Genomic DNA, 144,179 nt, shown 5'->3' with positions numbered 1-144,179 from the left:
TCCCTTAAATCTACCTACACATCTGCAAACACTCTCTTCCTTACCTTCTCTTCGGAATACCATCTGTGTGTGCCTCCTATTTCTTGCTAGAGCCTTGACTAACAATTCTATAGGACTGTTGTAAGGACTAAATAAATCAATACATATAAAGTCTTAGATAAGTACTGGGCACAGATTGAATGCTATGTGACTAGCTGTTGTTGTCGCTAAGGCTGCCCTGCCTTCCTTTCCTATCAGTCCTGGAAGACACACCACTGAGGCTGCCCAAATAGATAGGGGGCCTCTCTCCAGAAAGCCTCAGCTGTCTGGAGGCCCTCCACCAGCCTCCCTCCACGAGGATGCTAACACAGGGCCGGACGGGAAGGCCAGAGTGGAACGGACTCAGACACAGATGGGAACAGGGGCAGGCAGGGAGCTGAAGGAGTATCGGGGGGTCTCAACAAGAAAACAGCCATCGGCTGAAGGGCTGTCATTCCCACAAGTTGTGGGCTCCAGGAATTGAAAGCTAGAGGAGTGTTTGGTTGATGGGATACTTAGAGGATACGGGAGAGTGCAGAGGAGGACAAAATGCCCGAGACAAACTTCCTCTACTTCACCGCTTGGCCAAGGGCCAGCCTGGCTGATTCCCAAGTTTCTGAAGACCAGGTGGACTTAAGTGTTGGAACTAACAGGATCTTATCTAAAAGAGTGCCAGCTGGCAGAGTTCACGCTCACATATTTACACTGGTGAAATCTGGTTCAGGCAGAACCACGACCATTTTTCATTAACAGGACTGAGGACATAAATAGAGGATCAGGAGGCCGTGCACAGCAGTGGTTGAAACACAGGTTCTCGGGACAGCCTGACGAGATTCAAAATCAGCTCCAGCACCCTCGGGCTGTGCAGCGCTGGGCAGGTCACTCGGATTCTCTTAAGCCTCAGATTTTCAGTCTGCAGAAATGTTAATAACAGATCCTCCCCCGAAAGTGGTTATGAGAACTAAATAAGGAAATTCAGGAGCAGTGCTTTACGCAGCACCTGACGCATAGTAAGCCCTCAAAAATGTTTGCTCTCATAATCGCCACCATTATTAAGATCTTCATCATGGTTCTTAACAGTCAACTGGTGAAAATCTTGCAGGCGTGAGTTAATGAAAAGGCAATATGGCTTGTGAGGATATAAGAAAGGAAACGGAAGTTATACTGTAAGATGGTATTTTATCAACCCACTTACTCTTTCTCCTTTTCTCAAAATAACAGATGCACAAAATCCAGACCCAGGAAAATTGCAGTCATTAGTTAAACCTCAGGGTGTACCTGCTCTTTAACATAGTGATTTGAAAGTCAAGTTCCGGAATCAGACCAGTCTGGGTTCCATCCCAGCTCTGTCATTTAAGAGCTGTTTGCCCTTTGGGCAACTTACTTTATCTCATTAAACTTCAGTTGTCTCATCTGTAAAATGGAAGAAATAATAGTTTGTACACCATAGGATACTTATGAATATTGAGATGATGCATGCAAACCTCTCAGCAAACGTTGGCTCTCATTAGTTTACTTCCAACAAAAGGAAGTTGTGAGAATTCAAATATTAAATAAAATAGAAGACATTCCTAAGAACATTTGGGAGATTTCACAGTAAAAAATTCTGTGGTTTAGATGGAAGATTGACTGGAAGGAGGAATGAGGGAATTTGGGGAGTGATGAAAACGTTAAATTGTGGTTTTCAGTGGTAGCTACATAGGTGTATAGAATTGTAAAAATTCGTTGAATTGAGCACTTGGGATCTGTGTGTTTTATTGTACAAAAATTATACTTCAATTAAAAGAAAAGAGTAGTTAAGAATTCTGCTCTGGATCTAGGATTTTATCCCATCCAACCCTCTATGTGAAGCCTGGAAAATATCCCTGATGCCATTCATTTAGAGAAAAGGTGAGGGGGATGCTGTTGTCCATACTGTGTACAATCAAAGGCTCTCTGTCATTAAAGGTCCTGTTTCTGCTTAAAACTCATTCACTGGAAATCAGTAAGGGCAATGGAGGAGCCCTAGTCATGAGTGTCATTCATCAGATCCAAGGGAATCTAGAGCTTATCCTCATTGACCTTACCTAGGATGTATATCTATAACTGACTAGATCAATGGCTAGGGCAGAATCACACCCACTCAACGACTTACTTGTACGTATCACAAAAGGTTTATTAACAGTGGCTTTTGTCTTGCTATATAGGAGTAAGGCAAGCATATCTGATGAAAGAAAGGATGAACACATGAAAGGATGGATGAAGGAAGGAACAAACAAGCATTTACTGAATGACGATCATACATCACCTTGATTATTTAAGGTAATTTAATTCTCACAAAAAACTTGTGGGATAGAGGTTGTTATCCTCACTTTACAAATGAGAAAATCTATGCTTAGAAGGTAAAGCGATTAGCCTAGGCTTCTACAGCCAGATCACAGCAGAGATGGCCCCGATATAATCTGATTATATCCTAAATCATTTCCATTTGTTACAAATAATATTTTTTCTCAAGAGCTCCTGCATATTTTATTGGAGCTTGTAAGCATCGTTTAGCAAGCATCAAAAGGTTTCGTCTCTGTTCCAGACGCTATTCCAGCTACTTCTGTTAGGGAATTAATCAACAAAAAGTTATGAAGTAGGATACACTTCTGAAGTATTAGTCAATGTTTTCCTCTAATATTTTCTCTACTTCTTCATTCTTGCCATCGTTCAAGCAGCCGACAAGTTATTCTGAGTTCTATTACCCCTAGGCAGAATAGATTAACAGGAAGCAGACAAAAAAATAAGCTACTTTTGGCTTTTGAGTCTCCAAAATCTAGGGCCCATGGGGAATGGGAAACATGCACGGCGTAAGTAAGATGTAGAAGTCTACTTGGTAATTTAGAGGAAGAGCTCCCACCCAAGATTACAGAGAGATCTCCCAGGGTGGGGGAAAGAAGTATGTTAGAAGTCAGGAGAACACAAATGCTAATGTGACCCGTGAGAAGGGTCTCACTCCCCTCCTTCCCCCTCACCCATTCAAGTGTCAGATGGGAAGGAGGGATCATGGAAGCTCCAGATAGGTCTGTGGATTCTCAGATCAAAGGGAAAGAGTGAGAATAGCCTAGAAGAAAAATGACTGTGAGGTGTGTCCAGCAGACAGATATTGAGGGTGTGGTCCCTGTGGGAGCTGGAGGGGTGGGAGGTTTTCTACCTTCCCAGTGTTGGCCATCACAGTGGAAGCCAGCATGTACAAATGATGACCAGAGACCAGACCCAAATCCTACACCCCTAGACCCCACCTCTTGTCACTGGAACATCCTCCAGAAATTAGATGCAACTCTGGGAAGGGTGGGAAGAAATCCCCAAATGGACAGAGATTAATTTCTGCCACATTGGAGGAATGGGGGCTCAAAACAGAAATTAGGTAACAGAAAAATAAACAGATTTCTTGCACAGTTAAGTTTGCAGACTGGCATTCATTTTGCTACAGCTGTATCTGTAGTAGATAGTCATACTTCAGATAGAATCGAGAAGGAAACAGTACTTGAAGCTTACAAATAGAAATCTGGAGGAAAACAGAAATTCGTTAAAGACAAAATATCCCTTTCAACTTGGCTCCTGAGGATACTGCTGTCCTATTCATGAGCTCATCCTATTTGTTTGGATAGCCCCATGTTTACCTTTGCTTGAAAATTCATGGACCTTACTCCTCATGGTTTATGTGAACTTCTACGTGTACCCTTCAGAGTCTCTTATCATATTAAACTTTTGTTCTGGGACTTGTTTATTTTGAAGCAGAAGTTTTTAAGGTAAGAGTCATTTATTGGTTGAATCCTTTGCAAAAATCCTCCTATCCAACATGAACTAGAATATTCTCTTCATGGCCCTTCTCTGTGGGTTCCACACTCCACAGCTGCTCCTTGTCCTTACTTATGTAATCTCTAGTTTCCCATACACCATCTGTCAGGGGATGACCCAGGGATGACCATCCAGATAAGGCAAAAACAAACTGGGGGAGGGGAGGTGGCCACCAAGCCGATTTCTTTGAAAAAAGTTTGTCATTTGAACCTTGGAACACTTAATGGCCCAATCTGACAGCTGGGTTGCTAGAAACGGGTAGTGGAAGTAAAGAAACCAGTTATAAGGCGATTTCAGTGGTGCAGGAAATGGGTAATGGTGTTCTAGGCTAAGATAGTAATGTTGAGACAGGCTTCATTTAGGCATATGCTATATTTTGAAAGTAGAACAAACAAGATTTGGATGTAGGGTATGAGGTAAAGGAAAGGGTCAAGTTTGATTCCTGCGCAGGCCAGAGTTACCTGGAATTTCATATGAATGGACAAAACGTGCCTGAGAATGGGTTTAAAAACTGAAATCAGCTAACGAGAAACCAAACAGAAAAATTAAGGAGATTTGAATGAATTTTTCTAAACTTAGTGACAATTGAATCTGTCACGGAATCAGCAACAACAAAAGCCTCAATCTAATCGGGCTATTAAACCTACCGATAAAAACCACATAAAGCACGAAGTTGCAACCGATTTAAAGAAAAGCTACATGCATAACAGAGGTCCCCAAGTTCATAGTGAAAGCCAGTTGGTTTCCTTCTCCGTAAGTTCAAAATGCAGTCACCTGACTGCAGTCCGCTAGGTCCCCCTGCTGGTGACTAGAAGAATTACCTCTGGGTGAATATGCTAGTTTTGCCCCGAGCAAAATGTGTGAAGCAGGCCAAGTTATCGTCCATCATGTTATACCCCTCCTTTCTCTTGATGCTTATCTCACTTCCACCAAGACTATCACCGACACCCAGGGCTCCCACACAGCATCCCATCTGTAGTCTATCTCCCAAGAAAGAGCATTTTATTTTCCCAGGACTCATGCAAACACTCTCTTACGTCCACCCCCTAAGACAACTTCTCTTTGTGACCTGACAATGTGCGGCAAAGGATCAGGTACTTAAAATTTAGTTTTCTCAATAATGTAATGTTTTTAACTAAATACAGATTTTTTTTTCAATAAGAAAGAATAAATGTAAAAATTTCAGATAGGACTAGTGATGAGAAAGGCATACTGAGCAGAAGAATATCATTGAAGACATGAGAAAAATAAAGATTTCTCTTCACACTATGCTATCCTGGTAAGCACTGTGCCCACGATATTCCCATTTTAAAAGTATTCCCACTCCCACACCCCACTTCACCTGCTCCCCACCAAGAAGAATGGTGGTTGCCCTGATCTCCTGGTCTAGAGAAAACAACACACAGTGAGTGGGCCAGACAGCCAGGGCCCACGGGAAAACACGGCAGCCTTGGGCTTCTCCAGGCAAGATGCAGAAGAAAGCTTACAGGCCTGGAGTCAGGCTTCCACTACATCGAAGATGATTTGCTGCCACAATCAATATGGAGACAGTCACTAAAGTACTTAACTATCAAACTCTGCCTTTGTTCCTGGAATTCAAGCAAAGAGAACGCAGAGAAGCCCAGGTGCCTTCAGTAGCAACGACCACTTACAAGGTGCATATGGTGGGAGAGCTCTGCAGGGAGCCAGCACTCAGGCTTGGCTCCCCAAGGAGGAAATCAAATGGTCTCAATGCTGCAGTGGGAATGTCACGCTTTATAAACCATCAGTCCTGAGAAAACACATTTGAGTGCTAGGGCCATTCCTGTTCCTTTCAGAGCCTGCGTGTCGATGGGCTTGTTAGTCTGTACTATCTGATTCACTTACATGGCTGCATTCTAAGGGGATGCACTCAGAGCTCTCAATCAAGATGTAAAATATTCTCTTTTTTTAAACAAAACTTTAGTTTTTTAGAGCACTTTTAGGTTCACAGCGAAATTAGTGGCAAGGACAGAGATTTCCCAGGTACTCCCTGACCCCACACGTGCACAGCCTCCCCCATTATTAATATCGCCAGCCAGAGTGGTACATTTGTTGCAATTGATGAACCCACACTGACACATCATTATCTCCCCAAATCCACAGTTTACATTAGGGTTCACTCTTGGCAGTGTACATTCTATGAGTTTGGACAAATATATAATGATATGCACCCTCCACTATATCATACAGAGTATTTTCACTGCCCTACAACAATTATTTACCTAAGGATTTAATTTTTAAAATAAGACTGTTTTTGTGAACATGGAAAAATACTAAAATCTGACTTCCTAGTTCCAAACCAAAAATTTTCTTCACTTCCTTTTCCCACTCTTGTCTAAGAGTTACATACGCCGGGCAAATGTACCAATTTATTTCATTTATTAAACAGCCTTTCTTGGTGAGATGTACTTGAAACCTTTCTGAAAGGTCAAAAGGGTCAAATAATTCTAATATTTTCATCATCATTCCTTGCTCCCTTTCTTACCCACCTTCCCCCACCCTCCACATCTCTTTTATGCTAGGGAGAGAATTTCTAGCATACCGTTTTATATGCTCCATTGTGATGTGTATTACAGTTTTGACTAAAAGCTCAGTGTGGACCCAGTCGGGTGGACCTAGAGATGGTTTAGGGGCAGCATCTCCCACCCCTATCCTGGCCCTCCTTAAACTCTGATAACGGAATGTCTCTTTCTCAGCTGTGTCCTCCACTGGAGGTCTGGGAGCTGTGGGGATGGGCTTGTTTTGCTCACTATTGTCTCTCTGGCTCTTAGAACAATGCCAGACCACAGTGACCACTCAATCAATATTTTTTAAGTTATTGAATAAGCAGCCATTTGTGAGATTTTTATTCAGGCATTCTAAACTGCTTCACTGTCTCTTTTTGACTGGTGTTCTAGAATGCCTACTTGAACAGGACTTGGAGGAAAGAGGGTGGAGTCATCACTGGCCATGAGTTGCTCTCCCTATGGTGAGGAGCCACATTCAGCTACTGCTTTCCCAGAGACAATGAAAGTTCCTCTTAGCAGTCTGCAGTAAATTAAAGAAATGAGAGCATTTTTAAGCTGGAAGAAATTTTGGGTCTGTGTGGGCTACAGGAAGCAGCAGCTGAGTGTGGAGTTTCCCTCTTTGTGTTGGTTTGGTTGAGGAACTCTTGCTGTAACAGACTTCATTGTGTCCCATAGAGGGAGAAATAGGGATACTGTCATTTGCCTTTTTCTAGGAACACAGCATTTACCATCTCACTCTTTGCATTGAGAATGGTTTGCTCAGAGCCAGCCCTGATGGCCTAGTGGTTAAAGTTTGACACTCTCTGCTTCAGTGGCCTGGGTTCAGTTCTCAGGCATGGAACCACACCACTTGTCTGTCAGGAGCCATGCTGTGGTGGCAGCTCACATAGAAGAACTAGATGAATTTACAACTATCCACAACCACGTATTGGGGCTTTGGCAGGGGGAAAGGAAGAAAAAGGAGGAAGATTGGCAACAGATGTCAGTTCAGGGCAAATCTTCCCCTGCAAAAAAAAAAAAAAAAAAAAGAATAGTTCACATGAATTTCCAAAGTGAGCTATTTTTCAGAAATGTTCTCAGAAAACAATTCTCATTTCTGACCACAGGGCAACTGAGCAAGTGAAAAGAAAAAACGAAAGGCAAGGAGGAATGTTTTCTCTGGGTGCCAGCACAGCACACCTGACTACGTCCATCAGTGGACCTCCTACTCAGGATCAAGTACAAACTACTCCCAGAGTGGCTCTCACACTTAAGTCAGTATAATTTGTTTATTAAGTTACTTGGAGACATTTCACCCAAGTGTCTTTTAGAACTCACATTTCAAAGTCGATGATACAGATCTTAAGTATAGCAAATCCTGAAACCAACAAGTGTCAGGTCTATATGCCATGGATGTCACAAAGGAAATAGTTAGAACTACAATCTCTTTTACCTTGTAATAAATTCTCATTTACTCTTTCTGCTAAGCTCCATCCAAATTTTGTGGCGTTTTAGTCACTGGACTCTTTGTGTTAGAAAAGAAATGCTATTGACAAAAATAAATTGCATGCAACTTGGAATTTTATAAAACTATTCCATTTCTAGTCATATGACAGATTAGATGCCCTAAATGGCTCTCCCAGTAGAAACAAACAAAATATTGGATAAAAATATCTTTTTAAACTCCTGAGATAGCAGGAAAGTAAGAAATATTCAGATGTTCAAACCAAGTAAAAGCACTGTCTGACAGGAGTTAACAGCCTGACTCTCAACGGATTTACAGCCTGAATTTATGCTGCTACTGTAACCCCCCAAAAAACCCCTTAAGCTGAAAATTTTATTCAAAGTGATGATATTGTCCCCTAGATGTTTGGCAGAAGAAAATAAAAACGAGGCCTCAAAAATTCCCATAGATAAAGATCCAAGGAAAAGGTCACAGTTGTCTATCACAAAATACAAGGAAGCAAGGCACCGTGAGTAAGAGATGACAGGAAAAAAGATTGAAAGTTTCTGATGTTGGAATTATCAGATGCAGAATATAAAATAACTACATTTACCATGTTTAAATAGATAAAAGTGAAAACTCAAAATATGAGTAAAGAACATGAGACTCTAAAGATGAACCAAAAAAGATTTTTTTTGCCCCACTGGGAAATATTCGCCCTGAGCTAACATTTGTTGTCAATCTTCCTGTTTCTCTCTCTTTTTTTCCTTCTTCCCCAAAGCCCCAGTACCTAGTGGTATATTCTGATTGTAAGTCCTTCTGGTTCTTCTGTGTGAGCTGCCCCCACAGCATGGCTACTGACAGAAGAGTGGTGTGGTTCTGCACCCAGGAACCAAACCCAAGCCACTGAAGTGGAGCACACCCAAGTTTAACCACTAGGCCTTGAGGGCCGGGTCCAAAAAGATTTTTAAGAGAAGCAAATAGAATTTCTAGGAGTCAAAATTTAAATCAATAAAAATATCAATGGACAGGACTAATAGCAGGTTAGCTTCATCTGAAGAGAGAATTTGAGAACTGGAAGAAAGATACAAAGAAGTTCAGAATATATCTCAGACAGAGATGAAAAATCTGAAATAGAAGTTAAAAGATATGGAATGTAGAGTATGATCTAATTATCATTCCAGAACAAGGTAATAGAATAGGTAAGAAGTAATATTTGTCAGGATAATGGCTGAGAAGACCTCAGAATTGTTAAAAGACACAAATCCAGGAAAACTGAACCAAACCAAACAAAAAAAGCAGAATGGAAAAAATAATCCATACCTAGTCAAAACTGCAAAACACCAAAAGACAAAAAGACTTCAAAAGCACACAGAGAGAAGATATGTTACCCACAAGGGATAGTAATTAGGCCAACATCTGACTTTTCAACAGCAGTGATGGAAGCCAGAGACAGTGGAATAATATCTTCAACAGGATAAACAATTGAGATAAAACTGCCGATTAGTCTATATCCTTTAAAAACTATGGGGAAATAAAATAATTTTCAGACAAATAAAAACTGAGAGACTTTACTACCAAAAGAGCTCACTAAAGTAATTTTAAAGGAAGGACTCAGTTGCAAAAGAAATGGTTCACAAAGACATTGGTAATATCTGGGCAAAATAAATCAACATTGATTGTTTGCAATAATTGATAACATTGATTATAATGTAATAAAAGTCAATGGTAATAATTGGCTTAGAACATCATTAGAGTAGCTTGCAAGTTGTGAAGGAGTGACCAGGCAAAACATTCTAAGGTCTTTGCATTTTTTGGAAGGTCGAAATATTGAATAATTGTAAATTCTGACAAGTATTCATATTAAAATAGTCTGAATAACCACCAAAATAAAAGACACAGAGCGTATTAATTCCAAGTTAGTACCTGTGGAAAAATCAAATAAGAGGAAGGGAAAACTTAAGGAGTTTGAAAGACAGCAACCGTGAAGAGGGATGGTCAAAAAGGCAGCACAAAGAGAAAGAACATAAGATTTATTTCTACGATCCTAATATTTCGATAACCACAATAAATGAAAATGTATTAAATTTCTCATTAAAAGAAGACAATGTAAGACTGAATTTTTAAAAATCCAGCCGTCTGAAGCTGGTGCTCCTAAAACATAAGAATGCAGAAAGATTAGAAATCAATGAAAACCAATTTGATAAACGATGAAATAAGTCATTCAGTATTTGTCTTTCCCCTGAATTTTCTAGTTTTGTAATTAGGCTACAGGGAAGCGGCCCCCAGTCACCGTAAACAAGCAGTAATTAGGCAACGGTTCCATGCAACTTATCTAAATGAGCCACTGGAGTTCTCAGGGAAGAAAAAGAAGCAACCTCTAATCCTTACAAGTTCAAAACTTCACAAATTTTCTAGCCATAGATTTTTTTATTGGCATGCTTTTTAGATCTTGCATTCGAAATGTCCTTCTCTTTTGGAAAAGTACCTTAAAATCAAGATTTTGACACTATGGGCTCATCCTCAGTTGTTTACTTCTTCAATCATCCTCTTCACCGAAGGGAACACAGAATCTAAAACTCTGGCAACATCTGCCTGAACAAAATTCTAATTGCTACCAGTTGTTGCAGGGAATAGAAGAAAAAGCAAAAGTTACTACATATTTAAAAGGACGGTAGCTTTCTAACTAACTCAATCACACATTCTCAAGCTATCCAGTTAATCTATTTGAGGATTTCTTTCACGGTGTGTATTATGAAATGGAATTTGAAGTGTTCAGTCTCTTCAACCCTCTGGAGTCACTGAAGTGCTTCTCTCTCTAGAGCCAAGTAAGAAGGGTAGTTTGTTAATTCTCTTACAACGGCCACAAAGGAAAATGATTCACTTTAGTGATGTTCTTGACATCTGTAACTACGAAATCGTAAAATGCAAGAACCCAAAGGGACCGTAGGGAACTTCTAGTCTGACCCTCTCTAATGTAACAACTGTGAAATCTGAGACCCAGAGAAGGGAAGTGGTTTTCCCAAGGTGTCCCAACTAGCTAATTGCGAAAGGGACAAGAACCCAGGTCTCTTAGCTCCCTCCAATTCAGAGTGCTTCCCATTCATTCTTCTACTTTCCATTTATCATTCTGTTGTTAAAGTCTTAAATGTCTAATAAGAGGACAAGCTGTTGACTGGAGGGGGCTTTCTATTTTCAGGACTCATCAGAATGATGGATTTTAACTTTCTTGGGTCATTAACTCCAAGATGCTATAGTGAAACAAATGGCAGATGGTCCAGATCCACATTCCCTTTCAGAGACCCACATGCATTCCCTCCTGGCCCCATCACTCTATTCATGGGAGTTCAAAGCTGGAAGCTCGGCAGATGTGGGAAACCTGCAGGGGTGGCAGGCGTTCTGATAGAATCTGCTCACTTCCCCGAGGCAGCCTCAAGCGTGTTGCAGGGGCTTTGTTCCATTGCATCCTCAGGAATCCCTTTGGTGAAATGGTCTTTTTATATTTAGACAAGATGAATCCCTTTCGTAGTGTCTACTTTTACTCTCCTCATGTGAAAGAATGTTGGAGAAATTAAAGAGGGTCTGAGACAAGCAACTAAAAAGGCTAAAGGATGAGAAGTGGTTTCTCTACAGGACCCTAATGAGGTGGAGATGTTTACCTGACGAAGAGGAGCTAAGTGGTGATTTCAGGGAAAAAAAATCAACTAAAAACATTAAGAGATATTGTAAGGAGGGATTACCTCACTGAAAAGTAAAATGCTAATCTTTAAGGTAACTTCAAATTTGGAGTTGTGGTAATGTTATACTGCCAATAAAAATAATAATAAACTACGTACTTGGGAAGTGCTACGATAAGTATGTGATTAGCTTTGTAAGAAACGGTCAATGTGTTTTCCAAAGTGGCTGTGCCATTTTAACCATTCTAGTAATTATGTGCTTTTTATAACCTATCTGAGAATTCTTTGCCTAATCCAAGGTCATAAAGATTTTCCCCAAGTTTTCTTCTAGAAGTTTTATAGCTTCAACTCTTATATTTAAGTATAACCTTGGTTTTTTTAATCTGAAATTAAGTGTGAGGCACAAGACCGAGGAACGAGTTTAGGAATCCTTTGGCAAAAAAAAAAAAAAAAAATTAAAGCATTGGGCAACAGTTGTTAAGGTGATTAATAATAGTAATATATATACATAGTAATTTACAAATAAAACAAATAATCATTTCAGATTTCTTGACAATTTGTGTGTAATATATAGAACCAGGGATTGTGGGCAGGGAAGACTCAAGAAATGGTAGATCCACTGACTTCTTTCTAATGCATTCCCATTTCATAAGGTATAGACCAGTGATCCCCAACAGGAAAGGAGCCATACCCTTCTACGGAGACATATCAGAATCTTCTTTCAAATTATATATGCCCCAACACCTACATGCTGAGGTTCTGATACCAATGCTCCTTTACCCATTGAGAATAGATGCATATTGAGCCACTGTTATAAAAGGGCATATTTTCTCTCTCAGGTAAGCTGATCTGGGAAAAAGCTGGAATCGTTACTATAAGAAGTGCTTTGGGAGTTGTCTACTGAGGATTCATGGATGGGTTTAAACTGGGTCTTGAAGAAAGTGTAGGGTTTGGATAGACAGAAAGGATGAAGATCATTTCAGGCATGATGACTTGGAGAGAGGCAGGAAAATAACACGTTCGCTTTCCCCTGGAGCCAATTTAATGCAGGTTAAATTGTGGACTATAAACTCCATAAAAATAGGGGCTTTGCCTATCTTGTTCACTTTTGTATGCCCAGCACTTACAACAGTGCCTTGCACGTTATAAGTCCTCAAGTACGTTGAGTTAATGAAGGGCTTCACTGTCAAATTAAAAATTTAGGATATTATCTTCCAGCATCTAGACAGTGGAGAATAAATGAAAATAGTAATGGAGACGTGAGCCTAGAGTTCCAGCAAGAGACCAGAATGTCTATCGATATGAGAAACAAAGGTAGAGAGAGAAGGCGAAAGTCAAGAAGCAGTCTCCTGGAAATATTCAGAGAGAGGCTGAGGCTAAAGGAAGTCCAGCAAAGATGAGGAAGTGCCGTTAGATGACAAATACAGCAAACATAAACTGTCATTTCATAGTTTACAAATTCTTTCCTATGCACGACAACATTGCTTCTCCTATATTACATAGACTTCAGAGGTGGAATAATAATAAAAATATTAACAATATATAGGTAAGAAAAGAACCAAGACAGTCACAGAAACTAAAAGTAATGTTCAGAATAAGGGGTCAATTAGTCTGTGTCCAATCAGGAAACAGAAAACTCACAGAAATTTGAATAGGGGAAATTTTATACAAAGAATTATTAAAAATAAGAGAGGAACTAAAAAAGGTGTAAAAGAACTCTAAAGGGTATCTGAGTACTGTTGGTGAGTGCCCAAGGCAGGGAAACCTGGAGGAGAGCCCACTCCCCAAGGGTGGGATTTAGACCTCACTAGAGAAAATACGGTTGCCACCCACGGGATGGCAAGGAAGTTTGCTGGGTTGCTTGGGCCAGAGCGGGTCCACAGTCACCAGGCAGCACGAAATGATGCTCCAGGGCCCAGATGAGCCAAGGCTGGTGGGCAGGTGCACAGAGTCTGGGTGCCCCTGCTGACACAAGGTCTGGAACACATGCCAGTGCCCATGTCAGGAAGGTCATGGTGAAGTCATGAACAGGGCTCATGGGTTGCAAGGTCACCAAGGGACAGTGTTTGGCTGGTGCAGAGTGCCACAGGATATCTCCCTCCACACACAACATTGATGACCTTACAGCAGCAGTTAGCAAAAGCAAAACATGGCACACTGAAATCTGGAGAAGCCGCCTTCTTCCTGCAATGCCTCTCCTGCACCCTCTACTGGCAAACTTAACACTGTGCTCACTGTAAAGAAGAAACGCTATAGAGACCAGTCCATTATCGGAGTAGATGCAGCAGCTGAGAGGCAACAAATTGATAATTGGCGCAAGAGGTTATTTGACACTTTCAAGAGTGCCTATATATGACTGGGCTGTTCCATAACAAGTCACAGAAACCAGATGAAGGTGAACTGGGGTTGCTGGAAGAGGACAGAAGTGGAGTAGGAGGGGAAGGAATAGTGGTAGGTAGCTGCAGGTTAACATAGCAAGCCTAGAGGACAGCAAGAGATTTTATGTTCCAGCGTTTCCATATAAAAATCCCAGAAAACAGAAAAAGACTCTGGTAGGCTGAGCCTGGGTCCTCTACCCAAACCTCGTTTTTCCCTGTAGCAAGAGGTACTGAGTATTATGATTGACCAGGCCTGAGTCATTTGTTCAGCCCTTTGGCTAGAAAGATGGGTGACTGTGATTGGCAGCTACATCAGATTGTCATGAGGAAGGAGAGGGAAGTTTTCCCAAAGAGAGGGTGTTATGAGCAAAAGAGGAACAGGCATGCTGAGAAGTCAGAAACCTCTGATGTCTATTTACAGGGACACAGAGGAAAATGGGAATAAGGCTTTCTCTGAGGAAGGCTTTTTGTGTTTGTTTTGTACTTTGTTGTTGTTGTTGTTGTTGTTGTGTTATTGCATCAATTCGTCCTTTTAAGAGTTCCATATTAATCACTAGGTAAAGCTGGATAGAGATCACACAATGAAGCAATGCAAGGCTGACACCATGTCAAAATGTATCAGTGGTCTCCCTTTCTTATTCTCTTTACTGTCACCGAGCATTGATGTTTTGAGAGAGTAGGATTTTTATTTTAATTTGCCATTAGTTGATGCAAATGATATATGAAAACAAAAGGATTCTAAACCTTGAATATTGCTCTGAAGATAGATAAATCTATTTCCCTCTTCCCAAGAAGCACTTTTAGTTGAGCTCAGCTGTTGTTGCTTTTGTTTTTAAGCAGTTTGAGGTTCAGTAAATTGATGTCCAGTTACCTAAGTGGAGCTAAGTATACGGAGGCAATGGATACCAGTCGGAAATGCGCTGGAGCAGACGTCGCTGGCACCATTTGTCCATGAATCGGATCAGAAGAGTTCCAGCAATACCAAATCTTGTGCTGAGGCTGACATCTGTCTCCGTGAATATGCTGGCCGTCACTACTCACTATCCATGTGAAGAGATTCACATTCTTTGCAGCGTGCCAGACATAGCTGCTCTTACTGGAAAATTGCTCTATTCTCTGATGTCTCTAAATGCCTTCCAAGGGAAAATAAGTCCATTTCAGGTAAGCATCTAAGTGTCTCTGACTCACCTGTTCAGCATTGTGTTCTTGTAGATATTAAAAATAAATAGGGCTCAAATTTTCTAAGTTGCTCCCTACAATAATTTATAGATAGGTGTCTCAGAGCACTAATTGAGAAAATAAAAGTATTTTTAAAGGCTCATCAATAACAATCTACTATGAGGGACCCAGTCTGAAAAGAAAAACAATCCAGTATTTGAATTCAATAGAAACAGCGCTTTTAGACATAAGCCTTAACTGTCAGTCATATTAAGTATTTGCTAGTATTTGGTGAACTGTTTTTTAGTGAAATACTTAGCCAGGTATTTTAATGAGTTTGATGATTACTTTGTGATTTCTATTCAAAGTTTGTGTTTTTCGTAAGGACTTTATAAGCCTGAGATGAAAGATGAAAGAATGTTTTCAGCGCTTAAAAAAAAATTAGTTTATGATGAAACTTGACATTTATACCTCAACAAAGATCTTTAACTCTTGGTATCACTGCTCTGCCGCAGGAACAGAGCACACAAATTTAAAATCTCTTCCTAAAGGCAAGTTCAGACTTTATTTCATGTGTAATTGAACAGGTTACACTGGTTCGTAACATCAAACTGCCAAGACGGCAGGGATGTAATTCTCCCAGCAAGACCTTGCAAGGACCGCCCTTGGAAGATGAGGGAAGGGAGTAGCAAATCACAATGCTAGTGTCTGGGGATTTCTGTTTCCAGCAAGCACAGCGTCCATCATCTTTACCCTTCATGTGCTGGCTAGGAATGAAGTGAGGGCAGCGATCTTGATACCATCTCCAAGTGGGGAAGTATCCTCATTAATAAGTACTAGGGCAGCTGTGTGTGGTGCTCAGCTTATGAGTTTAGTCAAAAGAGCAAGGGCAGGCTTTGAAGGAGTAAAACCTTGTATTAGAGAAAGAGTGAAGAAGAGAAGACCATCACAAAGGGAAGTAGAGACATTTTACAATGTTGCTAACCTACAGGATCTTAAAACAAAGCTTGTGATGGTGATTCCTAGAATTAGAAAACAACCTCTACAAAATAAATAAAATCTTGGGAACTAAGTTTTAATTTCTCACACATTTTTTTTTTTTTTTTTTGAGGAAGATTAGCTCTGAACTAACTACTGCCAATCCTCCTCTTTTAGCTGAGGAAGACTGGCCCTGAGCTAACATCCATGCCCATCTTCCTCTACTTTATACGTGGGATGCCTACCACAGCATAGCTTTTGCCAAGAGGTGCCATGTCCGCACCTGGGATCCAAACCCAGGAACCTCAGGCCGCTGAGAAGCGGAACGTGTGCACTTAACTGCTGCGCCACCGGGCCGGCCCCTCTCATACCATTTTATTTTATACTCTTGGACTGTTCACTAGTTGGAAACAGTCTTTTCTCTTTTTCTCATTCAAAAGGCAGCATCCTGAATATGTGTATGCCTTATAAGCATGGAATGCATGTGAATATGGTGGCAACAGTAAGGGAGAGAAACTGGGAAGTTGGGCAGTCAGGGTGAGGGGGTAAAAAAGGTACCTTGTGTATTTTATATTGTGTTCCTTTTTGTACTTTGTGAATTTTATATTGTGTTCATATATTATCTATTAAAAATCAAATTAAAAGGCAGTTCTACCTAGTTTAACAATTCAAATTTTGAGCCTTTATTTTCCTCAAATAATTTTCCAATATGGAGATAACCTTCTTGTTTACTATTCTGCAATCTAAAATTTTAAAGTTTTCTCTAGAAAGTTGCTTTTAACTTCTAAAAGAATTTGTGTGAAAAATTATGAAACTTATAGTTCAGGCCAATAATAACTAACTCCTACACGGAAATTCACAATTTATAAAGTGCTTTCATATATATCACTGCATCTTTTTTCATTCTTTTGTTCATTTAGTCACTCATTCATTTAATAAGAATTTGGTGTGTGCCTACTCTTTGCCAGATCCTCAAGCTGGGAGTCAGAGATAATATGAATAAACTGCTGCCAAGGAACTCAGCTTAATAAATAGTACAGTAGGGTATGCAGAAATGTTAAAAAGATTAAATTATAATATAGTGTAATAAATGCATTAACAGAACCATATATAAGAAATAAAGGCTAAATTAGTAGCTAAGTCAAATTGGGGGAGGATTGTAGACAAAAGCTTTTTGCATGAGGTAATGTCCATGATAGATTTTTAAAGCTGAAGAAGTTAGCTAGCCAGAAAATGAGGAAAGGCGCTCTAGGCTCAAAGGAGGACCTGTTTAACGGTTATGAAAACATTAAAACAGTGTGGTATGTTTGGGAAGCCACATGAAGTTTGGTATGGCTGGAACACAGTGTCAGTTGGGGCGGGCAGGAAATGAGGCTGGGGAAGTTAGGAGAGCCTGCAACTTGAAAAGCTGTGTGGACTCCATGGCACATTTGAAAGTCTTGGAGATAGAGGGAAGAAATGGAAACATATAAAACAGAATCTAATCATTTCACCCTAAAAATAATCCTATTTTCCTTTTCTTGAAAGACCTAGAATTTCCTTTACACTTAATTTTTGGTGTAGCGTGCCTACTCATTTCAACAGTAAACTAGAGCTATCCCACCATTGGATACTGTCTGAATCTGTTGAGTTATTACTTGAGTTTCCACTCAGCGAAGCTATGCTCTTCAAGATACTGGCCTCACAAATCCAATTCTGAACTGGAAGCCCAATCACAGGCTATTACTTAAAAGAGCACATTTAGTAACTGTAGGGACCACTAACTAGTACTTCTGTTCAAGAGGAGATCCACTGTCAGTCTCGATGCAAAAGATGTGAGATAAAGTATAACAAAGCAAAGCGAAGGGAAGGGTGGAAGGAAGAGAAGGACACAGAAGGATGAAAGGAGAGGAGGATGGAAGGAAGGAAAAGACACAAGGTAGGATGAAAAGAAGGACACAGGGAAGGACACAGGTAAGAGAGGGATAGGATAGGTCACAGGGAAGGGAAGAGAAGGGAAGAAAGGAACAAGAAAGGCACAGTAGAATGAAGGACTTGTTGGGTGCCAGGTAACTCACAAAATGCCTCATATCAATTATTATTCAAAATAGTTTCACAAGGTAAATGCTATTCCTGTTTTCTGTTTGAAGAAACTGAGGCTCAGATAAATTAAATAACTCAAAATTTTTCTAATTCCAAAACCCACAACTTTTCCACTGAAACCCCTACCTTCCAATTTGACGTCAGAACACCTAGATTTGGACCAGGCACTTCTCTCTGTGCCTGTGGACATTTTACTTAGCCACTCTGAATCTCAGTTTCTTTCACTATAAACTAGAGATTATAATAATTGTCCTCCCTTCCCTCCTAGTTATTGGAGGTAGCAATGAGATGATATATATGAGAATACTATATACACTCTGAAGGAGTACATCAAAATAAGGAATGGCTAATAAAGCAATAATCCACGCTGTGCTGTTCTTTTAAATCTTCAGTGTTAAGGCCCAAAGAGGCTCAAAGGAGCTTTCCTCTATTAGAGCTGAAATTACTCTCAAGGCAGCTGCTGAAGCTCTTGGTGTTCAAGAGGGTCTCTTTGTAGTATACACACTGGCAGACTATTTCCACTTGGATCCTTCTTTAGTGACTATAAGCCCATTCAGAAGCAAGATAAACAAACACCTCTAGAGTCTTCCAGTGTTGGCTGAAGATCCTAGGCACATGATTCATTTATAAGGTCACCCTGTACAATTCCACTGGCCTGTGGTTGGCCTACGAGATTTCTATGTTACTGCCCGAGCTAATGCAAGTTTTTCAACAGCATGCTTCCTCTAAGTATCTTAACCAAATTTTGGGATATAAAATTGAAGGTTAGAGATTACTTCAAAAATCTCAAAGAAGACCCAGACAGTTAGGGGCTATCCCATTCACAACAATGGAGTCAACTAAAATGACCACAAAACTAAGAAAGGCTTTCTCTGTCTCGTTACCCACCTTAGTGACTCACTGGATTCCCCAAGATGAAGCATCATCAATTCCCAGCTAATAAGCTGCCTTAAGACAGATCACTCCTATCCTTGATCCTGACTTTATTCCAAATACTCTAAGGTGCACAAAAATTACAAGCCACTGCACACAGCAGTATCACAGAATTCATTGACAACCAACCTTGAATATTCTCTTGCTTTTTGATTGTCCTTGACAACCAACTTGAATATTCTTTTGCTTTCCCTTCAGTCCTTCCTTCTATGGTATTAACAGCTACTTCATTCACAGATTTTTGCTTCCTTCAGAGCAGAACTTCAACAATATTAACGTTATTAGAAAAACTAGACTCTACAGAGTGGGAAATAAAGAGGCACACCCTAACCCACAGAACAAAAATACAAATGCATCCTGTTTTGTCTGACCTTGTCTCAGAATCAATTAGTCAAGCCTGGTATTCACAAGCCCTCCTTGTCTTCTCCAGGTACTCTCATTTTCTTGGGTCTTCAGTCTCTGCAGAAGTAATACAGGAAATAGCCACACCTTCAGAAGGATGATCTTCAATGGCAACAATTCTCAGCAAGTGGAGTGGCTCTGTTCCCATCTACCTGGAAGGATTTGTACAGTGATCCAACAGTCTCTTGATACCTTCAGCGTCAGCAAGGGAGACATTGGCAGCCTCCCATTTTCTCCTTGACTTCAGCCAATTCCCTTGTCGAGCCAGCTAAAGCAAAAGCATCTTCATGAGCATAATCCCATGTCTGAGACTCTTACAGTTTCTCCACAGATTCATTCATTCCTCATTCCCACAGAAACAATTTCAACTCTTGGCAGGAACATAAATACAAAACTTGTGTGGCACAGAACATCCAACTCAATTCTTTTGCCTGGGAAACTCCTTGTTTCACCAGTAACCTCTTAGAGGAAGGCTCGTCATGTGATGTGACTATGAAAACTCAGTCTTATGCTAAGGAGACTTCATCAAGGACTCAGCTACATGATTTATCTGACTCGTCTCTTTCTGAGCTGCCTAAAATTGTAGCCGTGTTTGGGTTACCTGAAAGTATGGGCTCAAAGACTATAATGTGTTTTCGTAGCGACTGGTACTCAGGCATAGAACATTTAGCTTTCAGCAAATCCTCAAGCACTAGCAAAACTTTGCCAGGCAATACATGTTTAACCTGGATGCTACTGAAATAGTGATGTCACCCACATACCTCCAAAACCTTATTGATAACAAGATATGCGACTCTTTCTGACATTAATAAGATACAAGGTAAGATTATGGTGGTTGCTTAGTTTCCTGTTTGCTATATTTTTCAGTGAGTCTTTAACTAGCAAGCAGTAACCAACTAATGTTGGTTAAAATATTAAGATTAAAATAGAGTGTTAAGATTAAAATAGAGTGCCTAATGTTAACTGTGGTGAAATTATGAGTGCTTGATATTCTTCTCTATATATTTTCCGTATTTTCCAATATTTCTACAAGGAACATAGAGATTTTCAGGAGAAAAAAATTTTAAGAATATATTATGTAAGAAAAGTCAACAACAAAATACAGTATTCATCTCATGCCCTACACACCTTAAATACAATATTAAGATTTATCAAAGATTCACAGACCTGAAGGAACTTCAAACCATCACTTACACCATGCTCTGTCTAGTTATTATTATTCCTCAATTATCTCAGAAAGACACTAATCATATGTTATAACCTTATGGTCCGCCACAGTTAGAAAAATGCTTCATCTTGCATTGATTTCTAGCTTCTTTGAGATTTAAATGTCGTATTTGAAATTAAAGCCCTGGTTTATCACTATGTCTCTGTTCAATTATACAACTTTTATGTCCTGAACTTTAAAATTTCCCCATTGAGCTTTTAACCACACACACACACACACACACACACACACACTCAATTAGTTTAGGAATTTGGGCCCACTGCCAAAATTTTGTTTTTCTGAAGCCTTCTAACCCAGACTTGGTCACTTGATACTATTAATGAACTAATTTCAAGATCTTCTTCCATATTATAATTTAAGGCTGAAAGGACTAGGAAATTTGGAAACTAACAACTTCCATGAATATGTAGATACAGCATCAGGGCTATAGTGCAAAATCTACCAGCTGATGGTAAGAGGGAAGATGAAGAAGGGAGGAGGAGAGAGAAAGGGAAGAGAGAGGAAGGAAACAGAAGAGGAAGGGCAGACAGGGCTTAAGACGGATGAGCCTGACCCTTGAGTAGATGGAAGAAGGGTCCCCAAATCAAAGGCTAAAAACACAGATGAAAGAAGTCAGTCTTTTTCACTTCTCTCTAGAGCTACTTATGTGGTACCCAAATACAAGATGGCCTACTAAGGCATATATATAACTATTGAGTATCAATAGATGCTTTCCCACTTTCCTATGCAAATCAGGGCAAAAAGTGAACATAGGAGAAAGAAGTAGACCATCAAGACTACTTTAAACACTTAAAAAAAGAGTGGTGTTTATTGAAACTTGTTTCTTGTTTGTTCTTTCTAAGTCAATCCAACACATTTCCAACATTTGTTAATCTAATTCAATTGATAACAGCAACTATTGGGCACAGACTTAATTTCCCAATCCTCCTTGATACATTTTATGATCAGGAAGATAACAACTCAACTCATTTGATGCTTGCAATAAAATCAGTAAATGAATATCATTCAGGCCCAGAGAGCTGGCTGTAATTTAAAGCAACTCATCAAATACTGTGTGGATATCCCATAGAATTGGATTTTCAATATTCCCCTCAGGAAATTATTCTTTGTGCTGATTCTGGAGGCCCAGCTGTTCAGATGCTTTTGACCATTGAACTGAAGCTGCCCAGAAGTACACTTACACTCTGTGCACAGAAACAGTTTCATCACATTGATAAAGAAGGGAGAGAAATGGGGGCTGGACCTGCGGCCTAGTGGTTTAAGTTTGGCACACTCTGCTTTGGCAGCCCAGGTTCAGTTCCTGGGCATGGACCTATACCGCTCGTTGATGGCCATGCTGTGGAGGCGACCACATACAAAATAGAGGAAGATTGGCACAGATGTTAGCTCACGGAGAATCTTCCTCAAGTGAAAAGAGGAAGATTGGCAACAGATGTTAGCTCAGGTGGATTTTCCTCAGAAAAAAAAAGGAAAATATAGAGGATTGGTTTGTTTATTACTAAACTCACTGACTATCTAAACTCCAGCAGCCCTGAACAAATCTTATTAACTACCCTGAGACCAGGGTCTAATATTATACCCTGTATAACAGAGCCTTATGTTTAGTTGATGGCAGTTCTCTGAAATGGTGTCCTAACAGAATAATATAGCAAGTGATGTTTAAATTAAGGATGCCTGATGGAAATGTCCACCCAAACTCTGTATATGCTGTTACCAGAATACAAAATTGGCACAATTGAGGACATCATATATAGTGGAATCTGCATTACTCTTGAGCCAGACAATGGGTCGTAAATTGAAAACAGCATTCTAGCCTCATCTAGCATAGAAAATAGCCCCTGGCTTAGAAATCTTCTGGCTTTGTTGATGTGTATATACTGATTGTGGCATCAGCAGCAAGTGTAGCTTATCATTTCTGTAAGAACTATAAGACTTTTCTTGTTCCTCAGTCCCTGGTGTTTCAAAGGAGAACCTTAATAAGTAATATTAGCCGGAGAATGGATATGCTAAGGCCCCAAAGGCCATCTATCTTGGAGTGTGAAGTTCTACCTTCACCTCAATTATGGAGAAGGGTACCACTGTCTTCTCAACATCAACCTTACAAAGAAAATGTGATCCCTTCTACAGAAACAAGAGCAGCCATGCTCCCAACATCCAAGACATTAACTCCCATTCTATTGTCAAATGGATCTCATTAGCCAGAGGAAAAGTAAGAAATGCTATCAGAAGCCCAAATACAAAAATAACTGATTGAGAAACAAGGCTAATTGATCTAGAAATTAGGAAAATAAACAATTGCTGAATCAAATTGTCAAAAGATAAACAATAAATAATTCATCCTCTGTGTTAATTGTATTAACACACTATCAATTAATCCTAATCACTTATTTCCCCTTGGAAACCCAGAGGGTCAATTATAAGTTTATGTCACTCAGGCCATGACTACCATAAACAAAATTATGTAGTGACTCATCCTCTATGGAAAGTAATTGCACAATTGGCAACAATATCTCAAAACATGAAAAATGCTGCAAACTGCCAATCCAAGTTACTCATTACAATCTTCAGCATAAAGGCATGAATAATTTACAATAAATAATAAATTTGGCAAATAGGTTAAAGTTCTACTATGTATGAGCAAAGAATTATCAAATCTTTGACTCTCCATTGTATTTTTACCTTTAGCTTAAAAACAAGCTCATCACACTGGTTTTTTAAAAGGCTACGAAAAAATAACAAATTTTCCCTCAATTCTGCTCTCTTATGAAGCTAGCATAACAGGCAAGGACATTTTTATTACTATACTTCAGAAACAGCCAACCACACTCACATCCTCTACATCTAACTTCCTTCAAGTAACATTTTAAGTGCTGCAACTTAGTTTCTATTCCCACTATTCCATGGAAATGGCTGATTTGGGTATGTTGAACCATCCTTGCATCCCAGGCATAAATCCCACTTGATCATGGTGTATGATCCTTTTCGGTAGGCTGTTGAATTTGGTTTGCTAATATTTTGTTGAGAATTTTTGCATCTATATTCATCAGATGTAGTTTTCCTTTTTTGTAATGTTCTTATCTGGCTTTGGTATCAGGGTAATGTTGACCTCATAGGATGAGTTTGGGAATGTTCCCTCTTCTTCAATTTCTTGGAACAGTTTGAGGATTGGTGTTCTTTAAATAGTAGAATTCACCAGTGTTGTCATCCACTGTATTTCTGAAGTATTAGTTGTAATGTCTCCTCTTTCATTTATAATTTATTTGACTCTTTTTTTCTTAGTCTAGATAAGATGTCAATTTTATCTTTTTAATAAACTAGCTCTTAGTTTTGTTGATCTTTTTTATTGTTTTTCTGGCCTCTATTTCGTTTATTTCTGCTCTGATCTTTGTTATTTCCTTCCTTCTGCTAACTTTGGTCTAAGTTTGTTCTTTTTCTAGCTCTTTGAGATGTAAAGTTAAGTCATTTATTTGAGATCTTTCTTTTTTCTTAATGTAGGTATTGATCACTACAAACTTCACTCTTTTGAAGCATAACATAGGTTTTAGTATGTGGTGTTTCTATTTTCATTTGTCTCAATATATTTTTTTCATTTCCCTTTTGATTTCTTCTTTGGCCCATTGGTTGTTCAGGATTGTGTTAATTTCCACATATTTGTGAATTTTCCAGTTTTCCTCTAGTTATTGATTTATAGTTTCATACCATTGTGGTCAGAAAAGATAACTGGTATAACTTCAATCAATTAAATTTGCTAAGACTTGTTTTGTGACCTATCATATGATCTACCCTGAAGAATGTTCCAAGTGTGCTTAAGAAGAATGTGTATTCTGCTGCTGTTGGATAGAATGTTCTGTATATGTCTGTTAGGTCCATCTAGTCTAAAGTCTAACGTTTCCTTGTTGATTTTCTGTCTGGGTGATTTATCCATTGTTAAAATTAGGGTACTGAAGTCCTCTACTATTATTGTATTGTTGTCTACTTCTCCCTTCAGATTGGTTACTGTTTGCTTAATATATTTAGATACTCTGATTTGGGGTGTATATATAGTTTAAATTGTTATATTACCTATTGTAATATAATGGCCTTGTCTCTTATTACAATTTTGGCTTAAAGTCTATTTTACCTGACATAAATGTAGCTACCCTGCTCTCTTTTGGTTTCCACTTTCATGGAATATCTTTTTCCATTCCCTCACTTTGAGCCTGTGTGTGTCCTTAAAGCTGAAGAGAGTCTCTTGTAGACAGTATATTGTTGGGTCTTATTTTTTTAAAACCATGCAGCCATTCTACACCTTTTAACTGGAGAATTCAATCCCTTTACATTTAGAGTAATTATTGATAGTTAAGGACTTACTAATGTCATCTTATTCATTGTTTTCTGGCTATTTTGTAGTTCCCTTGTTCCTTTCTTCATCTCTTGCTGCCTCTGTTTGTGAACTGACAATTTTCCACAGTGGTATGCTTTGATGCCCTGCTCTTTACCTTTTGTGACTCTACTGTAGGTTTTTGCTTTGTGGTTACCATGAAGCTTACATAAAACATCTTAGAGCTATATCAGTCTATTCTACACTGATAACATCTCATGCAAAAACTTGTTATATTCCCCGCCTTTGTTTTTGATGTCACAATTTACCTTTTTGTGTATTCATTAACAAAATATTGTAGCTATATTTATTTTTAATACTCTTGTCCTTTAACCTTTATACTAGAGTTAAGGAGTTAATACTTCACCTCATTACAGTATTGGAGTATTTGAATTTGACTATATACTTACCTTTACCAGCGTGTTGTATATTTTCATGTTACTAATTAACTCCTTTCATTTCAACTTGAAGAACTCCTTTCAGCATTTCTCATAAGGGAGGTCTCATGGTGATGAATTCCCTCAGGTTTTGTTTGGGAAAGTTCATTATGTCTCCTTCATTTCTGAAGGACAGATTTGCCATGTAAAGTATTCTTGTTTGGCAGGCTTTTTCTTTTGGATGGTATATCATCCCACTCTCTCCTTGCCTGTAAGGTTTCTGCTGAGAAATCCATTGACAGCTTTATAGTCGTTCCCCTGTAAGTTACAAGGTGTTTTTCTCTTGCCACTTTTTAGTTTCTCTGTTTGTCTTTGATTTTTGACAGTTTTATTATAATGTGTCTTGGAGAGGAACTTTTTTAGTTAATTTTGTTTGGTGATCTATGAACCTTATGAACTTGGATATCCAAATCTCTCCCCAGATTTGGGAAGTTCTCAGCTTATTTCTTTAAATAAGCTTTCTGTCCCCTTCTCGCTCTCTTCTTCAGGAATTCCAATAATTCACAAATTTGTTATTTTGATGGTATTCCATCAAACATGTAGGCTTTGCTCACTCTTTTTCATTCTTTTTTCTTTGTCCTCCTCTGGATAATTTCAAAGTTCCTCTTACAGATTGTTTCTTCTGATTGATCTATTCTGTTATTGATGCTATCGCATTTTCCATTTCATTTCATTGTATTTTTTTTGAGGGGGGGAGATTAGTCCTGAGCTAACATCTGCTGCCAATCTTCCTCTTTTTTTTTTGCTGAGGAAGACTGCCTTGAGCTAAGATCTGTGCCCATCTTCCTCTACTTTATATGTGGGACGCCTACCACAGCATGGCTTGCCAAGCGGTGCCATGTCTGCACCCGGGATCCCAACCGGTGAACCCTGCGCTGCCAAAGCAGAACGTGTGCCACCGGGCTGGTCCTCATTCATTGTATTCTCATCTCCAGAATTTGTTTGGTTCTTTTTTATGACTTCTCTCTTTTAAACTTCTAATTTTGTTCATGTATTGTTGTCCTAATTTTGTTGAATTGTCTTTCTGTGTTTTCTTGCAGCTCATTGATTTTCCTTAAAACCATTTTGAATTCTTTATTGGGTAAATTGTAGATCATCATGTCTGGGTTCAGTTACTGGAAGTTACTGATCATTTGGTGATGTCGTATTATCTTGATTTTTCATGTTTCTTGACGTTTTACATTGCTGTCTTTGTATTTGAAGTGGCAGTCACCTCCCCAAGTCTTTACTAATTGCCTTCGGGAGAGAGAGATCCTCATCAGCCCTGCTAGAGATTCTGTGGCTATCTCAGAACTTCTAATGGGTACACCACCTCCACGCTTCTTGCTCCCTCTTGTGGCAGAATTCTTAAGCTTGTATGCCTTCTCTGGATCTGCAACACACCAGGCCGAGTGCTGACAGCCTATCTTTTGTTTTCCCAAAGGCGGCACTAAGACTCAAGTTTATGGTCTCTCCCTGGCCTGCATAGTCGAGCCAGCTTTCTGCACATGCCCACTAGCTGTCAAAAGTTCACTCTCACTGCTGCCATAGAGAGCACACACTGTGAGCCAGCCACAAGGTAGTAGGAGTGTGTGGGTGAGGCATGTGGAGTGCTAGGGTTTGCCTATGGGCCAGTTGGGAAGATCCAAGGGTGAGGTGTTTCCAGTGGCTTGTGAGTGGGCTACTTGATAGAGTCCACAATGCAGTTAGTAGCATCCGCATCCCTTTAACACCCTGTGACCCTCTTAGGGTCCCATCTGCCACTCTCCTAGCCTCTTCCTGCTCCCCGACACCAGTCATGTAGCTCACAATTCAGTATTCTGGATGGGGCGAGAGAGAAATGAGACCCCTTGGCAGCATCCTGCACAGCTGGGGGAGCTGAGTGCTCACTCATATGCTCTCCCTTTCCCCTGTGGGAGAAATCGCAGGCTGAGAAAATCTCTCTTGGCTCTAAGTTGTGCTGCCTTTGAGGAAGGGTGATATGGGTAGTCAATCTATTTCTTTCACCCACTCCAATGCATCCAGACTCATATTTTTTTGCTCCTACGTGTGCTGAAACTTGTCCTCTAGAAACCTGGACTTTCACAAAGGCTCTTTGTCTGTGGGTGATTGTCTAAGATAGTGTTTTCCAAGGATTCCTGGACCATGGCCAAGAGGGGCTGGATTCGATTCATGGGCCACTGCAGGATCCACAGCTGGGACCAAGATCTGTCTGCCTCTTACTCGATGCACAGGTGGGTAAGATGCCTCCCAGGTCCTTTGGCATATGGTGCTGGATCCCACCACTCCCTCAAAGGCACTTTTGTCTGTGGACGGATGACAAATTGTTCTGTGTGTTGGGGGGGGAGGGGGCACGAACAAAGGATGTCTTTTGCTACCATCATGCTGATGTCAGAATCTTTTAATATAACTGCAAGTACACCTGTTTTCTCTAGGATAACTTTGATTCCCACAATCATTAAGTCTGGACTTAAACTGAGATTTCAGTATTGGATGAGTGGTAAAATTTTTTTCTTAATTTAAATTTTGTCCACTTCTCTTGACTAGTAAATCCTCAATGTGGATCCTGTTTTAAAAGAATCAACAATTAACATTCTTATATTTTTTCCAAAAATGGTCACTTCCACTATAAGGCTGTAATATGTATCTCAAGATAAGGCCAAGCACAGCCTGACCCTCTGTAGGAGTGGGGGAGGAGGGGCTCAAAAGATAGCTAGTTAAGCAGACAGAATGACTCAGCTGAAGAATCCTAACAACCAACAACATGGGATGATAGAGACAGCTACTGGCACAGTTGTTCAAAAGGCAGCCATAGAAATATTCTCCCAGTTGGTAGAGCAGTTCATAAATAGTATCTAAAAATGGAGACTGAAATGTAGGCAAGACTGTCAACAAGCAGCATGGCCTTAGCACATGGGGAAGGGAGAAGCATAAACTGAGAATAAAGAAGGATCCCAGTCAGTGAAGATGGGCTGTGAAGGAAAGATTTTTGGATCAAGAAATAAACCAAGGACCCCAAGTGGGCCCAAGTTGAAAAATGGGTATCAAGATACAAAAGGTCAGAATCCAGCCAGAAGCAAGTATGTTCCAATCATTTAGTACTGGGTTACAGCTCCTTAAATCTTTCAAGTCTCAAGTGCTAACTAGGCCTAGTCATGCTTGTGTGTGATTTGTGTATGTGTATATCTAAACACAGTGGTAAGGAATAAAAGCGGCTCTAGCTTACGGGAAAGGATAGATGCAAGGGCTGAGAATGAGGCAAGAACTGATAAAAGAGAGCAATGTAAATTTCACTGGCTTGTCAAGGGAGGCTGATGAACCCTTATTTAAATACCAGTTCTTGTTTTTTTTAATAGAAAATATCAAATCTCTATATTAAACAGAGTTTTTTCTCTCCTCTAATAAATACTTGAGGAAAAATGACAAGCCTGGAACTAGCACTTAAAATTAAAATAACATGTTCCTTGCAACATGTTATAAGCTTCCAGATGACAAAGCGCAAGAAGACTCATCAAACATATACCATATAACCATGACATTTCTGACAGATGAGGGGACAAGACTCTATTCAGGGATAAAAACAAATAATCTAGTAACTTTCCTTCCAAGTCTGTGAAGTCATCTCCTTTATGCGTCTCTTTCAACAGAAACAGTAAACTCTTAGCAGGAAAAAAAAGTAACATTATCCAATTATCCAATATGGATAAATATAAATTTACACCAATTACCGGAAAACTGTGCTTTTCAATGGGCAACACACACAAAATAATTTAAAATACAATACGAAATAAACAAAAACATTCTTTTCTGGAAAAGCCCATATATGCTACAGATTAACAGACAAGATTTTATACTGAATATTGTCAATCTCACTTAAATTCTGATAAAATTTGAAAAAACTTTCTAAAAGTTGTCAGTCATTAAATGAATAATATCTTTTTCCTAAAGGAATACGCCAATATTTCACATTTCAGATATTTTAAGTTTTATTTGGCAAAGAGAAGCCTAAGAATTTTTTAAAAAACATTTCCAGAGGGAACACCCTTTACCATAAAATAAATTTGTGTGATTTGGGATGGCAAATCTCAAATGCATATTTTTGACATATGTGCCAATTTTACAATTAATACAAAAAAGATAGTTAGTTGAAATATTTTAAAAATGTAAAAACCAGTCCATGCAACATAACTATACAATCTTGCTGTAAAAGTACTTATATCAAATTCCACCCAAAATATTTATGCAATATACTAAATTTAGTTGCTCAAGTCACTCTTCACTGCCGGCTGGCTTTTCCATTTTCTGTTGTCTCCATTCTGAAAAACAGGAGGAAAAAATTAATTGGTAAAATAAAACATTATTAACTATCCATATTTTTTCTCCTTATCTAACTTTCACACGAAATTAAAATCTAATACATTCATAGAACAGAAGAATGACAGCATTTTAGAAAGAGACTAGAGTTAGAGTTCCTCTGGTTAGTCAGATTTCCTTGTTTTGCAGATGAGTAAAAATGAGGCCCAGAGAGATTAAGTGACTATCCCAAGGTTTCATTTCAAAGGCCACTGTTTTTTACTATACCTCTCCAAGCAAAACTCAGGAAAAAAATTCTACCATTTAGTCAAAGATTTACTTCCTTTTCCACTAAAGAAATTCCTTTACCAATATATTTTTAAGATTTCTTCTAAAAGTGAGATTAAAATAATCAGACTTGAGATTTATTCAACTAAAATCAAGATTCTTAATAACATATTACTTAATAGGAAAATATTTCCCTCCTGTTATTTTATATAGATTCAGTGTGGCAGACTAAATTTTCTTTATGGTTTTTCCCTCTATGATGTTTACTGAGCATTGGAAAAAAATATTCTACAGAGTAAATACTTTCAAGGTTACAATCAATATAATCAGGTCATTTAAAATTGCCAAGAAACAAAGAAGTTATCTTTTTTCTCTTTATAGGTAACACGTATCAGTTCACAACATTAGTAATAAAAAACTGCTGAACACAACTAATAAGCAGTGTTTATTATTTTAAAGATTTATTATAATGCGGCAATTAACACCATCAATGTCTACAATAAATAATACAAACCCATTTTCCTCTTTAAGATGTTGATATAACTCAGCTCTGTTATTAACAGAGTTCAAACGTCCAGCAAACTCCTGATGTTTTCTGGAATTGGCAGTATTGATTCTATTACTCCAAAAAGATAATAAGGACACTGGCCCTGGTGTTATGTTAGAAAGAAGGGAAAAAAGAAAGAATAATTCATTACTTCAACATCTACAAATTTAACAAATTTACCTTTAATTCTATTTGTTCATTTTATACAAATAAAGCAGTAGCATCTTCCTCTTATTCTAAAATTTATGTGTTCAGGGGTCCCCATGACCACCTACTAGTTTGGTGATTTTCTGGAAGGACTCAAATGACTAAACATAAAGTTACATTCATGGCTAAGAATCACTACAACACGGTAAGGATACACAGCCAGATCAGTAAGCGGGAAAAGACACATTAGGCAAGGACTGGAGGAATCCATGTGCAGGCTTTCCACGTTCTCTCCCTGCAGTGACGGTTCACACAGACTGCAGACTCCCTCTAGCAGCAAAAATGCAGCTATGTGCGTACAACATTTCTGCCAAGAAAGCCCATTTGAAACTCAAGAGTCCAGGGTTTTTATTGGAGGCAGCTTACACTGGCATTCTCTGCCAAACTACAACTACCAAAATTCCAGACTCCCAGAAGGAAAGCAGGTGTACAGTTCAGATGTAAGGCAAAATAACTTCATCACTTAGGGAATGCTTTAAAAGCCAACTTTCCAGATGCCAGCCAAGGGCCAAACTTGCAAGCAGGCTCTTCTAATGACAACAGCCTAGGGCCTGTGATGTTAACTCCTTTCTGTATAACATGAAAAGGCAAAAGAACTAGAATTGCCAAAACCATTTTGAAAAGTAGAAAAAGTTAGAAAACCCTCACTATCTGATTTTAAGACTCTACTTTTAGTGATCATGACAGTATGTATTGGCAAAAGGACAGACACATAGACCAATGGAACATAAAAGAAAACAAAGAAATAGATTCCCATATATAAAATCAATGGATTTCTGATAAAGGTACAAAGGCAATTCAATAAAGAAAAGATAGTCTTTTCAACAAATGCTGCTGCAACAATTAAGACGTTATGTGCAAAAATATAAACGTTGACCCATACCTTGCAACTTATTAAAAAAAAACCCAAAATGGATCATGGCCTAAACATAAAATCTAAAATTATAACACTCTGAAAAGAATACACAGGAATAAATCTTTGTGACTTTGGGTAATGCAAAGATTTCTTATATATAACACCAAAAGCATAATCATAAAAGAAAAAAATTGCTACACTGGACTTTACCAAAATCACAAACTTCTGCTTTATGAAAGTCACTATTAGGAGGACAAGCCACAGACTGGGAGAAAATAGCTGCAAATCACATGGTCAACAAAGGACTTGTATCCAGAACAAAAAATTCTCAAAATTCAACAATAAAAAAACAAACGGCCCAATTGAAAAATGACCAAAATATCTGAATAAACCCTTCCATCAAAGAAGACATACAGATGGCAAGAGAGCAAATGAAAAATGGCTCACCATCATTAGTCATGAGAGAAATAGAAACTAAAATCACAGTGAAATACTACCACATACCTATTAGAAGAGGGGAAAAAAAAAAAATCCTGATGATAGCAAGTGCTGTTGAGGATTCAGACCAACCAGAACTCTCATTAATTGCTGGTGGGATGCACAATGGTACAGCCTCTTTGGAAAAATGAGCTGGTAGCTTCTAATAAAGTTACTCATATGCAATGGAATAGACAAACTACTGATAAACACACAACACAGACGACTCTCAAATGCCTTATGCTAGTGAAATAAGCCAACCTCAAAAGGCAGCACACTTTCTCATTTCACTTACACGGCATTCTGAAAAACGCAGTTATAGAGAGAGAAAACACACCAATGGTTATAATGGATTGGGGATGGGAGGAGGGTAGGATGATGACAAAGGGGCAGGACAAGAGAATCTTTTGGGATGATGGAACTGTTCTATACCTTGATTGTGGTGGTGGTTGTTACATAACTGTATATTGTTTAAACTCACAGAACTACACGACAAAATTACTGCATATAAATTTTTTTAAATAAATTAATAAAAGTGTTTTCTTTTCATTATTATAAAACTGATACATGTTCATTAGATAAAATTTAGAAAACAAGAAAACATATAGAGGAAATAAAGTCACAATATACTGCTCTAACAACTATAAATATTTTGGTCTTTCATCAATGCCAATCTGTATCAATAAAATGACATTTTGGTTTTTCTGTTACTGCATCACACAAAGAGAGCTGAATAGATTTTCACGAAATCTAGATGGCATGTTTGTAGTAGCCCAACTTTACAGGCAGCCGGCACAAAATTCAGTTTGGAGAGTTCTGGGAAGTCATTTTCCAAAGCAGATGAAACTGAGGTAATAATAAAAGGCCCATATAAGTTTCTGATCAGAAGAGACATGCGACTCAGGTTGTAAAATAGAATGGAAGAAAAAAAATTTCAAGTACCAGCCTTGAATGGAAAGTTACAAGGGCAAACTTATTTGAAATCAAGTTGCTTCTCATACGGGCCACTCTGTGACGTGTTTCCAGTGTGAAAAGCATCAGGGATCTATTTAATTTAATTACAGTATTTCATCCAATGACAAGCCACAATGTATGTATAAAACTTTTTTTAAAACAAAATGGAGATCATTATATATATGGTTTTATAGACTGCTTTTTTTTTCACCTATTATATATTCATTCATTCAACAAATAATAAGTGAACTTCTACTGTGGGTCAGGGGCAGTGCTGGGTGGTAGCGATATAACAGTATATTTTAAAAAGCTCCTGCCTTTAAAGTGATTCAGACTAACAGCAGAGGCAAGATGTCAATAAGTGATGTCAATGCAGTACTCTCAGTGCTCCCACGGTGGTGATACTGGGATGCAGTGGAAGCAGAAGCAGCAGCACCTAACTTAACTGTGAAGGGAAGTCCTCCCTGAAAACGGAGTTGCTGAAGCCGAAGTCTGAATGACACACACTAGCAAGAGGGAAGAGTGGGCATTTGTGACAATAATTACTCTTGGGCTGTACAAATTCCACCCTAGGGACATACCATCATTTACTCATTTTCTTACTAATAAGTGGTTTGGTAGCATTGAACTTTTTGCCACTGTAAATAATTTTTAGAGTTCTTTTTTCCAAGCAATGCTGAAGCACTGTTTAGATTAAACCTAAGTTTCTCATCCTAATCAACAGTGGCATATTTCGGCAGGTGAAAAACAGGATAATTTATCAACATTTATTTATTTTCCAGGTACCCTGGCAAATGCCTGAAAAGCAAATATGATAAGATGGTCCTGATCTCTGATTTCAAAGGAATCAGTGAATGGGAGAATATTAACATGCATCACAATATATAGACAACAGCAGAAGTACATAAAAAACAAACAAGCCTACCTTCTCCCTAGGATGAGCTGCCAATAATCATAATCTGGCCAGCTCTGGTCTTATTGCCTTAGGAGAGGCAGAGCGGCAAGAAATCAGACAGTTCTTTGTCACATCATTTCCCATTTATCCTAAAAGGACTAACTCTAGTTTACCTTCAAGATAACTAAAGCCTACATGATTTCAGGAGCTACTTAACTCAATCATATCTCCAATGCCTAGAATTGCTTCAAGAGGAAATTAAGCTTTTCAGCCTATAAATAAGAGACAAAAGGCTTTACAATGAAAGTATTGTTTATAATCCCTCTCCTGAAACTCATTCATACCACATCTTAATTTATGAGTAAATGGGTGACATTTGATCCTTCCCTGAGCTCAGAAAGAGTTTAGGGAAAAGAGTGCATCCTCAATAACCTAGGACGCAGCACACTGTCAGGAACATAAACAGATGCAAGTTTACATAATTAAAATTTCCTAAAATACAGAATTTACAGTCAAAGTGCTTATTTTCCAAGAGGCTTCATTAATGAAGGTATGACACTACTTTTTCTTTAATGCTGACAAATATATTTACTCCTTCTATTTTCCAAGGCTGTAAACAGAGAATCTCCTTAACGACATCCCGAAATGTTAGTACCTCTTCCTCATACACACAGCATCAAATGACTGAACGAAACAGAACTAAACCAGAAAACTTCACAAACAGGGCTACCACAGTTCCACCTCACCTTTCGACTTCTCTACTGGTGGAGTGTCATCCATTTCAACCAGAGGTTTTTTGTTCGGGGGTTCTGGGGAATCAGGCGAATCTTTTATAATCTCAGCTTCAGCTAACTCTTCTTTTCCACGTTCTAAGATTCCTTTTAATCTTTTAGAGAGACAAATAAAATTTGAAGTTTACATTTTTAGAAATATAAATGGTTCACCAATTAAACTGGACTTTGCGTATCAGTCTTAATAAAAGATAGCTGCTCTCACCAAGTAAACCTTGGAACTAATCCGAAGCTAAACCTCAACCTAAAACTAGGTGAGAGAGCAGAATGAACCAAACCCGTTTCCCTTTTCCCTCATCATAATGTAATAATTCAGTACTGTAGTTAGCTGTAAAACATGGAAAAAATAAAGGAAAATTTAAGCTAAAATTAAAAAGGTCAGAAATGTGATCTTTGGAAGAAACTTCATAATTTTAAAGACATGGACAAAATACCATTTCAAATTACAAATAAGATTAAGCAATCTACTACCATTTGTTCCCTAGTTTATAAATGTACTACGGAAATGTAGTTATATTCCACAAGTTAACTCTGAGCTTATTTTGAGTTTCATCAGGGAACAGACACACTTTCAAAATATACAGGGACATACTTAAAGATTAGTGGGCTCTGAATGAGAATACTTTTTTCTCTCTCTTCTTAAAGTAAACCAATTCTGTTTCAGAAGCTCAGTAGCCCTAAAGAAGTGAACTTCTAAGGTCAAAGAGAATAAAAGTGTTCTACTTATTTACGAATGAAATGATATGATTTCTAGAATTAGCTTCAAAATTTTCCCATAGGGGAGGTAGACGGGGGCGGTGGTGAAGGGATTAGATGCAGATATATGAAATGAGATTCAACTGCCATGAATTGATAACTGTTGAAAGTAGATGATTGGTAAGTATTTGTTCTACTGTTGTATATGTTTGAAATTTTCCATAGTAATCTGTTTTGTTTTTAAGGGACTTACTACATTGCCATTGTAATATTTACCTGGCTCTTTGCCTGATTTCTGGCAAGGAGGTAGAAGACAAAGCCAGTTGATATGTCATGATACATTTATTTATAGGCCTTTACTACTTTTTGTTTTCTCAAATTTAATCTTGACATCACTATATAAACCACAAACTAAGGAAAAAGAGGGTACTATTGAGGAAGTTTTTCAGAATTAGGACTATGCTTTTCCTCTGTGTTCCCAAGGACACCCTGTGCCTATTTTTACAATAGCATCCTCCACACTTTGCTGTAATCATAGACTTCCTGGCCTATCACCACCACAACACTATGTTCTTCCAGAGCAGGGATCTCATGCCAAATGCCTTCACAGGCATTCAACAAATATTTACTAAACACAGATATAAAAACTATCTTTCTGATATTTATAACACATAAAGCAAATACTGACATCAAACATCATGTGTCATGATTTTCGAAAGTTAATTAGAAAAAAATGAAACACTAACAGTAAAAAAGTCATAACCTCATTAAACCCAAGCTCTTTAAGATTTTAAGAGTGATAAAATCACAGTTAGAAAATGAAATAAACAGACATTAAATCAACTAATATTAAATGTGGTTTGAATGTTCGAAAGCACTACATGCAGAATGTGACATGCCAAAAGGAACCAAGGTACTACAATATTATCAACAAGTCACCTCTCTGAATCTTGCCAGGATTTCTCCTGTTCATAATCTTTCACTGTTTTCTCTGACTTGTCCTCTTTATCCTCCCTCTTTCTGCCTCGTTTCTTTCGTTCTTCTTCTTCTGGAGGTTTGCTCCTACATGCCATCAGGCATTCCAAGACTCTTTGATGTTTCTCCGAGTTGTTGATATGGGCTCTGACAAGGGTTTCTAATTCATTCCACATGATACGATATTGTTCATCTCTGAAGTAAAGATTTAAAATAATGTTCTTAGAAATACTATTTAAATTAAATCAAAGTGCCACTTGCTATCAGTAAATAAAAGGAAATAATTAAACATGGACTTTTTTCTTCCTCCATAGTTCATGTTACAACTGTAAGTTATAATGTATCCAATTCTGCTATTCTATATTCTTCATCATTTCATCTCAATCATATGTATGTATATATACATACCCCCAAACACATAATTTACATATGGAATAAATTAGCATAAAAAACAATATGTATCAAATAAATATGATATATAGAGAAAGTAAGGAAAAAACTACCTTTTAGGGCCTTTTCCTCTTGTACCAACTGTGGAAATAGGTAGGGGATCATTTTTTCTTTCCATATCAACTAAGTTGTATATCGTTTTTTGACAGTTTAGCACATCTTCTTCTGTCAAAGATTCTTTCACAATAACACTGGCTAGTGGGACTACCTATTAGATTTTTTTTGAAAAAGAAAAATAAAATCTGTCTTGAAAAAAATATCAAAGCATCTTGGCAGAACTTCAACTGATTTGAAACATGACCTTGGCAAGATAATCTAACCATTATTAATATTAATAAGATAACCATTACTTCAATTTTCTATTACTAATTCTTTAACTGTAGCAAATTCATATATTTCATTCTTTGCTTGAGAAATGGTATCTATAAAGAATATATAACTAATCTAGCAGAAAGACAAACTATTTAACACTTACCGCTTGCATGTTAAAAATAGTGGTTTGTGAAATAATCATAGGCCAGTAGCGGGTGTGTTTTTCTAACTGATCTTTTGCTCGTTCCAAAGGGATCTCAAGACTTCCATCGATTTTATATCTGGGGTCTAGAAAAGGAGTTAATCTGTTTTCCCTCATAAATTCACCAAAATCCTAATGATAACCAAATAAGATAAAATTAGAAACTATTTTCTAATGTTTCAGTACGGATTACATGTAATAGTCTATTTCCCTGATGTCTTCTGTCCTGTGACATTCTCTAAAAAACTCCCCCTAATTTTTTTTTAACATGAAACCTATCAGCTTTTATACAATGGAGATGAAGAAAGCTTCAAATATAAAGGCATTCATGGTTCTTTCCACTTTTCTAAAAACCAAGGAAGCTCATTTTTCGTCATTTCTATAACAACTTTTTTATCATATACAGATAAAAGAATGAGTTAATCACATTACAATACCAATTTGCTTATTAAAACTACTTTGACATAACATCAAAACTTTAACAGTGGTTATCTTTGAATAATGGAATCATAGTTAAGTTATAGTCTCTGTTTTTTTTAAAGATATCTATATTCTCTAAATTTTCTACAATGAATACTTATTAGCTTTCTCCTTATTAAAAAAAGATCTAAAAACAAAAAAAAGGCTAACCAAAAATAATTACCTACAATAATAACACTCTGTGGTTGACAAAGTATATTCATGTACATCTATTACATTAAATTTTTGCAACCACCTCAAAAAAGTAGACAGACATGAAATATGTCATGAAATATCAAATATAAAAGAGAGGAGGGGAAATGAAAAGTTAAAATCAGAACAAGAGAATTTCTACCAAAAATAGACACAGTTTCCTTGTATGCACCTCTCAATAATACAACAATTCATAGTGTTATTTCAAGGTAGCGTCAATCCAAACACTCAAATGTTTATGTTTGCCATGAAGTTACTAGAAATAAAGTTCCACCGAAAATATTAATTCAAATTGATTTCCATTCTTTCTTATAATTCCAGGGTGTCAATGCTATCCAGATACTTCTCAGTATACAATGAATACATAAAGAAGACTACTAAATGATAAACAGCTCTTTTGAGCAAGTATTGCAAGAAATTCACCTAACTAAAATAATAAATAATTAACTTCTCCAAGTCTCTTTTTGTCACAGATCTTAGCATATAACAGGCACTCAAAAACTACTTGCTGAATGATATCAGACTCAAAACATAAAACATATAGATATCAGGGTCTTACTGTAATCCGGTAGTCCGTAACTCTTCCTCCACATCCTTCACTAATTGAAGGGGGATCTTCTAGAATGGATCGAGAACTGCTAAGGACGTGCAAAAAAATCTCTCCTCCATGGCTACTAAGCATATGACTAATGACTTTGGAACCTGACTTTCGCGGTTGTTCCAATAAAACAGAACGACCTGTCAAAGGCAAGATTATGCTATCAGTAATGAAATTCAAATGGGCTCTTATTTTTCCCCTTTAAGACGTATGATAGATTTTGCATTTTATAGTTGATCATCATACTTTAACCAGCATTGCTACTTTGGATATCTGTGTTTCAAGTCTAAAAGGCTGAATTGTAGCCTTATTTTCTCTTGGTTACTCCAAGCTTACATAGTTACACAGACAGTTTTCCAAAACAAGTATAGTAATCGCTGGTAGAATGTTGAGCTATATATTGTTCATTCAATTACAAGTTCATATGAAATTTTTCTCCTAAACATCAAGAAGTAAAGTGAGACAACTGTTGGATAACTCTCAGGTTATCAAAGCTCAAAACATTTGGGGGAGAAAGCACAGTCTCAATCCACTTCCACAATACCTCCTTATCAGCACTATCGTTAACTACTTTCACTGTCATATGACTCAATGTTGTTTCACCTGGACTTTACATAGTCTGATAATGAAATTATGCTTAACATAACAATGAAACTAACCTCATGATAAAAGCAGGCTGACTCTTTACATCAGTGGTTCCAAAACCTACTTGATCATAAGAGTTACCAGAGGAGCTTTTAGAATTTAGATTTCATACATTGAATCTAATAATTTGTTTTTTTAAAAAGATTTTCACATAAAGAAACCACAGATTTAAAGTCATAAGTGTAACTAACTTGAAAAGATATATGCACCCCCATGTTCATTTCAGCATTATTTACCATACCCAAGATATGGAAACAACCTAAGTGTGCATCGATGAATAAATGGATAAAGAAAACGTGGTATATATCGACAACGGAACATTATTCAGCCATAAAAAAGAAATGAAATCTTGCCATTTGTGACAACATGGATGGACCCTGAGGGCATTATGCTAAGTGAAATAAGTCAGACAGAGAAAGATAATACCATATGATCTTACTTATATGTGAAATCTAAAAAAACCCAAAAAACAAAAAACACCAACCTCATAGATACAGAGAACAGACTGGTGGTTGCCAGAGGTATGGGATGGGGGCGGGCAAAATGGGTGAAGGAAGTTAAAAGGTACAAACTTCCAGTTATAAAATAAATAAGTCATCAGATGTAATGTACAGCACAGCAACTATAGTTAATAATACTGTATTGCATATTTGAAAGTTGCAAGAGAGTAGATCTTAAAAGTTCTCATCACAAAAAAAAAAATTCTGTAACTGTATGGTGTTAGATGTTAACTAGACTTATTGTGGTGACCAATTCACAATATATACAAATACCGAATCATTATGCTGTAAACCTGAAATTAACGTAATGTCAATTATATCTCAATAAAAAATTCCATATGTGTACAAATCATATAATATTGAAAATATAACATTTATTATGATAAAGGCATAGTGTTCAAAGAGAAATAAGTTCATATATACTTTGTAATGTAAAATTCAATAGGTCAAGATAAGTGGTATATATTATTCCATCTTCCCAAAAAGTCAATTTAGACTATAAAGGTCACATTTTTAAAACAGAAAGACTTAAAAATACATTAAATAAAACTTATTAGATACACTAGTCTGAAAGGCATAAAGTCATCTTACTTTTAAGCATTAGTAAAACTGTTAAAGGGTATTTACAATTCTGTAACTTTAAAACAGTTTTGGGAAATAAATGGTTAGATTGTACTGAAGAAAACAGCATTCTGGCATTCAGATTTTCACATATTCTCACTAATGATTTCACTTGTAATAATCTCCGTTAAAACAATTAAATGATGAAAGTTACCATTGAGAAGAAAATTAGTAAGGCAGGAGGAAGGTCTGCTATTTACATCTACAGGTGAAATTCGGTAAGCGCCAGTGCAATAGTGTAACTCTGAAATAGAAGAAAACACTGATTTGAAAGAATATAAAGGAATATTTCCACAATCAAAAGAGAAAAAAAAACTTGTTCCTTGAGCCTTTAAAATAATGAAAAACAAAAATTCAAAGAGAAACAAATGAAAGATCTCTACATAATACTTTAAGAACTTTTGATTTGTTCTTTTCTCTTTCAATTATTTTTAAATACCTACCAATATTATTCGTCCTTGGTGTGCACCACTTTAATGTTATTGTCTCCTTAAATGAGCCTTCCCTACTGCTGCCGCCTAAGTGGGTGTCACCTTTAAAAACAAGTCAGAGAAACAGTGACATTACTAAATATATCACAAACTTCCAACTGTCTACTCAAGATTTCCAAAAGAATTTAAGCTCTATAACAGAAAACACCTCCAGGAGAACATCTTTTTTATCAAGTCTTCTAAAAAACTTTCAAAGAGAGTTTGGATATTAGCTATGATTAAAAGAAATACTTAATTTTCCTCCCAATTTCTCATTAACTAGGTTAATCCTTTCAGTCACTGCACTGAAAGTCAATAGCAAAAATTTTTTAAATTTCAAGAATCTACAACTGCTCCCCTCTGACACCATTAAATAAAAAAAATGGTTAATTACTCAAAGAAAGCTTCAGGAATCTAAAAGGCACAACTAATTATACTGAATCCTAATTAATTTATTAGAAGAAACATAAAACAAGGGACAAACTAAATATATAAGATCTAAGAGTGAGCATTTTTTGCCTTAATGGAGTCTACAGTCATCAGATGATAATAAAATAACAACAAACAAATGCAAAACTATAAAGCTGACAAAGCTTTGAAGGAAATGAATACAGTGCTATGAACAGCTATATGAAGAGATGACCTATTCCAAGACAACAGGGAAGGCTTCTTTGAGAAATGAAAACTAGTCTGAGTTTGAAGAGGATAAGCAGAAATTAACCAAAGAAGTGAAGGAAGAGCATTCAGACAAAGGAAAGAGCAGATGCCAAGATCCTGTGGCAGGAGGGCATGAAGAGTTTCAGGTCTGTGTGGCTGAAACACAGAGAGGAGAGGAATACGTTGTGAGATGAGAATGGAAAGGAGGAGGGGCAAAACAAGGCAGAGCCTGGTAAGACATTTAAACAGTTTTGTCTTTATCCTAAGGGCAGCAGAAAAGCATTAGAGGGTTTTAAGTTAAGGGGAACAGGGTCAGGACTAGCATTCTCAAAGCTATTCTAGCTGGCAGGTCAGGAGTGGATACAGACAGATCATTTAGGAGGCTACCATGGGATAACAGGTAAGAAAATAATAGGCTAAATTAGGGAGAAGGTAATGGTGGTACAGATGTGGATGTAAGTGAGAGATACTTAGTAGATAAAAATCAAGAAAATGTGACGATAGGGGCCGGCCCCATGGCCAAGAGGTTAAGTTCGTGCGCTTTGCTTTGGCAGCCCGGGGTTTCGCTGATTCGGATCCTGGGCGCGGACACGGCACCGCTCGTCAGCCCATGCTGAGGTGGCGTCCCACATGCCACAGCTAGAAGGATCCACAACTAGAATATACAACTATATATTGGGGGGATTTGGGAGTAAAAGCAGAAAAAAAAAAAAGAAGATTGGCAACAGTTGTTAGTTCAGGTGCCAATCTTTAAAAAAGAAAAAAAAATGCGACAATGGTTTAGATATGAGGAATGAGAAAGAGGTCTCAAAGATGACTCTGAAGTTCCTGTCTTACATAACTGGGTAGATAACAGGGTCATGCACCAAGAGAGGGAACATGAGAAGACAAGTTCAGGGGCAAAGTCTCTAAGTTGTTTTGGGTATGCTGAGTTTTAGGTGCTTGGGAGACATCTAATAGATTTAATTAGGCAGTAGAATATAGAGATCTGGAACTTAGAGAAGATATCTGGGCTGAAGAGGAAGGCTACTCACAAAATCCAGCTCTAATGTCACCTCCTCTGCAAAGCTTCCCTATGCAACCCACTGGGTTCCCCACCGCACTGTTCCTGTTGCTACCACAGCATTTTCACAGTGTCCATGTGTCATACATAAACCAGAGATCAAACTAACAACTATTTTAGAAAAATATTTTGTGTTACAAAGATATTTTTCAACATTTTCTCAAAGTCTAAAAAATAAATATTTTAAAAGTTGATATTACCTCACAGGTTTTTAGTAATTTCCACATACTGTATTTTCAAAAATAAACTCTATTCTTTTGTAAAACATTAATATATCCATTATCTTAACAGTTTTTCTGTTAGAAATTCATATTAGCTTAATTCCAAGATTCCTTACACATGTAACAAATGTTATGCGTGGCTCATGGTATTAACACTTTAGAAAAGAGCATATAACATGATCAAAGTCAACCACGTAATTCTCTGTTAGCATCAATTTACATAGAAAACATTCTAAAGAACTTAACCACATGTTAAAACTCAAAGGCAATTTCATTGAATTTTAGGAATGGAGGGAATATTATGGTTCATCTAATCCAGCATCCTTAATTTAGAAGTGTGCCAAGTCTAGAAACACGGTGCTCACTAGCTGGTGGCAACGCTTTAGCTCAAACTCTTTAATTCCTGACTCCAGAGTCTCTTCCCCTGAACCACGCTGATACAATTCCAGAAATCATGGTTTTGGAGATGAAATCTACTAATTCAAGTAAGTTTTAGAGGAAAAAACCTAACCTTTAAAACAACTGATTTTTATTCAGGCAAGGTATAAGTCTATCACTCTTTCAAGTCAGTTCCTCTGCTTCTCCCTTTCCCCAAGGTGGTTTGCCTGCAAAAGGGAAACTATGACATGACTGTATATGACATGACCGCAATGATTATCACTCTCAATACTTATTCCATTAGCCTAATCTTTCCCAAAGTAAATTCTACAGAACACTCTAGTTCCATGGCCATTAACTAATGATACTGTCAGATAAGTTTGGAAAGGGCTGAACTAAATTCAATCAGATTTATTTACTGACAACCTTCCCAAAGTTGTTAGTATGCTTTCATATGTTGGATCTTACAAAAGAATACTTTCCAATGTCTTTTACTTACCACTTTTCAGAAAATCTACGTGTGCATCTTTGTGATGAAGTAACTCCACATCATAATTGGCAGATGTGTTAGCATGTTGTTCTTCCTTAAAGCAAAATTTAAAATAACTTGGATTTATTTTCAAAATAATAGATCACATACACTCAACAATAAGTAGCTATAATAACGGGACAGTTTGCTCAGTAATTGATCTATTTAAAGATGCAATAGTTTTCCACAACAATATGACCTCTAGTAAAAAACTACTGGCTATATACAGGTAATAAAGTAGTTAATGATTTTTCTTATATTATGTCAGAATTAACATAGATGATTAACCTAGAAATTTTACAAATTATTTTTACTCTGAATGTATTATCTTTCCAATATTTTATATACACAAATATAATTGAAATAGTTTATATAAACTGAAAGTGAAATAGTTGTTTAAAGGAGGAAATAGCATCTTTAAATACCCACAGTACATTAGCAAACACCAATTACATAAAATAACAAATACAGACTCATAAACAAGTTTAGTAACTTGTTTTCACCAATAGTAAACAGGAACTTCAATATGATGTATTTACCAAAAAAAGACAAAAATTGAAAAAGAGAGTCACACCAGTAGCACACAAATATGGTCAAATTTAAAAAGCAACGTATCAGTCATCCTCAGAGTATTTTTCATATAACTCATGAAATGACACATATTAAAGTACATCTATTATGCTATTTTATTTGTTAATTGCTTCAGCATCCAAACCATTCTATTAGGTAAGGCTACAATTTTTCTGAAAGAGCCAGCTAATGGTATAAGGAAGAAATCAATAATGAAAAGATTCTATTTCTCATGCAACTTAGTGTTCATCATATGGTGGCAAAAAAATGAAATTGGACCTATAAGAAAGCCAATTTGAATTTTTAGATATAGTAGCTACTTTATATTTGTAAACATAATAAATAAAATTAAATTCAATTCCACTCAATGAAAATTCATTTAAAACTTACTGTGAGCCAAATATCATGCGAATCCTAAACAACTTAATGTTAATATAATGAAAATGAACAAGTAACAATCAATTCCTAAGAAAATCCATTAGTAAAATCAGAAGACTCACATGGATGGTTTTTAGCTAGAGTATTAAATTTATTTATAACTATGAGCCATTTTTCCCTAGTTAGACCTATTAGCTACAAGCACCTTTATACTGGGTGGGAAAGAATAAAAATAATAGAAAATAAAATATCCACCAGAATACACAAAGTAAGTAAAATCTAATAACACAATTGTCAGGAAAAGAATCACAGAAAAAGTAATCATTTAAGATAGAGATTATATTTTGATGAAAATAACGAGAACATAATTAAAACCAAAAAAGCTGATATAGAGTGTTCTTATTAGAAAGAAAAATACAGCATTTTGTTCTGTGATCCTTTCTTGTTGCTTTTCAGTATTTACTGACCTGGTCAAAGACACTGAATGTGGGCTAGCAAAACAGAAAATATGATATGGGGAAAAAAAGTTAAGGTTCAATTAAAATAAATAATACATGTCAAATATTTAAAAAGAAAAGCAGAACTTTGAAAATAACAGGGAAAAACGCCTACCTTCATTGGAATATTTGTAATAGTAGTTGAAGCCAAGTCGAAATGCTGCTGTACTAACATATTTAATTTGGTAGCAAGGTGCCGTCCTGCACGAACACTATGAACTTCGCTGGTCAAAACAGGCGACAACTACAGAAAAGTATTAAAAAAAATAACCCACAAAACATTAATACTTTGTAACCTGGGGTTAAATATTTTACTTCAACAAATAAAAATTAAGTGTTTTTACTTTTTAGAATTTGGAAAAATAAAAAGGTCCATAAGTTAACCATGATCACTATTTTAGCAATAAATTTTCATGCATTCATTCATTCAACAGACAGGTAGTAAGCAGAACTTACTATATTATATGCCAGAAACTGTGTGAACTACTGGAGGATACAGCAGTGAACAAAGGCCCTGTCCTCTTGAAACCTGGAGTGGAGTAGTCTTTGATTTAAATATATATTTTACTTTATAATCTTTTACTTCTATTTATCTATATGCAAAACGGATTTGAAGTGGCCCAGAGAAATACTGTAGAAAAAATAACTCATTTTATGGAGAGGACAAACCCTTGCAGATAAAACTACTCATTCATTATAGGGGCCAGCCTGGTAGCAAAGTGGTTAAGTTCGCATGCTCCAGTTCGATGGCCCAGGGTTTGTGGGTTCAGATCACGGGTGTGGACCTATATACTGCTCATCAACCAGTGCTGTGGCAGCATCCTACATATAAAAGAGACGAAGATTGGCACAGATGTTAGCTCAGCAACAATCTTCCTCAAGCAAAAAGAGAAAGATTGGCAAAACATGTCAGCTCAGGGCCAATCTCTCATGAAAAAAACACAACAAACAAAAAACTACTTCTTATAAAGAATGTGGAAATCACCACAAACATTATATTTTGTCACCAATAAATGCGATAAGGCAGCCAAAAGTAATTTTTAACAAGGTAACACACAATTTTACTCATTCCAGGGTAAAAATATTTATTGTAAATAAATTTTTTAGTTATCACAAAGTAAAGCCAACATTGCCACATTATCAAAAGAGGTAGAAAGGAGTTAACAAAAAATGGGCTTACGCTGGAAACCACGCAAGACTCAATGAGATAATGACTTAAAAATACCACATAACTATAAAATATTCATAAACTAAGGTAATAACTTCACGTTTATATTAAATAAAGCTAAATGAAAAATGAGAGCATAAGAACATATACGTTTAACATAATTATATAAATACATATATCTACATTTCTAATCACAGACCAATGATGGAGAACATTATGTGATATAAATCCTTTCAACAATCAACAGACTCGTCTTTTCCTTTAAAATTGTTCACATTTATTTAAAAAGTAAAACCAAGGCTGGAAATTAGTTTTTTTCCCGCTCTGGAAGGGTGAAATTAATTTCTTTGTTATTGGAATATATTTTTGTTAAAGAGTGTATTGCTCTTCTAATGAGAAAAAAAGATTTTTACAGAGTAAAAAGTCATTACAGCAGCTGAAATCTATTACAGTAATTGAAATTTTCGGAACAATACAAATTATGCATGGTTTTGCAACACATTTAATTAAAATAAATGTCAGCAGGAAAGTAAACAGAAAACACTAAATAAATCTACAATTATAACATAAAGAACCAATCTGGTGTTTCGCCATACAGGTTGTTTTGAAAGTTCTAAGTATTGTCTTGGCAGAAAATGTTGGTAATATGATCATTTTAATGCTAACCATTCATAAGCATTTACTATTAATAACTAACAATGATCTTTTCTTCCATTACTTCTGTACTTACCTCTTTTTTAGGACGATCAGATACAAGGCTGTCTTCACCAACTGGGTAGGTGTGGATCAAGACCAGCTCACACTTCTGAATCTGCATGAGACTTAAAGAGAAACTTTTCACTTAGAATATAACATATACTATGTAAAGAATCCAGGCAGGTGAACTACTAGAAATTTAGTATACTAAAGCACTGTATTGCTATTATACTCAGATACTACTTTTAACACAAAAGCTAGATATTTAGAAAGACCGTATAATTGCTGTACTTGCATGAACATTTAATAAATAATTTATATGAATTTAATTCAAACGCAAAAATGATAATTTTCTGTGTGTTTGAAGGCCAAAGGAAATTTTTTTTTTAAACAAGGCCTTTAATAATCTGAATGAGATGGCTGAACACATATATCCTAGCCTTTTGTGTGTGTGTGTGAGGAAGACTGGCCCTGAGCTAACATTCATACCAATCTTCCTCTGTTTCATGTGGGACGCTGCCACAGCATGGCTTGCTGAGCGGTGCTAGGTCTGCACCTGAGATCTGAACCTGCAAACCCTGGGCCACTGAAGCAGAGCGCACGAACTCAACGACTATGCCACTGAGCTGGCCCCAGGGAAAATTCTTATAATTAGGTATAATTTTCAGTAGGTAATTGCCACAGAGAAAACGAATATATTGTGTCTCAGCTTCCCTTTTACTAATGTTTTTTAAGGACAAAATCAGGCAATACAAACCATTACCTATAATTAGTTATTTCAAAGAATACAGGATTTGTAATGCTAAAACGCTTCCCCAACTCTTTATTTTGAAATTTCCAAACTGACAGAAAAGTTGAAAGAAAAGTACGATTCAATGAACACCCAAAAATCCTTAACCTAGATTCACTGTTAGCTATATCTGATTTCTCCATACATACCTAAATAGATGTATACTTTTTTTCACTAAGTCATTTGAGAATAAGTTGCAGAGGAAATGATACCTCATTCCTAAATACTTCAGCATGCTTCTCCTAGTGACGATATCCTACTCATTAACAACAATACCAGTACTCCACCTAAGAACATTAATAACAGCTCAACCTACTATAGACTCCACATTGCAACTGCCCCATACACGTCTTTAATAGCTTTTTTCTTTTTAAAAAATTCCTACAATGCAATTAGTTGCTATGTTTTGATTTAGTACATGCTGAATAATGCCACCAAAAATTTACTCATTTTACAAATTTGCAACAGAGTAGGACAGTAAGCCAACAAAACAAATACACATTATAAATTTATATATTATTTTATCCTTCTGATCATCTTTCCTGTGAAAAAAAGGAAAATTTTAAAGTGAAAGGAAAAAGTTTAATTTGTAGGGCCAGTAGAGAATTCAAGGAAATGCTAGCGATTACTACTCAAATTACTGGAATAATTATAATGAAATACATAGGACTATAAAATGGAATATTTATTTCATTTATGGATTATACTCACTGATCTGAATTAGCAGCAAGCTTGTTATGCTCGTGAATTGTTTCCTGGACACAGTCCTCAAGCATTCGCACATGGCTATCACTACGGCATACGGAAGATGGAACAAACTTAGAATAAACAGTAAGAGAAAAAAATAAACCCCCCATTCAGCTGTAGTAGCTTGTTACAGGCACTTAAAGTTACTTCAGCAAGGACTGTCTTTAGTGTGCTCGTTCATAATACCAAACAACCAGATGAAAAACTAGTGAGAAAAAAAGTCAAATTCACCTATGTGGTGACAATCTAAAGAGTTTTCACTGAGATGAGTCTTTATTTTAGAATTGGATAAACACAGCTTCAATATTAGAGGGGCCACTTGCAATATGCTTAAATGCTAACATGCTGTTTCTGCTTTTTTAAATAAAAACCACAATAGGACATTAAAATTCCCTCAGTGAAAGAATTACTTTGAGTAATGTCTCACCTTTTTGCATTAGTAATGCAAATTATTCGTCCTCTATTTCCAACGCGTTCTGCATTCTCCATTAGCAGAGTACGAGCCTCATGTTGGTATTCTGTAATTTTACACAGGGTTTCCACTGCGGCAACGAGGCCATGCAGAATACTGCAGCATTCTGGATCTGCCCGTGGATTAGGAGGCCCAACAGCAGCCAATGCTGCCATTAGCTAAGTAAAAGGGAAAACAATTACGTTGACAAGAGCGTGCACAAGTCAGATGAAAGCATCACAAGAAAGAAAACTAAAGACTAATGTATCTTTTATGGACACAAATATCCTCAACAAAATACTAGCAAACCAAATCCAGCAACGTATAAAAGAATTATACAACATGACCAAGTGGGACTTATCCCAGGAATGCAAAGTTGATTAAAAAATCAATTAATGTAAATATTGTATGAAGAGAATAAAAAAAAACCCACATGATCATCACCATAAACACATATAAAGCATTTGACAAAATCTGAGATCCTTTCATAATAAAACACCCAACAACCTAGAAATAGAAGGGAACTTCCCCAAGCAGATAAAAGGCATCTATGAAAAACCAACAGATAACATCATACTTAATGGTGAAGACTGGATGTGTTCCCTCTAAGATCAGAAACAGAAGAAGGATGCCCACGCTCACCACTTCTATTCGACACTGTACTGGAAGTTCTAGCCAGAGCAATTAGGACAGAAAAAGAAGTAAAAGGAATCTAGGTTGGAAAGGAAGAAGTAAAGCCATCTCTACATTGCAGACAACATGATCTTGCATGTAGAAAATCCTAAGAAATTCATTAAAAAACTGAGAGGGGCTGGCCCCATGGCATAGTGGTTAAGGTCAGCATGCTCCACTTTGGTGGCCTGGCTTCATGGGTTGGGATCCTGGGTGTGGACCTACACCACTCATCAGCCACGCTGTGGCTCCAACCCATATACAAACAGAAGATGACTGGCACAGATGTTAACTCAGGGGTAATCTTTCTCAAGCGAAAAAAAAAAAAGGAGGATATTGGCAACAGATGTTAATGCAGGGTGAATCTTCCTCAGGAAAAAAAAAATTAGAAATAATAAACAATTTCGCAAGGTTGCAGGATACACAATCAATACACAAAAACCAATCATACTGCTATACACTTGGAATGAACAAACCAAAAATGAAATTAAGAAAACAATTTCATTTACAACAGCACCAAAAAGAATAATATACTTAGGAATAAATTTAACAAAAGAAATACCATTCTTACACTCTGAGAACTACAAAATATTGTTGAAAGAAATTAAAGATATAAATGAATGGAAAACATCCCATGTTATGGTTCGGAAGACTTACTATCGTTAAAATGGCAATATTCCTCAAGTTGAACTACAGATTAAGCATGATACATCAGAACCCCAGCTGACTTCTTTGAAGAAATTGACAAGCTGATTCTAAGATTCATATGGAATTGCAAGGAACCCAGAATAGCCAAAACAATCTTGAAAAGAACAAGGTAAGAGGGCTTTACTTTGTGTCTGCATAAGGATACTCTCGAAGAACCTGTCAAAAACTAGCAGTGGTAGGGATAAACAGTGATGTGCTGGTAAACCAGCTCTCCAAAGGGGGAAAAAAGCTCTAATTTGTAGTTTGCCACTATCAATGCTTAAACACTCCCACTACGGCCGATTTCAAGCACTGACAGTGAAGTTGGCAGGAGATGCACACAGTCAGCTCTTGCAAGTTGCTATGAGCAGGCTCCAGCACCCCACTAACTGGTACAGGGGATGCGTGGGAAGCTTCAAAGTTTACCTTTTACTTACACACACACACACACGCATGTGTGTACATATGTATACATGTATGTATATATGTAAGTTTTATTTTTAAGTTACATGGGTATTACTTATTCACAAAAAGTAATCAAAAAAGAAAGATTACTGTGTATAAATGACTATGATAAAGTCCCTGGTACACAGGAGAAGCTTAATAAAAAGTAGCTTTTTAGGGGAGGAGTGTTGTGGTCCTGGAGAAAGCAGAAGAAAGAACATGTAACTTTTGGAGTCAGACAAATATAGACTGAAATTGGGCTCTGCCTATAACACCGTGTGACCTGATCAATCTCTCCTGGCCCTTTTCCTCTAATCTAAAAGTGAAAACAATAATAGAACCCGGCCCACACCAGTCTGATACTTTCAAACTTCAGTTAACTTAGCCAACAAAAACAAGACCCAAACTCCTGAAGTCTGACAATTTTTCTGTAAGGAAATTTAAGATGTATAGGACAGAGTTACGTGCTACAATGGAAAGAACCCTGGACCCAGGTACATAAGTCGAACAACCTCTGACCACTACGGGCCTCAGTTTCTGCACTTGCACAATGAAGGAGTTGAAGCAGAAGATGTCTACTATCCTTCCAGCCCAAACATTCTTCAACCAATCTACTTAACTGTTACTCATGGTTATTCACAATAATTTGGGAAAGGAGTGACATGGATAACTAAAGTTAAACATTAAATGGGTTAACATAGACAAAATTATACCTAATTTATACAAAATGCCAATCATTTTACATCATTTCAAACACCAGTGATTTGCTAGATAGTTGCCTTCACCACTGGAGTTTCCCCTTCTGTTCACGATCTAAAAGTAATGAGTGCGACATAATGTGCCTTCACCTTCAGAGAGCAGAGGGAAGTGGTAATTCTCTTATCATCAGTATACTTTCTATTATCAAATGCATACTTTTTACTGCACTGCAGAGGTGCAGTAAAGAAAATCTATACAAATTTGCACTTAGTTTTTTTCATACACAACTAGAGAGACTTCAGGCTTCTTTCACAGCACCTCTTGAAAGAAATAAAGCAGAATACATGCCATTTCAAAAAGACATTACAGAGGGAATATATGGAATGCTTAATATGATTTTTTCAAATAATGAAAGAAGAAAGAACATTCTGGAGTGATATAAATGCAAAGCCAAGCCAATAAAAGCCTACTCCTTGAGTTATCCAAAAGAATGAAAGGTTAGATATGTTTACATATTATAAAATTAATCACGACATTTTAAGACTAAACACTGTGATAAACACATTTCCTTTAGAAGTGTTCTATTTAAAATACGCTTGAATGGGATTATTTCCACTGAAGGGCATCCATTAACAGAAAAATTTTAACATGAAATAATTCAAATAATGTAGTATTTCACTAATGCCTGTCTTTCATGTTCATATTCATCAGTGAAGAACCTAGTAGACTGAGATCTTCTATCTAACTAAACCAAGGCAAAGAACATAACCTGCCACAGTCAGTATCCTTAGATAAATAATGTTCAAAAAGCACAAACTTGGATTGAGCATGGGTTTATTTCTACTCCCTCCTAAAATTCCACTAAAACTGTAGTAAAGAAATTTAATTTTAAAAAGCATAAACCAAAGGGGGAAAAACCCATAAATGCATAAAGATGAAGAGAATAGAGGAGGTGACAACAGCAAAAAAAAGATGTCAAAAGAATGTATTAAAATGGATGGTGGAATGGTACTGGGCTTGGTTGGATGAAGAAAGCTGAAATCTAAGTGCCTACAGGGAGGAAAAAGGCAAGATGATATGTGCTTCAGCATCCGGAAGTTCAGGAACTGGAGGGATCATGTACCACACAAAGCAGGGATGAGGCAAGACCCTGAAAACTATGAATGACTTGAAGTCAGTATAAAGAGCAACTGGATTCCCAGACCTTACTCATACCCTACCCATGTAAGTGACTACCCCTCCTCAATGCCCCCAGATACAGAATCACATTCATCGGAGGAAGTGAGCTAGAAAGGTACCAAGCATGGATACCACAGAGCATAGTACAGTGTAAGGGTACGATAATGGACCAGTGCTGCCCAACAGAACTTTCTGTGATGATGGAAATGTTCTACGTGTGCGCTATCCAATACAGTAGCCATTATGCACATGTGGCCTACTGATCGTCTGAAACATGGCTAATGCTACAGAGAAAGTGAATCTTTTTAATTGTATTTAATTTTAATTAATTTAAATTTAAATAGTAGCTATTTAATAGCTAACAGGAGCTACATATGGCTAGTAGCTACTACATTGGACAGCATAGTACTAGACTAAAACCAGAAAGATTGAGTCAAAGTCTGCCTACTGGATGGGGCAACCTACCCTCTCCCCTGGCTCTCAGAAGGCTGACAACCAAGTTTACAGCATCCAGGTAGAAGAGTGGAAGATCTTCTCTGGAGACCATGAACAGCACCAGAGAGATGATCTGTCCATTCTGACATCTGAAGGCCCCCCAGTGAAAACAATTAGATTAAACCACAGTGAAGCCCAGTCAGCACTAGCTATTCCACAACAAGGAGATCCTCTAATCTGCTGTTTAGCGCCTTGCTTTTAATAAAGTTGCATGGCTAAATATCAATGGCATTTAAGAAAAGCCTCAACATGAAAAGAATTCTGAGAACACCGCCCTCTGGTGTACTGGTTAAGTTCACACACCCTGCTTCTGGTGGCCTGGAGTTTGATGGTTCGAATCTTGGGTGCGGACCTACGTACCGCTTATCAAGCCATGCTGTGGCAGGCGTCCCACATATAAAATAGAGGAAGATGGGCACAGATGTTAGCTCAGGGCCAATCTTCCTCAGCAAAAAGAGGAGGATTGGTGGCAGATGTTAGCTCAGGACTAATCCTCCTCAAAAAAAAAGAAAGAAAAAAAACTTCAAATAAACTATTATTAATACCTTCAGATTAAAAGTTACACCCATAAAACAAGAAAATGATATGACAAAATGGACATAATTCGAGCATAAGTAAGATTTCTTGGAAATTAAAAATATGATCAAATAATAAATTGTATATAAGGATTAAAAGAAAATAGGTAAAAGGCTTAGAAAGTAGAACAACAAGAGGACCAGTGAGGGGCCGGCCTGGTGGCACGGTGGTTAAGTTCGCATGTTCTGCTTTGTTGGCCCAGGGTTCGCCGGTTCGGATCCCGGGTGCGGACATGGCACTGCTTGGAAAGCCATGCTGTGGTAGGCGTCCCACATATAAAGTAGAGGAAGATGGGCACGGATGTGAGCTCAGGGCTGGTCCTCCTCAGCAAAAAGAGGAGGATTGGCAGCAGATGTTAGCTCAGGGCTAATCTTCCTCAAAAAAAAAAAAAGAGGACCAATGAGAAAAAGAATAAGGAATTTAATTCAGTAGGTCCAACATCCCACTAAACGGGATTCCAGTAAGAAGCAGAACACAGAGATAAGAACATTACCAAAGAAACAATACAGGGAAATCTTCCTGAAAAATACAAGGCCTAGCTCAACCAACACCAAGGGACATCATGGAGAAATTTCAGACCATAAAGGGGGAAAGAAAAGATTCAAAAAGGTTTCAGAGAGAAATTATGAGGAAAAACTATATTAGACTTCTCAACAACACTAGAAGCTATAAAACAGTGGAAGAGCGTCCTCAGAATTTTGAGGAAAAAGTCGTTTCCAACTCGAAATTTCTATATCCCAGGTATTAATAAAGTGTAACGTAAGTTACAAGAATTCTGGAGGTAATACTCTACCAAAACAAGAGATTCCACAGAGAAAAAGAGGAAAAAAACTGGGATCTGAAAAATAGGGAGAGGTGAGGATGACAGCAGTGCGCTGGGCCCAGAAGCAGCCAGTTCAAAGGGAACAGAAGACTGTGCTCCGAGAAGTTTTGTAAGGAAAAAGAAAATCAAACTACTAAATTTCTACTACATTCATGATTAAAATATTGAGAAGTTTTGTAGACACATGAGGAAAAGCAGCAACAGATAACACAGAAAACTATACAAATTAAGAAAAAAAGGAAACGATAAACTCTAGGAATAAACAAAAAGTTGTACGAGAAAGGAAATAAAATATAAGTCAAATTGTTACGCTGTACACCTTAAAACTTATACAGTGCTGTATGTCAATTATATTTCAATAAAACCTTAAAAAAAAAGAAAGGAAATAATCACATATACTACTTGGCTTAGCAGTGAGTAACACTTTATACAGACCTTATAATGCAAACACAGAATTTTGAATTAACCAAAAATTCCCATATAACAACACTGAGAAAATGAGGGAAGGGAAGAAGGAATATAAAAGGTAAATCCTCATTGACAATGATGATAAGTAAAGTTTAAATTGAGAACTCTATAAATAGCAGTAAAAACATGTTATTTAGAAACACAGAAGTAAATACTAGGTGACCCAAAAAGTTGAAAGTCTGCTTCTAGGAAGTGGGGAAAGACTGGAATGGAGATAGCTCTTTTTCTTTTAGTATCAGTTGGTGTTTTAAAACTACGTACAAATACTATATTGATAAAAAAAAACTTAACTATTTTTTAAGAAAGTATTACCACATTCAGATAATTTTTTAAAATGGCCACAGCTCAAAACCTAACCATACCTCCTGCAAATTTTGGTCTTCTTGAGTCCAAGAATTTAAAACATGTGCTCCGGAGTCACTCACAATGAAATTCACCTAATAGATTTTAAAGAAATAATTAGTATTCAACTCTAATTCCACTCAATCACATCATATTTAAAATAATATGCAGTCTCCAGCACTGATTTGAAGATTGACTCATTCATTCACTCATTTCATAGTTAGAGAATGCCTATTACATGCCAGCCACTATTCCTGGCACTGGGGATATGGGAACATAGCGATGAATAAAACAGTTCTGTTACTCACAATGTGGGGAAAGCCAGGGGTGGGGGATAGGGGGAAAACAGAGGGCAGTGCAGGGAAAATACAAATAAATAAGTGAACAAGATAACTTCAGAGAGTGATAAATGCTTTGAAAAAGAAGTTGGTTAGCTACTTTAGGTTGAGAGGTCAAAGAAGGGCTCTCTACAGAAGTGGCCCTGAGGGGAACCCAAAATGGCTCAAAGAAACCAGCCATGGACAGAGCTGTGCGTAGAGAATTCCAGGTACAGCAAACAGCAACTGTAAAGGCCTCTAAGTGTGAACCCTCAAAAGAGTGAAGGGCAGGGCAGGCAGAGGGGCAGGAGACAAACTCAGAGAAACAGGCAGCAGCCATACCACATAATCATTGAGAGCCAAAATGATTGATTTGGACTTCATTCTAAATTTTAAAGTAAAATGCAAACAAAAAAATACTACCAAGTAAGATGACATGCACAGCAAGGATATATCAGAAAATATATCAAATGATGACTATGTTCCCTTTTGGGAGGAGGGTGAGATTATTTCTTTCCCCTGGACTACATGATCTAATCCATGATCTTTTTTCATAATATCTACGAAATACTAGTTTTGCTTCCCCAGCAAGCTTAAGTAAGTAGCCTTCCTTCCTAAGGCCTATCTGACAGGGACATATTTTACTAGCCACCTTATTTACATTCTCTCACTGAAATCTTACAATCACCATAGGAAGTAGGTGTTACGCTTACACGGGAGGAAACTGAGGCTTTGAGAGATAAAGCAGTATGATCAAGGTCACACTGCTGGTAGCTTATGATGCCAAGATTTGAACCAAAGCCTGTGCCCTATATCACTACATTATCCTTCCTCTCATATACTTTCTTTTAACCCAACATAATGCACAATTTACAAAGGAACTAAATTTTAATCTGGAACACATCTTTACGTATAACACTAGACTATGTTCAGCCTTACTGTTACTGCCCTGCCTGTGCCAGTCTAAGAATTGGTTAGGTTCCAGTCTAGGCTGCTCCAAATGAGAGACAAAGCAAATTATCCACTTGTGGCTAACCAAATGAATTTCTCAAAATAAACCAGTTGAGATTCTGAAACCTGAAGATAATTTGCATTCTTGAAATTTCTATCAATCTTCAATTTCTCTTCTTATTGACAAAAACAATTTCTGCTTAGCATTCTTAAGAGCAGTTCTTTCTGATATGGCCAAATCCTGCAGCAGTACAGCACACATTCAGTAAAACCATAAGCACTCAGCCTGCTTAGGTTCAAATTCTGGTTCTGCCTCTAACTAACTATGTGACTCAGGACAAGTTTCTTCTCTTTACCTCAGTCTCTGCATCTCCAACAGGGCAATAATAAATAAGGCTGATAGTCAGATGCTACAAACCAGTACATTCTGACAAACTGCTTAGAGCCGACAACCCTTCTGCTTAGGCTGGCAGCAGTTTTCAACGGTCAGTGCCTGTTGCATCTGGTTATTATATACTTTGAATTTTATCCCAGTAAATCATAGTCGCTACCTCATAGGGCTTTTGTGAGAATTAAAAGAGTTAATAAATATGAAGCACTTTGGAACAGGCCTGGCACATATAAATGCTCCATAATTGTTAGTTGTTGTTATTGTTGCTGGCCCTAACTAAATACATATAACATATTAATCCCAAAAGAGAAGTCTATATACCATATTTTTAAAATAGCAAAGAGTTGCAAGTCAAATCTATAGTAAATTCATATATAAAAAATATAACAGGCAGTTAAGTACATCCCCCAAATCATGATTTTGCTTATACTTCGTACTCACCAGCTTTCTGAAAGGAAATATATCATACATTATTCTACAATATTCCATGGAAGATTCTACTGAGCAAGTCCACAATGATTTAGATATAGGGGCCAAAGGGATGATTCCTTGGGTTCTATTCTTCACCAGCATATCAAACTCGACATGCTGTCTGCATGATTCTGCCATGTAAGGGCAGTGATCCACAACGAATACTGTTTTATGAGATTCCGAAAAAATCTTCATTTTGTTTTACCCTGTAAGGGATAAAATATATTAGCCAAATGTCTTATACATAATATTTTAATATCTTAAATTATTTCTAATTAATGTATCTTTTTTCACAAGAAGATTTGGTAGGGAACATGAATAACGAGTATTCAAAGAAATTTATCCAACAAAGAGCAAGATTTAATGAGGTCATCACCAGAAAGTAACTATCAATTCAAGGGATGAGCTACACCATATTAAACTGTCACTCCACCAACCACAGGCAAAATTACAGTCCACACATATTTTTTTGTTTTTTGAATGAACTGAAAATTGTCAGAAGAAAATATTTTTCCAAATAACTGTACTTGATTGGCTTACATAATAACAAATATAATAAACGACAAATACTCTTCAAATAAACTTTTGATGATCCTTTCTAATTGACATCAAACACATATAAACCCCCAAACTAACCCAAGTCAGATTTGGGCTTCCCTCCAAAAAGTCTCAAGACTTCTGAAAAAAAGGGGAGTGGGGAGGAAGGGAGAATTAACAGGAAAGAGGAGTGACAGCAAAAGTAAGGCCCAGAACAGAAGAAATATCTCCTAAGACAGCTACGTATCAGATCTTCCCATCAGGATAAGGACTTGAAATTCACACTCTCCCCCTTCCTTAGCTTCTGAAACACCATATAATTTATCACGTACAATAGAAAAACTTAGTTGCTACCGGCACACTGTTGGGGAGGAGCAACTTTTAAAACTTTTTCTTATAGAAACTCCCTTGCTTCGCTAATAAAATCTTATCCAGAATAGACAATCCACATTCAAAAAGCACATGGTAAGCAGAGCAAAAGTGTTCATCAAAACGAACTGAATTTTTACGATCCAGCTATTTTCTTCTCCTGTTTTCAAACGCATTTCCCCTTCATGCAAAACTCTTGAGAAAACTAGACACACTGCTGGAGGGTGAGGGGTGGAAAGTACAAGGTGAGTGGATACGGAAGACCTCAAGATCGAGGTTCGCTTACTTTCGTGCCTGGTCCTGCAGTGAAAACGAACAGAGGCTACGGACCACAGCCACTCTGGAAAAGGCTGGCTGGGTGGGAAGGGTCAGCGCACAATCAGGAATGTCTGGTACCAAAGACAGGGGACTATGCTTTCCCCGCTCATCTCCTAGCACACCGGTCCTTCCCAAGCTTCCTAAATGTAGGAGCGCGCGCGCGTGCGCATGAACAGAAACACCCACACACTCAGACTTGCGCGTGCGCAAAGACTCTTCGACAGCCCCGCCAAGCTGCCCTTCCCCCTCCGTGGGCTAGACGCCCAGGTCGCTAAACAGGAAGAGGGCGGAACCAAGGGAAAAAATGCCTCCGACCATCAAGATTATTCTCCCCGTTGATTTTCCCAATCACTCATTGGGAAGATTGATCCGGGCAACCTAAGAGCCTTCCCAACAGCGAAGTACCAACCATAGCACCAGCTAAACCAGCCACGGCCAGTGACGCGCCAGACCCTCCCACCCGATCTCCCCTTCTCGGTTTCTCCACCCTGGGCCAGTTTCCCTAGAGAAACTCGCGAGACTTTGCGAGAGGCCAAGCAAAAGCCTGAGCGTAGATTAACGGGGAGGGACGAGGAAGGGACCCCGCCCCCACCTCTCGCGCATGTCTGCGGGAAGGCGCAAGTAGATCTCTCGGCTCTGCCCCCCCACGGTAACGCGAGGAAGGAAATCTCGCGAGGTTGGAGCGCCCTGAGAGGGCTGGTCGGAGGCTGTCAGCGGAGGTTTACCGCGGGCCAGGGATGGGGCTGCGCTCCGCCGACCCCAGGGCTGCCTCCCCGCTACCTCTGCCGGCTTGTGCGCCTGCTCGCTGAAAGAAGCTGAAGAGGCGAGAGGAGGCTCTTCCCTTGGGTGCATAGGTCCTCGTTGGCAGAGGCTTTGAGTCCTCATCGCCACAGCTGACGGCTGCGAGGGATTGAGACCAGAGTAAGTGGAATACATCCAGGGACAGGAGCGGGCGTGGCGGGTGGGCAGCTTCCTTGCTCTGGGCCGCTCGGGTGCCCTGCACCTCTTGAACTCCCGGCCGCCGGCCCTGGCCGCTTCCCCGCTCCTGGGAGCGGTACTTCCTCTCCCCGGCCCCGGCGCTGAGCTCCTCTTTCCGGGACCGAGATGCGCAAAGTTTAATGAGAAGCCTTGGCCCTCACCCTGTGGACACACCCTCTATGTCTGTTTTCTTTCTGCCTCACCCACCTGGGAGCTCACCCTTGAGGGGAGGGAAGAGGGACCCCTTTCGGTTTTCAGTTTACTTCTTTGCAGCATATGACAGGGATAACCATTCCCTCTTTCTTGCAACTGCCCTCCAAGGAATACTACTCTTTTCCTGGTTTTCTTCCTGCCTGCTGTACCCCATCTCTGATGATGGTACCAGTATCCCTCCAGCTGTCTAAACTGGAAACCTCCGCCCTTGATTCTGCTTTTCCACTCGCGCTGCACTGTTATTTCTTCTTTCACCGGAATTTCTGCACTTGTTCTCCCCAGCTAGTTTTCCCACCATCATCCTTCCATAGAGTTAACATTTTGAAATACAAATCCCTTTATATCACTCCTTGCCGTAAACTTTTTCGATAACCGTATTGCTGACAGAATCCAGTCCTAATTGTTAAGCATGTCATACAGGCCTTTTATCGTCTGCCCCAGTCCATTCTACCTTTTTAGTTTCATCTTGCTTTTCCTCCAAATACCTTAATATCCAGCCGTACCAGAATATTGGCTGTTTCCCCAAACGTGTCATGCATTTTCACAACTCTGTGCCTTTGTATGTGCTGTACCATCTGTCTAGAATGCGTACTCTTTTTTTTTTCCTACCTATCAAGACCCAATTCATAGATCATCGTCTTCTCAGACTCCCTCAGGTGACATTGATAATACCACTGTGCTCCCAAAGCACTTGAAACAGTTTTTCTGCAGTATTTATTAGGTTATATTATTTGTTCACGTGTCTGTCCCTTGTGCCTATTTGAGCTTGAGTCTGGAATCATGTCTTCCTCATCTTTGTAACAAAAGCTGGTCCAATGCTTGGCATATAGCAGGCATTGTTTATGTATACATATGTACACATATTTATAATGTAATCATTCTAAAGATCCACCGTAGGAGTCCTTAGTTACCTTGAAATTTTAGAATTTTAGAGCCCGAAGGAAACTTGTATATGAGCTAAAAGGCCCCTGACCTGTTTTGAATATGAGGAACCCTGTACCCCTACCACACAAGTAATTGTGCTTTTAGTATTTGCTGATTGAGATGATGAATAATGGCAAAAAACTATGCTTTTAAATGATTTTGTATTTTATTATACCCGTATCTGTTTATATTCAAAAAATAATGGGATATATATGTGGGAGAAATATTTTTGATGACCATGTTTGCTGTGTGTACATCCATGCAGCTCTTGTGATGATTCCTTGTCCCACAGGTTAGAAATAACTGGTTTAGATTAGGTTAAGTTCTTCTTGAATCATCATACCTATTTGAACATATATGTATAAGCAGCTTATATTTAGCCACAATTCCAAGGTAATGTGTATTAAAAAAAAATTCTTCTGTGTCCTTATTTTCAAATTCTGTTCCTTCCAACTTTAAAAATTCATCTTCTTCCTAAAGCTACTTCATAAAACTCCAAATATGTATTCATTCCATCGTTTTCAAGGATAGTGAGAATTTTCTGTGCTTTCAAACATAGTGATATGTCTGTATAAGGTCCTTATTTTTGTATGTAAATTACATGCATTCTTTCTCGATCTCTTTAGATTATAAGTTTCTAAGAAAGCCATAGCTGTGCCTTATTTTGCTATTTCCATATGTGTCTCTCAATATTACCTACTAATTTACGTGAGAGGCACCTGCCTGAACAATCCAATAAAATTTTTTAACTAAACTAGATTGTTATTTATAGATACTTCTATGGTAAATCAGTAGTCACAATATTTCTGTGTAGGTCCAGCTATAGGATAGTCGATTTATAGATAAAGGAGAAGGAAGAGTGACTTGAATTTCTTTAAATTTTTCTTAACCCAAATCTAAAACTAAACAGCTGGCAGTTGCTGTCTTGGGTGGGTGGTAGTTTCTCTTTTTCAGTAGCAGAATGTTCTGAACCCTCTGCCAGGAGTCTGGTTGCAAATGTCTTTGGGTGGGAAAGTAGGCGAGAATGTGGCTAATGCAGGAGAAACTGCTTTAGAAAAATTTCACCTGGAAATTGGGCCTACCTAGAGAAAATAACATAAGTGCACTCTGACTAGTTAAGACAAGCACTATAAAAATAGGCAAATAAATTGGGAATACTCCTTTTTTTTTACCAGTCTGTTTTTAAATTTTAAAACTTGTTAGAGAGTTTGGAAAACAATCTTCCTCCCACTCCACTTACCAGCCAAAAAAGGGAGCAAAGCACAATGGTTTTCAAAAAAGGTGGCATAGCAAATGCATATTATAAAATACTTTAAACTTTTCTGTGGTTTCATATACAGGAAATGAACATGCAAATTCTTAGAAACTTTGTGTCATTTTTTCTGAAGTGCCACTAAAATTATGCTTTGAATTACCTGATGTTTATAATTCCTTTCTCTGAATTAGGTATATTGTTATAGTTACAAAACAAATTTTAAATATAGTTCACTTTGATAGTAGTATTTCATTATGCAATCTAAAGAATGTTTTTTAAAGTGGATGTTAATTGTAATTTCAGAAAAACGTATGAGTAAACATTTATTGGTCTTGTAATTAACTCTGATACCTAATTAAAGTGGATGCCAGGCTTTTATTAGTTATAAGGAAAAATACTTGGAGTTTTGTTATTTTTTTCATCTATTCTTCATTTACACTCCCGTTTATTTTCTATTGCTGGCTTGAAAGGCAATTTTTACAGTATCCTGGCAGACCCATTGGTGAAGTAGGGTCAGGGAATTTGCTTTGTTTTTCCACCCAGGGAAGCTGAGATGGTTTTTACATAGGTGAAAGCAAACAGGGCCGTGGGGATTCACCGTGGCTCCTGAGAGAGTGCTAGACTGGGGATCAGAAATTCCATTTCTGGTATTAGCTTGGCTCCTTCCTTGCTGTTTGGTGCTGTCATTCAGCTTCTTATATTTGGAATTCCTAAGTCTATTTCCTCATTGATAAAATGGGAATAACACTTGTCCTGTTGACCAAAAGACAATATAAGATAGTATTCCTCAGGTTCAAAAAGATACCAACAGTTTGAATTAATTAAAATGGTTACCTAGCAGTTTGATTTTACTCTAGAGAGCTCTGGAGGTCCATTTGGTTTGGATTAGGTTGGAGAGAAGGCGAAGAGTAGGTGAAACAATTTTGAAGAAGAAAAAGGTATCTTGCCATATCTTACAACTCTAACGGTTGAGGCAGTGTGTTATTGATGTAGAGAGAGATAGATAAACAGACCCAGAGAATAGAGAGCTCAGAAACATATCCACAGATTTATTGAAACAAAATACAACAGATGTGGCATTAAAATTCAGTGGAGGTATTCCAGTCACAAAAAAGAAATAATTATGTGACATGATAGAGGTGCTAATTATCACTGCAATGGTAATCATATTACATATATGAATGTATCAAATCAACATATCCTACACAACTTACATAATGTTATATGTCAAGTATATTTCAATAAAAGAAATTCAGTGGGGGAAGAGTGTACTATCCGATAAATGGGACGGGGGCAACTAGTTGTTCCCATATGAAAAAGAAAATGCAAGTAGATACCTTCCTTATACCATACCTGCAAATAAACACCAGAGGAGTTAAAGACAAAGGCAAAACCTTGGGAACAGGGAGTGATTTTTTTTTTTTAAGTTTTAAAATTAACATAAAATTGTCCTTTTTTGGAGTACAGTTCTGTTCATTTTAGTAGGTATGCGGGGTCATGTAACCACCATCACAATCAGGATGCACAACTGTCTGTCATCCACAATACTCCCTTCTGCCACACCCTCTTCTCACCCCTGACTCCTGACAATTACTGATCTCTTACCCATCACTATAGATTTGTCCTTTGGGCAGTGCCAGGTAAATGGAAACAGTATGTAACCTTTTGAGATATCTTCTTTTACTCAGCATAATACTTGTGAGATTCGTCTATGTTGTTGCCTGTGTCAGTATATCATTGCTGAGTAGTGTTCCCTGGTATGGACTGTATGTACTACAGTTTGTTTATCTACTCATTTCTGTACAGTAAATACCCAGGAGTGGTATTGCTGGGTCATATGGTAGCTGTTTGTTTACCTTTGTAAGAAACTGCCAAACCGTTTTCCAAAAGAGCCATATCATTTGGCATTCTCACTAGAACTGTATGAGAGTTCCAGTTGCTCTGCATCCTTGTCAGCACTTGGTATGTCAGTACTTTTTATTCTAGCCGTTTTAGTAGGGGTGTAGTGGATCTTATCATGGTTTTTAATTGCATTTCTTTAATGGCTAATGATGTTGAGCATATTTTCATGTGCTTATTTGTCATCCATATATCTTTTTGCTTAAGTATTAAAGTCTTTTGCTTATTTTAAAAAGTGGATCATTTACTGTTAGTTTTGAGAGTTTTTTATGTATTCTAGATACAAGTCTTTTGTCAGATATGTGATTTGCAAATAGTTTCTCCTAGTCTGTAGTTTGTCTTTTCAGACTATGTTAATGGTGTGTTTCCAGAGCAAAGGTTGGTGAAATCTACTTTATTAAATTTTTCTTTTATGAAGCAAGCTTTTGGTATCATGTCTAAAAAATCTTTGCCTAAGCTCAGGTCAGAAAGATTTTCCCTGCTTTTCATTTTACATTTAGATCTATGGTCCATTTTGAGTTAATTTTTATATAAAGTCTAAGAATTATTTCGGGGTTAAATTTTTGGTATATAGATGTCCAGTCTTGCAACAGTTGAAAAGACTATCCTTTCTCCTTTGACATTCCTTTGCACCTTTTTCATAAATCAATTGGCCATGTTTCTGTGGGCTTATTTCTGCACTCTATTCTCTTCTGTAAGTTCTCCGCCAGAACCATGCTTTCTTGATTGCTGTAACTCTATAGTAAGTCTTAAAATTTGGTAGTGTGATTTCTCCAACTTTGTTTTCAAATTTCTTTTGGCTATTCTAGTTTCTTTGCATTTTTGTAGAAGTTTTAGAATTAGCTTATCAGTTTCTACCAAAAAAATCTTGCCGTGATTTTGATTGGAAATTGCACTGAATCTGTAGATCAGTTGTAGACAACTGACATCCCTACTATGTTGAGTCTTCCAGTCTGTGAGCACAGTATGTCTCTCTGTTTATTTAGGCCCTCTTTGATTTCTTTCCTTAGCATTTTGCAGTTATCAGTGTACATATCCCACATATATTTTGTTAGGTTTATGCCTAAAAACTTCATTTTTTTTGAACTATTGTAAATTTTTTTTTTAACATTTCGGTTTCTAATTGCTCCTTGTTAATATATAGAAAAACTATTGATTTTTTTGTGTATTAATCTTGTATCCTGTGACATTGCTAAAGTTATTAGTAATAGGAGTTCTTTTTTTGAATTCTTTGGGATTTTCTACATAGACAACATGTTAGCTGTGAATAAGGGCAGTTTTATTTCTTCTTTTCTAATCTATATGTCTTTTATTTCCTTTCCTTGCCTTATTGCAGCAGTATGATGTTGAATGGGAGGGGCGATTGGGGACATTCTTGTCTTGTTCTTGATTTTAGAGGGAAAACATTTAGTCTTTCACTCTTAAGTATGGTATTTGCTATATTTTTTTGGAACTGTCCTTTCTCAATTTGAGGAAATCCTCTTCTATTTCTAGTTTGCAGAGAATTTTTTTAAAGATTTTATTTTTTTCCTTTTTCTCCCCACAGTCCCCTGGTACGTAGTTGTGTATTCTTCGTTGTGGGTCCTTCTAGTTGTGGCATGTGGGACGCTGCCTCAGCGTGGTCTGATGAGCAGTGCCATGTCCGCACCCAGGATTCGAACCAACGAAACACTGGGCCGCCTGCAGTGGAGCGCGCGAACTTAACCACTCAGCCACGGGGCCAGCCCCTGCAGAGAATTTTTAATATGAAAGGATGTTGTGTTTTTTCAATGCACTGATTGGAATGATCAAGTGTGTGTGTTTTTTTTTTATGGTGGATTACATTGATCTGAGTATTGAGACAGACTTGAATTCTGGGATAAACTCTACTTGGTCATGGTATATTATTCTTTTTATACATTGCTGAATTTGAGTTGCTAGTATCTTCTTGAAGATTTTTGCATTTATATTCATGAGGGATATTGGTCTGTGGTTTTCCCTTTTTTTTTTTTTTTGAGGAAGATTAGCCCTGAGCTAACTACTGCCAATCCTCCTCTTTTTGCTGAGGAAGACTGGCCCAGAGCTAACATCCATGCCCATCTTCCTCTACTTTATGCGTGGGATGCCTACCACAGCATGGCTTTTGCCAAGTGGTGCCATGTCCACACCCGAGATCCGAACCTGCAAACCCCTGGCTGCCAAGAAGCAGAACGTGCGAACTTGACCACTGCGCCACTGGGCCGGCCCCTCTTTTTTTTGGAGTGTGTTTGTGTGGCGTTGGTATCAGAGTGATGCTGACATCATTTTATGAGTTTGGAAGTATTTTCTCAAGGGGGCTGCGTAAGATTGATGGTATTTCTTATGTTTGGTAGAATTTACTGTTGAGTTGAGATGTTTTGCAAAAGATTTTTAACTACAAATTCAATAGTTATAACTATTTCTTCAATAGTTAGGACTGGAGCTGGCCCCATGGCCAAGTGGTTAAGTTCACACTCCACTTTTGCAGCCTGGGGTTCATTAGTTTGGATCCTGGGTGCAGACCTGTCACTGCTCATCAAGCCCTGCTGAGGCCACATCCCACATAAAGGAACTAGAAGAACCTATAACTAGGATATACAACTTTGTACTGAGGGGGGCTTAGGGGAATAGATGTTAGCTCAGGGCCAATCTTCCTCACCAAAAAAAAAAAAGAAAGAAAAAGAAAAAATTAGGACTGTTATAGAATAGTTACACAAGTTTAATAATTATAGTCTCCCTTGGTGCAGCATCTTGGACAGGTTTTGGATAGTTGTCCTTTTGTGTTTTAGCCAATATGGGACATTGGTTCCTTTAATGGCCCTTTTGCTTATCATATTTTCAGGTACCATTATCTAAACCTCTTAAATCTTAGAAGACAAATCCTTTGGTGGTTTTATCTGCAGAGCCAGAAATTGTCTTAATTTCCAAATTGTTTAATTCTTAAATCTCTCTGGAAATATCTAGTCACATGTTGCATATTTTCTAAATTGACAGTTTTACATTTTAATTTATTTTAATTAAATCCTTGTATTCACATTTGAATCTATTTTTAATAACAGGACAATATACCCTTTGCTTCATCTGTTGTGTATAACTAAGAATACTGTTTGAATGTTTTCTGACGTCTATTTTTTCATCTTTATTTAGTTTACAATTTTGAATCTTTGTTCAATATAACCTTAAATGAAAGCCTACTGAAACTGCCTGATGTGTTATATTTTCTTTTTTTTATTATTGCTTTTACACGGTTGGGTTATTTAAATCCTCTCTTTTCTACTTTGCTGCATTTTTCTGTATCTGAGAGGCCAATAATTAATTGAACTGGTTGGTGCAAATCTGTAGTCCAGTGTCGTAGTATCTAACAAAATCCTGCATTCTGTAGCAGATTTCTGCCTTCCTAAAGTTGAGGAAAATTATAGCCCTTAATTACAGCCCTTAACTTGGATCTATTCCAGAGCTTTAATTTAACTTCTATAGACCTGGCTTCTGGCCTTGTAATTTTACAGTGTGATTTTATCTTTTGAGAAAACCCTGAAGAAAGGGTGGCTCATATAAAAGGTAAAGTAAAACTTAGTAGAAAGAAAAAATCAAGGACGGTAAGTTTCAGAAGGTTAAAGGTTTTGAGAGAGATTATTTTAAAATTAAAATTTTGTTTTGAGATCTCAGCATACCAGTTGAAGTTAACCATTGACTGTTTCATGTATTGTCTTCTAATTTTTTGAGCTCCTCTTAAAAATATTATTTATTGATTTTAACATGTCAAAAGTTTCCCATAATGGTCAGTGTTGTTCTCAGTCAGAATTTGTTGTGCCATTTACTAAGGATCAATAGGATGTGTTTGTAAACAGTGTCTGAGGTCACCTAACCAAGCAGAGGCTAGAAAGGATCTTATAGTCAGAGTCCGACAATCATTGACCATAGGATACAGACTAGTAAAGTGGCCTTTTTCACAAATGACAGATAGAGAATGCCCTCTTGAAGGGCGCAATTTCTATACAATATAAAATTACTCATTGGATGTGTACTTTTTTTGCCACCATACATTCAAGGTGTTTACATTCTGATTATGTCCACAAATCGTTTATATGTGTTCCGGTTTTCTTGAATATTATAATTTCACTCTCAAGCTTGTGCCATCCTAACAGAAGCAAAATCACAGGTGTTCTTAGATGGTTTTTCTCCCCAGACAGTGAACAATCCTGTAACAAATGCAGCCTAAGAAGTGTATCTGTGTTAACGTGAAACTAAAATAAGGTGATATGCTGGCTTTGTTTCCGGTCTTGACTTTTATTTTAATTCTGGGTATTCCTTTAGAAATGAGTTGCACAATTGAGAAGGCGCTTGCTGATGCTAAAGCTCTCGTGGAAAGATTGCGAGATCACGACGATGCTGCGGAATCTCTGATTGAGCAAACCACGGCTCTCAACAAGCGAGTAGAAGCCATGAAGCAGGTCTGGTTTTTTTCTTTCTTGCTGATTCCATTTTTTAAAAAAGCAGTCATTGACATTTGTGTATTGCTTGAATCATAAACTTCTGCTTAATTAGTTTTTTTAATGTTCTCTAAAATTTAAAAGTAGCTTTACTTGAAGTTAGAAAACTTCAGTTTTTCTTTAAATTAGAATATAGTTTTGTCATGTTCATGTGACATCTATATGTATATATTTTCTAAAACCTGTAGACTTGATCACTTGTTTTTCTGACAGCAAAGCACATTTGAGTTTAGAAAGTATATTAATTTATTAGGTGTAGATACATTTGACAACGACCAGATAATATCTTTTACTAGTATTGACACATATTGTGCTGTGTCTGTTATTTTTATAATGTGGAAATGTTTATATTTTTCTCTATACAAGTACTTAAGTGATGTCATTTAACAACAAAATAGTTTTTGGAAATGATGCAAGGTAATATCTGGTTTATACCTTGTGCAGTTACTGCATTTGTACTTGATACGTTATTTTTCATTTAACAATGCCAATTAAAGAAGAAATGAAAAGTTATCCTTATTATTATCCTTCTTGTTATCCTTATGATTGTATAAGAACAATCCACTGGGCCATTGAGTTTAGCTACCATTTTAAGCCCTCTTGTGATAAAAATTTTCAACTCTGAGAGAATTATAAAATCTCTAATATGATGGAAATCAGTGGACAAGAATGTATTTTCATAGCCTACTGTTGTGAAACTCATCCATTTTGTTAAAGGCAGCAACCCTGGGATACTACTTTTAACAAAGCTGCTGGAAATAACGGAGCAAGTTTACTTATTTTGTTTTGCAACTCTGTTGCCCTAAATAGATGACACACCTCCCTACCTGTCTAGCTTGACTCATGCATTCCAGTGAACATATATCTGCTCGGAAGTTGTGAAAAAAGGAGTTTGAGGGGCTGGCTGGTGGGCGTAGTGGTTACATTCATGTGCTCTGCTTCTGCGGCCTGGGGTCCGCAGGTTCGGATCCCAGGTGCAGACCCAGCACTGCTCGTCAAGCCGTGATGTAGGGGCGTCCCACATAAACTAGAGGAAGATTGGCACAGATGTTAGCTCAGCAACAGTCTTCCTCAAGCAAAAAGAGGAAGATTGGCAACAGATGTTAGCTCAGGGCCAGTGTTCCTCACACACCAAAAAAAGAGGTTTGACAACCAGAGTTAACCAGAATGTTATAATGAATACGTTACTAAGTGGCTCATCAAAATGCCGTGAAAATAAAGGAGAGCAATTTTAAAGGTAGGTTCTCATTTACTGAAAAAAATCAATTTTACATTTCTTTTGCACATGTTCTTTTATTATTATTGTTATTATTATTATTAGAGATATGATTCACATACTGTAAAGTTTACCCTTTTGAAGGGTACAGTTCATTGGATTTTAGTTTATTCACAGGTTGTGCAACCATAGTCACTATCTAATTCCAGAACATACTCGTTACCCCAAAGCCTGTATCCATTAGCAGCCTCTCCCTAGCTCTCCCTTCCCCCACTTCCTGCCAACCACTAATCTTTCTATCTCTATGGATTTTCCTGTTTTGGACACTTTGTATGAATAGAATCATGCAATACATGGCTTTTTGTGACTGACTTCTTAATGTAATGTTTCCAGGTTTGTTCATGTTGTAGCATGTATCAGTACTTAATTCCTTTTTATTGCTGAATGATATTCCAGTGTAATGATGCAGCACATTGTGCCTCTCCATTCATCAGGTGTTGGACATTTGGAATGTTTCTATTTTTTGGCTATTATAGATAATACGGCTGTGATTACTTGTGTACAGATTTCTGTGTGGACATGTGTTTTCACTTATCTTGGGTATGTACCTGAGAGTGGAATGGATGGGTCATATAATAACTGTGTTTAACTTTTTGATGATCTGCCAGACTGTTTTCTGAGGCAGCTACACCCATCAACAGTACATGATGGTTACAATTTCTCCACATCCTCTCCAACACTTGTTATTGTCCTTTTGATTAAGGTCATCCTAGTGGTTGTGAACTGGTGTCTCATTGTTGTATTGAATTGTATTTCCCTGATGACTCATGACGTTAAGTATCTTTTCATGTGCTTATTGGCCATTTGTATATCTTCTTTAGAGAAATATCTCTTCAAATCCTTTGCCCATTTTTTTCTACAGCTTTACTGAGATATAATTGACATATAACATTGTATAAGTTTAAGGTGTACAATGTGATAATTTGATACACATATATATTGTGAAATAATTACCACAATAAAATCAGTTAACACCTCCATTAACTCACATAATTTACCTTTGTGTGTGTGTGTAAGGAAAATATATAAGATTTACTGTCTTGGCAACTTTCAAGCATATTATACAGTATCATTAACTCTGGTCACCACACTATACATTAGAGCCCCAGAACTTACTTATCTTGTTTGCCCATTTTTTAATTTTTTTTTTCCTATTATTGTTGAGTTGCAAGAGTTCTTTATATATTCTGGATACTAGACCCTTATCAGATATATATATCTCAGATATATATTTTCAAATATTTTCTCCCCACATGTTCTTTTTTAATCTTTCTATTAGTATCAGGAAGAAATTCAAGAACTTAATGAAGTTGCAAGACATCGGCCGCGGTCCACATTAGTCATGGGAATCCAGCAAGAAAACAGACAAATCAGAGAATTGCAACAAGAAAATAAAGGCAAGATATATTATCACTATGTATAGCAAATCAGAAGAGAACCTTAATCTGCAGTTGTACTGTCAACTTGGGACCAATTAATATTTTCAAAAATGGGAAAATGGCCAACTAAATTTGCATTTTGACATTAGTCTTATTTCTAGTCCATAAGCCTATATCATATTTATTGCTCTTTGTCCTGTCCTATATATGAATGTCTACCTTGCTTGGAGTCATCTTAGATTGTCACCTTCAATATGTAGTTTGCGCCATTGTTGTTACCTATTAAATAACTCAGTTTCTCTGCAGTCCCACTGTTTTGGCCCCCAGCTTAGGTGTTCATAGTTTCTTGCCTGAAATGTCCTAATTGGTCTCCCTAGTTCCAGTCTCTTTTCCCCCTCCAATCCATCTTCAACACAGGCATTAGACTGAGTTTTCAACAGTGTATCTGATCATGTTATTCTTTGGCTTGAGAACCTTCACTGTATGCTTATTTTCTTATCCAACCACCATCCACTTTCATGCCTCCCTACTTAGAATGCCTCAACTCGAGGAACGCAAGTTCATCTCAATACTGTGCTTCTGTGAAGCCTTCATTAATTTCTCCCCACACACTTCTCATATATGTTTGAGTCGAGTTCCACTCTGCACTTACCATGTTGTATTAAGTTATTCATGTATTTGTTTTCTTCACTAGACTCTGAGTTTCATTGTCTTTTGGTATTCCTAATATAAAGCATCATCTGATGCTTATTGTTGTTCAGTAAATGTTGAAATTATTCTCAAAAAATGAGTTTAAAATGGTCGTTTAAAAAACTAACGAAGGACTCCATTTGGTATCTTTTGCTTCTATATGGTTAGGTTTTTATACATCATGTTTTCTTTTTAAAATACCCTCTTTGTAAGTTGCTTTTTTTGATAAATGTAATGTAGAAGAGAATATTTTATATATCTTTAACTCAAATTTGAATAAAATACACTGTTATTCCTGATAGAATTACGTACATCCCTGGAAGAACATCAGTCTGCCTTGGAACTTATAATGAGCAAGTATCGCGAGCAAATGTTTAGATTGCTAATGGCTAGCAAAAAAGATGATCCGGGTATAATCCTGAAGTTACAAGAGCAGCACTCCAAGGTAATCCATTCCATAAATATAATTTGAAATGGAAAAGGACAATTGGTTAACTTGTGTTTAGGTTATTTTTTAAAATCACAGGTATCTAACATGACACTGAATACTTCATCTTTTTGACATTTTCTGCTTTTTCTTATTTTTTTCATTTCTTGTTACATATTGTTTTGTTTGATTTATTCTTCTAACTCCCATTGTTCCCTAGTAGCTTTAATACATATTCAAAAATAAACTTTATTTGGAAAATAAAGGTAAGTCTATTCAATTCAAAATTATTTTTATAAGGTTATCTGCTTTTAAGAAATACTTCCTCTAATAGATTTGTGTATTGACATCTGTAACAAAAACAAAAATTGAAATGCTGAAAACTTTTTTAAAAATCTGAAAGCAACTAATGGTAGATTTGTCTTTCTTAAGACTTTCTTTTCTGAAGACTGTTTATTTTTCTTAAGACTATTTTCATCCAGACTATAAGTAATCCTGATTACAATGAAAAACCATGGCATGAAGGAGAGGAAAAGAACCAATATATTGAAATTTTGTCTCCCTCCCCCCAAGTCGTGTATCAGTTAACATCATTTTTAGAGACAGGGCTGAATGGTTAGACATCAGTGTTTTTCCTTCTGTTCATCTTACTTGTTGTCATCCCTGTGTCTCTCCCCTTTGTTTATGTCTCTGTGTTTGCTATAAAGACAAGTAAAATAATCTTTTCCCATTTACATTTTATTTTAAACTGAATTTTAACTGCTGATGTGAAATAAAAATATTAGAGTAGATTGTGATTACTAGGTCACTATCTGTATTGGATAATGGTGAGCTAACTATTATTAGTTATAACTAGTATTATTTAAGAACTATTGATTGTTGTAAGACATTTTTATCTTTCTCAATTATTGAAACACATTTTAGATTCTTTAAAATATTGCTTCCATGTTGGTGCCTGTATGTATTGTTAAATTATTATTAATTCTATTAAAATTAAATACCTAGTAAATAGATCTTTGTGTGACAACTTTACATATTAAGGAAGTTAGTAATAGATATGTCTGTGTCAAATAGTAAAATAATTAATTAAAATGAGTTTAATGTTATCTAATTATGCTATTCATTTCCTAACCAAAAGGAAAATCTTGGATATTTAAATGGTAATCTTTTGAATATAAAATGTATCTATTGTTAATGAGATTGATCATTATAAAAACATTTAAATTTAAATGTATAGCTTAAAATTTTTTTTAAGGTACAAAGATGAATTGACTTAAAATTATTGGTCAAATAAATGTAATCTTGAGAAATTCCAAATGGCCCTATGTTTAATAACCTAAGAAATAAATTTTTTAAGATCTAAAGAGAAGAATAGTCTGACAAAAAAGTGTTTAGAATAAGATACTGCAGGTTTCTAGTCCCATCTGGTAGCATCTACGACAGAAGCAAATGTTTTCTTTTAAAACGCATTAAATTTTACAATTCACCAGAGCTATTTTATTAATTAGCAAAGTTAAACATTTCTTATGATAGCTGTAAACCATCCTTTTTCATTATGTAGATTGAATTATTCATCTAAGTGCTGATCCTTGCCTTTCATAAAATGACTGTTCAGTTACTTGTTATTAATTCTAACTAATACATATTAATGTTTGTGATTTTGATTTTTCCCAAAAAGGAGACACTTCGACTCAATTAAATGAACATTTATTAACCCCTGCACTAGCTTAGTTATTATTAAAAAGATGAATGAATGAGTAAGTTCCGTTGTTCTACCATAGGAGCTTACAGTGTAATGGGAGATACAGATACAAACATAACTATCTAACATAAGGAAGGATGTGATGAATCCTAAAATAGAGATATGAATTATTACTGGAACACTAGAGGACGCAAGATTAGTTCTCATGAGGAGAATTTGAGAAGGTGTCAAGGAAAGGAAGAAATCCATCTAAATCTAGCCTTGAATTAATTACTGAGATGGGGGCACTAAGCAGAAGTAAGTGAGCAGAGAAACTTGTATAATAAAGGCACAGAAATAGGAGATTCCGGGACGTGTTTAGGTACCAGTGCTCTGATATGCCTAAACACAAAAATAATTTTATTATAACACATTTTGGGGTAACAGATGGAGTTACACGTGACAGCATTTTGGAGTAAGAGACCTTTTTGAGACTAATATGGAATTTTGCCCTCACCTTGAAGTTTTTGAGCACACATTTAAAAATCAATAAAATGTTTGAGAAGAACTCATTTTCACCCAAATATTCATTTTTACATTATTTTTGAACAGCTGCCTTTTTGGAAATCTTAAAAAAACAAACATTTCAAACAGTTGGCTAACACGCATGAACTAACACTCATTCAGTTTTTAAATTACGGATAATATCCGTATTAACATTATAATGACTCTGTACTACAGATTGACATGGTACATCGTAACAGCTCCGAAGGATTCTTCCTTGATGCATCTCGACACATCCTTGAAGCACCTCAACATGGACTGGAGAGGAGGCACTTGGAAGGAAATCAGAATGTACACTAAATAATACAGTCAACTATTGGGGCGTGGATGGAAGTGGTGGGGGGCTGCATTTAAAAAGTTCTTTTACATTGAATTTTCCTGCCGGATTAAATCAGCAAATAAATGAAATTTCTTTAAGAAATGCTGTGCTTTTGATAGCTGTGCAAAAATGTTCAGCGTGGAAACTTTAAATCTCTCATTAATTTTCTGTGTACTGTGTCATACACAGCCTGTTAGACAAATGCAGGCTTTCCAGGTTGTTCAGGCTAGCTTTTCATTTTGTTGCTCTTGTTAGCTGTTGCTGCAAAATTTTAGTAAGCTTTAAACAGTTATTCTCTTTCTGGACATCAAAAGTGTTTTCTTGGCAGTAATTTTCATCTGATTTCATAAAAATTTTGTTGAATCAGACTATTAAGTGAACTGTTGTAATTCAGATTTTTAATAGTTTGTAGTCCTTTAGTTTGAGTCCACAATAAAATAATGCCTTCCTTTGGGTCTTGTGATTAAGTATAGTAGTACACTCTCCATTGTGTCTTAACTTTCTTTTTTCTTTTTTTCTTTAACTTAATTGTGACAGGTCTTTATTGAGCAAAGTTGAAATAAACCTAAACAAAAGTTAGACATGAAAGGCATTTCAAGACAGTTCAAGGATTACGGTGCTGACTCTTCTTGCCTTTAAGACAGTTTTGAAAGCACAGGTCTTGGCCTCTCATGCCCATTAAAAGATCTGTGCTAGTTCCCTAAAGATTTTATTGTAATAAGTGAACCATCCATGAACTGGGCTTATAAAGATACTGTTCTGTTTGAAGTATTGGGGTTTTTTTCTCGTGATGATTTTATGAGAACAGACTCTACCCTGAAAGGATGAGTGGTATTTTGTTTTCTTCCATTTTAAGAGTAAAGAATTGTTAGCTTCCTGTGTAGTCTTTTAACCTAGGTCAGTGCCATAGGACACCAAATCATAAACTGCGAAAGCTGTTAGTATTCAGATTCTTGATTCATTACCCATATTCAGTTTGCTGCTGCAGTTATCTGTACTTAACTTGCTTTTAAACATTATGCTTCCTTTACAGTGGGAGGGATTTTAAGCTTTTTTTTTTTTTAACTATGGCAGAATATGACAGATGTTTGTCTTGTTACCATTCTTGATACTGTAATCTAATCCTGAGCTGTCCAATAGAACTTTCTGAAATGGGGGAAATGTTCTTTATCTGTTGCTGTTCAATATGGAGGCCACCAGCCACATGGGGCTACTGAGCACTTTGAAGTCTCGCTAGTGTAACTAGAGGACTAAATTGTTAATTTTTTTAGATGTGTTTGATTTTAATTAATTTAAATTTAAATAGCACCATATTGAACAGAGTAGATTAGTGCTTCATTTTGCCTTCTTTCTGCATATTAGCATTGTATAGGTTTCCCTGTTAAAGTAATGTAATTATTTTTGTTGGTTAAGAAGACAGTAAATGTGTGGTTTGCTAAAGATATTCCTATTTGTTCTCCATATTTCTTCTATAGTTTACTGGTTTTGGGGGTTCCTTTTCAAATCCTTTTTGCAAATACAGTATATACAACTATTTAAGAGACAATGTTTATTTGGGGAGCTATTAACTTTTATGTTTAAGTGTTGGCCTTATAATAAAATAACCTTCAGTTGCCAGTGAACAATGGTTTATAGAAGCTGTTCATTGAAAAAATGATTATTCTCAAGTTTCTGTTGATTTTAAACTTTTGTCTGTCTCTTTTACTTGACTGTAAGCTCCTTGAAATCAGGGAACACGTCTTAACAGGCTTCATAGTCCTATTGCCTAGCACAGTGCCTGGCATATCATAGGTGTGCAAAAAAGAATAAGAGAATGAGATTGGAAGAAATTTATGCTACTTGCTGCACGAAACAAATGTGGATGTCTGTTTTATACTGAAGTTATATTGTGAACAGTTTGCAAAGAAAGCAATTTAATATTTTAATACTCAAAAGTAGAACTCTGTTCATTTTACTGAATAGTGCTGAACACTAAATAATAAGCAAATATAAGTGAGATACAGTTCCTGCTCTCAAGGAGGATTATAATCTAGAAAAGTTTCTAAATTGGATTGAGATCAATTTTTAGGCATGGATAATAGCAGAAAAGATTTGTAAATCATGAAGGCTTCAGGGGAAAACAGATTGAATGTGTCAACAATTTTTATCTTTGCCATTACTTTGATCAATAGTGTATGTAGGTGCAAAAAAGAAAAAGTTGCTGATCATTTGTGGTGAGAGCAATGTGAAGTATGAGTACTCTTTTTGCTAATGGGTTTAGTTGTATGGTGCTGCTTATCCTTAATTCTAGTCCTAACAGAAATCTGATTTCAAAAGCACATTCATGGTCAGTCAACTTTCTTGTAATTGTCTGTTTGATGTATTACATTCATGTTAAATGGCAATGTAAGAATATTACATTCATGTTAAGTGGCAATGCAGATTTTATAAAAAGGAGAGGATCCAAAAATAAAAATAATAAAGTATTTCACTGATTTGCAACTTCCGTTTCTTTTTTTCAGGAATTACAAGCACATGTTGACCAGATAACTGAAATGGCAGCAGTAATGAGGAAAGCCATTGAAATTGATGAGCAACACGGTTGCAAGGAGCAGGAACGAATATTTCAACTTGAAGTAAGTTTTAAATTGCAAATGTAGGTGAAAACTGTCCATACAAAGATTTCTACCAGAAAATATATCCCATTTTTAAATATATATGTACTTTTCTGGGATACTGGTAATGTTCTTTTTTTCACCTGGTTACTGGTTATATGGGTGTATAATGCAAGACCGTTTATCCAGTAATGCAGGGGCCTAGGATCAGTAGTAACTTATACCAGTATTTGAGAAAATCCATTTTTTGATTCTTTGTTGCTTCTGTTATTAGGTGAATATACTTCTTCATTTTAGTAATTTAAAAAATGTCTTCATTTTATTAGAGATCACGATGAAGGGAAAAATTTTTAGTCCACAAATAATATTCTTTGGGCACTTATATTTTTCTGGGGAATATAAAATCTTTTGTGTCATCTGTCCTTGATTTTGTGGTAGTGTAAAGCACAAGTCATTTGAATAATTCGAATCAGTAGAATAAACTTTTATACTTTAAAAGCTTCATTTTGAAATCATGGTGAAGAAATTGGATATAGAGGGCCAAAAATGATTTCTCTCTCTAAGAGCAAACTTTGTCAGTATAGGGCCAGATAGTAAATCTTTTAGGCTTGCAAACCAGATAGTCTCTGTTGCAAATACTCGACTCTGCCATTGTAACACAAAAGGAGCCATACACACAAGAAAGATTGGGCTTAACTATGTTCCAGTAAAATTTAATTTACAATAACAGGCCTCAAGCCAGGCCATAGTTTGCTGACCCCTGCTTTATACCGTTGAAAGTTAGAAAGTAAGACCGAAGACAGAGTGGTAAAGAATAAATTATGAAAGTTATTTTTAAATGTCTGCAAATTTCTTGATCTAGAAAGAAAAGGGAAAGTTGTTTACCATTGGTAGATTTGACCATTTACTTTCCGTCTTGAAAAATATCACAGTCTACTCAGCCAGCCCTGCTGCTGTCAAATTCTAGTGAGGGAAGCAAACCAGATGGCTTGTCCTGCATTCCATGCCATTGTGGAAAGTAATAAAAGTACTCAAGTGCTAAGAGGTTCTAGTCCCAGGGTATTATTCACAGGCTTTCTGAGTTTATATAAATATAAGGCTGGATGTTATTTTCTTCATCATACTGTGATTGTAAAATAAGGCAATTTCTGAGGTTCCGTCTACAGTTATAGCTGCATGAATGAGTAGGCTTTGCTGTGGTGGAAGACGCTGAATAACACGATTCCTAGCCCTTTAAAAAAGTGTTCCCTGGGTTCAAGTTGTCAGCTTCAACTACATGTCATTTAGTACATTTCTGCCAATGATAGAGCTTGCTTTTTATTTGTCAAACCTTTATATGTTTGGCTTTTCTTAACTTATGTTTGTACTCTTATAGCTACCGTGGTGACTGCATCTTTGTTTTTGTTTGCCTTCTTGCAGCAAGAAAACAAAGGCTTGAGAGAGATCCTTCAAATAACTCGAGAGTCATTTTTGAACCTTAGGAAAGATGATGTGTCAGAAAGCACATCTTTGTCAGCATTAGTGACCAATAGTGACCTGAGCCTACGGAAGAGCTGAAGAGCTTCTGAGTCTGTGAGCTGCTTACAAGGCTCCAAACGGGCCCTGGGACTGGCCTACTAAGGGGAATGGATTAACAGAAAAATCAATCTCAAGCTACCCTTTGTTTTATGTTTTTTCTATAATATGTACAGTGCACTGGCAATGACATTTTTAAGAGACAGCAGCGAAAAAAATGCATAGTTAATGGTCATAGACTCTATTCCGAAATCTAATTGAAAAGTAGAAATTAAGCCTTTGTTAATTGGTGAGCAAATGACAGATCATCACAGTGACGGCTGAACATAGCGGGAGCTTTCAGCAGTGCTCTTTGTATCTGGATGATACTTTGATAAACACATTCCCAGTAAAAGCTGGGAATTCATAAAAGTATCCCAATTTTCAGATACACATTTTGCCATGGTTTTGTGAACGGAAGATGGTCATACTAAACTTTATCCTCCCTCTCCTGTGTCAGAGCTAACAAATAGCTTACGTACTGTGAGACTTCGGCTTTGATGGTTGCCTGTCTGCCTTTGTTAATTTAAACTGTTGTCAAAGAAAATTCAGTTTGAAGGCTCTTAGAATGTTTTATGTATACCATAAACAAAAGAGGTAATTTAATTTGGCTAATTTACCATAATTAATACTCAGCTAACAATTGTCCATGACTTGTTTAAGTATATGAAATATCATTTCAGGAATGAAAGAGAAGGAATACTACTTTCTAAGAAAGAAGATCTTATAAGAGACATATTCAGTAGGTTAAACTACTCTTGAAAGAATAAGTTTTGGTTCTAAATCAATAATGAAGATGAGATTTTTTTCTTCTCTGGTTGATCTTTAAGGATATTAGCTCATTTATTTAGCTAACAGAGTTGAAATGTTTGATATAGCAAGCTAGGTATGGTAATTTCAAAGTAAATTGGGAATTCCTCTGCCTCATAGAACTCTTTTTTTAAAGTAATTACTCTAAAGAGATACAGAAAAATTAAAATTTCAAATTAAATTAAAATTTCAAAAAAAATAATTTTTATGAATCTGTTCTTAAGCTCCATCTGGTCCTCAAACCTATGATTCTTCTTATAACCTTTCAGTCAAAAGAGGGGAAAAATCTATGGATTTACAAGTATTTGTTTGATTTTTTTACAAAATATGTATCCAGTATGTAAATTTTTAAAAGCCACCAGAAATAGAAATGTGCTTTAACGTCAATTGAAATCTAAATTTTTCTTATTTTGTGGTGATTATAGAATAAAAGGATAAAATAAGAGCATCAAATATGATTAAATATGTTATACTCATTTATATTAAATACATATTAAAATTAGCACAATAGAAAATTCTACTTTTGAGTATATAATTTGTTAAAGAAATATTCACATGGTAATTTTTATGTATAATTTCTTATATTGGTAAAATTCTAAACTACTTTTCACTTCAGAATTTTTCTACCTTAAGTTTTGGGTAAATGGGGTTGATGGGGCTAATTGAATAGAAAAAGGGCTAATGGCCCTAACATTAGATTTCTTTTCTCATTCAGAGGCCTTAATTGATATTTTATAAATAAATGACAGTTTTTATTTTTAAACTTTTCTATTGATTTTTGGGAAAGTAGCCCTTAATTTGATGGCACATTGATTTATATAGTTTCCATCCCAAGTTAGAATTAAAGAAAATAAGCTACACAGTTGAGATTTAGTCGGAGGCAGTTCATTGAGGCAGCTCTATTATAAGACATTACTTGATAAATAATTATTTTTGTAAACAAATAAGTTGAGTTAATTTATTCTTGGTCTTCTTACTTGGATATAATTTTAAGATCTTGGTGTTTAAAGACGTTTACTTTGTTATATAGCAACAGTTTTCCATCCCATACTTTTTTTTTTAAAGCAGAACCTTAAATTTACGTCTGAGAGTATGTACTGCATAGGGGCCTATTTTATCAATAAAGACGAGTGATTAAAATTGATATGTCTCCAATTTAATTTGAAAACAATACTTACATTTATTGTTACATACAGTTTATTTTTAGGGCTTTTTCTCTCTGCTTATCACAATACTAGTACTTAGCAACAACTTCTATCTATATTTCTTAGGAATTGGCTAGCAACTCATTGCTGACTCTGCAAACCTTTTTATCACCTGTAGTGGGTTTAATGGTGTCTCTGTAAAGTTATGCCCACATGCTAACCTGGTGTACCTGTGAATGTGACCATATTTTCGAATAGAGTCTTTGCAGATTTAAGGATCTCAGGATAAGATCATCTTGGACTTAGGATGGGCCCTAAATCCAATAACTGTTGTCCTTATAAGAGTGAAGGAGATTTGAAACACAGAGAGGCACAAGGAGAAAGCCATGTGAAGACAGAGGCAGAGAATTACACAAGCCAAGGAATCCTATGGATGGTGAGGGGCCGCCAGAAGCCAGGAGAGAGGTGTGGAATGAATTCTTCTTCAGGGCCTCCAGAAATCAACCCAGCTCGATTTCAGTCTTCTGGCCTTGACTTTCAGAACTGTGAGAGAATACATTTCTGTTAAGCCCCCAGCCTGTGGTAGTGTGTTATAGCAGCCCTGACAAATGAATATGCCATCCATTATTTATCATCTATCCACTCAATTTTTTAATTTTTAATTTTTATTTTTTTTTAAAGATTTTATTTTTTTCCTTTTTCTCCCCAAAGCCCCCCGGTACATAGTTGTATATTCTTCGTTGTGGGTCCTTCTATTTGTGGCATGTGGGACGCCGCCTCAGCGTGGCTTGATGAGCAGTGCCATGTCCGTGCCCAGGATTTAAACCAACGAAACACTGGGCCGCCTGCAGCGGAGCGCGTGAACTCAACCACTCGGCCACGGGGCCAGCCCCACTCAATTTTTTATTTTATATAGGGAATACAATTCTAAAAAAAAAATTACATACATCACAGATAAAATGTTTTCTGTTCAAATTGATATTCTTTAATATCAAGGTGACTTACAAAATTTTATATTGCTAAATTGCCTCAATGATGAATGGAAGATCATAGATCTAAACTTAATTTTTGGTACCTACTACCTTTTTTGACTGTCAGGATAAAACAAGGGTACATTTTTTAGTGAAATATGGATGAAGAATAATTTCGAATTGGAATTTGAGGGGAGACTTTTTTGTTACCTCATTAGCTGCCTCTCAGTCTCCTTTGTTCCTTTCTTTCTGCTTGAGAGCCACAGGACTCAGTCCTTATTCCTGTTCTATATCTGTACTCACTTCCTTGATGATCTCACCAATCTCGTGAGTTTAAATACCACCTGTACGCAGATGACTTTCAAATTTACAGCTTTCACTCGACGTCTCTTAACTCCAGACTCATCCAACAGTGACTATCCAAGGGATATGTCAAAGTTAGGATGTCCAAGCTGAACTCCCCATCTTACTCTGAGATCTCTCCATGTTCTTCCCCATCTCAGGTGACAACTCTATCCTTCCAGCTGCTCAGGCCAAAAACCTTGGTGGCATCTTTGACTCCACTTCCTCATATATCTTGCACCCAGTTTATTGGCAAATCCTGTCAACTCTCCCTTCTAAATAAATCAGAATCTTACGATTTCTCACCATCTCCACTACTTCCCCTGGTTAAAGCCACATTATAATAGTTCTAGAGTGAACAGATTGAGTTCGAACTAAATCTTAAAATAGGGAAACTGTAAATTAAATTTAGGTAATTTAATCTAAATTATGGATGTTTACTCAGTGTAGTTTATTATATACTATGGCTTGAAGATTCTAGCAATGGGAAGAAAAATATGTAGCTAAATTTGCCTAATAAAAAGCTTAATATAAGAGAAAACCCACTGTTTTGGAGTAACCAAAGCCTGCAGAAAATTCACTATGTTGAAGTCAATATCAGTAGGTAGAATTGGACCCAGAATAAAAATATACTGATCTCAAAACACAGGATATACTTCTTGAGTATCACACACTGATAGGAAGGCTATATTGGGCTTTCTATAAAACTAACAAAGAAAGCTGTTTAGAATCTGTTCCCTATGATGTAATCTACACAAAATTTGAAGTATATTATGATGTACATCTGAAAATAAATAAATACATAAATAAATACAAAAGAATCTGTTCCTTATGAGCTTGTGCCTATCATGGTTGTACTTAACCCCAAGCCTCAGCACACTGCTTTTGTTTGCACATACAGTTGAAGATGAATAGAGTTAGCCTTTGGCTACTTTAAAATGAGGATTTGTCACCTTTGTCTCAGATTTCAGCACCACTCCGTGGTCAAGAGCTCAGTCCTATCAAATAGAAGCCTAATGTGAGGGGTCGGCCGGGTGGCACAGTGGTTAAGTGTGAATGTTCCACTTCAGCGGCCTGGGGTTCAGGGGTTCGGATCCCAAGTGCGGACATGGCACCGCTTGGCAAGCCATGCTGTGGCGGGCGTCCCACATATAAAGTGGAGGAAGATGGGCACGGATGTTAGCTCAGGGCCAGGCTTCCTCAGCAAAAAGAGCAGGATGGGCAGCAGATGTTACCTCAGGGCTAATATTCCTCAAAAAACCCCAAAAAAGTCTAATGTGAGATCAAGTGAATGAATTTCGCAAATGTTAACTTCTCCTAGAATACATTTGTTTTAAGACCTATCTCAATGACGATAAGGTTTTTGTACCTAAGTTCATGTAGACTCTAGACATATACAGAATACAAAAGGTTAAAAATATCACTGTCTTTATTCAGTAGAAAGAAAATGACTGGTATATATCATTGAAGGAATTAGGAAGGAAGAGCTGGTCTGGAAGAAAAGTTGATAGTTCTACTTTTGGAATGGAAGATCGTTCTCTGCTGAAAACCTTTCAAGCATGAACAAGATGAGAGGTTTTTTTCAGAGAGAAGCAGGCTTCAATCCTGTCCCTGAAGTTAGTCTTCCAGAACCCTAGGCTCAGCCCTAATAAAACATATATTTTAGTCGTTTTAAGGAATTTTGATACATGGATGGTCTCCTCCAAATGAGACAGTTGGTTTATTTAAAAAAGGAGTTGAGGTCTAGTTCACTTGCTGAAAACAGCCCATGGAGAACTGGGGAGCAAAGGCACACTTAGTATGTCTCACTAGCTTCTTCCAGTTGCATTCATTTTCTATTCCTCTACCCCCTTCCTCAGAACTCCCAGATATAGGCATCCATGCTCTTCCCGGTGTGCCCACCGTGAGTTCAGGCTGGTCAGAGCACATTCAAACTAGTCTGAGCAATAGAGAATCCATTGGCAGGAGGAGCCATGGACCTCATGTGAGACAGAATAAGCCTTTCAGCCCTTAAAGATTTCAAAGTAAAAAGGTAATTGTGGCTGTTCTTTAACCTCCTTTCAAGGGAAGGAGTTCACCCTGCGGGCAACAGTCATGTATATTATATGTACTTATTATGTATAGGACTCTGGAATAGGAGTGATTTTGAGGACCACAGCTTGTGGGTCACTCAGGTGTTCTGACGTGCCTGCCAGGGAACAGTTGCTAAATTCTAGGGTCTTGGGAGGAATTGAAAAAGAAAAGTAAATAAAAAAGCAAGATGTGCTCTGTGCAGTTCCATAGTACAGTTAAAATTTAACAAGGAAGAGAAGACTGACAATAAAAATAGAACTACCATATGATTCGGCAATCCCACTTCTGGGTATATAGCCAAAGGAATGAAAACAGGATCTCAAAAAGATACCTGTACTCCCATGTTCAGTGAGGCATTTTTCACAATAGCCAAGACATGGAAACAACCTAAGTGTCTGTCAATGGATGAATGGATACAGAAAATGTGGCATATATATATATACAATGAAATACTGTTCAGCCATGAGAAAGAAGGAAATCCTGCCATTTGTGACAACATGGGTGGACCTTGAGGGCCTTATGCTAAGTGAGATAAGTCAGACAGAGAAAGACAAATAGCGTATAATCTCACTTATATATGGAATCTAAAAAAAGCCAAACTCCTAGTAACAGTGTAGAATAGTGGTTACCAGTGACTAGGGGGTGGGGCAACTGGGGAGATGTTGTTTAAGGGTACAAACTTACAAGCAGTAGATAAGTTCTGGAGATCTAATGCACAAAATAGTGATTTTATTCAGCAATACTCTAAGAGTTGCCAAGAAACAAGATCTTAATGGTTCCCACCACCAAAAAGAAATGATATTTATGTGACATGATAGAGGTGTTAGCTCACGTGATGGTGGTAATCATATGGTAATATATAAATGTATCAAATCAATCTCATGTACAACTTAAACTTACACAACATTATATGTCAAATTTATCTCAATTAAAAAAAAAAAAAAAAAAAAAAGACTGACAACATCCTGTCTGGATCAGCTGCTCAAATTGCCAAAAGCTGAGAATGGGAGAGCTGACCCCAGCCAGCACCAGAGCGAAGGGTTGTCATGACTGGCTGGACACACAACTAAGACTCCTCTGGGGTACATGCAATGCACTTAGCCTCCTTGTGGTTTGGTTACTCCTACTCATCCTCCAAGTCTTGGCTTAAATTGTCACTTCGTCAAGGAATACTTCCTCCGCATCCCAGATTCCACCCCCCACTTCATTATAAATTTTCATTGTATATTGTCCCTTTTTTGTGTAACTATGTTAGTATCTGTCTCACTTATCACGCTCTAAGCCCTGAAGCAGGGACCAGGCCTGCATTGTTTGCCATATTCTTCCTGGTGCCCATGGCAATGCCTGGCATTTAGGAACTCAACAAATACTTACTTACTGAATGAGTGAAGGTGAGATGCAAGTCAAAGACCACTATCATTGGATTATAACTCTTTTTAAAATTTTGCCTCTTGTGCTCATGTAACTTGATCCAGACTTGCCAACCTCCCCAGTGTAATCACTGTATGGGTAGTGCCTGGGTCAGCCCAAGTTTCCATTAACTTGAGCTCCTCTTTACCACAATCTCATAAAAAGAGAGGTCCTTGCAAACACACTGGCCAAACCGCCCAGTGGTCTCATCAAGCATCAGGGTAAAAGGATTTGTAAAGCGTATTAGTCTGCTCGGGCTGCCATAACAAAATACCACAGCCTGGGGGCTTAAACAACAGAAATCTATTTTCTCACAGTTCTGGAGGCTGGAAGTCCAAGATCAAGGCTGGTTTCCTCTGAGGCCTCTCTCCTCTGCTTGCAGATGGCCACCTTCTCACTGTGTCCTTACATGGATTTCACTCTGGTGTCTCCTATGTTCTAACCTCTTTTTATAAAGACACTAGTCACATTGGATTAGGGCCCACCCTGATGGCCTCATTTTAACTTATCACCTCTGAAAGTCCTCTCATCAAATACAGTCACATTCTGAGGTACTGGGGGTTAGGGCTTCAGCATATGAATTCTGGGGGGACACAATTCAGTCCATAACAAAAAGGAAAATACCGACAGCCTCTTTCCCAGCAAGGGCTGTGGCACAATGGGAAAGCCCCAAGAGGAGGCTCAGTTTTCAGGAAATTAGAACCAAGAATTCTGGGATTTTAATGAAGGTTAATAACAGGCATCAAGTATATCATCAAGGAGTGAAATTTGTATCAAAAAGATCTACACATATGCTGCTGTGGAGGCAAAATATTTACAGATAATGGAAATTTTGAGTATTATATACTTTGAAATGAATAAGAAACGGTCCGTCAGAAAATTAACTTGGAAAAACATGTTTTCACTGTGTAAAATTAACTCCCGAAAAGAAGAGATCATGGCAATGTTAACATTAGGAGCTTCCTACCAATTCACCAGAAGAAAATGGAAAATAATCAACGATTTACATTTTCATGATGATAAAGCACATTTGGATAGAGAGTCAGGCCTCCCACATTTTCATCTGGCCACTGTTATTTGATAACTGTGACTTCATATGATTGACTCTTTGGTCAGGAATTCCCTCAGGTATAAAATAAAAAGGGTCAGATAATGTGATCTCTGAAGTCCGTTCCTGGTCTAATATTCTAGCAATTTCTTTGTTAGAATCAGTTTTCTATCCCACCTTCTAGAGAATTCAACTGGTCTATAGCACTGGTTAGCTGCTCTGGTTTGGCACCCTCGTAGCTAACCTGTAACAGGCTAATCAGAACCAAAACATTTAAAGACTAGTATAACTCGTTTTCTGGTAATATTACTACTTTTCTTCAGTTTGACACATCCGAAGTGCTAATGACACCAACACAAATTAATCCACTGACGACATCAGCCTTCCTGCTAACAAAGGATACAAATTTTAATACATTGCCCCAGATTTCCTTCATTTCCCATTATTTCATCCCTAAACTGATTTTTTAAAATAAAGAATTGTTTGTCCAGATTAAATAATTTTGTTTTTGTACCTGTCAAACTGTTTTATAATAATGAGTCTTCTTAACATTTTTTTCAAAATAGGTATTTATTATTTAAAAAATTATACAAATTGGTTTATTACTCACAAATTATCATGAAAAGTTTTAAACAATTTGTGTCCACCCTCCAAGAAAACTGTGTTCTGTCTTTACAATCTTCACTGCCAGTGCACTTTGATGGTATCGAAAATAACTCACAAACATTCCATATAACTTCGTTAGAATGTACAAAGATATGGAAGAAGCCAGAAGCCTCACAGTGAATTAGTTTTAAAAAACGAACATTTTTTCTTCGACTTTAAGTGTCACTGAAGTTATATAAACAGTGAGGATTACAGAATAAACAGTAAATGAACACCTGTGTGTAATTTTTCAAAGCAAAAATGATTTTCTATTTTTTCATTTTGTTTCAGCCTTTCCGAAACACTTTTAAAAGCAAAAGCTGAACATTTTTCCAGTTAGTTGAAATTTCGAAAATCGACTGTACCTTGAAAAACTCTTAAAAGCAGCATCATTTAAATAGTGGTTAACTCACAAATGTGTATGCAACAACCACAAGCGACCTCAGGCATGTCAGAGTCACCAGCTTAAAATCCAAGACAGAACTGGTGGCAGAGGCTCTGACGGGTGAGAGAAAAGGCCACGAGGATAGGTGGGCAGCCAGGGCCTCCAGGTGCTTTCTCGTGGTGGAAAAAAAGGGTGGAAACTGATGTGGGCCAGCCCAGTGGCGTAGTGATTAAGTTCACACACTGCTTCGGCGGCCCGGGGTTCCCAGGTTCAGACCCCAGGCACAGACCTAGCACCGCTTGTCAAGCCACACTGTGGTGGCATCCCACATAAAATAGAGGAAGACTGGCACAGATGTTAATTCAGCAACAATCTTCCTCAAGCAAAAAGAGGAAGACTGGCAACAGATGTTAGCTCAGGGCCAATCTTCCTCTCACACACACACACACACACAGAAAACAAAAAAAAGCTGAAGGGACTCTCCTTACAGAATCCAAGGCCCTAATTAAAAGCTGCTCCATTAAACACTTGAATCCTTTTTGACTCCCTCCCCATCACTTTAAAACACAGATGGTACAAAGGCTTCATATACAAAATAAATCTTTTGAAATTGTATTTTACATCAATGTTAATAACAACTAATTTAGCAGAAAGAACTACAAAATGCAATCTTTTTAAAGGTTTCCTTGTTAAGGGGACTACAGATTAAGGTAGTAGCCAATTTATTTCCTAAAAACAAAACAACTCATGTCATCGAATGCAGTTAAATTAGAGATCAGCTGTCAACATTATTTTAAAAGGCCTTGAAAGAAAAAAAGCAAAGGCTGTTGTTTGGAATATAAATAAATCATCCATATAAAACTTCTATTATGTATATAAATTGACCTAGAGTCAAATAATTGAAAAATTTAGTTATTTAAATTACCATTTTAAGCAATAAAAGGAAAAGACAACGGGCACCTACTGAACTATATACTTAAAAATGATTGATATGGTAAATGTGCATTTTACCACAATTAAAAAGAAACAAAATGGGGTACCTTTTGATAATATATGATACTCAGAAAGATGCAAGTAGTCATCAGACTGCTTTTAGTAAGAAAACCAGTTAGTTCTCCTTCTTTTGTCCTCTGAAGTTCAAAGGCCCAGTATCAAACCCCTAGACTTCCAAACACAGTGGCAAACAAAGATTCAGTCTAACACTTAAATAAAGCACCTTCTGTGCCCCCGCCCCCGAAATTTAGACAAGACTCGGGTGAGAGAATTGTCGAAGGAGATAAAAAGAAATAGCAGGCCTTTACAGGAGAATCATTGTTTTTTAATTTCTTTTCTTTTTTTAGTCTATTTCAAGGAATTTCAAGGAATAAGTTGATCATATATTTGTAAACCAAAAGGTAATTTCTTAAGTATTTGGGAACAAGGAAAAGCCTCCTTACCACCGACTTTTTGGTCATCTTTCTCACTCTCACTCAGAATTATCATCTCCCTGGCATACCCTTACCATATACCAATAAGGACAGCACAGTGTTGTGCAAAGCATAGAAGCCTGTTTTCTTATTAGACTTGCACCGGAGACTGCTGAAGCGGGCTAGCCATAAACACCAAAGCAGACACGGTGCCTGAGCTGTATTTCAAGATCACACTGACCAAGCCCCTTGGCATCTATAGAAGCAGGGGTGTTCTCTCTCCGGCTGGCTGTTCCTTCTGGAAGAACTCTTTGATCTGGGTTAATCGGCCATAGAGCCTCTCTCGCAATGGAGGGATGTGGTAGCTGGGGTCCAGAATGTTCGTTACTCTGCGCTCCCTCTCTCGCTTCCACAACTTGTATGGGTGGGGAGGAAAGATCGGTTGCCCTCTCTCTCTTCGAATCTGCAACGTAATTCCACTTACAGCCAGCATCCCCCAGACTGCCAGGATAATAAAGTCTAAAAAACAGTAGAAAAGCACAGTTTGAACTCTTGTATTTTAAAACCTAACACAGATCCAACACTTAACCTTTCATAGCCTCAATCTGTGTCAGCCTTTCTCAGTAATATTAGACTTTCTGGTGAATTTGTCTATATGTACATTTCCTCACTAACAAACCAAGGACTTTTCTATTACAGGCATAAAGGTTGTAAAGGAATCAGCTGTTTGGATCCTTGGCATTTGGGTACTTTATGACCAGTGCCATAGGCATAGTTGTCTGTTGCGTTTTTCGGGGTGGGGGAGGGCAGGGATCTAGATAACCTCACAAACGTACATCATGGAACAGTAGGCACCATCATGCTCTTTTTTCCCATTCCACTCTATATGGGGCCCCACTCCACTCATATAGAGGGGATATAGAAATGCATAAAGAGATTCAACAAACTGGACTGAGCCTCTACTAAAAGGCTTGGCAAGATATTGTCTTGTATGTAAAACTTTCAAGACACATGGATTTCAAGGTCTCAACCATCAACCTCTTACTCAATGAGGGCAGGCTCATGATAGCAGAGGAAAAGATTTGTCCTGAAATATTCATAACAATCATGACTGTGCTTATATATCTTCAATTCTAAGACATGCTTTTCCATCCTCTGTATTTTAACATTTCTGAAACCAACATATCTTACAACCTTTGTGAACATTTAATAGTCATTTTTTTCCTTCAAAAAGTTAACACAAAATCTTTAACGGTAGAATCTTACAATTGAGGAAACAATACACTTCGTGATTGAAAATGACTTTCACTTTCAATTAGCAAATTATATATTTCTTTAAAGGAGAGAAACAAGAGAATAACTTAAAAAATCTGGTGGTCATTCTCCTCTCTCATCTCACCCCAACCCATAAAGTGCCAAACAGCTTTACTCTCAACATTTTTCTCACAACTGGGAATTGACTAGGTAGACCTAAGTAATCCTGGTTTAGAAATTTCTTAACAAAGTTCATTTAGTAGATTTTTAGAAGTATGAACTTCAACTTCTTATAAATTTAAATTCTTTTTTTATTGAGGTAACACTGGTTTATAACATTATATAAATTTCAGGTGTACATCGTTATATTTCAATTTCTGCATAGACTACATTGTGTTCTACTCTTTGCTCCTATGACCATAAGTTATCACTGAGAGGGCTCTAACAGCATTTGCATGGTGTGAGTTTCCTTCTTTTGTCTAGTTAACCTTTTTTCAATCCAGTTAACCTCCTTTCAAACTAGTTACCATGTGCTCTTGTTAGCACAGGTGGCCCAATATTCCTATTTGACTATCACTCTGGTTCCTGGATTTAGAGTCTTACCATTAGTTTGAAAAGGCACATTTGTGAAAGCTCCGCGGAAATCCGTGTTGAGTGCTCTCTTGAGTACATTCAAAGTGATGTAAGAAAGGCTTGTGTACAAGTAACTGTCAACAGCCAAGACTACCGAATAGGAGCCAATGAACCCACAAGTCAGTATGTTCAGCTGTGGAAGAATGAAAGCGTTTAGGAGTCACCTCTGGTAGAATAAGAATAGTTTCTAACTCGCGTCACCGGCCTCAGTCACATGGAATCACTTCCATTTCCTCAGGACACATGAAAAGGAACCAAGTCTTAGAGCTGTAACAAAGGTTACCTGAAAAGATAAACTGACAACCACCTTCAATACTCATTGTGAGTTCTCAAAACAGAGTTTACCTTATCATAGAAAATATTTTCCCTGTGAAGGAGCTTCAAGAATGAAGTCTAATCAGATGAAGAACCGTTCTTCTGGAGAGACAGCTGAAATGAATGATCCATCAGGTTGTTGCCTTAGAGGAAGCCCTATCTTCTCTGCTCCCGCAGTTAAAAGCATACTGACAGTGATGACCTGCTCCACTTGACGAAAAACACTGTGTGATCATTGTAATTAGAACTTCTCTTGCTTTCATAACAAGGCTATTGAGACTCAGTGATCAGATACAGATTATCACACAGCTCTCCCTAGTGAACAAAACATGCAAGATGATGCCATAAGAGAACAACTGGAGGCCTAGGACAATATAATGAATAAAGCTAACTTGATGAAACACTTACTATTCTTAGGCAGCCCATGAAAACTACTGGAATGAGAACAGCTATACAAGAGAAGGTCACCCAAAACACGCCATCATCACGAAAAATCTTCAGGTTTCCTGAAAAAGCAAAAAGAAATCAAGAGTAAACAACAGGTTCACCACGTTAAGGTTCATTTTCTCAACAACTGAACACAGACATACATCAGAGGTTCAGTGTGACAACCAGGGAATGTGTTGGCAATTAGAAATGAATTCTGATTTTTTTCGTTTAATTGGCAATACAATCCCATTTGAAGGGTGTGTCATAGAAGACTGGGGGGGGGGGGGGGGGGGGTGAATCAAGCAGGTAAATCCTCTGCATTTATTCCCAGGATAATTTAGAAGAAGCTGGACTAGTCCAAGCACTTCCGTTCCCTAGCCGGGATGCTGGGCCTCCGTTTCCTAACTCATAAAATGAGAAGACTGAATCACTTCATCTCCAAGCTCCAAGTCATCCTTTCTAGTTCTAAATTTCTGTGATTTCATGATTTTGTACTGCAAAGTAACAAATACAAGTAAATGGCATTCAGAGTTAACCATATGAAGTCCCACCCAATATAAGCAGCAAAATCCACTTAATAGATTTTTACCATCACAGCATTTCCTGCCTAGCCAACTGGAAGATGGCATTTCCTCATGCATCAGGAAAGACAGGAGCTAACCGCTTGTCTGCTCCTACCAAACCCTTCTCCAAAATGCAGCACACCTTGGGGTGACCCAGGACGAATGTAGTAGAATTCCTATTTATAAGTTAAGTTTAAAAAGCAAGAACATAAGCCTGACAATTATTTAATACTGACATTGGCACCATCATCCAATCCAGCTGGAGGGGGCCTATATCCTGAGACTCTTACATCCTGGAAGAGTGGGAGTTCCGTGGTAAGTGGATCTGACCTTGGGATCCCACATTCTCAGAAAGTGAACTGCAACATGCTGCAGCGAGGTGAATTTATGGATCATATTCTCCAGTTTAACTACACTAACCTTCACAAAATACACATGTGGCTTTAAAAGAAAAAGTGTTTCAAGGAATCCAGGGACTAAAAATAGTAGTTATGATGCAGGTATGTGAAGACTGACCCTTTTGGAGTATAACCTCTTTGCTAGCTACATAACAAGGTGAAAACAGTAGATCTGAGAGGTCAGCCAAATATTTTTCCAATTTTAATCCTTAAAAAGATGAGTCTGCAGCCATTATCATTAAGGAGATATTCACTCTAACTGTCCTTGAGCAAGCAGATAGTTCCTAAGTAAGCAGATTAACTACTAAAAGTTCTAACCTATCATTCCTCCAACCCTCCAATCATTAACAAAAACGGAGGGAGCCAATTAAGCAGTATTTGATTTAGCACATCTAGAGTAGGGCCCTGGATCTGCATTTTCAACAAACATCCCTGTGAATCTGTCAGTTAGCCAAGTCTAAACAAAGATACTTTGCATCAGCCTATCTAGAGAAAAAGCCACCTGCAGGAGGGCCTGTGGGAATGAACTTGGCTATAGGTTTGCTACAATCAGAACAAAGGGCCTTAGAATGGTCAGTAATCACACAGGCTGTCCTTTCTTTCCAGTCTATAAAATAATCTTGAGAGAGCCAACTGTACTCTTGTTATATCCTATGTTCTCAAGAGTTGACAGCCTCAAGAGACAGCCATTCTTATATCGAACATTTCCATCAACTATAATCTGATGTTGTAATATAAGAACTAAACATTATCACAAGAAAGAAATAACCTAATGGAGTACCTTGGAATGCAGGTACTTTTTTTTGCGTTTTTGACAATAATCAGGAAATGTAAGTTAATATACAACTGCAAAGTGAAGGGGAGCAAAATATGCCACCCCAAAACGTGCCACTTTGACATGTGGATTATTTTGAGCTGAAGGCAATCAAGACCCAGAAGATTCAGGAAAAACTTTTCTCTCTTTTAACTGCCTAAAAGAATTCAAACAGGAAGCCTGGCCCAGAAAGAGAGCAATTATCAGAGATAATTTTCTTATCTGAAAGACTTAACCTGCACAGCAGGGCAAACATCTGCTTTTCCCATCTTTCTGTGAACTGTCCTCCTCCCCTTTGAAGCCCCAGGCCCCTATCGCATTCCTTGTAGCACAGGATGCCATATAAGCCTCAATTGCCTGACTGCCTTTGGGTTTCATGTTTTTATGGGGCTCCTGTATGTACCAAATTAAATTTGTCTTTCTCCTATTAATCTGTTTTATGTCAACTTAATTATCAGATCAGCTAAAGAACCTGGAAGGGTAGCAGGAAAATCTTTCCTCCCCTACAAAAGAAAGTTCACTTACAAGTTAACCAGATTTTAAAAATAGATGGAAATTGAATTACTTAAAAAAAAAAAATCCCCAGAACCATCCGTGTGCTACTGCCCCAGATGACTACAAGTAGGTACCTCAGGAACACCTGGGCTTTGGCAAAGCGTAGGGGTGGAGGGTAGCATACAAGAGAAGACCAGGAACAAAGCACCAGGTTCCCCAACTCAGCTGCCATCAGAGCAGCCCCACGTCTACCTGTGGGATATACCGGGCTTCTGCTGAAGAGTCACTTGAAGAACGAGTTCAAGGGTTCAAAAGAATAAAAAACCACTGTTCTGCCATATGTCAAGAATCTTCTTTACCTCCATTAATTCTAACTAACAGAAATATACATACACCCCTTATCACAACAAACAGGTACAAAGCTACCACTAAAAACATTCTAAAATTTATCTGGTATCGGGTGCCTTTGAGGAAAGAAGGGTTCCTATTTGTAATGGCTCTACCTAAAGTGCCACATCATCATTGCAAATTTCCAGCACTCTACAAGAAGGCCCCAAATCCCTGATGAGGCAGTATTTGTACCAAGAGACCCCAATTAAGGTCTTTCAAACAATGAACTGAACACACAAAACATTAGTTACGCATCTCCTACCCAGTGGAGTGAAAAAAGTCACTGACGAGACGAGGAAGCCCAGCACTAGTCCAACACACAGCATGCAGAGCAGCAGGATTCCAAATCGCCACCAGGCAGCTACCAAGAAAATCCCACCAACGCTTCCAGCGATGGCTGTCAGAATCAGACGAACTGCACAAAGGGAGAAGATGAACTGTTTGATCAGAGGCAGCTTTTCTGACCACACGCTTTAGACACAGAGTACTATGACCAGAGCCTGCCTTAGCCTTTCTGTTGGTTAGGCACAAGGGCTCTTCAGTGGTGCCATGAAACCAGCACAGGGAGGCCCTCTCTAGGGAGGGCCCGGTCTGAGATGTGGAAACTAGCCAGGGAGCTAAACCTCCCAGGACTAGTGACAGGTGTGGCTTGGCACAACCTATAAAGTGGAGCTGAGGAAGAAGGCATGACAAGCATTCTGTTAAATGTGACAAGGAAGGACATGTTTACAATCAACATGGCCCTTCATTTCCCTAAGTACCAAGGAATTCACCATGCAGATTAAAAATCCAGAAGAGAAGGCCTGAATGAGTGGTTTAGAAAAGATGTTTAGAGTTCAGGTGGCCCATTATTTTACAGACATAATAGGATATCACACACAATATTGGTCAAACTGTAGAAGGAAAGGTGGAATGTAAACACAACATCTTCCTTTTTGAACACCCAATCAAACCATATTATTTTCACTTACCATCATACTTAATAGGTGTCAGTCTTGTAATCAGTACATAAAAGAAGAATCCCATGAAGATAAAGCCTATGAAGAATAATTCTAGTAGCAAACCACCAGGAAAAGAAAAAAAACAACACAGGCTACGGTTAGGTATTTTTTCTACAATGCAATGTAAATATCTAATCTATAAATACATGCTTAAGCTCTCAGAATTTATAAATTAGGGCATTCAGAAACAGTGATCTACAAGAAAGGAAAAATTTAGAAGTCATTGGGAGTAAATATTATTAAATGGAGATAATATTAAAGTCTCAACTGTAGGATACACTTTCTTGTATATAGGTCAATTTTAATTGTTGTTAATTGTTAATTTCATAGCACATTTTAACATATTTATACTTCCCTCTTAAAACAAGAATAGTACTGCTGTCATTGTGTCTGATCTGAAATTACACACTAAATTTTAATTTGTTACTTGAGCAAAAATAAAATTTAAAAGGTAAAAAAATATAACAAAATACTCCAAAGCAAATTGTAACTTTTATATCTTCTTTTAATTCATCCTTTCCTCTTTAGGATCAACTATTGTCTTCATCCATTAAAATACCGTGTAATATCTTTGGGATGTTGCCTACAATTCAACTCTTTGTTATAGAATCATTCTACACTTGGAGGAATTAAATATTCCTCACAATATTGTCTTCTCAATCAAGAAAAAAAGTGTATTAATGGAGGAAAAGGAGTTACTATTTCACACAATTTATTAAATCAAGAGTTTTATGAGATCCGGATTACATTCACTCTTCCCTTGATGCTCCATTACACTCCTTGTTAATGACTTAAGTAAGGATTTCTTTAGTAATTGCAAACATTAGTTATATCAAAGCAGTCCAAAGAATTCAAATCAATTCAGTGAGCATAATTTATGCTCTACTCCCCCCACGGGGTTTCACTGAGCAAACTGTTTGCCATCCGAACCTCCCAGGACTGAGCAGACAATTCAATCTCACTGTACATCACAGCCCTGCAGCCTGATTTATATGAAAACATGTCCATCACCATCACCAAAATCTATTTTTGCATCGACATCCTGCTTTCTAACCTCAGTTATCTTTAGGCAACTAGCTGATCTAGCAACTGAAGAAGTTTGCTGTGCAAACCAAATTTTATTCCCCTCTTAATAAGAGGAGGTCGCACTCCATGGTTGACAAAAGAGAAAAAACAAAAATGCAGAGCAACGAAGTGGAATCTTTACTAAAAGAACCCAGCCACAAATCTATGGAGCTGGTGGAGATAAGCAGTTGCTTACTCTCCTGACAGGTCATAAATTCCCCAGAGGCATTTAAGAAAAAACACCACGAGGTATGTAAATAACAACTACACCAGACATAATACCTGTTTTCCAGAATCTGTGTCCAAAGAAACAAATGAAGAGACCAAGCAGTGCAAAAAGAGTGAAGAACACTTTGGAGGATACTCTTCCTAGAAAGAAGGAAAATTTAGGGGACAATGCATCCAATGCGATACTTTGAATTTAATTAATAGAACAAAATTTCATGAAAAAAGCAAACAACTGATAATAATTGATTCCATACATACATATTATAAATTTATTTTTAAAGTACCCTTTCCACCCCTAATGAATTCTTCTCTGTGAACAATGAATATCAATGGCTGCTGCTGTAACAGAAAGAGGAACCAGGCAATTCCTGCTCCCTGATAGGGGTACACAGCACTCTATGACATATTCAGGGGCCGGGGTATGGATAGCGGGAGAGGGAGAGTGTGCCTAAAATGAATAATTCTGTTTATTCACCAATAAACTGCAAGAAAAAAAGAAAAAACTGCAATAAACTGCAGAGGGAGTGAGAACTATGGATTAAAAGAGATTTAAAAGACACGTCAACTAAATACAATGTATAGACCTCATCTCAAACCTGATTCAAACAAAAAAACCTGAAAAACAATTGCTGTGACTGGGGAAATCTAAACACAGGCCGTTAATTTGATGCCATTAAGGAATTACCTTCAATATTTTTAACTGAAATTTGTGTTGATGACACTGTGGCTATATTTTCTAAAAAATAGTGCTTATCTTTAAGATTTATATACACACATATATATATACTGAAATTTTGTGAGCAAAATGCCGGCCACGAATTTGCTTTAAAAAAATACAGTGAGAAAAGAGGGGAGGGAGGCAGAAATGCAGGTGGGTGTACAGCTGAAACAACATAATGGCCTTGAATCAAAATGGTTAAGGCCAGATAACTGGTACATGAGTTCAATGAATAATACATAGTTTTAACCAAATACAAATTTAACATATTTAACATATTTATTATATTAACATATATATTAATATTTAACATATTAACAAATTTAACATAAATTAACAAATTTAACCATAATACAAAGCTTTAACCAAAACTCACATTAAAATAAAAGGACATGTTATCATGCCATAAGTCAAACATGAACAAATTACTACCAATCTTCATCACACACCTTGCTTTGGGGAAAAATGTAGCATTATAACGAACAGTAAAGCACAATATGCTTCATGATGGCAGAGTCCCAAAACCCACGATCCTTAATAGGCATAAACTGAATAAATGATTTGAAAGATACAGCTTATTGAAAAGAAAAACCTGCTCACGAAATTCACCACCATCATGACTCCTTTGAGATAAGCACAAGAACATAATCCCTAAGCTAAAAACAAAACCAAAACAGCTATACAATCTCATGTGAAAAATATTACCAATCTACCACAAATCAAAACACATAAAATAATGAAGAGAGCTCAAATGGAGACACTATGAAGACCTACATTTAAATAAGAAACACAAGACAGAAGATAAGAATTTGCAGGGCATAATAGATACCTACACATCAGCTTTTCTGAGAACGAAAAGCCCAAAAGGAAGATGAAACAAAAGATAAAAAGTCACATTCTGCTTATTTCAGACCTGTGGTTGATTGCTGTTCTATAATTCAATCTTTATACCAAAAACATGAAGTTCGCTGAGATCATTTTTTTCAAATGAAAATTTAGGGGAAGTTTCCAGCAGGTACAATCACCAAGATAGCAAGGTCTTCCAACCCAATAAAAACTGACACACACAGATATTCTGGCACGATATTAGATAGCAGAGAGGAACTAAATAGAATCTCTTATCACAGTACCAGGAAAGGAGAGAAAAAATTATACAAATAAAATCAGAGAGTAGAGAAGGTTTCATAAGAAGTAGAATCTAGAGACAACAAGAGATGAAATAAGCAGTCACTTTCAGGGGCAATGAAGACAAAGGGGCGAATGGAATGGGAGGACAGAAGAGAGCCAAAGTTCAGGGTGCCTTTAATCATCATAGCATCATTATGGGTTACGGTGCATAGGTCAAGGGTTTTACTTAAAAGGCAATGTGGATACATCCTCCCTTCCGCCAGCTCAGCAAAGGCATCCTCGTGTGCGCCAAGCTTGAAAATGAAAGCAACAATAGGACCACCATCACAAGGGGGGTTCAGCTTTGAGTTGGAGGAACAATAGGATCAGAGCTTTCCTTCTCCTCAGGCAACATGGAAAGACAGGGCCCTGGGGCTTTCTGATTAGGGGGGCTCTGGTGCAGAGGCTTCAAGGGAAAGAGAATGCAGGAACCTAGACAAGATTCAGTCTATCAGTGAAAAGGACAGAACTCATATCCGCCTGGGTCTCTTGCATTGTCCCTCTCAAGGATCTGGAGTGTGGCAGTGGAAGACTGGGTGGGATACAGCCTCAGCAGAGAAGGAACCCTAATTCCTGGCTCCAACTCAACTGATAGACTTCATTCTGCAGAGCAAAACTCCTTGAAAGAGCTATTTGAGTTCTTCAATTTCTTTCCTCCTATTTGTCCTTGAACATGCTCCAGTCAGGCTCTTACCCCACTGCTCCTCTGAAACAGCTCTCATGGGCACCAATGACCTCCGTGTTTGCTAAACCCAATGGTCATTTTTCAGACTCTTTCTTAGCTGACCTATCAGCAGCATTGGACACAGTTGATCACTTTCTTCCTCTAAACACTTTCTCCCTTGAGCTTCAAAAACACTCACTTTCCCTTTACCACTCTGGCTGCTCCTTCTCAGTCTCCTTGGTGGAATCTTCACTTTCCTGACCTCTAAACACTGGAGCACCCAGGGCTCCGTACTTGGACCTCCTCCCATTTCCACATACTCACTCCACAGGTGATAGCATCCAGTCCATGGTCTTAAATGCCATCTAGTTAATCTGATGATTTCCAAGGTAATCTCCAGCCTAGACCTCACCCCTGAATTCCAATCTACGCATCACCAGCTGTCAATTCAACATCTCCGCTGGAACGTTAAACAGGGTCTTAAATTGAACGTGTCCAAAACTGAACTCGTGAAATGTCCTCCCGAATCTGCTCCTCTGACAGTTTCTCCCACCTCAGTGAATGGCAGCTCGCTCTCTCGCTCTCGCGTGTTCTCTCTCTCTCTCTCTCTCTCTCTCGTTGCCCAAAAACAGCATTATCATTTACATCCCCTTCTCTCAAACCCCATATCAATCCACCAGCAAATACTACTGGCTCTATTTCAAAATACAAGCAACCACTCATCGGCCAAGTCTGGGACAATCTGAACATGAAAATATAATGATAGTGACAGATTATAATCCAGAGAATTAAATAAGAATCCATGGGTTCATGTATATAAATAAATACACGACTAAATAAATAGGGGAGAAGGGAAAACTCTTCCTTACCACAGAATGCCGACTAATAAACATAAAAGGAATGACGAAATTAGAAAAATGTCATTTGGCAACCACCTAATCATAAATGTTTCAGGCAAAGAAAGATCACAGGATGCTAAAACCAGCAAGTGAGAGTTTGAGAAGGGGACTCAAAATATCTCCCCAAAAGACACTTAAAAGGAAAAATAGTTACTTTACAATGGTTAGTGGCAGACACCACTAACCAAGTAATCAAGGTTACTACCACCAGTAATGGGAGAAATAGATACTATCAGGTACCTCCTGAGAGAGACACAACACCATTTCTTTTATATTTCTGCTGAAAATGGATAATCTGAATTTAACCATGAAGAAATATCAGACAAACTCAAATTGAGGACATTCTCAAAAAATAAATAGCCCATATTCCTAAAAAAAAAAAAAAAAGGTCAAGGTCTTACAAGACAGAAACAGATTGAGGCGTTTTTTTCAGATTATAGAAGGCTAAAGAGACATGCCAGTTAAATGCAATGTGTGATCCTCAAGTGGACCCTGAACAAGGAAAAAAACATCTTTTTTTGCTTATAAAAGACATTAATGGAATAATTAGTGAAATTTGATCTGTAGATTAAACAACAGGACTGTATCATTGTTGATTTTGATAATTTTACTACTTTATGTAGGGAAATAGAATTATTTGAGGACAAAAAGGTGTTTATGTCTGCAACTGACTCTCAAATGGTTCAGAGAATAAAAGAGTTATGTGCGTATATATATACACACACACATATAAATATATAGCTATAGCTATAGAAAGAGAGAGAGAGAACAAAAAGCAAACAGCAGGGGCTGGCCCACAGAAGCATAGTGGTTAAGTTGCATGCTCCACTTCGGTGGCACAGGCTGCACGGACCTACCAGCCACTCACCAAGCCATGCTGTAGGAGTATCCCACATACAAAACAGAGGAAGATTGGCACGGATATTAGCTCAGGGACAATCTTCCTCAAGCCAAAAAGGGGAGGATTAGCAGCAGATGTTAGCTCAGTGCCAATCTTCCTCATCAAAAAAACAAACAGCGCAATACATTAACTAACATTTGAGGAACCTGGGTGAAGATTATGCAGAAATTCTTTGTACTATTTTTCCATCTTTTCTATGAAACTATTTCAAAATAAAATATTCAACACACACACACACAGAATGATCTTTCAACACCTCCACTGCCACCATTCTATCCAAACCACAGTCATCTCTCACCTGGATTACCACAATGGCCTCCTCATCAACAATCTCAATTTGCCCTCATCCTTTCTCAAAAAAGCAGCCAGAGTGATCCCATTAAAATGTAAGTCAGATCACAGCACCATTTGCTGAAACCCTCCAATGCCTTTTCATTTCACTCCAAACAAAAGCTAACACCCATACCATGACCTACAAGGCTGCCTCTGAGCTGCTGGCCCCAGCATCTCGCGCCTTCCTCAGTCTCCTCCAGCCATTGTCCTCCCTGCACTTCCTCAGATTCAGCAGGCAGGCTCCCAGCGGAGGGCCTTTGCACTGGCTGCCCGGGTCCCCCAGACATGTGCATGGCTCCCTGCCTTGCCTCGGGTCTTTACTCAAATGTGACCCTCCCAGCAAGGACTTCCCTGGCCAGGCTATCTCAAGTTCTTCTCTCACTACCATTTGTCATCTTCCTTTCCTACTTAATTTTTGCTTCTTAGCACCCATCACTCTCTCACATATTGTAGGTTTTACAAATTTATCTTGTCTAATGCATCTCTCCCACTAAAACAGAAGCTCCAGGAGGGCAGATACTTTGTCTGTTTTGTTCCCTGCTGTATCCTAATGCCTAGAACAGACAGTGGGATAATGTCAGGGCTCAAAAGGCATTTGTTGAATGAATGAAGAGTAGACAAAAGCATTTCTTCATATTCTCAAGTTCTGTATTAGCTGATAGAGATCTACAAAGCCAAAGAAAAAACTTGCAAAGTTTAAATCCACATACTCACCAAGGGAAGAACAATTTCCCTCTGTTTCCTCAAAGCTGCAAGCGTAAGTGTGAGCCGGAACATAAGCAGCAGATGTATTTAGAAATGGGTCCCAGACAATGACATTATAAATGACACCTTGTCCCCGGAGGGAGGAGAAGGAAACACTTGTCTTATCATTAGCTGTTAGGGTAACCACCTGAAGCCAAAAACAAAGCGTGATTCATGTTTAGATTACAAAAAAAAAGCTATCCTATTATAATCCCACCTACATGGGATATTAAATTGTACTATTACATTATAATTCTTGTTTAAAATATAGACCAACCCATTTAGCTTTGGCAAAAGATTGTTCTACAGTTTGTATGGACTAATATAAACAAGCTCTTACACAAAATGCTTCTAAAGTTTTTTAAGTAATTTAAGTAAAATATGATGTAAGTAACATGTCAATCCTAGTTAGAACAAAGCAAAAAAAAAATATTTTATCATCTGCTATACTGTAAACAACCTAAGGGCAGGAATCTTATTTATCTGGCACACTAGTTTTACGCAGCACAAAGGAAGTGTTCAAAAAATGTCAGCTACTATTGCTAGCTACAGAGCTGACATAGACAAAATCTGTTAACATCTCATAGAGAGGACCCACTTATTTTGTCTAACAGGCTCTGAAATAAGAAAACATCATTATGCAGTAATCCTTAACTCCAAAAATTCCCTTTTAAAGGTTGTTTTTCAGATAGGTGATACATTTAATAGGAGAAACAAAAGCCCTATACAGCCATAATACACAGATACGTTCCTACTAATAGAAGGGAGAAAATTAATTATTAGAGTTTCAGGAGTAAATAATTATGAGACTTTTAGAAGACTTCTGCTGTTTAAAAATATTGCTTAGCTTTCCACAGTATGTTTTCTGGACAAAGGATTGCTCAAGTTCAACAAAACATTAACATTATCTCCTACTCTGCCAAGTTTCTATTACAAAATGTTCAACCTTAAAGAGATGTTGAAAGAATAATACAATGAATAAGCTACATACCACCACTTAGATGTGACGATTGTGAATATGTTACCATATTTGCTTTTCTACCCCTCCCGCCTTCTCCTCACTGCCCTATTTTTCCTGCTGAACCATTTTTAAGTTACAGATAATCATGACATTTCATTTCTAAATACTTCAGCATATATGTCGTAAAACAGTGTTTCTCAAACTTAACGTGCCCATGAACCACTGGGTGAGCTTGTTAAAATTCAGACCCTGATTCTGTCGGTCAGAAGAGGCACCCGAGATTCTGCTTTTCTAACAATCTCTCAGGTGATGCCAACGCTACGTGCTCATCTACCACACTTGAGGAGCAAGGCACTAAGTATAAGCATATTCTCCTATATACCCACAATACCTTAGCTCACCTGACAAAACTAATAATTTTTACCATATAATACACAGCGCACATTAAGATTTTCCCAAGTGGCTTTTATAGCTTTTCTCTCCCTTAACTGAGATCCTACCAAGTTACACGCATAGTGTTTATCTCTAATCTCTTTAACCTAGAACAGTCCTTCTCAACACCCTCTCCCACCGACCCAATGACTTCTTTAGAGATTAAAAGCAGTTGCCTTACAGAATATTCCACAATCTGGATTTTGTGCTCAAGATGCTTAAATTGTACTTTTATCCCTTGTATTTCCCGTAAACAGGAACTCAGACTGAATTCAGGTTAAACGTGTCTTGCTAGAATACCCCATAGGTGACGGTGATAATATCAGACCGCATTCCCATGAGCACATAGTGCAGGCTGACCCGCTATCAATGAAGCTAGCTTTGACCACACGGATACGGTGGAGACCATCAGATCACTCCACTCGAAAAGTAGTTTTCCCTTTACAGTTAGAATTAACCTGACGATGCTCTTTGGGCATCCTGGGAATATCCTGTCCCCCGAAAATCTTTCACCTGATGATCCTTGCCTGAATTATTTCACTGAGGGTCACAAAAGGGTGATTTTCTAATTCTCTAATTTCTCCTACATTTATTAGCTGGCATTCTTTGGTTAAAAAAAGCCTTCTCTCATCAACTGGAGCTGAATTACAGTTCTTTAAAAAAGGCAGGGCAAATTCCTTGCCTTTATCAATTTTCAGAGTAATTTGGTATGAATCTCTTCCATTGGTAGCAGCTGAGGAGTTTTCTTTTACTTTTTTTTTTTGGTATTAGTATAGACTTGTTTTTATTTATTCAACACTTACAATCAATCTTTATTCTTTTTAACGACTGAATTGTCCCAAAGTGGGCCAGTGCGAGCCTCTTCGAACAGGCTCCAGAGTCTTTCTGACACCCTATCATCAGTCAGTGCGGGTTTCCTTGCCTTCTGGCACACCAACATTCTAACTCTTAACTAAAAGTTTAAAAAGTAATCTAAAAAGACCCTGTTATATGAGATCTTATATTCTCCATGAGAATAAAAATGGTCTTGAAAATTTCCTATCTGAAAAGGCAACTGACAACTTTTCCAACAGAGCCTCCTAATTAGTGAATAAGCACAATGAGTTTTCTTGTACAGGGCTTCCTCTCAGCATGCGGCAATGACATCTTGGGTGACACAGCAACAAAATGAGATCCTGCTCTGAGATACATATAGGCTAACCACCTATGCCCTGTTTTAATCCCTTCCTTCTACATAATCTGGTGATCTCTCAACCTTCTGGGAAGAATCAGAACAGTCCAGAAAAACTCTACTCATTAACCATCAGACTGAAGGAGGACCTTGTATATTAGACTGCCATCAGGCACATTTCAAGACACAAAGATAAAATCTTACCCTCCACAAAAGTAATCTACAGCAGTGAGTCTCAAATTTTAAGATGCATAGGAATCACCTGGGGAATTTATCAAACACAAATTCTGATTCAGTAGGTCTTGGTGGAGCCTAAGTCTGCAACTCTAACAAACTCCCAGGTGATGCCAAAGCTGCTGGCCCATAGCCCACACGTGGAGTAGCAAGAGTTTACAGGGGTTCAAAAGCTCAGAGAAAACTTTTGCTCCAAGTTAGAGACTTTGAGTTTGGGTTTAAATATTAATGCCAATGAGTAAATCCTTAAACAGTTTCTGATTATTTCTCAAAACACTATAACCTTTATACTTGCCAAAAGTGTTTAACAGCTATGGGAGTACATGGAAATTACCACCCACTTCCATCCAAGATTACCAGGTGTTAGATGTGGCTGTGACTAAAACATAACAATTTACACACCTCTCTTCGAAGGCCAACATCACTTTGGGTTATCACTAGCAAAGACTCTCAAGATGACAACAAAATAAAAGAGAATAAAGAGATAATCCCAGAAAGATCAAGAAAACAATAAAGGAAGAAGCTCCTGGTAGCTTCTCCCCTTCTCAACTGTTATAAAGTTGTCAGAAGCTGGCCACACAAACCATGAGAATCCAATTTACCTTGATAGCATTGGCCATCACCTGAGGCACTTCGGCCATCCTCTGCAGATGCTGTAGCAACCCCTCCTCAGTGAGGTCATTCTCGGGCAGGAAATACTGATAGACATCATACTGCAACCTCCACCTAGAGTCCCGGCCCGTCCCAATGTCACATGGTGGAGGATCTGTACCTCTAGAATCAACAACAAAAATGAGCATCAATCTCTTGTGATACAAGTTCCATCTACAAAACGGAACAAAAAACTCAAATTGCAACTTCTGCAACAACGAATTCAATTTTGGCACTATCATAAAAGCCACACACTGAGGGGTAGTATGGTTAAATAACCGGATATTGATGTCAGTCAGGCCTAGACTCAAATGCCAGCTTCACCATTTGTTAGCTGTGCATCTGTGGGCAAGTCACTTAATCTCAATAACCGGTAGGGAATCTCTCTGTAAATAAGAACAATTGCCCCTTCTTCATAAAATTATTAGGATTAAATGACAAAACAGCATACAGTAGTCCATACGGTGGATAATGCATACGTGGGCATTCAAATATTGCTTAAATGTTAGTTATCATTACTATTAAAGTAGAAACTAAGGCAGAGTCTTAATTCAAATAATAAAATCTTTACAAAAATAAAAGGGTGCTTCATGGCTCCAGAATGTTTTCTATATTTAAAACTCCAGAAGCTAAGAGGTATTTCTAAGTTCATAACAAAAACTCAACATCTGGCTCTTTATAAGAATGCAGGAGGACAATATTAACTGTAAATGACAGCTCGACTATTAGTAACAATGTTTAAATTACTTCCATTCCAAAAAAAAATAAGCCACTCAATTTTACTAAGAAGAACTATGGATTTTGAGAGAGTTCACACAATAGCAGTCATGCACGTCCTAAAAAAAAGCAGTTTTAGGAGATAGGAGGTCGACATACCTCGCGTAGCCTAGGTTTGCTGGGGCAAATTTGATAGTTGTTTCAAAGAAATTATACTCCAAGTAAATATTAGGATCAATGTCTAAATCAAACTCCAAATTACAGCCTCCAGGGATAGGATCTGGATGAAACATAAAGAAGTTACTCGACAGACAATTCTTATAGATTTAAATCATACCCAGAAAAACAGAACTCTATTCTTACAAGAACTTCCCATACAGAAGTTAAATAAATACAGAGCTTCTGGTTTATTATTCTACCTCATGAACTGAGGTTAAAGAGACTAAAGTTCACTGAGGTTAAAGGCTCCTGAACAGGGGTCAGCAAACCCTTTCTGCAAAGGGCCAGATGGTGAATATTTTAGGCCTTGCAGGACTGAAGGTGTCTGTGGCAACTACTCCACCCCGCCCGCGTGGCAGGAAAGCAGCCTTAGACAATAGGTAAGCAGATGGGCATGGCTGTGTTCCAATGAGACCACACACAAAACAGGCAGCGAGCTGGATTCCGCTCATAGGCTGTAGTTTGCCAGCCTCTGCTACAGAGTGACAAGATCACAAGAGAGAGGGAGATTCTTAAGCTGGGGTCCAAGAATGGGTTTCAGGGGCTCCATGAACACCCTAAAATTGTATGCCAAACGCTGAACTTGTGTATGCCCCTAGGGAGAGAAGTTTTTATTAGATATTTGGGGTCCATGACCCCACAAAAGAGCTTAAGAACCCAGGGACAGAGGAAAAAAACGCTGCCAAAGAGAAAAGGAACTCTCTGGGTGATAGAGGAAGGGGTGTCCACTTTTCACATGCTTCTTTCAACAGGGAGAAAGATGGTGTCATCTTCACTGCTGGAAGAGTCTTTGTGTATATATAAAAGAGTAAAAATAAAAGACCTCAAGAAACCCAAGACCATGTACGGGAATAGCATTTGGGTGTTTTAACTAAACACAAAATAAATTTGGGGTATTTAATTTACATTAATAATGTGGCTAAAACAGCTCCTCTTTTATTAGGAATCCTATTAGTGACTTTTAAGCATGGCAAAACTTAAAGAAGTCACTTAACATTAGTTCAACTCCATATGAAGAGCTACATATGGTGGACTCAAGTGGACAGGCTGAGATAAGACAGAACAAGGTAAACCAATTTAAAGATTTATAAGGTCTCAATTTCATACACTCATCAAATCATTCCCACAGTTGGGTCTTAGTTTCCATAAATTGTTGGAATTCTAGCGGTTTGGTCTCCCCTTGCCAGATTTGGAATGGAGATACCCGGTGCACATGTATATTTCAAAATCATGTAGAATCTTCCTCAAAATTCTGGGCTCTTCTTCCATACTCTTTTGCTGCCTTTACAAATATTTACCACACCTGAGAAAATGATACGTATTGTAACTGAAGCTCCACTGCTCGTAATTTTTCTTTGTACGCTGTCCTTGATGGAAGCTTGAAGTCTATGGTTTTTTTAATCAAGTAATTACCCTTTTGCCACAGATAATGTTTTCTTTCCTCAACTCCAGTCCCTTCTTGGATTCTACCTCCTTTACTAGCTATCGCTCCCTCTCCTTCCCCTCACCACCAAACTTGAAGAGTAGTCTAAACGTTCTCACTTTACCTTCACACCTCAATCACCGTAATCCAGTTTTCATCCCTATTGCGTCTCTAAAATGACTCTCATTAAAGGCCACCACTGACTCCTAATTGCGCCATCACATGGACACTTTCAGTCCCTTCTCCTGACCTCTCTGCAGTGTCTTTCACCACTCCTTCTTAGGCAGAACCTCCAGGCTCTTCTCTGACCTCCCCGACCACTCCTTACTCTTATGCTTATCCCTCAGCAGTTAGCATCCCCCAGAAACAGTGCCTGGAATGTGGGGAGCACTAGGACAGTATCTGCTGTTATTTTCCCCCCTAAATCTATAAACACATGTCTGAATAATCTCACTCACTTCGTTGCTTTTAGTAACAGCTATTTAGTCCGATAGCTAACCTTACCTCTCTACTCCAGGCCCTTATTTTAAACTGCCTACTGTGCATTTCCATCCAGGTGTCCTACAAGGGTCTCAGATTCACTGTGACCCAAACTGAAGTCACCATCTACTCCACCCCAAACCCCCAACCAGCCAGCGTTACAACACCCCATCTCCACGCCTATTTTGTATCACTATCTTCCAGCTGTCCAAATGGGAAGCCTATTCTCCCCTCTCTTATAATCCAGAACTAGTAGTCATTACGTCTTACCAATTCTACCCTCCAAATATCTCGACTCCAGCCCCTCTTCTCTATCTCTCCTCTCGTGGCCTCTGTTCAGATCCTCACTTCTCACTTTGAGCCCTCCATTGCGTGCTGAGTCCTGACTCTGCCATGCCCTCTCCCATCCACTCTCCACACTGCTTCTAGAGTTACCTTTGTAAGAGATGAAATGCATCACATCATTCCTCTGCTTAAAAACTCTACGCTTCCTCAGAACCAACCTCAGGATAGAATGCAAACCTCAAATTGTATACGAGGTATTTCACACTCTGGTTCCACCCACATCCACTACTCCAAACACTCCATTCTTTTCCCATGCCTCCATGATGGGAAGCTTACTGCCTCCTCTGCCTAGAATAACCAACTAAAATGTTAAGGACTAAGTCTTGCCTCTCTGTTACTGCTTCTCCAAGGACTCCTTAAGTGTTTTTCAAATGAATAAACTATTTTTCTACTCCCTAACTGGGCTATTTAATCATCATGCTAAATCTCTGGCTCCCTTGCTAGTAAAACTTTTCTGATGCAATAAATTGTACTTGTAATACACTTTCAATAGGATTATAGTTTTCCCTAAATTTTCATAAACAAGTCCCACATTCTGGAGAGTAACAGGGTGCCCAAGACAGAAAGGTTACCTCTTCCTGAGTAGGAGAGTGGGATGGCCACATTTTGCACAGGTTCAGCATCTAAGGTCTCCAAGTACCAAGTGCACATACTCTGCTCTGGTCTAAGAATGAAAACCAGCCCTTTGTCAGTGCCTGTTCCCGAAGTATTGGGCAAGGGAGTCTGCAGTAGGAAAAGAGTCATCATGAATAGGGAGTTGAGCAAAATATTTACTGCAGAGTTGCTCTAGTATGCACACCCTATTCCAAATCTTCTCAAAACAAATAGCAAAAAACCCAGACATTCCTTAGATAATTAAAGAATTCTTTTCACCTCCATGTGCAGGTGCCCACACACACACAGAGAACTATTTAAAATATATGATCTTTGATCAGGAACGTCAGATGCACAGGGAAATTCCTAAGCTTTTCAATTCTCCCCAAATTAAGGTTTATTACTTCAAATACTAAGACTACCAAGAGAAAAACATGAGCCCTGCTCCCAAGGAGTTCAGTTTTTGCAAAGTTTGTGTTTTTTTTGAGGAAGACTAGCCCTGAGCTAACATCTGCCAATCCTCCTCTTTTTGCTGAGTAAGACTGGTCCTGAGCTAACATCCAAGCCCATCTTCCTCTACTTTATATGTGGGACGCCTGCCACAGCATGGTTTGCCAAGCAGTGCCATGTCTGCACCCGGGATTTGACCCGGCGAACCCAGGGCCGCCGAAGTGCAACGTGCACACTTAACCGCTGGAGTTGACACATTATAAACCACGTGTAAAGCGCACTGTTGGAGAAGTTTTGACATATGTAGACCCCTGTGAAACCATCAGCACAACCAGATGGTGAACACACATATCACCCACTCTGCGTTTCTCTCTGACCCTTCCTGACCTTTCTCCACTCTACCATCCCCCACCCCTACCTGCTTGGAATGCTTTTTGGATAATAAAATGCAAAGTTAAAAAGTAACAGATCCAGAGTGTTTTCTTCAAACTAAGGAAATGAGAAGAAAAAAGTGCCAGTTGGGTTTCACTTTGACAAGCATAAGGGAGAACGACCCAAATACTAATGAACAAATAGAGAGTCGACAGCTTCAAAGAACCAGTGCCATGATGACCCCAAAAATCCAAAGTGCCACAGTGCCTCAGGTTGGGCACAGGGGACAGAAGCAGTTCTCTTCACACAGGCCACTCATTTCTAGAGCTGTGTGCAGTTCTGGTTGCCATCTTCCCATAAATACAGTGAGAACCAAAGGCAGTCCAAGAAAGAAACATTACTATAATTAAGGATAACTAAGATCCTTTCCACGTGAAAACTGAGGCCCAAGATGCTGTTCATCCAGACCACTTCTGTCACATTAGCTATGCTGACATCCCTTTATCCAAGCTCCGCTTCCTCAGATGTAAAATGGGCATTGGAAGTACTGTGTTGAGCTGTCATAAGAAGTAAATTAACTCCCTGGAAAACCAAACACAGGGGTTTCTAACCAGGGGCCGAAGAGGCCCATTGAGTGTCCAGAGGTTCCTACGAAATTATACGAATATATGCATCCATTTTGCCAGACAGAGAGTCCAGAGATTTCAGCAGATGTCCCCAGGAGCTTAAGCACCACTGGTCTAGCACATCATACGCATGCAATAAATATAAATGCCTTTTTTCCCCATCCTTTCTCTTCCTTCAAATGTTGTCTTTGCTGCGATGTTATTAAGAAGGAAATCGTCTATGTGCCATTTTCCTATGTCTCCTAGGTAAGGGCCTGAATAGGAAGATTCCTTTTGAATTTAGTGCCAGAAAAAACTTGGCTTCCTTTGAGGAACTGGCATGTTTCTTCCCTCTAACCAAGTTATAAAATTTAACATGCTTTGATTTCTGCACTGGCTGCAAAGAACTCGGGCAAAAATCAATATACGGGTCAAAGGCACTGTTGTCTCTTCAACTAACAGAATTGATTCCTTTCTCTTTTCTTTGGTTGAACTCTTCTACTTCTAGTCTATTAAACTACCACACATCCACACTCACACCCACACATAATTTCAAAACCTTCATGCTAGGGGCAGGAAGGTAGGAATAAAAAAATACAAAATACTTAGTTTGAAAGATATTATGACCAATGCCTATAAAATATATAAGAATTGGGGGGCCAGCCTGGTGGTGTAGTGGTTAGGTTTGCATGCTCCAATTTGGGAGCCCGAGGTTTGCAGGTTCGGATCCTGGACACGGACCTACACAGCATTCATCAAACCATGCTGTGGCAGCGTCCCATATACAAAATAGAGGAAGACTGACACAGATGTTTGTGTAGGGACAATCTTCCTCAAGCAAAAAGAAGAAGATTGGCAATGGATGTTAGTTCAGGGCCAATCTTCCTCACCAAAAAAAAAAAAAAAAAAAAAAAACCCCAAAAAAAATATATAGACTTACATATATATATTTATACATATATATATATATATATAAGAACTGGATTTAGACAGCTTTGTTTAGCAAATTCCAGAATATTCTAAGATAGGATTAGGACAAATAAAAAGTACAACTTCATAGAGTTAAATTCATTTATTAGTCCAAAGGGTCATACTGGCTAAATATAAACAGACTTGTAAAAGTTTAACATAAACGGCAGGTCCTTAATAGCTTAAACTAACCCAGAGTATCTGAAAAACTTCCCAAAGCTGAGGCTGAGGTTAAGGGTTTTAGTGAAGATCTCTGTAGGGTCCTAACTGCTGCTGGAGGCATAGCCCTGGGCTGGATGAACAGAATGTTAGGATTCTTTTGTTTCCATGAGACTCTGAAGAATAAAGTTGACTGTGTGGGGATTTTAGTAAACTTCAACACTTAAATGGCTGGAACAACAATGGAAAACTATTAAAATGTATTCTTAGGTAAAACCCATTAAGGACCCAGTAGAGTAGGAAAAAAAGGTGGAAAATCATGAGGAAAATTTAACTGCAGAGACACTCGGTACCGGTCACCCTCCCTGAATGCTCAGCCCTCTATCACCAGTCACATGTCATCTCTTTCAGTCAGGTGTCACCAGACTCCAGAAAGGCCTGAGATACTCACCGCCTAGCCACTCTCCATCACTAACCTGACAGGCCCCAATCTTGATTTTTAATTTAAGACATGAAGTCAAACATCAAGAGACATCAAATTCTAATATTTATACTAAATACAAGACCCCCAAATATGGGAACAGTTTTTATGGAAATAATTCTTTGTACTTACCTTAGAAAAAGAAATTGTTGTATTCTGATACTGGGAGTGTATTTGGAAAATAAGAAAAGTCACATTGCTGGAAATATGACGTAAAATAGCTTCCTCTGGAAAGGGCCTGTTGAGCTCGAAGTATCTAAATGTCCCCATAGAAAATTCAAGAAGACCTACAATGGCAGACACATTTCATTGTAACATTTGTACTTCTAATAGCAGTTTGTAGAAATCGCATACATAAATGAACACATACTATTAACTTAATCCTCAGAAAAACTCACTGAGATAAATATTATTATTACTGTCCCTGTTTCACTGATGAGGACAATTAAGCTTAAAGAGGTGAAGCGCCCCACTCAGGGTGACTCAGCTAGCAAGTGGTGGAACCCAGACCTAAAATGGAGAAAAGGTATTTCAAAAGATGCGAACAATACTTGAAGTGCTGCTGACTCTCAAGGTGCTCGGCTCCCAGAGGCCAGAAGATTTCCCCATCTGGGAGCAGCAATAACAATTCCAAAAGGAACAGAGTCCTTGAATTTAAGGATTAACAACTCTGGGGAGCTACCAGCAATCGTGAATGCATTGATATTAAAGAACAGTACGATCTAGTGAATTCTGCAGTCAGTCCAGCCTGGAGAGACACAGGTGGCTTCAATTTTATCGCGCCATTTACTAGCTGTTTGATCTCAGCCAAGTTACTTAATTCTCTTAAACCTCCACTTCTTCATCTGTTAAATGGGACTGTATTAGCTAGCTTGCAAAGGAAGGTGCCATCAACATTGGCAAAAATGTCTGCTGAGTGCCCACACCAGGTACTTCACACACAGTAGTGAACCACAGGCATTTTGGAAAAAAGAGATGTTTAAGGATCAAGTTCAGGGTCCACAAAAAAGATCAGTCATAAGAAGATTTTTCCAGCACTTCATCTAGGCCTTTCCCATCTGTCTTCTTGCCTCCATTAGCTTGGCTGTGTTTGACTCACTCACTCTGCCCATGGTTCTCTGTGTGCCTTTCTCCCAGCTGCATACCAGTTTTCTTCTTCCAACCTAATTCTCCAATAATCCACTAAAAAGGCTGCTTTTACTTCTGTGTGGTCCTGGATTCCCCATCTCACCCCCTACCCTATAGTCAGTATGTCTCTGCATAAATAGCTTAAGAGCTCCCAAGCATTATGTAAGCAGTCTTGGAGGTTCAAACCTAAAAATAGAAAAAAAAAGATTTAAATTTAATATAAATGAAAAGGAGTTGATGAGGTAAAGATTATAATTCACCAGAGAACTTTTGTGGAATTATCACGTTTTATTTTAGAAGGAAATTAGAGTCAGTGGGTGGTAAAATAAAACACTCCAGACACTAAATAACTTCATAACTCATGCTTATGTAAGCTACACAAGGCTAATTTTCCCAAGAAGGCTAATTTTCAACACTTTCTTTTTTTTAACACAAGTATTCCATCTGGACGATTTAAAAAAACCCAAAAAACTATCAAGAATGGCTAACTAAGAAAGAAAGCCAAACAGAACATACAAATAATGTTAGGACTAGAATAAAGGTTACTCTCTATTAATTTTCCCCAAACTCCACAATGCTATTATATTACGTTCATAACTTAATGTATTTTAATTCATAGAAAAAAGGTTACTCGTGGTTATGACTTAATTTCTAAAAGTCCAGAGAACATTTTAATAACTGTAACAATGATAAATGAAGATGGTATATTTCCTTCTATTTATATAACCAGAAAAACAGCTTACCTTTTATGTGAAATAAAACTCAAGCCAGAAAAGAGCTAAAATATGAGGGAGTGGCTAATAGAATCTGGGTAGGGAAGTCAGAAAATGTGGGGAGTTTTTTGGGGTTTTTTTAACAGAGATATAAGAAAAACAGTTTTTATATTTCTCAGACCTTCCCATCATCATGATTATTTTATTAGAAAACCAAATTATACATAAAATTAAGTGGATCTCAGTAAAGGGCACTAAAAACATTTCATTTATTGCCTTAATTTTGGTCTCACTTGTCCTCCATCTTCCAAGTCTTAAAAATATCCACAAATTCTAGTCTGTGAAACTAAGAACACTATCACTTTCTTTTCCTAGAAATTAAGGATTTCCATCCCGTAACTGTCCAGAGCACTCAGCTTATTTACCATCCTGTCTTGTCTAGTTACATTCTCAATTTTTCTGTTTTCTTCAGCCCTCACACCCATTTTCTCTATTTGACAAACATTTATTAAGTACTTAAGGACCAGTCGCTCTGCCTACTGGATTGTGACCAACACTGGGACAAGGAGATTCATAAAAGTTATCCAAGACTTCTGTAATTATCACTTAAATTTGCCCTTAAATATATCTTAGAAATTGTTTTACTAATCTTTATGTCTATTTCCCATGACACGAACTTTGAATCAAAACACTACCGAGAAACTTTAAAAGCCCTGGAAGTGACTGAAGCTATCAACTAATGAAGTCTTGCTGGTAATCTTTTCTTAGCCTTCCCTTAACCTATCACACAGGGGTGAAGATAAATCACAACTCAGAAATACTTGGAGAACCAAAACTTTCAGGGCTTTAAGACAGTAGGGAAAGACAGGACCATAGAAACTAAAATACATTATTAAACAACTGGTAACTTAAAATAAGTAGGGGTATTAAAAGTACATATTCCTGGGAATATATTTTAAGTGATTTTTCTTTTCTTTACACATTTCACTGTTTATCAAATTTCTTTAGTGATAGTGAGGTGTTCTTATCAGAAAGAAATTGCACAATTTGGAAAAACTCTCCATCGTTGATGGCGCTCAAAACACTGGCTCTATTTCAACTCTTCACATGAAACTTATAAAAAAGGGACACACCCTTCCCAGACAAAAAGATGACACTCTCCCAACACTTCTGTCGTTTGTTTTGTTTTTTGCTTAAAATGGCAATATTTTTTTCAGATTATATTCCTTACTAAAGAAAGGTTAGAAAAATAGAGAAAGTTAATTCCTCCAGCAAGTATACTGTGCAGAAATAATCATTACTAACAGTTTGGTATATATCTTTCAGGATTTAGGCAGATATCAGCATGAGTATTTCTATGTAGATGGAAAAAGAAGGATACAAGTATGTTTGGTATAGCCTATTTAATAGATCTTAGATATCTTTTCACATCAACGTAGATATTCTAGCTTTACCATTTTAAAAACTATATAATATTCCATTCTGTGTATGTAACCATAATTATTCAATCAGTCCCCTGTTGATGAACATATAAGCCCTTACCATTCCAGCACGAATAAGAAATAGGAAATAAAATGGTTCTGTTTTTGTGAAAGATTATTCTAGAAGGCACATCTATATCAAGCAATAAACCTACTTGAAAAGTGTAACAGTGTAACAGATCGCCTTTGATCTTAAACAGTCTGTTCTCATTAAGAAAACCAGGAATGAAAACAAACAGCCCATGTGAGAGTATGTAATGATTTTAGGACCAAAACATTAAATGATAGTCTTTGCTTCTAACTTCTTCCTCAAGAACACCTGGTGTTTCAGAAAACAGTTACAACTTTCATCTGTTACCTCCTGGATTTCCCGAAAGCTACAGGAAGATGATGCCTCGCTAACCTTCCTTCCCAAAGCAAATGCCTGCAGCAAGAACCAGGAAGAAGCCAGACAATAAGAGAGAGAGACGCTGCAGACATTATTTTAAAAACTGGTCACTTGACAAAATAAACAGAGGTATCAAAAACAGGTACTTCTGGGGGTATATTTTACAATGATTTTTTCTTTTCTTTATACATTTCCTTACTTTTCACATTTTCTATAGTGCTCCTGAGGTGTCATTATTAGAAAGAAATTCTAATACAATGGTTATCCACGTGGCTATGCATTACAACCATCCGGAGGTGCTTTTTAAAAAATATTGCTGTCTGGGCCCCTCTCCAGACCATTTAAATCAAAGTCCCTGGGATTAGGGTTCAAGTATCAGTTAAAGAACAAATATTTATTAAAATAACATGCATACAAAAGATTTTTATATAAAAGATGTCCACTGCACAGGGCTGGCCCAGTAGCACAGTGATTAAGTTCATGCACTCTGTTTCAGCAGCCCAGGGTTTGTGGGTTCAGATCCCAGGCACAGACCTACACACTGCTCATCAAGCCATGCTGAGGCAGCATCCCATATATAAAATGGAGGAAGACTGACACAGATGTTAGCTCAGGGCCAATCTTCCTCACACACACACACACACAAAGATGTTCACTGCAGTGTCATGTATAATGACAAAGACTGGAAAATCCAATCTAAGTCAGCAGTAGTAAAATCTTTAAATAAATTGATATATTAATTTAAAAAAAAACAACATGCATACAGAGAAGTGCACCAAGTTTACACCGCCCGGTCAAGAAACAGCATTCTAGCATCTTAGAGGTCTTCCTGTGGCTCCTTCGAATCAGCATCTCTTTTCACCTCCCTAGAGGTAACTATGATCCCAAATTCTAACACCATAGATGGGCTCTGCCTGGTTTCGAAATTTTATTAAATGGAATCAGACAGCATGAATTATTTTGTGTCTAGCTTTTTAAAAATCAACACTGTATTTGTGAGATTCATCCCCGCTGCCATAGTAACCATAATTTATTCATTTTTCATTGTTGTACATTTCATGAAAGGAATATACCACAATTTATCTAGTCTTCTGTTAATGAATATTTGGATTATTTCTAGTTATTCTGAACAACTCCAAACTTTTTTTGTACATGTCGTTTGGTACACATATGTACATATTTCTATTGGGTAGAACCTAAGAGTAGAATTACCAGGTAATAGGGTATACTTATGTTCAGCTTTAGTAGATACTGCCAAACAGTTATCCCTCATGGTTTTGCCAATTTACCCCCCTATCAACTTGCCGGAAAGTATTCCAGTTGCTCAACAGTCTCACCAACACCTGGTACCCTCAGTTTCTCTGCTGGGTACACAGTGGTAGCTCACTGTGATTTTAATTTGTATTTCCCTAATGATTAATGATGTTCAGAACATTTTCTTTTGCTTATTGGCTATTTGGATATCCTCTTTGTGAAAGGGTCTGTTCAAGTCTTTTGCCCACTGAATTTTAGGAGTTCTTTATACATCCTTGATAGGAGTGTTCTGTCAGATAACTATTGTGAAGATCTCCCATTCCTGTAGCTTGCCTTTTCAGTTTCTCGTTACCTTTAGATTACCTTGAGTTTTAATTTTAATGTAGTCCAACTTATCAAGTTTTCCCTTTATGATTAGTCTTTTTTGTGTCATTTTATAGAAATCTTTGCCTACATATTCTAAGATCATGAAGATACGTTCCCCATGTTAACTTCTAGAGTTTTGTTTTAGCTTTCACATTTAAGTCTAAAATCAACCTGAAATTGATTTTTATGTATGGTATGAGGCAGGGGGTTAAGGTTCATTTTTCCATATGTATACCCAGTTGACACTGCAACTTTTACTGAAATTACCATTTCCCTACTATTTTGCAATTCCACCTTTCACATAAATCAAATGACCATATGTGTGGGTTTGTTTCTGGACTCTCAACTGTGTTCCACCGGTCTACAGGTCTACCCTAACACCAATATTACGCTGTCTTAATTTCTGCCCCAAATTTGTTCTTCCTCTTCAAGACTATCTTGATTATTTTTGGCCCTTTTTCATTTCCATATAAATTTTAGAAAGCAGCTTGTCAATTTCCACAAAAAACCCTGCTGGGATTTTGACTGGGATGGCAAAGAATACATTAATTTAGGGACAAATATCTTTATAATGTAAAATTTTCTAATATTATGAATTATGAATTTATGAATTATGACTTTTGTAATTTAGGAACCTCTAGTTTCTCAATTTATCTCAAGAACATTGTATAGTTTTCTCTGTAGAGGTCTTTATATATCCCATTATAATTATCCCTAAACATTTTATGTTTCTTGATGCTACTTTATTTTTTCTTTTAAATTTCAATTTCTAGCTGTCTTGTCACCAATATGCCTTTTCTCAAGTTCTCCAGGTGATTTTAATGTTCAGGAACGTCTGAGAACTGCTAACACAATGTTTGATGAATTAGGAAAGGATAAATATATTTTTTCCTACTTATCTTTAACCTGACTTCTGTGTGAAAATCCTCTCACAGTGTTACCTTGGCAGTCCAACAGCCATTTCACAATCTTTATAGAAGATTGCATATTAACCAAACCAGTTGTGGTCTGACTTCTGCCTGTGCACGGCTCTGTCATATTTGACGTTCTGCTGATAAGTATAGCACAAGTCACCTAGTTGGCACACAGTAAATGTTTGGTGAGTGATGGTTGAATTTTATGACCTCAGGAAAGTATTTTCTTTCCTTTGTGCCTTAGTTTCCTCATGGTGAAACACAGATCACTGAGCCACATACATCACTTGCTAAAAGTATCAAATAATAGGAAAAAAGATTTTAAGCTGTCCAGTGCCACACAATAAAGTATCATTATTAACACCCATTAGCTTTCCAGTGTTTCAGAGGCTCATCTCCTTATTAAAAAAAAAAAAAGTCAGGCATTCAATATGGTCCTACAGATAAACTAGTGGGACGAAGAGGACCAACATGTGTAAATGCCCATCACATCCACCATAAGCATCAGGTTGAGAAAGAGACTTCCATAGAGTGACAAGGAGAAACACTGAAAGTCAAGACAACTTTAACAGCACAGCCTAGCAGAAACTGCACTTAACTTCTGCTCATAAAAACAGACATGGCAAAGGAAGACATGTATCCAAAATATATCCTGAAGAACAGCTCAAGTTCACCTTTAAGCTCTATGGAAAGGATTCATTAGAAACATTTTATGAGGCATAATTAGATCTTATGACTCTGGGAGTGGGAGGGAAACAGCACATCAAATGATATTAAGATCAAACAGCTAACACGGAGACAGAGCACTTAATGATGGAGCTCTCCTCTAAAAAGCAATCATCTGCCAAAAGTATTTTTTGCCATCTGACCCTTAGCAGGGGATTCTTTTCTATTTTTCATACCCTTCCTCCATTCCTACCCAGAGTCACTGTTTCTTTCCAAAAATTCCATTCTGAAAAGAACTGCTCAATCCCAATATTTTCCTATTCTTTCCCAATCAGATCCTAAACTTGCAACTCTAAAATTTTCCAACTCTTCCTTTTTACTATTTTACTAAAATGGACCTCCACTGTTTGTGCTTTGCCTTGACGCAACAACCAAATTCTAGGCGAGATCTGTGAAAGCTTAGTGTCTTCACAATGCTCTTCAGATAGAATATTAAAAGCAAACACAGTTCAGCTACTTGAGCTGGTTGGCATTCAACTGCCCCCCCCCCCCAATTTCTCATTATATCTTCTTATGAATTTTCATTAGCCCTAAAAGCTGAAAGGAAACACAAAAATGTACGTACTACCTTTCACACAATTTTCAAAGAGATCACTTGCGACTAACTACACAAGTGGCCTGCTACCTTACTTAAAGCACAACACAGACACCAGAAGGTTCAAATGACATTCTGCCCAACTCCAATTACTGTGTAATTCTATGTGAGTTACTGGATATGAATCTGAAACAATAATGAAAGATGTTAGGGTAGCAGAGAGCTGGGACTCCAAGAGAAGGGAAAACTGTTTAAATGTAGGATTTATCTCCTGTCACTGTTGGTCACAGAGAGCACCTTCCTTAGACTTGCTAGGAACTCAACCTGACGCCTTCAAAGGTTCATTCAGCTTTCAAGCCATTATTCAAGTTGTGCAAGTCAGTGTGTCCTGCTAAAGATGGGTACATCCTCCTAAATTACAGCAGTTGCTCAATGTCTCCAATTTGTATAGTTATCAGAATCCTCAAACAGAAACCCAGCCATTTTCCAGGAGGATCACGCAAGTCTTGAACTAAGTCTTTCTTAACTGATAGATGTGGAAACTATCGGCTTTTATTATCACTCAGCAGTTAAGTCCCCACATATTGTCCCTCTCCTTCGCAGAACGACAATACTAATGCAAGGCAAAAAGGATAACATGGTTGAGGAAATATCAGAGCTGCAATCACAGAAAAGAGGAAAGAAATACAGCCTGAAAAATACTAATTTCTCAAATTATTACTCAGATTTCTCAACTTTTGCATAAAAGATTCTAGATATTATTAAATATTAAAGCACAGAACTAAAAATGAAAAGATCTGGATCACATCCCTTCTGACTCAGGGGCTCGTCTGGATCTGCAAATGCAATCTCTCAAATACCGCAGCCACTATGGAAAACAGTATGGAGATTTCTCAAAAGATTAAAAATAGAAATATCATATGATCCAGCTATCCTACTTCTGGGTATTTGTCCAAAGAACATGAAATCAACAATTCAAAGAGATTTTTGCATCCCTATGTTCACTGCAGCACTATTCACAATAGCTAAGACATGGAAGCAACCCAAGTGCCCAACAACTGATGACTGGATAAAGATGTGGTGTGAATATATATGTGTGTGTGTGTATATATATATATATATTTAAGTAATGGAATACTACTCAGCCATAAAAAAGGACAAAATCACGCAACCTGCAACAAGGATGGACCTTGAGGGTATTATGGTAAGTGAAATAAGCCAGACAGACAAAGACAAACACTGTATGATTTCACCTACATGTGGAAGATAAACACATGGATAAGGAGAACAGATTAGTGGTTACCACAGGGTAAGAGGGCAGGAGGAGGGCAAAAGGGGTAAAGGGACACGTGTGTATGGTGATGGGTAAAAAACCAGACTACTGGTGATGAACACGATGCAGAAACTGAAATATGATAACGTACGCCTGAAATTTATACAATGTTATAAGCCAGTATGACCTCAATTAAAAAAAATACTTCACGTGTTAAAATGGAGATAGTCATCTCTTCTACCTCCCTCATAAGGCTATTTTGAGGAATGAGAATTCACAGAAGAATGAGGTGTACAGCACCTCTTATTGGAGGGTAGCTTGGTTGAGTGGAAGGATCATGAAATTTACAGCCAGACATATGTGGGTTCAAATGCCGCCTGTGCCCCTGTTAGCTGTTCACTTGTGTAATGAGCGTCGTCTAGGGCCTCAGCTTCATCCTTCACCAAATGAGGACAATAATTATCTCACAGGGTTTGAGGATTAAATTACATTGCCATGAAAAGCACCTCGCACATACTGCACGCAGTGAATGTTAGTGCCCTATGATAAACAAGGCTATTTTTTCTGCAAAAATATAACTGTCCTTTTCAGCTTTGGCCTTAAGTCCTGTGCAAAGATTCTAGGATTCAGTTTGCAGGAGAGCTTTTCAAAGATAAGCATTTAGGAACACAATTATATTATTCAGAAAATATTGCTCCAGAACTGCAACTAGTCTGTTAAGTTCAAAACAAAACTGAGAATGCACTTAACCTCACAGAAAAGCACATGACTATCAGCTTGGCACAATTAGTACTTTTTACAGTTCATATTAACAAACCAGGAACTACTGCTAAAACCCATTCACCAAGCACATGATCTACGATCTAAAGTCCCATTCTGGGTTCACTTTTCCTCTCAAACTCTGCAGAGCACAAATAATTTGAAAGCCATCTAGATTTTGGAATCTAAGAACCCTGTGCAGCCTGGAGGGCCATCAATTATAAAGCCCTCAGATCCTACCAAGCCTCGCTCTCCAGAGGCTCAGCTATGCCACTCGGGAGCAAAGACGTGCTTTAGTGTGTTAAATTAAACCTACAAACATGGCTGCTCCCTAAGGGAGATAATAATGTGTCTGAAGAAGAGAGTTACTTATCTCTTCCCATTTGCCCAGCCTAAATTAGGAATTGACAATAAGGCCTCCTTAGCAATGGGAGTTTCCTTCTGCAGGAACGGACACTGATCCATTCCTGCCGGTTCTGAACTCACCACCTCCTCTGCTAAGTGGACAGACTCCAGGATGGATTTAGACCTTGCAAGAAATGCAAAAGCAACTTTGGGTTGCAGAAGTGAGGCGCCCCCGACCTTACCCTCGCTGGAGTTCCCGACGGTCTCGGCTCCCCCAACCACCTCCGGCTGCGACGCCAGCAGAGCCAGGACCAGCAGCCGAAGGAGCCCCATAGCTGCCGGGGCCGGGCCGGGCCACCACCAGGGTCGGTGAGGGAGGCGCGTGGGGCCGCGCAGCCTCGCCCGTGCTACCCCGGAGCGCCCGCGCCCGGAGCCATGGCCCGCCGGGCGCACACGCCGCACTCCCTCCAGCCCCGCAGCGCCGGCGGGCAATCCCGGACCCCGGCCAGAGGTTCTTTTTCCGGCAATTAACCCCCGCCGCCCTTGACCGCGCCTCCGCCCCGCCCCTTTACGTCACGGCGGCGGGTCCCTGCAGGGGCGGCGGAGGGGCGTTTCCAGGCGGCGCGCGCCTCCTCCCGGCAACCCGCTGGTTCGCGGCGTCCGTGGAACCCTCGCGCCGGGCCCCGGGGAGACCCCTGCAAGTTGTGTGATGTAACCTGCACTTCTCCCTTTTGTATCTTTCCCACTTGCGAAAACCACCGTTAGGGTAAAAATAATTCTGTTGCGGCCTAACGTCTGCAGGCTCCTGTTCCCATGCTTAACGGTCCATTGCAAAAAGGAAAAAAGAGGAATGGGGGGCTCAGAATTCAGGAACAATCGGTTATTTCTCCCAAGAGCAATTGCCTTAGCTGCTCAGGCTGATGTTAATGTGAAAATGCGAGGGAAATGCTGTTTGTTTAGTGGTTACTGCGCTATTGACGTGCACCACGTTTTAAAAGAAAGTTTCGTTTTTTCTAAGCGAAATATCCTCGAAGACTCAAGACCTGAATCTGAACTTCCTCTCTCAAACCTCATACCTGAGTGCCGTTTAAGGGACAGTAGTCCGTGTGACCGTTGGCTCGTGAGGTGGTTGTGGCATTAGATCGCCCTGTTTTCTTTTTCCTGCTCTTTAAATGTTTTATTTAGATATTTTAATGAGCAAGTCTCTTGAATATTATATATTCCTTTAATCCACTACCAAACTAAAAAGCTATAGCAATCACTGTAATGTTGACAGGCACAACTCTTCTCCTTTTCTCTCTCTGCCTGTTGCAAATGTTCACACCTTTGCTAACGCTGTCCGTTTCTTCGGTGCTTATTCTCTCTCCCACATGCCTTCTTTCGTGTAACTCTCAGTAGCTGAAATCCCAAGACGAGGATAGGAGCGATTATGCTAAGGGTAGCGTCCGAATCAGTGGATGGATTATTCAATAAATTGTGTTCTGATAAATGATTAGCTGCACTTTATTGGGGTGGGAGGGAGGATTAGAACGCTATCTTGCACTGTCAAAATGAAATCCCAAAGTAATAACTATAAAGGAGCTGGAAGAAATGCTTCTTAAAAAAACTTGGTCTCAGAATGGGAGGGACTTTCCTCGTTTTTTTTTTTTTAATTTTAATAGTTTGAGTAAAAATCTATCTGAATCTGGAAGCGTCAAATCGGAAGTGGCTGGTAGCGTTCAAGGGAGGAACATTCTAAAGCAAAAAAGCAAAGGATAAAACCATAAAAGAAAAGATTGGTAGATTTGGCTACTCAAAAATTTAAATTTTGTGAAAGTCAAAAAACACCATAAACAGTGTGAAAAGTCAAGCTGATGACTGAAGATTAAAATGAGCAAAGGTGAATAGGGAATTTCACACACACAGAAAAGGAAACACAAATGGCCAATAAACACATGAAAAAAGTTCAAACTCATTAGTAGTTAAAGAAAATCAAATCAAGAAAGTAAGATGTAAATATTTTTAAAAGGATAAGAACATCCAGTGTGGATGAAAGAGTTGAGAAGTAGACGTTCTAAGATAGGACTAATGGGAGTGTAACTTCATATAACTTTTCATAGATTAACCTGCATCAAAAATCTTAAAAGTATTCATAGCTTTGATATGATCATTCCATTTTTACATTTAAGTATGTAAATAGGTATAAAAATTAGATATATGTATATATGTAAAAATTAGATATATTATGTATATGTATAATTAGTGTACAAAACTGTTCATCAAGGTGTTATTTACAATAGCAAAAAGACCTAAAACAATTTAAACGCTCAACAATAAGGAATTAATTAAATAACCTGTGATACCTCTATATAATAGAATACTGTGTAGCTCTTCGAAAATCATTTTTTATAAGGCAAGTGATTGATCATGAAGTGTTTATGAAAAGGCAAGTTACAAAGCAATAAATATATGTAGTATGAGCCTTATTATGTTTTCTTTTCAATATGCATTCATGTTAATATGCACAGAAAGGCTGAAAAAACATATCAAGATGTTTAAAATAATTATCTCCAGGTGATTGAATTAAGAATGACTTTCTTTGCACATTTCTGCACTTTGTAAAAATTCTACATTGAAGGTGTATTGCCTTTAACTAAGGAAGTATAATTTTTAAAAAGATGCATTTGGTTTTAAAGGTTCTCTTATAAAAGCATTCAGGATAATCATCTTCCTGAGTATGACAAATAATGCTTTTCAGGATGTAGCTCCTGCCTACCTCTCCAGGTTCTTGCTGCAGCTAAACTCAAATTCCTCTATGCTGGCCACACGGAGTTAATTTCACTTCCCTGAACTAACCGCATCCTCCACCATCCCCCACCCCCTGCCCCATATCTTTTCATTGCAGTTCGTTGTGCCTGCAGGGAATAGCTGATGACAGATGTGTCAGCAATCAGAAGAGGGCCTCATCGGCTGTGAAATACTGTGACAGCTAGGGAGGATGACTGGCTGGGGTTCCTTGCTCATGACAGAGATCCACTGGAGACATGAGAAGCAAACGGACTCAGCAGCTTTGCAGATGAGTTTGTTATTCCTATGAACTGAAAGGAAACCCTCAAACTGAAATGATTCCCCAATCTAAGATAGAGATAACTTGCCTGGTTATCCTATCCCACTCTCAGCTCACCTTTGCTCTGTATTTTTCAACTCTTACGCTCTTCTTATGGGGAGTCATTTACATTGTTTTGACTGAGTGTATTAAATGAAGTTCAATGAATGTTTATTTAGTAACTACTATATGGAAATCATTATGCTGGGAAATTCATTCATTCAATCCATAAGTATGCTTTCAGTGGCTTCTACGTGCCAAGCTAAATGCTAGCTACTAGGTTTGGAGATATGGAAACAATTAAAGTATGTTTCCTGCCCACAAGTAGCTGATGGTGGTGAGTGAATTAAGAGTCAAGTATGAATAATTACACCTCAGTATGCTAAATGCAATAGAAGTAGAAGAAACAATTGTGGTAATGACTGGGAGTAATTAATTTACTCTCAGGGTCAGGGAAGCTTTTATAAAGAAAGAAATGCTTAAAATAAGGTTTGAGGGCTGAGTCAATGATCAACAAGGAAACAAACTGGAAGTATGCAAGGAAGTGTGGGTATTTCATGCGAGGAAGAGAAGTTAGATGTGTCTTAAGTGGTGTGCATAGAAGTGTGAAAGAGCAGAGCATGTTTAGGGAATTGCAAGGAGTCTAGCACAGCAAATGCTTATTTATAGTTTTTCAGCCTAGCGCTTGGAACATTTCAGATGTTTAATAAATTATAACTGAGTAGGTAATAAAGGTGTTAAGGTCTAGGATGTCAAGTTAAAGTTTTTTCTGGAAAAATAGGGAGTCACTGCAGATTAAAAATTCCAACCAAAGTACTTACTACAATACTGGCTATTAGTTGATAATGGAAGCTGGGTGATGAGTTCAATACAATATTCTATTTTTGCATGTGTTTGAAACTTTTAATAATATAAAGTTTAAAAGAAAGTACTTACCAAAATGACATGTTTAAAAGATAAGAAATATATAATACTGGGTTCCTTCTTTAAAACCATATAATCCAGTTGGGGATGCAAGAGAAGTAAATGAAAAAGTATATGAAAAAGTGTCAAAATCATGAAAGGGAGAAAGAAGGCCACGTTGCCCTTAGTAATTCATAAAATTAGCATGAAAAAGGTATAACTCAAAAAGATAATGAATTAAATACTAGGAAAGAAATTGTTTTGAGAAAGGGAAAGAATATGGAGAGAGCTGGACCAGTGGTTATCAACTGGGGGCAATTTTGCCCCCTAGGAGACATTTGGGAATATCTGGAGATATTTTGTGTTGTCAAAACTGGAGGGTGGGTAGCTACTGGCATCTCATGGGTAGAGGATAGGGATGCTGGGAAACAGCCTACGGTACACTGGGCAGCATCCCAGAACAAAGAATCATCTGGTCTAAAATGTCAGTAGTACTGCTGTTGAGAAAGCCTCAGCTAGACACATAAGACTGTCTTTAGCAGGCACAGTATTTCCTGAAGTCCACAGCTTCAAGAGACTCACAACCCCCTTAAGAATGTATGCAAAATTTTGAGAGCCTGGCCTAGGTCCACAGCTTTCATCTGATTCTTAAAGGGGTCCATGGCCAAAAGATGGTTAAGAAACCCAGGAAAATCAAGGGTTCAGGGTCATGGCTGAACAATCTGAAGTGACTTTTTCACTCAGAAAATTACTGGAAGATGAGGCTCGATCTGTTTTCTGGAGCCAGATTATAGTGAACCTTGAAAACCAGGCAAAGAGGGCTGGACATCAACCTGAAGTGTCTGTGGAGCTAGTGAAAACCTGTAAGGAAGATACTGACAGGACAAATGCTATGTCATTAATATGACCTGTCTTGAAGTGGCTCTTCGACTCCAGGCAGCCAAGTTCTCTCTCCAATCAGGCTACAAAATTTAGTATTCTTCTTTAGTGGGCTCTCTCATTCATCCCCCTCTATCAAACCAGTCACCAATCCATGTTAATTTCTCCTTCATAAATAGCCTTTCCTTCCTCACTTATCAGGATCAATACCCTAATGTAAGCCCAACTCATCTCATTTTTTGATAACTGCAAAAATCTTGTGAGTCCCTGACTAATTCACCTCTGCAAACCTAGCATCCAACATACTTCCCCAGGACATGGCAGGTATTCAATAGGGTACACTTAACTGAGAGTGGAAAGAGAAAGTCATAGATTACCCCATATTACAGTTAAAACACGTTGGAGTTCGCTCTCATTAATTCTATTATGGGAGGAGGTGCCTCACCCAGAGAGGTTCCTCATTAGGTCCCAGCTGGCATGTAGATTGTTTGGGGATGCGGCAGGAGGGGAGGTGAAACAGAAGTGGAGCTTCCCAGCAATGGTTGGGGTAAATCCAGCAAGCTGAGCTCCCCACGGATAGTTTCCTCCACCCTCCCCCAAACCCAGGAGGGTAATTAGCGATAAACAGGCAGAAACAGAGGGTATGTGAGGTCCACATCAGTTATTTGCTGATTCCTGGCTCATTTCTTTCCAGGCTATCCCCAGGCTAACTTTCCTTGAATACCTCCTCTGTTCCTCACACTGAGTTTCTCGGTGTCATAAAAACAAGAGATGCTTGTTAGTTACCTACGCCCACACCTGACCCCTTAACTCCAAATGCTCCTCTTACTTTTGCCCGCGGAGACCTTCCTTCTCCGTACTCTTCCAACACGCTTAATACAGCTCAGTTTAGTATTTAATTGTTTCGGACGCTTTCCATCTCCCGGACGTCCGCTTCCCCAACATACCCACTCTCAGAATTAAAGCACACACCCAGTCTCCACTTGGGTAAGGCCCTTGGCGCCCAAAAGCAAAAGAGGAGGCACCCTAACCCAGCCCTTCCTGTTGGCCTGGTGAATTTTAATTTGGATTTGTTGAAGTTAAAGTCCGTATCGTGACTCCCAAGTATTCTTGAGTTGCTTGCTTTGTAAGGTACGTGTTTTGTGGTCCACTTGGACAGCAAAAGCAAAACAAAATAAGTATTCAAGGAGATGTTTAAAAATGAATATACGGGAGGGTAAGGAACATTAACTTTTAAAAAACGCAGAATCCAACCATTTCCGTAAAGTGTTTAACCCCTAAAAACCTCGAGAACAGTATGTTAGCCAAAGCGAGCGGACCCGGGACAGTCCCCAAGTCAACGACGTGCACCCAGCACCTCCTTTCCCTCAAGTAAGCCCCGGGAATGTCCCGCCCCCTCTCGGCCCCGCGTGGAGTTCTGCTTCACCCCACCCCCTCATAACGTAGCCCTGTGATTGGCCAGGACGCGCCTTCGAGCTGCCCAATCGCGTGTGACAGCTGTCTTAGTGTCCTCCTGTTTGCGGGAGGAAGATGGCGGATCGGCTCACACAGCTGCAGGACGCCGTGAACTCGGTGAGCGATTTCGCTCGGTTAGTCTTTGTCTTCTTCTTTCGCGAGGGAAAGCTAGGGAGGAAAAGGGGCCCGAGAGACAGAACCCAGAAGTGGGGAGCGGACTGAGGCAGGGCTTCAGCAAAAGGAGTTCGGGGCGGCGGGGGCGCCGCGGCGATCCGGAAGGTTTGAGGCCGGCTGCCCGGCGGTGTGCGGAGCCGCGGGAGGGAGCTGCTGCTTTCGCCTGAGAAGTGGAACATCTCTCTACCAGGACTCTGAAGCTTCACGGTCCTGTCTTGTTCTCTGGGACAGTTTTATTTTCTTGTCAGTGGTGCTTATGGCATCTCTTTTCTTTGGGGGAAGGGGAGAAGCAGTAGAAGCCTTTCCCCCCCGTATCAGTTTTAACCCATGGAGGAAAACCTGTGCTCTTGATGGTTGGTTCTTTGTTATTAGATGTTAGCCGAGAATATTCCTTCGCCCAAAGTTTCAGGATGGGGCGGGAGTGATGGTGAGATGAGAAGTTCTGTTTCATTTTAGTTGGTACGTGTAGACCAACGGTCTTGTTGCATCTCTTGGCCACTCCCCAGCATAAGTCATTTTGGGGAAAACCGACATTTTTATGATAGTGAATCTTTTAATCATCGTATATCTTTCTGTTATTTAAGTCTTCTTTAATGTCTCCCCAAAAGTCTACTCCGTATTAAAGGTCAGGTCTTGTAAGTAGCTCCCCTTGCTTTTGTCCTTCTGATTATTTTTCCTATTATCCCTAAGTGGAAAGTATATGCAAACCAAGGATTCATATACTTATTACCATTAAGAGTTAAATAGTTTTCTATTGGTCGTTATATTTCTCTCGGTCATTTTGTTATTTGATATCCCAGGTAAGATGCCTATAGAGAGAGAATATGTTGACTGGAAAATCTAAGTACTTGATTCCTTGCCAGTTTTTTTGAAGTTGATAAGTTGGCATTCTTTTATTACATGAGTCTTTGTACACTTGAAGAGTGTGAATCTGCTTCTGAGAAACTGATCTACTCTGTGTGTATAAAGTAAGCTCTTTTAAGACTGAGAGGACCATCCCTTCTAAATGTTGGTGAATTCACCGAGATACATTCTCCCTTTTGGTCACTTTGCCTGGGCTGCCAGCCAACCTCCCTCAGGGAGATACTCCTTTGAAGTTATACAAAATCAAATTGTAATGATGCTGCTGGACAGAAATGTTATTTTAGGGGAAATGTTGCATATTCATGCATGTCTTGTAGCCAAAAGGATAGTAAGGACAAAGTGAACATGGCTGTAACTCTAGGGTAGGCGTGCTGATAATTGGATTTTGGAGAGAAGCTTCTAGGTTAACTAGCATCATTGCCTACTGTGTATGTACGCACTGCCGTGTGTACAGAGGGATACTCCTTAAGGAGTTTACAGTCTGATTAGAAAGATGTCTTATACTCAAGAGACATTTAAATAATACAAAAGTAGTCTGTGGTTAGGGTGTTAAAATGAATTCAGTGTTTTCAGCTGTAAGTGCTGAGGTAAATTAGAATATAGAGTGATATGAACTAAAATAGAAGAATTCTTAGCATTTACCTGAATTGAAATTATTTGTAAAACGATTAAAATAACATTTGTTTTACCCTCTGAGAACTCCATGAGGAGTTCTTGTTCACAATATTGCTATAATGTTGATATACAATACTTGTCATGGAGTTGATTTTCGATAAATATGGTTGAATAAATGGATCTTGAGAGCTTTTGAAGGACAGAGCAGATAGACACTATGATGAGTTTTTTTGTGTGTGTTTTCTCTATTCCTCACAACGATGCTGTCAAGTGAGAATGTTCCCAATTTAAAAATGAAAAAAAATCTACTCGGGTTACTAGAACCAGAATTAGAATCCATATTTGTACAGCTTCTGAGCACTTACTGCTGCTCCGTAATGGGTGGCAAAATGTGAGCAAAGCGGTGGAGTCAGAAATGAATTTATTACTAGTCAGGTGTATATGAAGGAGAGGTGGAAAATGAATGAGTAGAGTTGACTTAGATTATTGAAAGCTTTGAAACAGCCTGAAGAGTTGTAGATTTGTCTTAAAGACCATGCTCGGGTGAGCTCAAAATTTTTGAGCAGGGTGAAAATAACAGTGAACCAGTAAACAATAAGGAGGCTATCGTAATAATTCCTGTATGAGGTAGTTTGTTGAACTAACACAGCAGCGGTGATGATGGAAGGAAAAGGGAAAGATTTGTGTTAGCAGGATTTGAAGGTGAAAGGAAACGAAGAGTCTGAAGTTAAACTGGTTGACTAGGAGATTCTCAATACAAATTAGATACTTAAAAAAGGAAACAGTTGACTTTGAGTTCTCTCATTCAAATAATGGCAGAGAAACTTAGTGGAAATGCTTATTTACTGATTGGAAATAAGAAATTGAGGTTTGGAAGGTCAGGACTGTTGAGAGAAGTTGGTGGGGAGGATAAGAGTGTTAAATTCGGAGATGGTAAGGAATTGGTGTTCTCAATCTTCAGAACTGCTTAAGGAATACTTTTAGAGCAGGAGTTTACAACTTGAGTCATGGCGAAAAACCTTTTGGGATATTTAAGGTGCAGTCTTTTTCCCACTGTTTCTTTGTATGTGTAACTACTCTGGTCTCAGAAAAGGGATCATATACGTTGTACAAAGAGTCATACATTTTTTTATTTACCCTGGGGCCATACTTAGATATCTGATGGTCAAATTTGCCCTTTTCCACCACTACTCCAAAAGAGGCCTTATTGTCCTTGCAACAAGTATTGGCTATATTTCTCTTGTTCTGTTACCTTAGGAAGAAAAGAAAGATTATTTTGCATTTCTTTTTAACTGTTTCAACTAGATTGATACCAAACCTAGTTTCTTTGTGTGATGAAAACATTTAATCCTTGTTATTAGTAACTGGCTTATTTTTTCCAAAATTGCTTCTTTCTGTTTTATTCCCTTGCTCAGGGATCATTATAGAAACTTATTGTTGCTGCCATTACCAATAAAATCCTTAAAATTGATAAATCCTTTCTCTCGTTTTCTTTGGCCTCCAGCTTGCAGATCAGTTCTGTAATGCCATTGGAGTATTACAGCAGTGTGGTCCTCCTGCCTCTTTTAGTAATATTCAGACAGCAATTAACAAAGATCAACCAGCTAATCCTACAGAAGGTAAATAGATTTTCTTGGCTTCTCTTAGTTTGACCACAATATTGCTTACAATCCTTTAAAATTAGATTTATTGAGAAATTTAGCTTATTTATGGCTTTCTAAAAATGTTATTGTTTGAGAATATTACTACGTTTTGTTTATCATAAAAGAAATGAGTTTGTTACAGTCAATTTACATAACATCTCATAATTCTGTTCATGTCATGTAACAGATTGTTATTCCCTTAGAGGAGAATTTGTAGAAATGTAGCTGAATTTTACTTGAGGGACCTTTATAAAGAAGGTATCCCATTTACAAATTCAACTATGCAAGTAACTGCCACATTGTCCTAATAAATGAAATGTTATACATTATGCTTAATTCCCAATTTGAATTAATATTAAGGCTAATTCTCAAATGTGTGTTTTAAAATTGTTTGTCTGTTAAAATGATTGGTGTGCTAAAATTACACTTCAATCATTAGAAGCCTAGTACAGAAAAAGTTCTAGAAAGTTTTCGGGTTTCATTAACTTAGAATTTAATTTCTACTTCTGAAAACTTGAGATTCTCTAAAATCCTAAATTAGTAATATCTTTCTCTAGAATATGCCCAGCTTTTTGCAGCGCTGATTGCACGAACAGCAAAAGACATTGATGTTTTGATAGATTCCTTACCGAGTGAAGAATCTACAGCTGCTTTACAGGTAAAAATCTCTTTTCCTTTTCGAATTTTGCTGGTAGAGAATTTTGAATTAAAAAAGATTGCTTAAATACCTTTTGTTATAATATTTAAAGTTACCTTAAAATTAAATTTTATTTTATTTTTTTAAATTTTTTTTAAAGATTTTATTTTTCCTTTTTCTCCCAAAGCCCCCGAGTACATAGTTGTGTATTTTTAGTTGTGGATCTTTCTAGTTGTGGCATGTGGGATGCCGCCTCAGCATGGCTTGATGAGCAATGTCATGTCTGCACCCAGGATTCGAACTGGCGAAACCCTGGGCCACCGAAGCGGAGTGCCCGAACTCAGCCACGGGGCTGGCCCCCAAAATTAAATTTTGAAATAGGAGTTTTCTTGTGAACTAGTGTTGTCTGTTAAAGACTGCATTGAATATACATAGTTGTCCAATTTTGAGTTATAAGAGAACTTCCTGCTTTCCTCAGTTTGGCTCTTTTCCTAGCAAAGAAGGAGAGGAGGGTGACATTCTGGATGTGGAGTAAATTAGTCGTATCCAAAAGCAGTGTGGAAGGAAGTCACATATAGACATCCTGAGATCTCTAATTCAAAATTCATTCTTTTAAATAGTTCATACAGGGAAAACTCTTAAAAGTTATCTGATTTTAGAATTTCTGCCACTGGAAAGTCTTATCACAATGGTTGCATAGTCATCCAGACTTGAAAATAAAAACTTATACTGCAGTTTCTTTCCTTCTTAACTCTTAATTAATCTTCAAGTTTTTGATTTCTCAAAAGATTTTTAAATTTCTGTCTTATAATAAAGGCTGCCAGCTTGTATAAGCTAGAAGAAGAAAACCATGAAGCTGCTACATGCCTGGAGGATGTTGTTTATCGAGGGGACATGCTTCTGGAAAAGATACAAAGTGCACTTGCTGATATCGCGCAGTCCCAGCTGAAGACGAGAAGTGGTACCCATAGCCAGTCTCTTCCAGACTCATAGTGCCAGTGTTTACCATGTGGCTGAGAAAAGAACTATTTTGATGCCAATAAGAATTCTGCATCAGAGTTAGATGTAAGCCTTACCAACAGTTACAGAAACATTCAGCACTATGACACACGTTATCTTTTTAACTATTTTTAATAGTCTTCTATTTTCACTCTTGATAAATAAGCTTGTAAAATTGTGATTGAACCAGCTTTAAACTGGTCATTATACCATCATTTTTTATTATCTGAATGAAATTATTGAGGCAAATGTTGCATTAATGGTCATATAATTAAACAGATGTACTATAAAATTCTGTTGTGACATAATTTCTATCTTTATTTTTGTCATATTTCTGCAGTCTTTTTACAAATCAAAACATTCCTCAAGCCAGAGGAGAGGTGGTGAGTGCAGAGATATGGGACATTTCAATTTAGGTTGGTGTCCTTCTGCCCGTTTAGAGGTGACATTGTATAGATTTGGAGCTTGAGCAGCAAAGTTTCTGAAACTGTGTTGCTTTTATTTTTTTATTTTATTTTTTGAGGAAGATTACCCCTGAGCTAACGTCCATGGCGAATCATCCTCTTTTTGCTGAGGAAGACTCGCCCTGAGCTAACATCCGTGCCCATCTTCCTCTACTTTATATGTGGGACGCCTCTCACAGCATGGCTTGCCAAGCAGTTCCATGTTCCCACCTGGGATCTGAACTGGCAAACCCCGGGTCGCCAAAGCAGAACATGTGAACTTACTACTGGCCCACCGGGCCGGCCTCTGAAACTGTGTTGCTTTTAAGAAACAGAAGGAGGGTTAATGTGGCCATACAAGAGATTAGGTCACCTTTTTTTTTTTTAAGAAACATTCTTTGTGTGTGTATGAGGAAGATTGGCCCTGAGCTAACATCTGTTGCCAGTCTTCCTCTTTTTGCTTGAGGAAGACTGTCGCTGAGCTAACATCTGTGCCAGTCTTCTTTCATTTTGTATGTGGGATACCATCTCAGCATGGCTTGATGAGTGTGTGTAGGTCCGCACCCAGGATCCAAACCTGTGAACCCTGGGCAGCTGAAGTGGAGCGCGTGAAGTCAACCACTACACCACTGGGCTGGCCCCTAAGTCACTTTTATGGAAACTTTCCTCTTTGCAGAACCTCATACACATTCTAGTTCATCTTCACATTTGTTTCTACCAAGAAATCTTCTTTGGAGTTCCCATGCTATTGTGAGACAATTTTCCTTCATCCTGAACTATTTTTATTATTTATTTATTTATTTATTTTCCTGGGAAAGATTTGCTCTGAGCTAACATCTGTTGCCAATCTTCCTCTCTCTCTTTTTTTCCTCCCCAAGTCCTAGTACATAGTTGTGTTTTTCAGTTATAAGTCCTTCTGGTTCTTCCATGTGAGCTACCCCCACAGCATGGCTGCTGACAGAGGAGTGGTGTGGTTCTGCACCTAGGAACCAAACCCAGGCTGCTGAAGCAGAGCGTGCCGACCTTTAACTGCTAGGCCATCAGGGCTGGCTCCATCCTAAACTGTTTTTACCCACATCTTTTCACCTGCTTTTTTTCATTTGTCTTCTTACTTTTCATGATGAAGTATGTTTCCTAAGTCATTGAGTCCTTCTCATTCTTATTTATCTGAAGATTCTGTCTTGTGATCTTGTTAACCTCTCAACCTTTTTTTTAAATTAGTATTTACTTTTTTAATTGAAGTAACATTGATTTATAACATTTTATAAATTTCAGGTATATGTCATGATATTTCTACTTCTATATAAACTGCATCATGTTCACCACCAAAAGTCTAGTTGCCGTCTGTCACTGCAAACACATGCCTCTTTACCCCTTTTGCCCTCCCTGCTTACCTCCTGGAACCACCAATCTGTTTTCCATATCTACATGTTTATCTTCGACATATGAGCGAAATCATACAGTATTTGTCTGTCTCTGTCTGACTTATTTCACTTAGTGTAATACCCCCAAGTTTCGTCCATATTCTCACAAAGGGCAAATTTCATCTTTTTTTTTTTTTTTATGGCTGAGTATTCCTTTGTATACATATACGACATCTTCTTTATCCGTTCATCCGTCACTGGGCACTTAAGTTGTTTCTAAGTCTTGGGAATTGTGAATAATGTGTGATGAACATAGAGGTGCATATATTTTTTCAAATTAGTGTTTTCGTGTTCTTTGTGTAAATATCCAGAAGTGGAATAGCTGGATCGTATGTTATTTTCTTTAATTTTTGAGGAATCTCCTTACTGTTTTCCATAGTGGCTACGCCAATTTACCTTCCCACCAGCAGTGTATGAGGGTTCCCTTTTCTCCACACAATCTCCAACACTTGTTATTTCTTGTCCTTTTAATAATAGACATTCTGATGGGTGTGAGGGGATATCTCATAGTTTTGATTTGCATTTCCCTAGTAATTAGTGATGTTGAACATCTTTTCATGTGTTGGCCATCTGTGTATGTTCTTCGGAAAAATGTCTCTTCGTATCCTCTGCCCATTTTTTGATCAGGTTGTTTTGTTGTTGAGTTGTATGAATTCTTCATATATTTTGGATATTAACCCCTTATCAGATATATAGTTTGCAAATATCTTCTCCCAACTGTTAGGTTGTCTTTTCGTTTTGTTGATGGTTTCCTTTGCCATGCAGAAACTTTTAGTTTGATGTAGTCCCATTTGTTTATTTTTTCTTTTGTTTCCCTTGACCCAGGAGATGTATTCAAAAACATACTGCTAAGACTGATGTCAACTACCTATGTTATCTTCCAGGAGTTTTATGGTTTCAGGTCTTACATTCAAGTCTTTAATCCATTTTGAGTTAATTTTTGTGTATGGTGTAAATAACAGTCTGCTTTCGTTCTTTTGTATTTGGCTGTCTAGTTTTCCCAACACCGTTTATTGAAGAGATTGTCCTTTCTCCATTGTGTTCTTGCCTCCTTTTTCAAAAATTAGCTGTCCATAAGTATGTGGGTTAATTTCCTGGCTCTTAATTCTGTTCCATTGATCTGTGTGTCTGTTTTTATGCCAGTATCCTGCTGTTTTGATTACCATAGCTTTGTAATATATTTTGAAGTCAGGGAGTGTGATACCTCCAGCTTTGTTCCTTTTTCTCAGGATTGCTTTACCTATTCAGGGTCTTTGTTGTTCCATATAAACTTTAGGGTTCTTTGTTCTTTTTCTGTGAAAAATGTTGAGATTCTGATAGGGATGGCATTGGATCTGTGGATTGCTTTAGGTAATATGGACATTTTTAACTATGTTAATTCTTCCCATCCGTGAACACAGAATATCTTTCCATTTCTTTGTGCCTTCTTCAGTTTCTTTTAACAGTGTTTTATAGTTTTCAGTGTACAGGTCTTTCACCTGCTCAGTTAAGTTTATTCCTTGGTATTTTATTCTTCCAGTTGTGATTGTAAATGGGATTGTATTCTTGCTTTCTCTTTCTGCTAGTTCGTTGTTAGTGTTTGGAAACACAACTGATTTTTGTATGTTGATTTTGTACCCCACAACTTTACTGTATTTGTTAATTATTTCTAATAGTTTTTTGGTGAATTTTTTAGAGTTTTCTATATATAAAATCATATCATCCGCATGTAGTGACGGTTTTACTTCTAACTTTCCAAGTTAGATTCCTTTTATTTCTGTTTCCTGCTTAATTGCTCTGGCTAGGACTTCTAATGCTATGTTGAATAAGAGTGGTTAGAGTGGCTATCCTTGTCTCGTTCTTGTTCTTAGAGGGATAGCATTCAGTTTTTCACTGTAACCTCTCAGCCTTTTTTGCTGCATTCTAATCTGACCAGAGCATCAGTTACTTCAGTATCATTTTCTCCATTCCACCTTAGTTTGTTCTTGCTAACATTTGTGTCAGCATTATCAAGCATGATTACACACCCAGCTCTTAGATCTCCTTGAATCCACTGATGATGTCCACTAGAAAGCTGGAGTTGAAATATGATCCACCTTGTAACTGGTTCTATCTCCTGAGGCTATATTTTTCAGAATATCCTGAGCTACTCTTCCTGCAGTCTGTTACTGTCCAGGGTTTAAGAAAGTGCAAGAACAATACAGAAGTCAGATTCTGCCTGTTATTCCCGTCATAATCAAGCCCTTCCACAGTTCTTGAAAAATACTGCTTACAGGCACATTTTAATTCCGATAATACGATTTAGAGAATTATTAACTTTTGAAATTATGTTAAATGTTATCCATGCTAGTAGATATTTAAAATGTTAGGTTTTAAATGTCTACTGACCACTGACAATTTACTTAAACCCTGTGCTCCTGGAAAACAGTAATAGTTAAGAAATCACTCCATCCTATTGTATTCTAGGAAATGGCTTACTGCAAGGAACCACCTTTCCCCATATAGCTAAGATCAGATCTTGGGATGACCTCTTTGTTTACCTATGACAAAGCCAGACCCAGGTCCTCCAAATTCCCATTCTTTGTCTCATAAATAATTAGTTGAACTGTTTGTCCCCCCAGACCAATCTGGACAAGGTGCTCTCTAACTTAACTTGGTCAAACTTCAGGCTTCTCCCCAACAGGCCTCTGAACTCTAATCCCCCCTCAGCCTGAGCCAGCACTGGAACATGGAATAGTTCCTCCTCAACACCACCGCCTGGAAATAGGCTAACTACAAAGAAAGACATTCCGTGAGGAACTGTCCCAGTATGTCACCGGCTCATCTCACTCCCTCCCACTCAGATTTTTCTACCCTTGTTTACTCCTTCCTATAAAAAAACAAAAAAACCTACCTTTTCTCACCTGATCTTTAAGATGCTTGCAGATCTTATGGTCAGAGCATTCTCCCTATTGCTGCAGTCTCCCTAGCCCTGTTGCAATAGTTCCTCTCTCCCTATTGCAATAGTCTTTTCAAATAATGTCTTTCTGTACTTAAGACAGGAGTTGTTTTAACTTGACACCTCACATGTGTAGGAAAAAGCCATATGACTCTTATAGCACAGCCCCAGGGCTAAGGCTGGGGCAAAGCGGGTGGAGGCACTTGTTTACCATGAAGTAATAAGCAATTATTAATCTATCCTTGATTCAGAACATCTTTGTGCACATTCAGGATAAAATGAATAAAGATGAATATTAAAAACCTAACACTGGGGGCCTGCCCCGTGCCTGGGTGGTTAAGTTCACAGGCTTGGCTTTGGCGGCCCAGGGTTTCTCCTGGTTTGGCTCCTGGGCGCAGACATGGCACCCCCGTCAGGCCACCGTAAGGTGGCGTCCCACATAGCACAACTAGAAGGACCTACAACTAGAATATACAACTATGTACCGATGTTAGCTCAGGTGCCAATCTTCAAAAAAAAACAAAAAACCTAACACTAAGACATAAATAACTCAGGGATCAAAGAGGAAACCATAATGGAGATTGGGACATAATTCAGAACTTAATGAAAACATACTACATATAGAAACTTGTGGCATTCTGCTAAGGCAGCATTTAGGAGAAAATGCAAGTATTACCTTCCCTACTTATATTATTTTTTAAAACCCTGAAATAAATGAGCTAAGCTCCCAACTGAAAGAAGGAAGGAAATAGTAAAAGTAACAGAAGAAATTAAGAAAACAACTATACCATGAGAAAATAAGGAAAGCCCAAAGTTGTAATTCAAAAAGAGTAATACAATTGACAATGTAGCTAAGTTTGACCATGGTAAAAAGACAGATGGCATAAATAATGCAAAGAATTGAAGAAAAAGTCATGCATTGATTTTAAAATACTAAGAGAAAATTTGAGTAACTTTATGCCAATAAATTTGGAAATTTTGATGAAAAGGATATAATTCCTTTTCATGAAAACTTTAGAAAAAAAACTTAGCACATAGGCTCAATAAGATATATAAATCATGCTCCTTTAACCTTTAAAGAAATTCAGTTAGTCAAACTCTTCTCCACAAATAAAGCACCAAACCTAGAGAGTTTTATTAGTAGGTTTTACTAAACATTCAGAGAAAAACATTCTAATTTTATGCAAAATAGATAAAGCTAATTACCCAAATCTGACAGGGACATTACAGAAGTAAAATTACAGCCAATCTCACTCATGAACATACAAAAATATTAGCAAATTTAATCCAGCGTGTATTAAAAAATTGAATACATCACAATAAATCTGTATTTAATCCCAGAGATGCATGGCAGTCTCATCTTTATAAATTACTTTGTATTTTTATCAATTCTAAGATGCCCATTTTTTTCTTAACCATATCATAAATTGGAATATTCAATTGGCAGCTGTTTTTTCCCTCCTTATTGGAACCTAAAATAATGGTATATTTTACAATTGATAGAATCTTTGATTAAAAACAGTAATGTAATTTGTCACATTACTGTATTAAAATCAGAATCATATTGTCTTCTAACTTGATGCAGGAAAAGCATTTGATAAAGTTCAACATCTGTTTATGAAATAACTCGTGGCAAAGGAGAAACAAAAGAATTTTTAAAGTATGAAGTGTATCTTACAAAATATAGCAAACATCATATTGAAAAGTCAAATGTAATCTCTTTAAGTTTGAGAACAAGACAAAGATGCCTGCTGTGACTCCAGCTACTCATCTTTGTGCTGATAGTCCTAACCAGTACATTGAAGCATGAAAAAGAAAGAAAAATTATAAGATGGGGAGAAAATGGGAAAAAATTCCTGTTATTTAAAGATAAAATAATTACCTAGAGAGAAAATCAAGAAGATTCCACAGATAAATTTTGGAAGGATCGTTGGACATAAGAATATTGTGCAACACACCAGCAACAAATGGTAGAAAATACTTTTTAAAAAGTATTTAAAAAGAGAATATTTTCAATAACATAAAAAGCGAGGTTTCAAGAAGTAAATACAATAAAAATGTAAGACATTTGGGAGAAATAGAACAAAAAATTAAGGAAAAAATTATAAAACTTTAAAACATTTTTAAAAACCTAAATAAATGAAGAGTAATACAATCTTTATAGAACAGAAGTGTCAATATTGTTGAATATGCCAATTTTTCTCAGCAAGCACATAGATTTAATAGAATTTTAACCAAGTTTCCAATGGGAGTTTTTGTGAAAATTAACAAGTCATTTCTGAAATTTATATAGAAGTACAAAGTGTTAATAGAAATCAAGATACCCATAAGGAAAGATACCAGAATGACAGCGCTTCCTTTAATAGTAATTAAGACAGCACAGATTAGTGCAGGATTAGACAAACAGACCAATGGAAGAGACTAGAGAGATCTAACAGAAACCCACACAGATATGAAAACTGGATTTATGATAGAGATGATGCAAATCATTGAGGAAAGAATAGAAATGGTGCTGGAACATAGGTTATATATATATGCCATATATTAAAGTCAGTACCTATGGGGTTCCTTTTTGGGGTGATGAAAATGTTCTGAAATTTGATAGTGTGAACAACTCTGAATATACTGGAAAACACTAAATTGTGTACTTTAAAAAGGTGAATTTTATGGCATGTGAATTATATCTCATTTAAGCCATTGTAAAAAAAAATCCATTCCAGGTGGATTAAAAACTTATATGTGAAGGACAAATACCTAAAATATTTTAGAAGGCATTATTAAGAAAATATCTTTATGACTTCAAGGTAGGAAAGGATTTTTTAAAAGAGATGCCAAAAGTTTACATCATAAAGGAAAATGATATAAAAATTACAATGAACAATATGTGTCAATTTCAAACTTTTACATATTTTAACCAATTTAGAAAAGGTTAATAAACTCAACTGCATTAAAATTTAGACCTCTTTGTCAAAGGACTCCATAAAGAGGCTGAAAACACAAGCTCAACCTGGGAACAGTATTTACGACACTTGTAACTGGACAAAAGGTTAGTTTCCAGAATATGTAAAACCCTCAGATGAATCAATAAGAACTGATAAGAAAAAGACAACCCATTAGAAAAATTGCAAAATACTTAATCATTTCACAGTAGAGGAATGGTCAATAAAGATGCAAAAATGCTGTACCTCACTGGTAATCAGAGAAATCTGGCTTTCTACGTCTTTAGGAAGGTTCACTTTTCAAGGCAGGAGCACAAAACATACTTATTTTTTAAATTAACACTTTGCTAGCTTGGTTTATAAATTTTATACATTTGGATATGTGGTCCATAGGCTTCCGTGTATTCTTTTTTCTTTTTTGAGGAAGATTAGCCCTGAGCTATCATCTGCCACCAATCCTCCTCTTTTTGCTGAGGAAGACCGGCCATGAGCTAACATCCATGCCCGTCTTCCTCTACTTTATATGTGGGATACCAGCCACAGCATGGCTTCATAAGCAGTACGTAGGTCCACACCTGGGATCTGAACCGGTGAACCTGGGCTGCTGAAGTGGAGTGCACGAACTTAACTGCTATGCCACTGGGCTGGCCCCCACTTCCGTGTGTTCTTGATCAGGGCTGCATATGTTCAGGGCAGGTCTATAAATGTATGTTTATATAACTGAAAGAAAAGCAGGGAGATTCCAGAGACAAAATTCAGAGCCGTGATTACCTTTGGTGGAGAGAAGAAAGATGCCATCATGGAAGAGCACAGAGGGCCTTTTAAGGTAGTGTAATAATTTCCTTTCCTTGAAATGGGAGGTATGTATTTAATAAAACTCAATATTTAATGCAAACTATATTTCAAGTCCTGTTTTCAGTGGTAAGGTATAAGGCAGCACATTTTTAAGCAGCATAAGATATTGTTTCATCTGTGTTTGAATCTGGCAGAACTGGCCCTTCTAGCTATTGCTGGAAGAGGCTGTTCAATCTTCCTCCACATGACTGACCACGCTCTGTCCCCTGTACTCCTCAAAAGTTCCACAGTCCGGAGGATTTAGAAAGATGAACTGCCTGCTACCGTGACCCTGCTCCTTTTCCTCGCCCCTGCCTATTTAGGGTGGCCATTTTTTTCCTTCTGGTTGCCCAAGGACGGCCTCAGATTGTGGGAAAGCTCCGTGAAGGCACTAGTGCTGCAGGGTGGAGCTTCTGAGACTAACGAGCTAGCAATCTTCCACCACAAGAGGGCAGTTTGACCCTGAACTTTGGCTCTATTCAAGAAATGCTTGGATTGGATGTTTTGTGACCCAGAGAGGTACCTGGGGATTAACGAGCTTGGTAGCAGTAGCCACAAGTTATGATTCCCTTGGAATCCACTCAAAGCTAGTAGCATGATTCTGGTTGAACTAGTGTCCTCCTGGAGGCAGTAACTTGAATGTGATGACCAAATGTTGTTTATTTTCATCTGAAAGCAAAAGCACAGGGACACAACTTCATGGTATAAGACTTTTAGGCTCCTTGAGAGAGGTTGTTAACTACTAGCATCAACTGTGATGGGAGTTATGTGAGGACTTTCTCTGGGATGGTAAATTACCTTTTATGTGCACATTCTTGCATGTGTGTGTGTGTGTTGCGTAGGCTACCCATCAGAAATCTATTTTCTAGCTGAAGGGCAGCCCTCTATGGAAAGGCAATGTGAGAAGTGATTAATAGTATAGGCTCACGTGCTACCCTGCCTAAGGACTGCCACTTATTATCTGTATGACTTTGGCCAAGTTACCTTTGTCTCGGCACAACTGTAAAATAGGGACGATATTACTAATTACCTCATGGGGTTGTTATGAAGGGTAAGTGAGTTTATACACGTAGGGTAGTCCAGCGTCATTCTCCAGGACGTCTCTGGTTTTTGTAGGGGCCAGACTAGTGAATTAAATAGGGATGTGATGGGGATCACAGTGCTTGTATCTTTTGGGTCTTTTGGGTGGCTTTAATCTCTACCATAGTTCCAAGCAATATTGTTTTTTGTTTATAATAACTATAATGTTTTTTTCAAATTTTTACGATATTTATAATATTTGTTTTCATTGATAATATTGCCAATGTGATATTGTTTTTTTATTTACTGTCGCAGTCAAGGCAGAGTGGGAGGGACAGTTTCAGAGCTTCCACTTGGCTTTTTCCACTTCCATAGCTCTTACACCACAGGTTAAGAAACTAATGTGGGACTTCTCTTAACTACCAAGTTCAGTGACTGGGGAAACGATCACTGGATAAGTCATGGACCCAGTGGTGTGACTATGAGTGGGATTTTGGCAAGGACCGCATTTTTTATTTATTACTTTCCCCAACAAGGGGCCATAATAGTGGTTCAGATTCTCAGGTATTAATGTCGAATCAGACCCTACAGCCAACACTCGTCAAAATGCCTTGATATTTCTCTTTCCCTTGTATACACTTACCTGAGCAAATGGCTCTGGGTCCCTTTGGGGTAGGTCTGGGAGAATTATTACCATAAACACTTGGTTTGGTGGTGTAGAGTTTTTCGCCTGGGGGATCTGCATGAGATCAGTGGGTTCTGACTCTGAAAAGGGGCTCAGGTTCGGAAATGGGAAAGAGATCATGACTTTTTGTTGGGGCAGCTGCTCTCCAGATTTTATTCATTCATCCTTGGTTTCTTTTGATTGTATTGATGGAGTAATGCTGCCCATCTCTCTTGCTCTGAGCGACTTGTGTTCTCTTAATCTCCACAGCTCTCTGAGGGCCAAGGGTCCCCAGTGTCAGCCACTCTGACTTTGCT

At 37.8% G+C, this 144,179-nt stretch overlaps 4 protein-coding genes across 6 annotated transcripts; 2 read left to right on the top strand and 2 right to left on the bottom strand.

Moving 5' to 3' along the window:
• Positions 1-29,368: 29,368 nt before the first annotated feature.
• Positions 29,369-59,167, bottom strand: INTS13 (integrator complex subunit 13). 2 transcript variants are annotated; one of them, XM_046644081.1, is made up of 17 exons: positions 58,705-59,167; positions 57,483-57,718; positions 55,403-55,477; positions 48,974-49,176; positions 48,511-48,591; positions 47,044-47,134; positions 45,261-45,389; positions 43,671-43,755; positions 40,826-40,915; positions 40,537-40,644; positions 38,578-38,756; positions 37,308-37,478; positions 36,886-37,040; positions 36,347-36,577; positions 34,667-34,806; positions 30,499-30,634; positions 29,369-29,719 (listed from the first exon to the last, which is right to left on the bottom strand). In XM_046644081.1, exons 2-17 carry the CDS (start codon positions 57,705-57,707, stop codon positions 29,680-29,682), a joined length of 2,139 nt encoding a protein of 712 aa, XP_046500037.1. In that variant the 5' UTR covers positions 57,708-57,718; positions 58,705-59,167; the 3' UTR covers positions 29,369-29,679. The 2 variants fall into 2 exon arrangements, with proteins under 2 accessions (XP_046500037.1, XP_046500044.1); XM_046644088.1 differs by having other exon boundaries at positions 40,537-40,626; positions 58,705-59,166.
• Positions 59,168-59,387: 220 nt separating this feature from the next.
• On the top strand, positions 59,388-80,930 carry FGFR1OP2 (FGFR1 oncogene partner 2). 2 transcript variants are annotated; one of them, XM_046679425.1, is made up of 7 exons: positions 59,388-59,657; positions 68,317-68,453; positions 71,048-71,165; positions 72,140-72,282; positions 74,687-74,800; positions 77,330-77,443; positions 78,842-80,930. In XM_046679425.1, the coding sequence occupies exons 2-7, from the start codon at positions 68,319-68,321 to the stop codon at positions 78,977-78,979; spliced, it is 762 nt and encodes a 253-aa protein (XP_046535381.1). In that variant the 5' UTR covers positions 59,388-59,657; positions 68,317-68,318; the 3' UTR covers positions 78,980-80,930. The 2 variants fall into 2 exon arrangements, with proteins under 2 accessions (XP_046535381.1, XP_046535390.1); XM_046679434.1 differs by lacking the exon at positions 74,687-74,800.
• A 7,214-nt stretch (positions 80,931-88,144) lies between these two features.
• Positions 88,145-122,907, bottom strand: TM7SF3 (transmembrane 7 superfamily member 3). Its single transcript, XM_046673358.1, has 12 exons — positions 122,610-122,907; positions 112,618-112,772; positions 109,428-109,578; positions 106,548-106,668; positions 105,623-105,794; positions 102,193-102,370; positions 96,851-96,937; positions 95,474-95,554; positions 94,765-94,917; positions 91,822-91,919; positions 91,069-91,231; positions 88,145-89,730 (listed from the first exon to the last, which is right to left on the bottom strand). The coding sequence occupies exons 1-12, from the start codon at positions 122,698-122,700 to the stop codon at positions 89,468-89,470; spliced, it is 1,713 nt and encodes a 570-aa protein (XP_046529314.1). The 5' UTR covers positions 122,701-122,907; the 3' UTR covers positions 88,145-89,467.
• A 5,798-nt stretch (positions 122,908-128,705) lies between these two features.
• On the top strand, positions 128,706-133,923 carry MED21 (mediator complex subunit 21). Its single transcript, XM_046676023.1, has 4 exons — positions 128,706-128,806; positions 131,847-131,961; positions 132,543-132,643; positions 133,439-133,923. The coding sequence occupies exons 1-4, from the start codon at positions 128,765-128,767 to the stop codon at positions 133,613-133,615; spliced, it is 435 nt and encodes a 144-aa protein (XP_046531979.1). The 5' UTR covers positions 128,706-128,764; the 3' UTR covers positions 133,616-133,923.
• The last annotated feature ends 10,256 nt before the right edge of the window (positions 133,924-144,179 follow it).

This window comes from Equus quagga, chromosome 1, assembly GCF_021613505.1.
Source record: "Equus quagga isolate Etosha38 chromosome 1, UCLA_HA_Equagga_1.0, whole genome shotgun sequence".
Taxonomy (NCBI): domain Eukaryota; kingdom Metazoa; phylum Chordata; class Mammalia; order Perissodactyla; family Equidae; genus Equus; species Equus quagga.
This window is presented reverse-complemented; position numbering and strand designations above follow the sequence as displayed.

Coding starts and splice junctions, on each gene's coding strand:
- INTS13 (XM_046644081.1), bottom strand. CDS start 57,707: ATGAAGATTTTTTCGGAATCTCATAAAACAGTATTCGTTGTGGATCAC. Junction 36,578..36,885: donor AGAGGAAAAGGCCCTAAAAG/GTAGTTTTTTCC, acceptor TCTTTACTTCAG/AGATGAACAATATCGTATCA. Junction 30,635..34,666: donor ACCAGTAGAGAAGTCGAAAG/GTGAGGTGGAAC, acceptor ACATAACACCAG/GGCCAGTGTCCTTATTATCT.
- FGFR1OP2 (XM_046679425.1), top strand. CDS start 68,319: ATGAGTTGCACAATTGAGAAGGCGCTTGCTGATGCTAAAGCTCTCGTG. Junction 68,454..71,047: donor GAGTAGAAGCCATGAAGCAG/GTCTGGTTTTTT, acceptor TCTTTCTATTAG/TATCAGGAAGAAATTCAAGA. Junction 72,283..74,686: donor TACAAGAGCAGCACTCCAAG/GTAATCCATTCC, acceptor TCTGTACTACAG/ATTGACATGGTACATCGTAA.
- TM7SF3 (XM_046673358.1), bottom strand. CDS start 122,700: ATGGGGCTCCTTCGGCTGCTGGTCCTGGCTCTGCTGGCGTCGCAGCCG. Junction 96,938..102,192: donor GGGAAATTGTTCTTCCCTTG/GTGAGTATGTGG, acceptor CCTTCTTTCTAG/GAAGAGTATCCTCCAAAGTG. Junction 91,232..91,821: donor TCATGGGCTGCCTAAGAATA/GTAAGTGTTTCA, acceptor ATTCTTCCACAG/CTGAACATACTGACTTGTGG.
- MED21 (XM_046676023.1), top strand. CDS start 128,765: ATGGCGGATCGGCTCACACAGCTGCAGGACGCCGTGAACTCG. Junction 128,807..131,846: donor TGCAGGACGCCGTGAACTCG/GTGAGCGATTTC, acceptor TTTGGCCTCCAG/CTTGCAGATCAGTTCTGTAA. Junction 132,644..133,438: donor AATCTACAGCTGCTTTACAG/GTAAAAATCTCT, acceptor CTTATAATAAAG/GCTGCCAGCTTGTATAAGCT.